This window comes from Ceratotherium simum, chromosome 6 (genome assembly GCF_057802395.1).
Source record: "Ceratotherium simum simum isolate JZ-2026a chromosome 6, ASM5780239v1, whole genome shotgun sequence".
NCBI lineage: Eukaryota > Metazoa > Chordata > Mammalia > Perissodactyla > Rhinocerotidae > Ceratotherium > Ceratotherium simum.
In genome coordinates, this window is record NC_141905.1 from 68,700,643 (window position 1) to 68,844,821 (window position 144,179).

Sequence of the window (144,179 nt, forward strand, 5' to 3'; positions counted from 1 at the left end):
TAATGGTAACACAGGAAGCCCTGCACCACAGCCATTCAGTAAGTGGTTATTGTTAGGATAGATACATGCACATATTTTTCTTGCAAATGTTTCATAAATAGGAGATCAGATGGGGGCCAAACAAAAGCATCACCAAGGGTTCAGCCTGATAGGAAACTCAACGCAGCCCAGAGCTCTGGCAATTGAACCAAGTATATCTCCTCGATCATAATGGAAAAGGTTTTGCACTCCCTGGATCGTTTTTTTGTTTTGTTTTGTTTTGTTTTGTTTTGTTTTGTTTTGTTTTGTTGAGGAAGATTGGCCCTACGCTAACATATGTTGACAATCTTCCTCTTTTTTCTTTTTTTCTCCCCAAAGCCCCAGTACATAGTTGGATATCATAGTCGTGGTGTTGCAGCTCTTCTATGTGGGGTGCCACCTTAGCATGGCTTGATGAGTGGTCAATAGGTCCACCCCAGAATCCGAACCAGCAAACCCTGGGCTGCCACTGAAGCGGAACACGCGAAATTAACTGCTACGCCACCGGGCCAGCCCCTCCCTGGATCATTTTTTAATGTGATGCCTCATTATATCTCATCTTAAACTCTGAATCAGAAGTAGGCTGAAGTGAAAATAAAACCCATTTCTGTCATCCAAAGACTCAACCACCAGCCAAGAAGCAGTTGACCTTCCTGGATAAAGCAGAGTGCATAATTCAAAACGACACTAAATTGGGAGAAGTTCACTTACTGTCATGTGTGTGGGGCATAAAGCTTGCTGGCAGATGTGTGGGTTATAACCTGGTGGAGTGAGCACTGCTGGAACGTTCCACTCACTTCCTTTGAAGACAGAAAAATCAGTTCATCTTCAGGCGCCTCAGATGCAAACAGGGCTTGACTGACTTTCAATCTATTGGGGAGAAGCCTAATAACTCTAACTCAATGCCACAAAGAGTAGCTCTGAGCTATAGAGCATTAGAAGTAACACAGGCTTCTAAAGTGGCATTTTTCTGTGGAGGACAGCAAGGCTGTTAAAATCACATCTGCATTAGGGATGGGGTGGAGACAATGTGGGCAGTCCCCTCTCCTCTTTAAGGGGTCCACGCTACACAGTGTTACAGTGACACAAAACTCCAGGCCACGGCAGCAACTGCTCAGCTGCATCGCATCCTGTTTAACCTTTTGATGGGAGTAGAAGTGAAAGAACTCAGAACCACGTGGTATCTCACCACCTGAGCCAGGACAGTGACACCTAAAGTGTCTGGGGGGATGCTGGAAATTAAAGAATAACATCCAAGAGACATTGCTGCTCCCAGAGTTGGCATCTTCCATTCCTGTGCTTTCAAGAACTTGAAAATCCTCAGGCTCATGAAGACATCAATCAAACCCCTTATCTCACATGATGCAGGCCATGCAAAAGTCAAGTGAGTTCTCTAACGTTTGTTTTCAGGATTCTGCTCTCCCAAAACAGTGTTTAGGCACCAGACCCCTGTCAAGGAAAAGAGGAGCTTTTCATAAAATAAGTCGGACAGAGCCTGCACAGAGTGTGCATCCAGTAGGTGCCAATAAATGTGCTCTCCTTCCTTCCTTGTGTAGGACCCCCGTTCCTTGCCTAGTGAGCATGGAAGAGGGAATGTGTTCTGTCCAGAAGAGAACTAGGTCTGAGGATTCCCCAGGTCACTAAAAGAAGCCTGCTCCCTCATCAATAGCCAGGGATCAGAATCTCCCTCACCCTCTGCCCACTTCAAGGATCCAGGTTAATTCCTACCCCAAGTGGGAGGGAAGTGTCATCACCCTGGAAATGAGAGAGGAGTCTCCGTTGACAGCTCTGTGCACAGGCAGTGGATGGAGCCTTTAAGTGACCATCACAGGGAAGGCTCTCCCGCCACATCTGTGCCCTCCACCCAGGTCTGCCACAGAGGCTAGGCCTGGTATTCAGAAGTGGACAGAGCACAATTCAAGCCCACTGCCCCATTTACCAGCTGTGTCACATGGGGCAGGTCACTTACCATTGCTTCATTAGTAAAATGAGGAGCTTTGTATGTGTTTCATAAGGCTGAGGTGAGGATTAAATGTGACCATATAGGAATTATACATAACAAATGTTAAACTTTATCACTTTCACTTTAAATTCAACCACTTCAGGTGCATTGCTATAAATTAATCTTGTCTTTCTCCCACACACAGTCAAATATTTTACTGCCTTCTCACAGAAGTATGATGTCAAGATACCAACACCTCAGTGTCAATTTCCTACGTGAGAGTTAAGCTAGTTTCCTACATGAAAGAAGTGGTCTGGGAAGCTGGAGAATCCAGAAGAGAGAGGACAGAAGAAGTGGCAAAAAAACACGAGGCTGGAATTTCCAAAGACACCCTTTGTTCCATTTTGCAGGATTTCCCAAACCTCAAAGTGTTCCTATTCCATAAGCAGGAAAATAGAAGGCCATCGCCAGGTGTTACCTCATTAACACGAATGAATAGTAAAGAAGCAAAACCCCACAGCCCATTGTATGTGAGGGATTGACTTTGCAAAATGAAGAAAACTCAGATTTCTAAACCAAGCAAGAAAACAAAAACTGGGGCTCAGACCATCATTCTACAAAGGGAAAAAATGAGAAACAGAAAAAGCAAAAACTAAGACAAAGAAGCATCCAGCACTGAGGACATTCTCTGGATTTTAGCTCTGTGCATCTAGGCAGTTTGAGTGCATAGAAGGTCCCTGAAGAACTCAGAAGTCAAACTAAACTATAGGCAACTGTTTTCAAAATCCAGCACAGAATTCTTCCTAGATTGTGAGACTCAACAGCTTTAAGGTGCAATGTGGCTATAAATGGAGTTAGACAGCTGGGTTTAAATGTTGGGTTGACTGCTAGCTGGGCAAGTAATTAATACTCCCAGTCTCAGCTCCACCCTTCGTACAGTGGGAATAGTAATAATAGGTTCTATTTCACAGCATTGTTGGGAGGGGTAAATGTAATAATGAATTTAAGATACTTAGCTAAGCGTTTGACATTTAAGTACTTGATAAAAGTCTTATTGTTGTTATTATCATCATGGTCCTCTAACTCGTTAAGCAGGAAATAGAGGTCTTAGAAATGACATCACAATGGAAAGTGGTGGGAACCATCATCGACAGCAAACCAGCATCTACCCCATGTTACCCCTGGTGAACTCTACTACTGTGGTCAATTAAAGATCAAATATCTCAAAAAAAAAAAACAGAGTCTTAGCCTATTATAATGCATTAAAAGGCTATAGAAATAGAGCAAAAATAGTATTTAAAAATTTGTAACTAGAAATAAGGGTCACCATCACCCAAACTTCCCCAGTCCCTGCCGCCCAGTGGGGAAGCTGCTCCACATAGAAGGCCCCTCCGTGAGCCAGAAAAAGCATCAGTAAACACTCCACCAACAGAAGACAAGTGATTCTGTGTCCCTGTACCCACACATCCCTGCAGAGGCCTTTGGGGGTGGGGGAGACTCGGTCAAGATCCTCAGCAGGGCAGGCAAGTGCTCTATGAACCTCACGGGACAGGCAGTTACAGGATTCTGTGGACATTACTTGTCCTTACTACTAGAAAAATTTTAATGTTGCAAATATATACCAGCATGACAAATGGGGGAGCACCAAATGACCATTAGGATTATAATATGTGTGTGAATAAACCATCGGAATAGCCTCTGCAAATAAATGGCCATATAAATGCTAATATTCCCACCTATTACTAGTAATAATAATGCATCATCTGGCTGAAACAGTTCCTTAAGTGCCTTATGTTCTCTGCTGGAATCAAGTCATTAATCCCATTTATATAGCTAATGGGGAAGCCCTGAGTTCAGATGAAAGTCCTGAAGGAAACTACTGGAATTAATGATGAAGGGGAATCATTTTTCTCTACAGCTATAAGGTTGCTTTGCCTAATAGCACTTTTTACCCCTGAACTGTACTTTAAATACTGAATAATCTACCCAGGAAAGAAATGGTTAATACACCCACATCAATAATTTTCAAGTTGTTCAACCCAACATTGCTAGGATCACACAGTAACGCTGGTGCCTTAATATGTCTCCTCGCCTAGAGCCTCCATATTCCAATCAGCCCGTGAAAGCTGGGTGAGCTTTTACAGTGCACCAGTGAACCAGGACAGCACCCCCATGTCACGCCATGCCATGCTGGCCCCAAACTCTGCAAGCTGATGCAGTTGTAGTCTGCGACTCTCTTCCACAAGAGAAAATAGTAGCGCATCACGGTTACATGTTTTAGTGAACTCCAGGGTCAGACAGACCTGGGTTACATCCCAGCTTTACCAGCACCTGGGGTTTCTGGGTCAGTTAACATCTTTTAGGCTAGTTTTTCTTGTCTTTAAAGGGGATGGGGAAGTAAGAAATACTCTTGGGATTATTTGTATAAGTATTTACTAATATTAGTAATGAGTGATTGTAAGAAAAGAAGGGAGGGAAGAAGGGTTGGAGGGAGGGAGAGGGGAAAGAGAGTAAAGAGAGGACTCCCTGAGAGCCAGGGCTTTACTCAGGAGGGCTGTGAGAGGACAGATTAGAGGAACTGCCCCAGAGCCCAGGTCTTGCCTCCCAGAGTCTGTCCTAGTTCTCTGTCACCGAAACCTTCACCAGCAGGAAGCTGAACCTAAACCAAGCTCCTTTTAGGAGCAAGATCAGGGGGCCCTTTGAGCAGCAGTGACAGCTTTTGCTTTCTGATGGGGAAGGTGGGGTACACGGTGTGAGGATGTGTAAAGAACACAAAAAGAGGGAGACGCTGAGTCTGTCTTTTGCCATGCTCGCAACAGAGAACATCTCTGCTGAGCCACTGCGTCCTTGCTCTGCAATTACAATCCTAATTAGAGGGGGAGGTTACAGCAAAGGAGCCTAATGCAGCTGAGTGACTGTCATTAGCCATTCTGCCCACACAAAACCTCTGGGGGAAGCACTGCGGGATTCCTTCTCAGCATCAATAGGCAGATACAGTTACAGGCAGCTTCTCTCCCTATTTCGTGCCCAGCAGGCGGTGGAATGGGTGGACCACACCTCAGCCCCAGAGAGACTCAGGCCTCAGGCCTCACGTTTCCATAAACATAAAATGGGAGGCCTGAGCCCCTGCTTTTGGGCCACATGCTTTGGTCTAAACAGAGTGACCATGCAATTTATTATCCTTAAAACACTGGTGAAAAGAAAGCACTGGCCATAATTACACTGAGACAATAAGCATAAACCGGGGCTGGCCTGAGAAAGCAAGGACACGGTCGTCCTAAGTGTCGGACATGCTGCTGAAGCAGAGAGTGATTCTCTAGCTAGGCTTCACACCGTGGGAACCCTCACAAGAAGCAGGGAATGGCCGCCATGCTGGTTAGCCTTCTCCCTTTGAAAACTATCTTAATTGTTTCCTCCCTTGTAGAAAAAGAAAAAGAGAGAGAGAGAGGGCCAGAGAAAGGAAAGAGAGAGACAGAGAGAGAAAGAAAAAAAGGAAGGAGGGAAGGAAGAAAAGATAACATTTTAAAATAAAATATATCAGAACTATCAATTTAAAAATAAGCAAAACCAGGGGGCTGGCCCCGTGGCGAAAGCGGTTAAGTGCACACTCCACTGCAGCAGCCCGGGGTTCGCCAGTTCTGATCCCAGGCGCGCACCAATGCACCGCTCAGCAAGCCATGCTGTGGCGGCGTCCCATATAAAAAAGTGGAGGAAGATGGGCAAGGATGTTGGCACAGGGCCAGTCTTCCCGAGCAAAAAAAGAGGAGGATTGGCAGATGTTAGCTCAGGGCTGATCTTCCTCACAATAAATAAATAAATAAATAAATAAATAAGCAAAAACAGAAAAGTACAAAGAAAGATTACTGAAAATATCACCAGTGTGTAGGGTGGGGAGGGAGACAGTATCACGGTTTGGTGAAAATCATTTTTTTCCACATTTCCATACTTGAAGAAGAAATACATAAATGAAAGGATGGGTAGAAAGACAAAACAGTTTTATGAAGAACGAATCATACTTCACTAGATCTTTTTAATAAAAGGAGTTGAATTTAATTTTACATGGTGCTCAAAAAAAGGAAATTGAAATGAAACCTAGAGAAATGTTGAACTTCACATAAATGTTTCTTATTACAAGAGAGATGAGTTCCTATATCAAAACTCCCCAGGTCCCTACACCACTGCACACACTAACCCCCTTCTGACATGACTCCAGTCCCCTGTAGGAATAACTTGGATTAAACTGAAAGCAGGCTGCCTTGACAGTGAGTCTGGGGAATACAAAGATAGTGCCTCTGCCCCAAAGAACCTCCTTATGATCCTACAATGGGGTCGCCCTTCCCTCACCTGGTTGGTGAAAGGCACCAGTTCAGAGCAAATATGTTGCCAGGAGAGGTTGGTCTGGTTCAGTGAAGAGACAGCACATGGCTAGAAGTCAGGGGACCAAGCCCCTTCATATAGGCCTGCAGCAGAAAGTTGTCCCTACAGCTTTTTGAGCCTTAGGGTTCTGTCATCTGCAAATAGTTACATGAAGAACAAATAAGAGACTCAGGGGTGATGAGGGGGCAGGGGTGGCTTTGAAACTGATGACTGGAAGGTCTGGGTGGGACAGTAGCCCATTTAGTCACTGCTTCGGGAGCAAAGAGCGAGTGGATGACACAGTGGGACAGGTCACATGCCATGACCTTGGCCACATTATTTGTTACTTAACCTTCCTGAGACCCAGTTTCCAGATCTTTAAAATGAGAATAATAACAGAACCTAACTCATAGGGTCGTTGTTAGGATCACGAGACAGCCTGTGAAAAGAGCTCAGCGTGTCATCTGGCTCATCACAATCATTAAGAAATTCCAACTAACAAAATAAACTAAAACAAGTAAGTTTTCATGATGAGGTCGGGGGAAGTCCAGGGATGGGCCACTTGCTAGGATGGACAGACCTGAATGGAGTTTGGCAGCGGGGACTGGGGCAGCCCTAGAATAGCACTGTGGAGACTTGAAATGAAAATGGGGAGGAAAAGTAACCTTTTCCAATCAGGTCTTTACCTAAGCCAGCCTTGCCAAGCATGGCTGTTGTCTAATATTCACAGTTCACTTAACGTTCTGCAAACCACTACATGTGCTGGAGAAGATTCATCAGTGTGGCTTGGAAGTTATGAACCTACACTTTGGACTCAATCATCCGTAGATATGAATCCAAGCTCCACCTTGGATGAGCTGTGTGACCACGGGCAAGTTGCTTAACCTCCCTGAGCCTGATTCTTCATCTGCCAAATGGCGATAATGATCAATTTCATAGAGCTGTGGGGAGGAGTAAATGAGATTGTATGTGAGGTATGTCTCCCATAGGGCCTGTTACCAGGAGTAACAGGAGTAACTCAATAAATGGTAACTCCCATTATTAATATTTTTATCTGTCTCTGCCTTTGAAAAGTTTATAGTATAGTTGAAGGGACAAAGCTAATACACTAAAAGTCGAGCCCACAGTGGACACCAGAGAACTGTCTGAAATTAGGGAAACATCCAGTCAATACGTATTTACTGAGCATATAGTATGTGCCAGACGTTGTGCTGGTAGCTGGAGACAGAGTAATGAATAAAATAGCCAGACTCCGGCTCTTACATCCAAGGGTGCTGGGGCCTCACCCAGCTGCCTTCCACTGCTGAAGCCCTGTACTGCCCCAGACCCAAAAGGCTGCGAGTGGAGTCGTCTCTCTAAAAAGCATCCATCTCTCAAATAGGCAGGAGGAAAGGGATCTTCAGGCGCTCACTGTCTATTTGCCATCTCCCTCTTAGCTAATATAACCCGCAGGAAATTGAAAGAAGCTCAGATAATTCCCAGATCTAAAATCTCAGAGTCAAGAGCTGTAGTTTGGGGCCTGATTGGCATCCATGAATATGCAGCAGCACGAGCCTCTTGCTTGGGGTGTCTGCCCTTTGATGGGTGTAGGGGCTGTGTTTGTGGCTGTACATTATCCCTTCCTGAGCGGAGTGCACAGTCAGGAAAAGCAGGCCTCAGAGCCGCAGGGGCAGGAGGAGCCACACCCCGTCTCCAGCCCCTGACATTCCTTATCTGCAACAGAATCTCACACAGAGCTTTCTCATCTTGGAACTTTTTTCAGTTCTGTTTTGAAACACAGAACAGTGATATGACATTTTCATTTCCTCCTGCCTTATTTTTGAGTGATGGGAAGCAAATGATTTAACTGTAAAGTGTTTCTACTAATAACCTTCTCAGGCTCAAAAAGTCCCAAAACAGCAAACACCCACAGAAATTCTGCAGTCTATGCTGATCTTAAAAGCAGAGCCAAATTGCTTATACTTCAGAGATTCAAGAGTAATGGAGTTTAATCTTAGATATTAACAGGCAATTCTATTTTCAATGTAAGGACATTTGTGCCAATAAGAGGCTTTCTGAAATATAATTTAAAAGATACCTGCCCCTCTTCTTTCATTTTGGCAGCAAGGAACTGCCTCGAGAAAAGGCTCAGCAGCCCATCTGGCTGCATGGATTTGGCATCACCACCATCGTCTCCCTCACCAACCGAGAAGTTCTCTTTGGTTCAGTCCCAGAACCCTCTTGGACTTTGTTGATGGGGCCAGGAAGTTCCTTCCAGTGTCAGGGGCACCTCCTTGAAGGAGGAAGCCAGTCTTCAAGGCCCAGGCTGGACTGGGCCCTGAGTGAGCGTCATCCCCAGGAGATGGTGCAGAATCTCCGTCCAGCCCCTGGGCTTCTGAGAGCTGAGTCTGGGACCACTAGGGGCAGCAGAAGAAATAGCACCAAAGGCCACGGCTGTTCCTTTGGGTACGCAGAAATATATTCCAGAAAACCTCTTACCGACATTATAGATGCCCCTAAAATTAAAATAGAGTTGCCTGCTAATGTCAAATACTCAGCAGCAGGGTGCTACTTTACAGCTCTAAAGAGACATTATATCATAGCAGTTGGAGAGAAGAGTTCTTGTTGTCACACTAGACCTGAGAAGAACCAGGCCCCAAAATGGGACAGAAAGAGTGAGGGAACCAGCACTCCCTGAACATCCACCCTGATCAACAAGGCCAATTGCTGCTTCACAATAGACACTCAGGTCCCACGAGTTACACATTATTATCCTTATTTCACAGATGAAGAAACCAAAGCTCAGAGAGGTTAAGTCACTTGTCTAAGGTCACAAAGCCAGATGCAGAATGCAAAGCCAGGTCTTCTGACTCCTCCCATGGTTCTTTTTACTCCACAGTCTACCTCAAGAGAGTCACGTCCTGGCCACAGCTCCAGCTCTGAGTGGCCACAAGTATGACCTTGCACCCAGCAGAGGGGTGAAAATCAGGGCCAGCCTGCATAAGGGATGGAGCAATTGATTATACCCATGGAGAGAGATCCAATTGCTCTAGAAAGACCTCAGAGAAGCCTGTCCCAAACCTGAGGTGCCTCGGATTTGGCTGGAGATGTCAGAGAACAGTTGGTGGCCTCTTGCAGGGAAATGTCTCTGGAGACCACCTGACTATAAGGCCCCTTCCCAAGGAGCCTAAGAGGTGACACCCTTCTTCAGCTGGCCTGTTATAGATGTTCTGGGAACAGGAGAAAATTCCAGGTGACTTCTGAAGGTCTCTATCCACCATGGACAAACAAGACCAAGCTTTAAGGCAGACCGTGTCTCAAATCAAGTGCCGGAAGTACCTCTGGAATCAGAACTGAGATCAATAGCTCCGACCATAAATCACAGAGACAAGTCCCCTAATGTCTCTGTGCCTCAGTGTCCTCAGCTGAAAACAGCCTCTCTTAGTTCAGCTCTCATGAGGACCCAATGATAAGAACAAGACACGCATATGCTTTGAAAAGACAAATAGTCTCAACACGCAAGGCACATACGACTACAAGGAGAAAAAATGTATGAGGCATAAGACTGAAACTAGAAGGTAAAATATGACTTTAAAAAAGGATAAAAGAGAAGAGAATGATTAAAGGTCCATTCAGTTTGATAATGTATATAACACAATAATATTTTCTCTGTGTAATTTTTTTTCTCAATTCTTTTTTATATTTTATTTTTTTAATTGATGTTTTAATAGTTTATAACATTGTGAAATTTTTGGTTGTACATTTTGGTTGTACATTTGTTTGTCCATCACCATATATATGTCTCCCTTCACCCCTTGTGCCCACCCCACACCCCTATTGCCCCTGGTAACCACAATACAGTTTTCTCTGTCCATGTGTTGGTTTATATTCCACATATGCGTGAGATCATACGGTGTTTGTCTTTCTCTTTCTGGCTTTTTTCACTTAACATAATACCCTCCAGGCCTATCCATGTTGTTGCAAATGGGACGATTTTGTCTTTTTTTATGGTTGAGTAGTATTCCATTGTATATATATACCACATCTTCTTGATCCAATCATCAGTTGAGGGACATTTAGGTTGCTTCCACTTCTTGGCTATGGTGAATAATGCTGCAATGAACATAGGGGTGCATAAGCCTCTTTGGATTGTTGATTTCAGGTTCGTTGGATAGATTCCCAGTAGTGGGATGGCTGGATCATAGGGCATCTCTATTTTTAGTTCTTTGAGGAATCTCCATGCCGTTTTCCATAGAGGCTGCACCAATTTGCATTCCCACCAGCTGTGTATGAGGGTTCCTGTTTCTCCACATCCTCTCCAACATTTGTTGTTTTTTGTCTTGGTGATTATAGCCATTCTAACGGGTGTGAGGTGATATCTTAGTATTGTTTTGATTTGCATTTCCCTGATGATTAGTGATGTTGAACATCTTTTCATGTGTCTACTGGCCATCTGTATATCTGTGTAATTTTTTTAAATGCAAACATTTGTGAAAAGGTCAGAGGCCATCTTTTATGGTGAGTTCATCTATAAACACCAGTGTTTCTCAAGATGCAGTATCAAAATGCCTGAGTCAGAATCCCCTGGGGCACTTATTTTAAAAAGATTCCTGGGCCTCACCCCTGACCTGTTGAACCAAAATCTCTGTGGGTGAAGCCCACGAATCTGCACTTTAATAAATTTCCCTAATGGGGCTTATGCAGGTGGTCGATAGACCCCACTCTAAGAAACCCTGCAGCAGCACCTTCTAATCACATTGTTATCCCAGAAAGAAGCATGGCCACCACAATTAATGAATGAGTAGAGGAAAGGATGAGTCAGGCAAGTGTTTCTGCTTAACTGAGGGCCCCAGGAAAGCTTGCTGTGTCACGGTGGAGGACGCTGATGCTTGTAGTGAGATACAAGACTATCACTCCCAATTTACAAAACTGGGGGAGAGCATTGGGCAATGGAAACTAATCCAAAGCTTACATGAGTTCACACCTTCAGCTCCCATTAAGCCCCAAACTATTTTACCTGAGAATGAAAGGACCCACTATAAACTTAAAATAACAACTGACTACATATGCGTGTGTTTATACATATGTGTGTGTGTACTTATGTATTTACAAGCCTCCTCTCTTCTCCATCCCCCTCCTCTAACCCTACATCAATTTCTAATGAATAAAATGGTAAAATGTTATCTTCATCTCCTGCTGCAGCCACGATTCCTATTATGGAAAGTAACCTGAATGCTTTTGATATTAAAGTTGGAAATGGATTCCAAGTTTACTTTCCTGGACTTGGGGGCATGTGGGCTGGTGTCCTTATGTGAGGTTTGCACATGTTTCAGGTGGGAGAAGTCAAGTTTAATAAATTAATCAGAGAGCCAACACTTGGCCTGGCCAAAGTATCTGGTTACTGAGTGTCTGTAGAACCGGGCCAGGCCCAGGAGGTGAGAGCTGACCACCTGGTACAGAAGCTGTGGTCCCAGAGTCTTCTGGCCCTCAAATCTAACATAGAGGCATCATAAAGGCCTGAATCCCAGTCCTCAGCTCTCTCAATTATCAGCTGTGTGAACGTGGACATATAGGTACCTTCTCTGATTCTCATTTTCCTCATCTGTAAAATGGTGACAACAGGAGTGCACACCTCCCAGCGCTTCTGTGAATAATAAGTGAAATGATCCACATAAACTTGCCTAACAATGCAGGAAGCCTCCACTAATGTATGTTTAATGTAAGAAAATGCAACTGAATCATGCATTTGGTCATATATGCAGAACATCTGAATTTGGAACATACCTGGAAATACACGAAAGAGCTGTCACCTTCAAATAGCTAGAAAATAGCGTCATTTTCAAATTAGGCCCCTCCAAAGCTGTATGGCTCTAATGAGAGCCCAATAGTATTCGATACTGTGTTGCAATCGGCCTTTCAGAGCTCCAGGTCTGAGCCCCCTGCCATCTGACTCCTTAACTCCTTCTCCTGTGCCCCAGCAGGGACAGAGAATCTTGTCTCTACTTTGGTTTGGTTGAGCTCTCTGGCCAAAAAAAGGACCTATTCCTAATCTCTTGAGGTTGCAGAGAATTCCCCCCATATTCTCACAGTTGCCAAACTCCAATAACTGACTTAGTGACAGTCCCAAATTACTCTTCATGAGTCCCAAGTGAAGGAAAGTACACCTAGCACAAGCCACTCTGTTGAGCCTAGAGTTTTCTTAGACAGGCAAACTAAATTCTAACTGTAGCTCTAAGGCTATGGAGGAAGAGAGGGGTCAAAATCATATGATTTGATTTCCTCAAAAAGCCATTCAAAGACCATCGCATCAGAATCACCTGGAGGATTTTGAGACTCAGTGATCTAATTATTGGAAGAGATTGATGATGAGAATCTTAGAAAAGGAAGAGAAAAGAAACTATGATCCATAAATCCTTCCCTACCACCCAAAGATTTACACACGATTATCTTTAAAGAAGATATCTCTATCAGCTCAGTTAAGTGTGTGCTGGATAAATCTGGCCCCAACACTTCCTGATTTACAAATACACACCCTGGACAGGGGCTTCCCTTTGGAACCTCTCCTCCTTTGTGCCTTTCTTCTTCCAAGATGGATTCAAGGGCTGCATTCACTTTCCTGACAGATTTCCTTGTCCTCAGCTATAAATCAATGCCTTTTCTGCCAAATTGACTTCAATGATGTAGTATGCATGGAAAATGGAAATCAAAGCTCCAGACTCTAAACTTTATCTCACTCTCTCTTTTTGTAAATTTCACATCTGTAGGTGCTACGGTTCTCAACAGCTTGTCCATTTATTTAAGACCACTAAAAGAAAAATGATCAAATATTAAATCCCCAGGCATAAACATGACAAAAGGAGAAAATGGATGACTATTGGCACTCATTTGTAATATTGCAGTATTCTGGCATGCTGTAAGTTTTTCAACCTTAAGCAAGAGACATTTGATGACTTTAATAGAGATTTACAAACTTTTTCTCCCTTTCTGTTTCATAACTGCTGGTTTGTTTTTTTTTTATCCCTGGCTCTTTCACTGTTGCTTTGCAATATACATCTCTAAGTTTCAAAGCAGGGGTCCACTTGGAGGATGCTTGGTTCATTGTATGGGCACTCACAGCTGACGGCAAGCAGAGGCTCTCAAAAATTGGAATGCTGCTCCCCGCTTCCTGTAGAAAGTCTTCAGTCTAGAAATGCAAGAGTCACTGTTTGGATCCAACCTTCTAAGAATTTAGCTTAATAATAATAATCTCTTAGATATACACCATAAGAATTAAGATATTTCTAGTCACATAAAACCAAATGCCACCCTTGCCATTCTGGAGATGCAAAATTTGGGGCACTTAATTTATCTAAGCTTCAGTTTCTTCATCTGTAGGATGTAAGTGACAACAGTACCCCCCTCTTAGGGTTGTGGTGAATATTAAATAACATTAGGCTTGCACAAGGCTTACCAGGGGCCTGGCACATACCACATTCTCTGTAAATGGTGGTTACAGACAAGTGGATGTCTGTCCTTGTTCTCCTCGTCACCCCTATCTCTCGTCATAAACCATGTAAGCAAAGAAATGCCCTTGGCTCTTGAGGTAAACTGAACAAAAGGCAGGAGGAATCCTCTGTTTGACACATGTAGTATCCACTGAGACTCTCTCTCTGGTCCACAACCAGCCTCCAGAGATTCCCTTCATCTCACGTCTCCATCCAATGGACACCTGCCTTTGCTTTCTAACTCATCTTTCTTTGTTTCTGTTACTCTGTGGTCTCCATGATAAAAGACCATTCAGAAAATAACAGTGTTTAAAAATTCCTTACCACACAGAAATTATAAGACTGCATGATACAAAGAAATTTTGGAGTCACTGACTTAGAAGTATTGATCTGTTTGATAACACTGAAGAAAAATTAAAGTCTTTTCAAATGGCCAAAGGACAAAAAATCATAATATTGAGGGAAAGATGTAAGAAATGTGTTTAGGGAGTGAAGAAATGAGAAGGGGTTGTGAATATAAAAATAATTGCAGCATATAGATCAATATTTCTATAAAAATATAAACATTCACTACCTGTCTGATGGTGTGCCTTACAGGACCTATAAAACAGTGTCTCCACATAAAAACTCCTCTGATTTCATTTGGAGAGGCTGTATATATTAATTATAATACTGAGTAAATACCATATTTTTAAAACATAGTACCAAAATAATGTCTAATTACAAAAATCATTGCAAAGGGCTTTCAGGTATGAGTTGAGCCAGCCCTCTTCCTCCACACGTGACAGTCCACGAACTATTCCAATAATAATGTCCCTTATGAATATATCCATGTGGCCTTGGATAAGTTGTGTCTTGAAAGGCAATGTAAAACACGACTTACCAGACTTCAATGGCCAGCATCAGAATATTCCACAGCTATTAGTTTCTGTGCTTCTGTGACTTGATTGTGACATCGTCTCCATCTGTTAATCAACATTTCACAGGAAAATTCATCATCTTACGCATAAAAATGTGCCCAGCATCTATGCTCTTTTTCTCTATTTCTTCCCTAAGGCCGTTCTGTATGACTTTTTTGTCCACACCAAAAAGAAGCCTTGAGATTTGCATGACACCAAAAAGAGGTCTGGAAATTTAGTATATGTGCGTCTTGAAGAGTTCAAAATATAAACCCACTCACATATTCATTGCTCTCTTCTCCTATATCCGTAAATTTCCAGCCCCAGGGTGATTCTGCAATTTTTCAATGTTGGTTCTCTTTTAAATCACTTGCTTTCCCTGTAGGGTTTCCTTATTCCAAAAGATGTAGCCCTCCATTTCTATTTTACATCTTGCTATCTCTTAGATGATGAGCCGGTAGATAACATGGCAAAAATTCAAATGTGGCTCCCTCTTTCATGGAATGCAGAAGAAGTTGGAGCTCTGTTTACATTACTCTAAAGGAAGTCCAGATGGTATCTGTCACTCAAAGGGCTCTGTTACTGCATGTCTCATTTCCCCTGGGCATGCTATTTTGACTACAGTAAATAAAAGGAAATAAATACAAGATTCTATGCTGCTCTTTAGAAGTCAAAGCATCCAAAGGCAGCTGTCATCAGTGTTGTCCATAGCCCTCATGGGTAAAAGAGGTATATTTCTAAATCAGAGCCTGGGGGAAGAAAGGAGGAAGGCATGTGAGTGCAGAGTAGAGTGATAACTCACACAGGCCTCTATCTTCTCTTCCTGACCACAGTCACCTAAGTGGGTGACTTCAGGGAGACACTGCTGATGGTGGTCACCTCAAACAACTACTCCCAACCCTGCCTGATGGGACAGTAGAATGTCATTGCCTTTGGTATGGTGTTGCCTTGTTATATGAGGTATTAAATCAAATAGAAAGAGCCAAAGCCAGCAATTATTGTTTCTTCTAATACTAAAACACTATTAGAGTCCCGTTCTTTCCAGGGGCTGGGGTGAGGGCTCCTGTATCACTTTCATTAATTAGACTTTCCACCCCAAACACCTAGACATACACATGCACATACCTGGGTTCCAAAGGTACATGGTGGCAGGGAACTCTCACAGCAATGAGTATTATGGCCTCCCAGCTCTCTATACAATATCCAGAGAAAACTTTAACACATAGATCATGTCACTCCAGCTTCCCTGACTTGGAATGAAGTCAAAACTTTGCGCTGTGTCCTGTACACTCCTCATGATCTGTCTGCTAGCTCTCCAAACAATGAAGTTAAGTGAATTCACTGTCTGCCTACTTGTCCATGGTCTGACAGGTTTGTCCTGGAAAGTGACCCACAGGCCTTCAAGCATTAAACCCCCTATTAACCTCTCCTCTCTTGCTGCCCATTTGTGCTGCTTATCCATATCTAGAATAAGTCTAATTCTCTCTTTCTCCTATCTTGAATTGTCACTGACATCTGAAAAATGAGCAACAGCTCTGAGACTGAAATAAAACTTAGCTCACACCTGAAAGAAGCATAATTTCTTTCTCTGGAAGATGCACAATTTTCACTCTGGTAATCTTGGCATTTGATTCTTTTCACATCCAAAGTTAACTAGGAAGATAAATCCTTTGATTCAGTAATTGGTCCAGGTGGGCACATGACCCAAGCAGGGCCAATAAGAGTCCCTTAGTTGAACTGACATGGACACTGGTGGCAAAAGAATTGCACTCTTCCACTGAAGTAATGAATTTTTAAGCCTACATATTCATCTCACTGCCTAATGGGGAGGTTTCTCAAGAAGAAAACCAGCTTAGGAGGAAGAAAAGTCAAGAGATGAAAAAAGAAAAGAACTTAAAGCCGTTATCTAAACCAGCTATTCCTGAAGACATACCCACCTGTTGGAGTTCCCAGTTATGAGAGCCAAAGCTAAAAATGGTAGCCTTCTGCTGCTGGCTCTAAATATAATCAATTTATCAATCTAAATCATGTCTATACTACCTCTGAAATGTCTCTTGACTCTGTCACATTGCTCTCCATTCTAACTTCCACAGCGTTAGTTCAGGTTTGTGTCACTCCTTGCCTGGACTCTTTCAGCAACCCGCCCACTTCTAGTTCCTTCTTCCTCCTCCAGGCTATCCTCCATCCTGGCACCAGTGTAATCTTCTAAACTCAAACTAGGAAAGTCATATGTCTGCCTCAAAAATCCTTAGGGTTCTTCATTACTGAAGGTTATAATTTTATCTTTTTCTTTCTCCAGCACGAGTCTTTTTAATGTTTTTTTGTCAAATATTATGTAGACTCTCAATGTATAAAACTGAAATATTATGCAAGTCTCAAGGTATGAAAGTGAATGTAGAAAGAAAGAGGGAAGAAGAAGGTGATCGAGAAGAGAGCAGTAAAACTGCACCCACTCAACTTCCCCGTGTCCCAGGTAGTGAGCCCTGAGATACCTCTAAAGATCCCTAGTTCTCTAAAGAATACAATTTGAAAACAAAAGAAACAAACAAATACTTTAAGTCTTGCAGAAAAATCCAGTGTACTCTTTCCTCAATCCTCCCAAACTCCCACACACCTACCGTCTCAGTCTCACTGACCCTCTTTTAAAATGACTCCCACAGAGCTGCCCTTGGGGATGGAATGCTGGAGTACCTGATGCTGGGCTCAGATCCCAACTGATTGTTATGCACCTGAGAAATTTCCGCTGCAGAAGGAGAGCAGACTAAAGCCAAAACAGGAAATAAATACCAAATTAAACCTGGGACAGAAGGGAAAAAAATTAGGCCTCTAAACTGAAGGAGCAAATCAGATAGGAAGCTGAATAAATTTAATGAAGAGCATATCTGGATAGCCAGCAATGAGATCTCTATAGCAGGAAATTGAACAGCAGTTTGAGAACTCACCTCGTAATCACAACCATCTGCAGGATTCTTCCTCCTGTGATGTCCTCTTACGATAGTCAAATTATAATAAACCATACCACATACCATAACTTGTTCCCAAAAAGTACTCCAAGTTCTCAAATGATGAAAGTTCATTGTGGAGCCATGGAGATGTCATTGCCTCAGCCTGAAACATCATACCTCTTTCTCAGTAATTCCTAGTCATTCTCCAAGATCTATTTGCAATGTAAAAGCTTCCTAAATTCTTCAGGCTGCTATAGGTTTCCACCATTCTGCATACTATACATAACTTTCTTAACACATATCCATTGTTATTGTGTTTAAAGTGATGTGTCCTTTCTCTTCTTACTTGATCTAAAGGCCCTTATGGTCAGAAGGCACTCAACCTTATTCTCCTTCCTAGCTCCTATAGCACCCAACTGAGTGCCTGAAACATTATCAAATACTCATCAAGCATATGTTGAATGAAGGAGCCATGAAATCATGCATTACATGAATCTCATTTCTTATCATAGTGAACAATAACTCTATAAATGGATTTCTTTTTATCCTTCACTATTCCCAAACATTTTTTAGTTTAGCAATCCCATTCAGCTATTAATCTTAGATAGGATTATTTGGGGAAAAAAAAGATAAACAAGAACATATTGAGTAATGAAATCCCACTGCAGCAAGGTAATAGGTAGATATCTGTCAATGCTGGGATCTGATGCCCAGCCCAACACACTTCTTTCTTACAGTCTTGATCCCATAGACTCCATCAGAAGAAGACCTCAATGAAAAGGAGTCCAAATTCAAAGAAGGAAGCCACATTGAGGGGATGGGCAATCTGAACCATCTCTTATTCAGAGAAAACTAAACTCAAATAAAGCTGAAGGAAGGAATATAATGAAGACTAGAGTAGAAATAACCAAAATAGAGAATAGAAAAATAGGGCCAGCCCCGTGGCTTAGCGGTTAAGTGCTTGCGCTCTGTTACTGGTGGCCCAGCTTCAGATCCAGGGTGCGCACCGACGCACGGCTTCTCCGGCCATGCTGAGGCTGCGTCTCACGCACAGCAACTAGAAGGATGTGCAACTATGACATACAACTATCTACTGGGGCTTTGGGGAGAAAAAGGAAAAAAAAGGAGGAGGATTGGCAATAGATGTTAGCTCAGAGCTGGCCTTCCTCAGCAAAAAGAGGAGGATTAACATGGATGTTAGCTCAGAGCTGATCTTCCTCAACAAAAAAAACAAATTAAAATAAAAAGAAAAATAATAGAGAAAAATCAATAAAACCACAAATTGGTTCATTGAAGAGATCAACAAAATTGACAAATCTTTGCACTGGACTGACCAACAAAATAAAAGAGAAAGAGAGAAGAGTCAAATTACAAAACTCAGGAATGAAGAGGGTATTGACCTTACAGAAATAAAATATACTATGAGGGGTTACTATGAATAACAGTATGTCAACAAATTAGATAACTTAGACGAAACTAACATATTCTTAGAAAGACCAAATTACCAAATCTGACTCAAGAGGAATTAGACAATTGGAATTGACCTATAACAAGTGAGGAGATCAATTACTAATTTAAGAACTTACCACAAAGAAAAGTCCAGGCCTAGATGGCTTCACTGATGAATTTTATCAAATATTCAAAGGAGAATTGATACCAACATTTCACAAATTTTCTAAAAAATTGAAGAGGAAGAAACACTTCCCAACTCATTCTATGAGGACTGTATTACCTTGATACAAACACCAAACAAAGATATCACAAGAAGAAAAAAATACAAACCAATATGCTTTAGGAATACAGATTCAAAATTTCTCAACAAAGTACTATAAAAACAAATCCAGCAACATACAAAAAGGATTATCCACCATGACCAAATGGAATTTATCCAAGAAGTGCATAGTTGGCTTAAAAATATGTAAATCAATTAATGTAACACACCTTATTAATAGAATAAAGGACAACAACCATATGATCATATCAATTGATGCAAAAATTTTTTATAAAATCCTACACTATTTCATGATAATAATACTCAACAAACTAGGAATAGAAAGGAACTTAACCTGAAAAAGGGACATCTATGTAAAACAGTGAACATCATATTTAATGGTGAATGCATAATAATTTCCCCCTAACATCAGGAGCCATTCACGGATGTCCACATTTACCACTTCTATTTAACATTGTGCTGGAGGTTCTACCAGGGAAATGGGGCAAGATAAAGAAACAAAAAGACAAAAAGAAACAAAAGACATCCAGATTGTAAAGCAAGAAGTAAAATTACCTCTATTTGCATACAATCTGATCATATATACATATGTAAATTAACTAAAAAAATTAACACTAATAATAGTAAAATAAGTACTAATAAAAACTAATTAATACCAATAAACTAACAGGTCCAGAAAGGTTGTAGGATACAAGATCAACGCATAAAAATCAGTTGTGTTTCTACACACTAGCAATGAACATTTTGAAAATGAAATTAAGAAAACAATTTCCATTTACAATAGTATCAAAAAGAATAAAATATTTAGGTATAAATTTAACAAAAAGAAGTGCGAGACTTGTACACTGAACACTACAAAATATTGTTGAAACTAACTAAAGGAGACATAAATAAATGGAAAGACATTCCATGTTCATGGATTGGAAGACAATATTGTTAAGACGGCGATACTCCCTATATTGACCTACAGATTCAACATAATACCTATCAAAATTCCAGCTTCCATTTTTGCAGAAATTGACAAGCTGATCATAACATTCATATAGAAATACAAAGAACCCAGAATAGCCAAAACAATCTCGAAAGAGAACAAAGATGGATGACTCATACTTCTCAATTTCAAAACTACAGTAATCAAGATGGTGTGATACTGGCATAAAAGAGACACACAGATCAATGGAATAGAATTTAGAGTCCAGAAATAAACCCATGCATTTGTGGTCAACTGATTTTTTTACAAGGGTGCCAAGACAATTCAATGGGGAATGAATGATCTTTTCAACAAATTGTGCTGGTACCACTGGATAGCCCCATTAAAAAGAATGAAGTTAAACTTCCACCTCACAACATACTAAAAAACTAGCTCATAATAGTTCAGAGGCCTAAAAGTAAGAGCTAAAACTAAAAAACACTTAGAATAAAACATAGGAGTAAAACATCATGACCTTGGTTGGGCAATGATTTCTTAGATACAACACCAGAAGCACAGAATGTGAGAAAATATTTTCAAATCATATATCCAATAAGGGACTTGTTTCCAGAATATATAATGAACTCTTACAACTCAATAATAAAAAGGCAAATAACCCAATTAAAAAATGAACAAAGAATTTGAATGGATATTTCTCCAAAGAAGATATACAAATGGCCAATAAGCATATGAAAAGAAGTTCAACATCATTAGTCATTAGGGAAATACAAATAAAAACTTCAATATGATAGCAGTTCACAATGACTAGGACACTATAACAAAAAAAGAGAGACAATAGCAAGTACTGGTGAGGATATGGAGAAATTAGCACCTTCCTGCGTTACTCATGAAAATGCAAAATGGTACAGCCATTTTGGAAAACTGTTTGGCAGTTCCTCAAAATGTTAAACATAGAGTTACATAGGACCCAGCAACTTCATTCCTACATGTATACCCAAAAGAAATGAAAACACGCCCACACAAAAACCTGTAAATGAATGTTTACAGCAGTATTATTCATAATTTCCAAAAAGTAGAAAAACCCAAATGTTCACAACTGATGAATAGATAAACAAATATGGTATATCCATACAATAGAATACTACTTGTTAATAAAAAGGAATGAAGTACTGATATATGCTAAAACACTGGTGAACCTTGAAAACATTATGCTAAGGGAAAGAAATAAAAGAAACCAGTCACAAAAGACAAATTCCATGATTCCATTTATGTGAAATATGAATAGGCATATTTTAGAGACAAATTGTATTAGTGGTTGCTTAGGACTTGGGAGGCTATTGCAGAGGAGAAAGGGGATTGATTGCTAATGGGTACAGGTTTCCTTTTAGGGCGGATAAGAGTGTTTTAAACCTACACTGTGGTGATGGTTATATAATCCTGTGAATATACCAAAAAGCACTGAATTGTATACTTTAAGTAGATGAATTGTATAGTATGTGAATTATATTTGTTTTGATGTGGGGTGTATACCTTGGAATGGTTTCTATGAGAGGGCATTCACAGCCTTTATTCATTATTATAGTTATGCTATTGATATTATGATTTTCTACACAATCACAAAACAAATAGAACCACGACAATTGCTGTTTCATAATATATGTAGCTTGATTTTATGTACTTTGACAGTCCTAACCTGTTTGCAAAAGTTACTGTGTTTTAGTCATTGAAACAAAAAGGAGAAAAAGAAAAAACAAAAATTCCTACTAACCCAGTTTTCCATCAGAAAATGGAAGAACACATCTCTTTTAGGGCAGGAGACCTGAATCTGTGAGTCTTCTCAACTGGAGGTTCTTCTACACTAACTTTTATTCTGCCCCGTGTGCCAGGATTCATGCTAGATACTTTGTGTGATATTCCTAAACGGTCTCCATTCAAATTTATTTCTACAACAGTTAAAACTTTTGCTATCATACACAGACACTCACAAAATTGGTTTCTCTTTTTCATATTGGTTCCTTTTTAAAAAAAGGAAACCAAAACCATGTTTGATACTATATTTAAGTCAACATAGTGATGCCATTGTTTGGAATTTTGTTTTCATATCCCTGGTAAAACATTGCATATGTTCATATTCTGGATTAGAAGATGGAGAATGTGATTAGGAAAGAAGAGCAGCATATTACAGCTAAAATGGGTACTATGTCTGTGACCCTGGAAAACAGACCACGTTTATTGAATGAGAGAGATTGTATTACAGACGACAGAATATGCAGATAATACAAATTCTTGTATATAAAGAAAATGGGAGAAGTGAGACAACGAGTAGATGGGGGAAAAAATAACCACTGGATAGGAGCAATGTCCATGGGCAACCATATCAAGGTGCTACTAGCTTGAAAAGAACTAAGTTCAAAATCCTGGGCTCATCCACTTTCCTCCATGAAATCTATTCTATCTCATATACAGAGGCATTCCAGCCCAGGTGAAATCTCATTCCCACGTTTAATCTTAATATCAGCATTTGCATTGATGGGATATTTTGCTTCCATTACCTTCCCATGATCACCCTCTAAGAATTACAGAAGCCAGTGGGTAGTTCATGAACTATTATATGTAACACATTTAACCAACCTTTAGTGAATGTCAGTTTCTACCCCAATCCTGCCACCACCACTTGCAGCCCCCAACTCCCTGACTTATACCAGTTCAGCCATGAAAAAGAGTTCCAACCTCTGAACTTAGATCCTGAGAAAAATTAGGCTGGGTATAATAGAAAGGTTGCACAGGGGCTTAAGGGAGTTCATTTCACTAAATCTTTTTTACTTATTTTCTCTTCCCTCATCAGGCATATTCTGTTAGCACACTTAGAGGAGGTTGCTCTTTCCCCTCTACATGAAGGGCATTTGTGAGCATCTAGAATGACGCCAGGCACTTGGTAGCTGACCCATGAATGAATGAATTATGAAAGAATGAGTGAATGAATGAATGAATCAGAGGTAACCAGGGTGTCAATCCAAAGTATTGAGATAATTTCTAAGGTTCCTGCATTAGATGTTGACAATTAACATTACATAATGATCATTATTAAAATTGTCTCTTTTCAAAGGTCAAATTTGGAGTGAGACCAAATGATATTTGTCTTAATTCAGATTTCCCAAATCAGACACCAAGACAAAGATTGGTGCACCCGTTATTTATTAATAAACCCTACCAGGAGAAACCAGAAAAAGAGTGGGAGTTGCAGAATAAGGAGAGGAAAGAAGCCAAGCAAAGGCATGATTCAGGCAAAGTCCCAGTCTCAGCTTGATCCATAAGGAGCTCTGGAGATCAACTCCACTGTAGTTTATCACAGTTTAAAAATTGTCCAACATCACTAATTATTAGGGAAATGCAATCAAAACTACAATGAGATATCACATTACACCTGTCAGAATGGCTATAATTAACAAGACAAAGAATACCAAATGTTGGAGAGGATGTGGAGAAAAGGGAACACTCATACACTGCTGGTGGGAATGCAGACTGGTGCAGCCACTATGACAAACAGTATGGAGATTCCTCAAAAAATTAAAAACAGAAATACCATAAGATCCAGCTATCCCACCACTGGGTATTCATCCAAAGAACATGGAATCAACAATACAAAGAGACCTATGCACCCCTATGTTCATTGCAGCATTATTCACAATAGCCAAGATGTAGAAGAAACCCAAGTGCCCATCAACTGATGAATGCATAAAGAAGATGTGGTATATATACACAATGGAATACTACTCAGCCATAATAAAAAAGACAACATCTTGCCATTTGCAACAACATGTATGGACTTTGAGGGTATCATGTTAAGTGAAATAAGCCAGACAGGGAAAGACAAATACTGTATGATTTCACTCATATATGGAAAGTAAACAAACACATGGATAAGGAGAACAGATTAGTGGCTACCAGATGGGAAGGTGGTTGGGGGGTGGGTGAAAGGGGTAAAGGGGCACATATGTATGACGATAGATAAAAACCAGACTATTGGTGGTGAGCACAATGCAGTCTATACAAAAACTGACATGTAATAATGTACACCGGAAATTACACAATGTTAAAAACCAATAAGACCTCAATAAAATAATTTAAAAAAAAAAGAATTGTCCCAACTTCATGCAAAGATGCTGGGCTTTCATACTGTTAGGCTAGTTAGTCATTGGTTTGGCACCATGGAGGGAGCTGTAAATTACTAAGCACTTTTTGTTGTTGTCAAAGAGGCCCCAGTAGCCCAAGGGTAGTCCTCTAAAGAAAATTGCAGGTGTGGTTTCTTAGCAGAAGTACACAGAAGTTAATAGCTATGCACCCAGAACCGGTCAACGTGATCAGAGGGGATCTGAGCAGAGTACCTACAGTGTCCACCACAATATTTAAAACAATTGAGAAAAAAATTAGACATATACCACAGATCAATTAGAATTAAGTTTGAATCTGAGCTCTGTGCTTCTTATCTGCGTGACCCTAGGCAAGCTACTTCTCATTCCTGAGCCTCAGTTTCCTCACAGGTTGATAGCATATACTTCATAAATTTGTTAAAAAGAGCAGATTAGATAATATATACAAAACAATTTAAAACTGTGCCTTGACAATAATAACCATTCAATAGATGTTACTGTTATCATCATCATCATCATCACCATTGTCATCGTCATATCATTCTTTCCTGGGCCAGAATAGTTCTTTGGATTAAATAGCATGGTAAGTCTAGACTTCTTGACACTTGTTTACATCTCAATTCCAATCTCCTCTGGTCTTTAAGTACTCAGCTCTTGGCTCTATTTTTCAATTTTAGAGGATGTCCTTCTCCTCTTCTTCATCTTCCTCCTTTCTTCTCTCCTCATCTTTTGACTTCATACCTGTTGTCCTCCTGACCTCGACATTGGAAGCACACAATTCAGACAGTACCAGGCCAAGCCAGGAGAGCGTGTGACTCCAAAACTAATGGATTGTGTCAGGTCTCTGCATTCTGAAATTAATGGAAGCACCACTAGCTCCCAGGAAGACCTGCCAAGAAGCAGTGGTGACAAGGACTCCTGGCAGCAACAGTGCTGCAGCAACAGGGCCTTGGGAAGGACAGCAATGGACTGACGCAGAACAGGACTGCTGAGCTCAGGCAAAGGAGAAAGGACTCGTGAAGTCCTGGGAATTTTCAGATGTGATTCCACACAACTTCGCTGAGTAAACTCATTTTTAATTTGAGTGAGAAAAGAAGAGAGAAAATCTAGGCTGAGTTTGGAGAGAAGTGTTACCCACAGCCCTTTCAGCAGACAAATTTTTCTCTTACCGAGGGATCTTGACCTTTTAAAGAACCCGTGCTTCTCATTAGCTCCACGTCCTAGGCCGCTCCTCATTTATTTTTCTTTGGAAAGGCAACGCTGCCCCATTTGACCACTTTGTTGATCTCCACTTTGGGACTTCTTTCATGCCAGGCAAAACAGACCCCAGCTCCACATAACAGCTTCTGAGAACCAGGTTTCTCTTTGCCCAGAACTCAAGACAAAGGCATCCAATGGGGTACCTCGATGACTCAGCAGGATAAATAATGCCCTTTGACTCTTTTTTTTCTTGCTGTCAAGATGTCTAATAATAAAATTCCTTGAAGATGAGGGAAATACCAATAAAACTGTACTACATCTGAGAGCACATTTCAGGTTAATGAGTGAAAATTATTTTAAGTCAATTCTTCTCTTATTTATATTGATCGATAGCTCTCCATTTTCATTTATTTTAAGATGCAAATTTAATATGGATTAGAAATTCCTTGCTGAAAGATGGTTCTAGGAGGCATGCCAAGTAGAACAAAATTGGTTTTTACATGATAACTCATTGCTTACTGATGCTCCTCAATTAGCAGATTAGGTCCCAGGTAGCAGTTACACTGTCTCCCAAAAGGCTTAGACCTCTTGGTGTCTAAGATGATGGCGCTAGAACAATTGATGGCACTAGAACAAAAAACCAATCTTGGACACCCAGTTATGCACACCAGCCCTCAATCTACAAATGTGGCAAAGCAGTGGGTGGAAATGTAGCAAAGTATCAAATATTCAACATAACTTATGTTACCAGTGGTAATGTGAACAGGCAGGATGGGAAGCATCCATCAGTTACCAATGTTCAATTCTGTATGATACTTAGGGAGAGATGGATTGTGGGGTCAGAGAAGGTCCATGACTTCAAACATTACAACTTAGTCCCTAGCTTCTTTACTGGCTAGTAACAAATATAAAAAGAATAGGAAGATTTATAGACACAATTCAAGAGTTTTGTTGTTGCTTTTGTATAAAATATCTGAGAACACAAAGTGAAAAATACTGCAATGTCAGATACCTCTGAGACCCAATGAATCACATAACCAAGAAATCTTGTTTGAGAAACTATTATATCCCCTAAACTGTGCTTATGACTATGGGGATACAGGACTCTATTTTCAAGTAGCGTGCAATCTAGCGCAGATGACAAGACTAATCTGTACAAAAATACCAGGACTCAGAGTGTGCTACAGTAAGGGAGAACAACCGGAACTTGTCAAAAAAGATGCTGCAGCTGGCAGGGGTGTTGGTAACTAATAAAATCCTACAAAACAGCTCAGTAAATTATCTTGTTTGAAGGGTGTTCATAAAATACAAAAAGGCCTGCATCTGTTAGAGGCCCCATGTTTCAGACAGAAGATCCACAACATAGCAGAGGGCTGCCCAACCTGAACTGGTCTTGACGTGAGCAAGAAATTAAGCTGTCAGGGATTATTTGTTCCTGCAGCAGAGTCTAGTCTATTCTGATTACTAAAAACACTACTTTCTCATTTTTTTTTAAGCAAATCCCAGGCCCAGTCCTAAATCTACTGGTTTGAGTCATGTGCCTAGCCTAGAACCATTCTCCAAGAGGACCAACTTAGGAAAAAACCAATGGTTGCATTACACATTCATTCCATGGCCATTAGTGGCCTTTTGGTAGATAAATTACTATATAGTACTGCCAAATTCCTGGACTATTTGGTTTAACACATATCCACAGTCCATCAGCAGCGACAAGGTTAACCATTCTAAGAACAAGAGTTTAGTCTGTCTTGCTAACACAGATTCATTGTATATTTTACAGTTCAGTAGCCAAATATTTTTTCAACCAATATTTTTTTCCCTCATCCACATCACCTTTCAGGTCTGGGGAGTTAGCACTATTCAGTTCAATGGTTCAAATAGAGAAGAGCTCTATGTAAATTCCTTATTTTTCACTGACACAGTCATCTGGCTTTGTTTTATTAAATAGTAACACATTTGTCTTTGGGTAAAATTAATTTTTTCTTTGAAAAATCCTGGATAATTGGAAAGTTAAACTTCAGGGATTATTATTGGTATTGTTTTAGGGTAGTAACTCATCAGCATTCGTCCCATTTGGGGACCAATTTTCATAATAAAAAATCTTTTTTCTCTTAATAAATAAAGCAGGAAATGTTCCTATCCTGAGACCACAGGGAAAACATATACCAGGCATTTTGCAATGAAATCAGCAAGATGTTTAAAAGTGTATGGTTTCTCTCATTTAGAATTTCAGATTTCTCAGGAAATTTCTGCTTTCACAATTGGACGTAATCTTAAAGAATAGTTTCCGTCATAGCAGAGATTCTTCCTATTGTCTGCAGCCACATTTTCTTTATGATTCAAATGTTATGGAATAGGAACTGTACTGGTCCCTAAAAATACAAAAAAAAAAAAAAAAGAGAGAGACATGGAAGATAAGATGTGCAGAATGATATGCCCAGATTAGTGATAAAGATGATAAACTAGTACTGAAATTGCTCATGCTCACAACAAACTTAGAAGAATAGTACAATGAAAGCCTACATATTTCTCATCTCAATTCACCATTCCTAACATCATCATCTTTTTATTATTTTGGTTCAAATTATTTCAAATTTGACCAGTATGGGCCCCTTCAAATCAACTCTTAATCCATTTGATATGACGCCCCATTAATCTTTGAGTACTCCCTTGCTTTCTGTTTCAATAAAATGTTCTAGGCTCATTTTCTACTCCCTATCCCAAACCTGGAATAAGCAATTCCAAAGAGATCTAATTCCTTTTAGCAAGGAACAAATCTAGAAATGAAGATCTAAGTACCACAGAGGCTAAGAACTCAATAGTACTATTTAATGTTACATAGTAAAAGTTTAGGATTTTTTATTTTTTACTTCTAGGGTAACCAATACAATAATAATATTAAATAAATGAGGAAAAAATCTTATAAAAGAGATAAAATGGATTAATAAAAATAATGATCAATACAAAAGAAGGTAGGAAAGGAAGATCAAATAATTAGTGAGACAAATAGAAAAATAATAGCAAGATGGTGTAATTAATCCCAAGTTTGTAAAGTATAAATGGAATAAACACTCCAATTTAAAGACAAATATTGTCAGACTAGGAAAAATCAGACCCAACTCTATACTGTTTATAAGAAACACATCTTAATATAAAGACAAGGATAGGTTGAAAGTAAAATGATGGAATAAGATATACCATATAAACACTGCATAAAATGCTGTGACTCCATTAATATCAGCAAACTAGACTTTAAGGTAAGAAATATTATAAGAGATGAACAGGAACACTTATCAATGAAAGAGAATTAGATAAATGTCATCACATATTTATGATAAAAGCTTTCAGCACACTAGAAAAAGGTAAGAACATATTCACCGGATAAAAGGCATCTACAACAGACCTAAAATTAAGATCATTCTCAAAGGTAAACTATTGTTTAATTTTCCCCTAATGTCTAGAATAAGACAAAGATGTTCGCTATAATCACTGCTATTCAACATTTTACTAGAACTTCTAGCCTGTGCAATAAAGTAAGATAAAGAAATTAAAAGCATAATAATTGGAGAGAAAGAAAGTAACATTGTCATTACTACAAATGACATGATGTTGGATATAGAAAATCTGAAATTAATAAGTTAATTTAGCAAGTTTCTAGATACAAGATCAATATTTCCATAATCAACTTCCTTACTCTTAGGGCTTTTTCTTGGGTCCTAACTGAACATTTGGGGTATTCAAAAAGGCCTCTTCACTCTTGCTGGGCTCAGTCTAACATCTATAAGCACTGTGTTGTCTCTGAAATCACTTTGCAATAAACAATCAAAAAACAAAATTAGAAAAGCAATACAATTTACAACAGCATCAAAAATTGTTATATATCTAGTAATAAATCTAACAAAAGATGTGAAAGACTTCGGCACAAAAAAAAAAAATACTATGAATTATTCCTTAGAGAAATTTACAAACATCTAAATAAAGTGATATTCCAAGTTCATGAATTTCAAGACAAAATATAATTAATTTATCAATTCTTTCCAAATTGCAAATTGATCTATAGAAGCAATGCATTTGCAATCAAAATCTAGGCAGTTTTTTTATGTTGTTTTTTTTAATTGGCAAGCTGATTCTAAAATGTACTCGGAAATGCAGTGGACCTCAAAGAAAGATGGTAAATTGGCAAGTTACTGAGCATGAGGGATGGCAGACAAAGAGAGTTTTTAGAAGCTTCTGGGGATAAAAGGAGGCTTGGTCAGCTTCCTGTGGTCAAGGAAGGTCAACAATTCCAGTATAAGATTCTAGCATCAAAACAGACCAGAGAGTACGGGTTCACGCATCAGACTGCTCTGTAAAAACAGCCAAGGAGCTTTCTCTCCTGTGGGCATAGCCTGATAATCTTGACTCTCATTTGTGGCCAGCATGCAAGGTATGTTTATCTACACGCAACTAATCCAGCAATTCTTCCAAATTATATTGCAGAAAGCTAAACACACCTTCACATTGCAAACATATCACCTGCACCAAAATTCAAATGACTGCGTCATAACAAGCTGTTATGAACCTATTTATGACCTAGGACCTACAATTTTCAACTAATTTAGAGGACAGTCTAGTGACCAAATAAAGAAAATCTCTTTACAAGGTGGCATTGTTTGATACAAGACCCACAAAAGTGTGTTATCCTGGGACCCCAAACAATATAATAAGAAAATGCATGTGACTTTATTATTTAGCATGACTTGTAAATGCTTAATATGTTAACTTTTTAACACATTATATTGACAATATGATAACTACAATTATGATTATTTCCATATTATTGAAGCATGCATGGTTGTCAAACACAACTTTGGTGAGAAACAGCAATCAAACTCTGCCACCACAGGGCAACTCTTCCTCAGACCTCAGTCTCCAACACTAGCCCTGTCATTGTTCTTAGAGATCCTCAGAAAATCTATAAGAAGCACTTGGCAAGAGTGGCAGGTCCTGGGGAGGTATGTGCAGAGGGAAGCAGATATTCTCTGTGGAGTATTCAGCTGAAGAAATTCCTCAACCCTTCTCCTGGTTGAATATCAGCAATAACAAACTTTGGCCATGACAAACCAACTCTTGAGTTCTCCACTGCCCTTTTAACTCAGTCTTTCAACTCCAACAATGGAGTTGGTGACACCCAGTGCCAGAGTATCACTCTCCTAGCCCAGCCACCCACACATGTATTCATTTATATAATGCTTTGACAAAGATTCTTTGCTTGACCAAATTTTAGTCAGGCTCCTGAACCTCCTCCTAGGCCTCTCTGTGCATTTCCTCAAAAAATCCAGTTTTAGCAAGAACCTGCTAAGTCAGTTTAGTAAGAATCCCCCATCCTCCATATCTAATCAGGACCCTCATCCTCCACAATCCCCTAGGTTATGTCTGGTCACCCTGGTCTGTCTTCAGCAAGAATTCTCTCAGATCAGTTTAGCCAGAATTCGCCTCACCCTTGACGTTTCCTTTTAGTAATTTTCAATACACTGATGCTCACCCTGCTCCTTGGCTATAACCTCCCATATGCCCATGCTATATTTGGACTTGAGCCCAGTTCTATACTGAGGTCTCATTTCCCTTATTGCAGTCATCCTGGAATAAAATCTATTTTTACCACATGAACTACTGTCCAGCATTGGTTTTCCTTTGACAGCTTTCCCCGAGGGTCACTAGAAACTGTCGAGTGCTTAAGAAATCCCATTTTTTGCTCTGTGACTGCCCTTTACCGAGCTCCTTGCACCCACCCACACCCACACAACTCACACTGCTCAGAATTCAGCATATCCATTTCTTTACTGCCTGCTGATTTTCCCCTCTTCATCACTTAAACCTACCAAATTTCCCCATCTCACAATTATCTGCATATCACCAAGTCTCAAGTCTGGCTTTCCTATAATAAAGGAGAAAGCATAAGTCTCCTTGCTCTTTAACTAACATGCAAGGTCTTCATTTTTATTCCTGAATTCTTTTCCCATTTGACTTTTTTTTTTAATTTTCAGCCTCACAATGAATAAATCCCTATTCAGAGACAACGTTTAGCTCTCATTCAAACATTTCAATTATCAGCTTTCTCTTTGCACTCTCATTTTTCTTGCATTTTGTTTATAACAAAAGCAACCCCTGCCTCCCACCAGAGGCAGCTTCCTATAAGGGAACAACTTACTTTGCTTCTTAAGAATCCAACTCCATGAACATCGTATTGACACAACATGATTCATCTAAATATACCAGCTCGTGATACTTTAAGAGCCCCACTTCTCTTAGAGCAGGCTAAACCCCAGGAGAGTGAACTCAAGACACTCCCAGCAAAACTCCATCCTCCATTTTGAATATAAAATACATATTCCCGAGAGAAGGGACTGAATTGCCTAGCACTTCATAAATATCTTTAAAGAAAAGAAGTTAGGGTGAACAAACAGGGAAGAAATTGAGCACAACAAAAAACGTATTAATTATCCATGTTCTATTTACATTTCCCTTGCTAACTCTCTTCAGCTGTTTGTCTGAAAATTAGGTCTTTTGTTTTCATGGTAATTTGAAAGAACAGTGAATGATAGTGTGCTTGGATTTTACAGGTATCTTGAGTGAGCCAACAAAAACATAAAAGGGAGGGATCTTGCCTAACCTATAAACTACAAATATATTGCACAGGATAACTGTGAACAGAAATTCTGAAGGAGTCCTCATTTTTCTCTAGGCCCTTTTCCAGTTGAGTGTCCACTAGGAACTACCAAGTCTTCTGTTTCCTACTACAGCAGAGGCACTTGAACCTTGAAGTGCTAAGTGGTAAGCTATCACTGTGAAAAATGGGAGGATTCCTGTCTCCTGTTGGGTCAAGCTCTTTCATAGGGACACCCAAAGACTGCTCCATTGCACAAAGCCCTTGCAAAGTTTCTTTCTGTTTTACGCCTCTGTGCTACACTGACCTTATAAATAACTCGTTCAAGGGTTGGCTTAAGAGACAAAGCTAAGTAGCAGGCTCCACATTGTATGCAGAACTGTCACTCTCCTCCAACAATGGAAGCTTTCTTCATCACCAGACTATTTCTTCCCATAGATAGGGTTCTCTCTCAGGAGCTGCTTCAGGCCCCAAGCAAATAAATTCTTGGCAGGTCATGCCACCACTAGGGGGGCATGCATGAATCCCACTCACAAGCAAGCTTCCATCTGCCTGCTCTCTATTCCTTTTCAGCATCTACTCCCAACTATAAAATGAAACATTTAAAAAATATTTTCCTTGCTGTTGTTTCATCCCATTAACTCTATCTTTGCTATCTTAAATCTAAGGCTAGTTAGGTCACTTAATTATGATGGGACACTAACCAAGTTCAAGTCTTGAATTCAATTGTCAAACGGTTCAGCCCTGTCTGGCCATGGCCCCTAGGCCTAGGTAATAACACTAATCCAGCCACTGTATTACACTGTGCCCCCGTGGTGAAAAGGGAGGCCAGAAAATAGAATGGTTCCTTGGACAGTTCCAAGGATACCTGATCTTTTCAGGGAAACCTTGTCAAGCCATCTGGAAGCAACACTGTCTCTACCTTTGAAGAGTTTGAAATTCCTATGGAAGGACAAATTTTCACTCATGAGAGAAGAAGCAAACACCATGGAATAGCACAGAATCAAGCACTGAATTGGGTGTTGGTTTGAGAATTGACTGAGATTTGGTGTAGTCATGGGAGATGGTAGAGAGGCCAAGGGAACTGAGCAGGGTCTTCAGGGACGTGTAGAATTTGGATAGGTAAGAGGAGTGGTGGGTCTTCAAAAGTGAGGAAAAAGACACTTTCACATTTAAAAACACATATTGATTCAGAGTCTGGTGTCTGTTTCTCATTAGTAATGATGACTTTCAGAAAGTATTTAAGTCACTGTAAACCCACAGGAAACAAGGAGGAAAAGCTTCCCCATGACGATGTTGCTAAGATAATTGTCCTTTAAGGGCCAGGGTCTATGAAATAAGAATCTATTCCCCTCTATGTCATTTAGACAAAATTATTTCTTCTCACCCAAACTCAAGACCTGAATTTCCTTTCAAACCCAGGACTCCTTTTCACACAGAATGAGAGTTCATTTGCTAAGAGTTGCAAGTGTGAAGCAAATGCTTTGCTACTTTTAAACCAAATTAGCTTTGCTTAATAAGCATCAAGCCTATGAATTTTGTAACCTCTAATGACCTTAAGCACCTTTTTCTATAACCCAAATGTGTTAGCAAAGCTAAGGAAAAATCACAGTTTGTTTTAATATACCCTTGATTTAGCAATCCAATAAATTTACTAATAAGTTGCAAGAATAAGTCACTTTTTGGACTAAAACCAACAGCGTAATTAGCCTGCTGCACCCCTGGGCTCTTAATCACACAGCAGTCACCTTCAAAAGAGGTAATAATGTTTAACACTTTAACAAATGAAGCCGAGTTTCTGTTGAGGAAGAGAAGTTTCTCAATGGACTTCACTTTGACTTTTTCTTTGGTGGGGGTGAGGAGCAGGAACAAAAAGCAATCTTGTTCTTGGAGAGGCAGATAGTCATGACTTATACAATCATGAAAGATAATGGCCTTTTTTATTAATTAATTATATTATCTTGTTTTTCTTTACTACATAGATAATGGTAACATAAAGCATGGAGAATTTAATGGTCTCTATTCAATCTTCCATAATTTTTAACAATTTATAATTATTTATTTTAAGAAATCAATGGGAATTAGTAAAGTTATAGGAAAATATATTTAAAAGCAAGTAACCTTTATTCCTGAGATCAGCTTTAATTTCCAAGTACCACAATGAAAGATACTAGGTAAAATGGCCACATGATCATCAACACAGACAGGTACTTTCCTGTCTGCAAAACTGAGAGTCATAAGACAAACTTGAAAACTGAGATTCATCCCATAAATATTTGGAAGGTTTTTGTGTTTACTATTTAACTTCTTCCCTCACAATTTTGGAAGAAACCGTTTTAAAAGCCCCTGCCATATTTAGCATAGGTTGCAAGTTGATTTCCTCTAAAAATAATAGTTATAATTCATTGAATACCTATCAGACCAGATGCTGTGATAAGCACTTGTCATATTTAATCTCATCACCTCATAATAACCCTGTGAGGATATACTATTATTATTCTCATTTTACAGATGAGAAAATCAGTCTAAAGAGATTAAATTGCCTACTGTCACATAGCTGATAAATTTCAGTGCTTTAATTGTGTTTTTTATTTACTACTTACTACTTCATTTTTAGATATTATTTTTCTTTTTTATAGATAAGAGGAACTGAGATAGAGAAATATTAAATAATTTTCCCCAGGTCACACCGCTGGTAAGTGTCCAAGATGATTCAGAAGTTTGTCTAACTTCAAAACTTTTAATGGTGAAACCAAATTGTCCACCTATAATCCCAAAACCTTTCATAGCTCCCAGTCCTAACACATACTTGGCACTTAGTAAGTGTTTATAGTCTGACTATTCAACAACAGATAGGGTCTCAAAAATAGTAATTATGCCCAGTTATACCATCAGAAATTAAGTGCTTCTACTACAGGGCGATTTAGCTCAGTCTTCATAGCTATTTGAGTGCTGGTAACAGAAAAATATGGATAAGTTTTCCTTTCCTGCTCCCTGAATTTTTACAGCCTTTCCTACCGTCTCATCTCACCATTCTCTGTAGTAACTGGCGACACCAAGATCTGAAACCCAGGTGATAAGTTTCCAAGCCTCTCAGCAGGGAACCCTGGGGGCAAAGGTGAGAACAATTACCAAGGATGAGTCTACCCTGTGTGTTCTAGAAATGCATCTTCATACTTTATTAGCAACTAACTGGGCATTTCATATTCTCCAATTTCCCTGTACTAATTGTCTGCCTCAGAGTCAATGCAGACAATTAGAAAGAACTACAAGTGCAGTATCTTTTGTATCATAGGGAAATGTAGCTTCATCATTAGGAACAGATTTCAGTAAATGCCAGTCCTAAAGGATCTGTAAGTGTAGGTTTTGTTTTGTGCTTATTCTACAGAATGGCAAAAACATATGCATTCCCAGGTCACTAGGTCTAAGAAATCAAGGTAAGGTGGTATTTACAAATATCAGATATCATGCAACATTTGTGAAAATGATAAATGAGGAAGCTACAAATCTTTTGAATACTATCCTCAAATCATCACTTGAACTTGGCTTAATAAAATCTTTAATTTTTATAGTATTAGACAAATTTCATGTCATACAGAAAGACATGTTGTTTTGGGCTGTTAAAGAAAGAGAGAGTGGGGGAGGGAGAGAGAGATGAAGGAAGGAAAAAAGGAAAAGTAGGGAGAGAGCGACCGAGGGAGGAAGGAAGGAAGGAAGGAAGGAAGGAAAAGTGGATGACCTTGGTTTTGGAAGAAAGGACTGGATAAAATCAATACAACTGTATAAAGACAATGAGAAGACCCTATTTGATACGAAGAAACTGTTCTTAATTTATCCACTGAACATCATTTATTATGCTTAATAATATTGCCAGGAAACTCAGCACAATTGGCACCCAGAAAAACTAAGTAATGAGAGAAATACATGAACACAGGTCTTTGAAAGGCATTATTTCCTTAGTCCTAAGAAATGGCAGCCTATGCTCTTCTGTGCTTGTGTGGAAAGCCAAAATCAGTTTTTTGGGAGGGGATATACCTATAAGTCATCATATCATTTCATATTTTATTCCTTTCTGACCCTTCCCACCTGTCCAAACTAATTTTGCCTGTCTACTCTCTTAAATGTGTAGTTCTGAGCTTGTATTATGTTCTGTTCACTCATAGAGAAATTCAAATCATTGGGACAGCAGACAGTCCTTGCAGAAATGTTCAACCTGGTTGTAGAACTAGACAAGCACATATTAAACAACAAAAGGACAATCCCAAAGCAATCATCAACAAGTGCAAAATAAGATACTTCCTACTTAATTACATATTTATGCAATCTTTGTAGTTTTGTTCTACCATCCTGTTATTCCATTCAGAATTTACAGAAATTCGTAATGAACATTGCTAAAAATAACATCCCTCAGAGACACATATGACTTACCTTGATAATGATAGTTTCATTGCTCCTCTTATTTTATTTGTGCAGCAGGTGATCATTAGAATTAAGCTCTTGATTAAAATTACCCAGGGTAATCTATCTCAGCCTGCCTTCTCACTTAACAAGTGAAGAGATTCATAAATACCAATGGGGCTAAAGTTTTCACCATGCTTAGGAATTCCTTGGGATACAAGGTGTTATGTTAGCATAAAATTACAATGATTAACTAGAATAATCCAACCCCTGGGTATCAACAGACATTCATAGAGTCATTGGCAAATGTAATGAAGAAATTGTCATTATTATGCATATTTGATATAGGCTTAATTACCAAAGGATAAGCCTGGGCCTTAAAGAATTTCTTAATGGAAGGTAAGACCTTTTCTTGTTTAGCATTATTCATCTAAAATGTTCATTAGCAGCAATATCACATGGTGTAACAAAACTCTCCCATCTAAGAAAAGGGGTAGAGATAATGAAACTACAGTTTCAAGAGTAAACATGATCAGGATTTGCTAAATAGCCCCTAGACTCCTCTATTGTATTCACCAAATAGATGGAACTCAGTGCTATTTTGCCCTGTTCTCATTAGTCTGTACAATATTAACCCTTACTTCTTCAAAAGGGAGGACTCTGAGCTGCTCTACATAGTAGCAGTTTGGATGCTGCAAATCACCAGAAAATCATACCCAGTTGAGAAAGAGCCAGAGCCAGGTGTATGGCCTCAAAGACTCCAGAGAACTCATTACCTGGCTTAACACATCTCTAAGCCATTGAAATTTTGACATGCTCACGCAGATGGTCAAAGAGACACGGCTGTATCCAAAATCAAGAGTCCCACAGACCCTTCAATGGAGGTAGCTGTTGGATGATATTTTCAAAGACTCTCATTATTTTACAGAAATAACATATATTAATTCCAGGAGAGGAGCAGGATCTTGGTCTCCTGCCAATTCTAAAAGAAAAAAAAAAAGGTTTCAAAAGATCTGACGTTCTAATCCCTCATGTTTTACTGAGTCCAGATGCCCTCCTAAACAAGTGCTATTCTGTCCATCCTTCCTATGAAATGTAAAAGCAATATTAAATTTTAGAATTACATTAGTGTGGAATTTTACTCTTCGTGGCGAAAGCATTAAGCACATCTGCTATTAAAGTTTTCCATCATATGTATTGAAAAGGAAATAAATTGTCACCCTATTAGAAATGTTTCAGTGTTCTCTAAGCATATTATTTGCACTTTTGATTGCGAGCCATCAATAAGTGCTTTCCAAAAGATTTCTTCTTAGCAGGAAGGAAAGAGGCAGGAGTGTATTTGCAATTATGGAAACATGTACAATGTATTTGAAACACCCAAGGTAGGTATGATTTCATAATGCCAAGTGATAAGGGATATATTGAAATAATTATCTCTTTCTTATTAATAATTGCTATTTCTATAAGGGAGATAGATGGAGAAATTCATCTGCAGGTTATACCTTTAAATAGCTGTATTAAAAGCAGTTATGAAATGACTTCTGAAGTCTGGATGCAATTGAAGCAGATTTGGCCAGGCTATTTCCAACACAATAGGATTTCTGAAGTGAATGCAAAGGGAAAAAAGGGCCCATTACAGACAGGTTACCTGATCCAGTCTTAGAGATAATGTGAAATTGTTCCATAAGGTAATGTCTGCAAGGCTTTATCCAGACTAGTCAGAAAAGGATGCTCAGAAAAATGCACAGTTCTAATAATCCTCCTTCTTTTTTTTTTTTTAGCTTGAAAGCCTATTTCCTAACGGCAGTAATGACTAGTCTGCCTATCCACTTGTCTTCCATTAAAGATGTAAATGAAAGCAGTATTTTGGGACCACCAGGCATGGGGGATAGCTGTTCGCAGGTCCTAGGTGATAAAAAGGTGGAGGCTGAGGTTACATTATGTTTAAAGCCCCAATTCATCTGGTATTTGGTAGAATAAGCTTTATCCCATAGGGAGCCTGAGAAAACAAAGAGAGGCCTGAAGAACATGGAAGTGATTTACATAGGCTATTTCAAGGGGGCTAAAGTTACCTTGAATTGCAGTGATACGTACCTCTCCTTGAGTCTCATCTGTAGAGACTGCTGCTCTTCAAGCAGGAAATAGATATCTATGTGTTATGTTCTGTACCACAGCATCCAGATGTCAAAGTAATCAGTCTGAGGTTCAATGTCACAAATCATATCCTAATTTTTCCATTACTGCATGGGCAATTAAGTCACAGAGAAAAGAAAACTCAGACGGTACTATGTGAAAATATTGTGGCCTGATACAATGTCTTCCAACAGGATTGCATCAGGGCCAGCAACGGTCGAGGCATTGTCCTTGACATTTTTATGTTATTTAACACTTGGTGCCGCCACCTCCAGGGAAGATCATTGGGGTCCCCTCAATTCCATGGACTCTTGTTGATTTCACACTCTTGCTTTCTCAAAACTCCAGGGATCACCACCCTCTGTATAAGATAAACAGACCCTGCCCCCTTCAGCCCTTCAGTAGACACATAAAAAAAAAGAGAAACAAATTTGGGAGGAGAGAGATCTGGGCAGATGCATTAGCACTCGTTGTCATGAGTAGGTTAGATAGCATCTATCATGGGCATCACTATTTACAGCCAATGTTTCCTACATTCTGAGTGTAAATTGTTTGGATGAAACAAGCAAGCATTGTCTGAATTAGTACTCTGGTTCAGTGGAGAGAGTAGTTAGAAATGCAAAAATATGTAGACGCACATGTGATGAATCCCATTTGGACTTCTAAAATTAACTGAGGAGATGTTTAGGGCCAGGGAGTGAGGGCTGAAGGCTAGCAAGAAAGTGGATGTTGGCCATCATTGTGATTTCAACACTCAACATTAATGTGACCACATTTGTCTCTAAAGCCTCTTGTGGATGGTAACATACCAGTCACTATCTCTCAAACTCGATTATAAACTCTTTGAATTTAAAGGTTGTGCCATTCACCTTTATATCCTCAAACCTAAAACAGTATTTAGCACACAGAAGGAATCCACTGTATGCCAGTTAAATGAATGACTATGTAACTATTGAATGAATATAAAAAATGTACACTTACTGACCATAAAAATTAGAGAGACAGTCTCCACTTGTAACTGTAGCTTCATTCTCTTCTGCTAAGTTACTAGGGTACCAATCACCTGTTCCCAATGCTCACTGAACTCAGGCAAGAAAATAGTAGGTTTTCATCAAGAAAAAGGTAAAATCATTTACATCAAAGAGGATACATCTAAAAGAAGTAAATGTCTTTGGGTGATAATAACATGTCAGTGTAAGTTCATCAACTGTAACAAATGTACCACTCTGGTGCTAGAAGTCAAGAGTAGGGGAGGTTGTGTCCATGTGGGGACAGAGGGTATAGGGGAACTCTGTACTTTCTACTCAATTTTGCTGTGAAACTAAAACTTCTGTAAAAAGTAAAGTTTACTAATACTAAAAAAGCAAATATTAGGCTGGAAACAATGAAAATATAAAGTCCTAGGAGCAAAGCCAGGCATTTTCTGAAGGTGTTTATCCAGGCGCTGTTTTAAGCATTTTTCCTATAGTATAGTGTACTATATAGTATAGTAATTCTCTAAACACTCCATGAAAAAAGTGCTATTATCATCTATATTTTTTTTTTTTTCAGAAAATAGCACAGAGCCAGAGATATCTGGTGTCTTCTCCAAGGTTTCACAGTCACTTAGTGGTAGAGGTGGGATTTGAACCCATGCCACTTGGCTACAGAGTTTATACTCTCAACCTCTCTTTCTCTGCTGCCTCACAATTGTGTGTTGCATCTCCACAGGAGGTGAAGCCGACTACACATCTTCATTGCATTTACTAAAAAGGTTTTCAATTCTATATTATATAAATCAGAAAATATCACATGGCTCCAATTTCATTAAAGCCTAGAAAACACACACACACCTCACAAGTAATTTGGAGTTCGATGTCTGTCCTTTCTAAAGTCTAGTATCTTCTTCAAAACTCAGGGACTACAGGGCTTAAGTGCTATCACAATTTTCCTTTTGTTATTATTCAAAGATCAGAACTTCTTGGACATCACGGAGATAACTGGCAATGTGTTATTTCAAGTTCTTCATCACAATATTGAATAAAATCCCACATAATAGGAACCTCAGTCAAGTGGAGCAGATGTTTAGCAAGAGATGATACAATCAGATTCCATCCTTATCTCTGTGTGCAAGCCCACACCTTGCTATACTAGAAAGGATTTACCAGTCTCCTGAGGGACAAAGTAGAGTAAACCTCAGAAAACAGAGTGCTCACAGTGGCAGGAATACCAATGCCCTGGGTGGAGTGCAGCAATGAACAGGGTTTAGTGCATCGAAGGCATAGGCTCCCCGACATCAGAAAGTAATATCAACTGAAGGCTGTTTATTGGATTGGCCTCTAAAACAGACAAATGCCCAATTGCATAGCTGATGAAAAAAATTAGCTTGCTACTAAACATTAAATGGATCAATAATCTATTAACTCTAACCTTGTTAGCAGGAACTTGCAGTACAGTACGTGACCTGCCTTTTTAAACAAGCTGTCTCCAATGTCTTTCTTTGACTAAACTCATTTTCTTTTTTTTTATATTCAGCAATGATATACTTAATACTGCATATTAACTCAAAATCACTTTTTCCCTTTTTTCAAAGGCTGTTCACCTTCAAGGCCTTTCAAGATAATTACGTATGTACCATTTTATTCAGATGATAATAGCATGATTTTTATTTTATGGGCAGAAACCACAGCAGAGACTCAGACAATAGTCAGTAAATCTCCACAGTTGTGATAAAATGTTATGAAGCCCTTAGTGACAAATCATCTTCACAAAGTCATTGTCTTATCAGTGTAAATATTCTCGTCCATTCTCATCACCTATAGGCAAGAGTGAGAAGAGTCAGCAAATGCCCATGAAGAAAAAGTTCTGATGGGAGCTACAGGGATAGGGGAATAGGTTGACGGAATGAAAGTAGTTGTAAGGTGAAATCTTCATATTCACGCAAGTTAGCAAGAGTTTATCTTGTAAAATAAAGCTGTGTTTATGGCTGATTGAGGGGACTGCTATGTAACCTTGATTCTTTCTATTCTCTGTTATTATTTCCCTCCTACAACAAACTCTTCCAGGGTGAAGAGCAGTGGCAAGCCCTATATATGAATGAGAGAGCAGATGTGTAAGCAAGTACGCATACTCTTCCAGTGATCTGGGAGCCACTACAGGCACTAACTAGCATGGGTATTTTTCTGCCAGCTCTTTGGAGGCAAACATTGCTTTCTCTTCTAAGTAAACCTAAGCTCCTGCTATGACTCAAACCTCTGCACCAGAAGGCTTGCAAGGAGGGGGTTCCAATGCCTCCAATCTTGAGAAGGTAGGAGAGAGGAGAACAAAAGTTCTGAAATAAAGTACATTATAAAGAGAAGCAAACGCTACACTAAAAGCTAGGAAATGGTGAGCAACAGCAGTAGCTTCAGACCAGGAGTAAGGAAGTACTCCATGGCATTTAGAGTGAACAGATATTAAAATGACTGTCCAAGGAGGTTTCATAAATCCTTTGAGCTAGTTAGCAAATATTACAGGAAAGAGAGTGAGGACTATCCTTAACATCAGCCAAATGTTTGCAGGGCCTCTTAAAAAGTAAAGGAGAAAAGGAAAGGATTATCATCAGGAGTTTAAGGACCCCTGAGTCAGCAAAAATCCTCAGGCGATGCACTTTCATCCAGTATTTAACAGCTGTCTTCCCGAGTGCTGAGCCAAGTACTAAAAATAAAAAAATGAAAAGTCACCATCCCTATTCTCAAGACTTGAAAAAGCTTGGAGAGGAATGGTCCAGCTTCTAGATGGATATGGTGACCTATGGCAAAAAGGTGGGAAAACTATCCCAATGGTTTAGACAGTCAATGTCAAGGCAAAAGCAGCATCTAACAATCATCAGTATCTCTACGCCATCTTAAAAGGAAGGACAATTGGAAGAGAAGGGAAGAGTAGACTCTTCCTCTATAAAACCCGTTGGAAAGTTTAGTCTTCCTGAATTTGTGTGTGTGTGTGTATGTGTGTGTTATGTTGTATTTGAAGACTTTGAGTTAAATCTATTTGACTGCCACATTCTTGTCATATTCTTCCTGTTTATTCAAATTTCCACAATATACCAGTTTCTATTTATAAAGTAGACATAATTTGCGTTATTATAAATATGATATGATTTATTTATTTTATTTTCAATGCAGCATAACGTATAATGGAAAAAAACAAAATAGGTTTTGGAATGAGACAAACCATGTTATTAATTTCTGGTATTTACTCAGTATGTGGCCTTGAACAAGCACAACTTCTGTGAATCTTCAGTTGCCTCATCTATAAAATAGAGATAATTAGGCTTACTATGATGCCAGGAGGGTTAAATAAGGTAGCATAGGCAAGTGTTGGCATAGTTTCTGGGACAGAAAATGCGCTCAGATGTTGATGATATTGGCCACATTTTATTAAGAAATTACCATAGTCCAATCATTTTCTCCTTTATTCCTCAGAAAATGTTGTGAAGACGAGGAAATTATTATAAAGAGGTTTCTCTCTTCTTTTGGATTATTTCTTTATTAACTGTATTACTAGATTAATGGTTCAAAATATGAAATGTCTTGTTAAGTTTTAGACTTTAATACTCACAATTTAAATGATGTAAGCAAATATTCATAAAATTTTATTATATAAAATATAATATTAATAATCACACCATATCATAAATACCATCATGTACCAACTTTTGGTTTCATCATCATACCAATCATATCATAAAATTTTTATTATTCAATCAGTTGTTAATTTTCTAATAAAGAAACCAAAGTTTGCAAAGTTTCAATGACTTTCCCTTATCAGCCAAACCTCTTTCTGGAAGAACTGAAGCATCTTGTTCACTTTGGGCTCTTTGGAATTGTGGGGGAGAAGGCGCAGACGGTTTGTGGGTTATGTATAGTAAGGCCTGACATTTTGTCATCCAAACCGGGACACTTTTGAGACAGGAAAAAGGATGCTAACTGGATTGGATGCCAGAAGAGCATAAACCTGAAGTGTCCTGGGTGAGATGGAACTTGTTGGTAGTTATTTGTAACTTCAAACCCAAAAAGATGTGAAAGAAGGAGGTTCTTTGATCACAACAGAACGAAACTATAAATAACAAAAATTAAACAATACTTCTAAACAACCCATGGGTGAAAGAAGAAATCACAAAGGAAATTAGAAAATATTTTGAATGGAATGATACTGAAAAACCAAAAGTTGTGGGATACAACCAATGGCATGGTTTGAAAGAAATTTGCAGCTGTAATGTTTATATTAGAAAAGAAGAAAATTCTAAAGGCAACGCTCTAATATCTCACCATAAGAAGCCAAGGAAAAAAAGAGGGCAATAAAGATACAAGTGGAAATTAATACAATGAGAAACAGATAAACAGAGAAAATCAATGAAACCAAAAGCTGGTTCTTTGAAAATATTAATGAAATTGATAAATTTCTAGGTAGACTGATCAAAAAGAAAATGAGAGAAAAGAAACAAGTTATCAATATCAGGAATGAAAGGGAGACATCATTACAGATACTTACAGGTAATATGTATAACTTTTTCTTATCAATTTGACAACTTAGATGAAATGGAAAAGTCCTTGGACTACATAAATTATAAAAACAAACACAAAACAAAATAGAAAATATTAATAGGTCTGTAACTATTAAAGAATTTGAATTCATAGTTAAAAACTTTTCCACTAAAAAAAAACCCGAGCCCAGATGGCTTCGCTGGTGAATTCATTTATGTAAGAAATAAAACCAAAACAACACAAATCAGTTGCTGATGCCTTACACATATAAGGCAGAAATTATTTAACCTCTCTAGTCCTTAGTTTCCTTATGTGTCAATAGGAATTTCTGTGCCAAAAACCTCATAGGCTTGCAGAAAAGATTAAATATGATAACTGATTTAAAGCCTTTAGCACAGTACCTGTCATATTGAAATATTTATTTAAGTGGTAGTCTTACTAATTTTTATTATTATTTTATTTCACTCATATAATGATAGCCGCCCAAATATATTAAATGTACCAAATTTTTCTTCTTTCTTCCCTTGAAACTCTTCCTCCAAAATTTTGTAACCAAATATGGAAAAGCTATACATTTGGGAAATTATAAATACAATTTTAAATGCACAAGAAAATAAAACCAAACAATCAAAAGCTTTTGATGTCCCTTGTTTAAAAGGAGAAGCAAAGAAGCAGAGGACATTTGTTACGAGTTCTGCCGGTTACCAACCATTCAAAACTGGAAAAATCACTTAACTCTCTTAGACTGCTTCCCAGCCTGTAAAATGGGAAAAATAATATGCACTTTGCTCACATCGTTTAAGTTGTGAGTATTAGTCTAAAACTTAACAAGACATTTCATATTTTGAACCATTAATCTGGTAATACAGTTAATAAAGAAATAATCAAAAGAAGAAAGAAACCTCTTCATAATAACAAACAAGAGAAAACCTCTGAAGTGTCCTTTATTTTACTCAATATTCTTTAAGTAATTTATACTAGGCATATGCAATTGAATGTTACCATTAAAGATTATTCCATGGAGACTATGTTTCTCTGCGAGAAATGTTTATGATGAAATAATAAGTGGGAAAAAAAATGCAGAAAATAGTATTATATTATAAGTATAATAATGTAAAAATTATGATGCTTTTGAACAAAAATGGTAAAGAAATGCAAAAAAAAACCTGAGCCAGTTGTTAATGTCATCGAAATTTTTTTCTATAAAAATCATAATAAATAAAAACTAAAGGTTCAAAAAAAAAATATATATATATATATATATATTTGTGTGAGGAAAATGGGCCCTGAGCTAACATCTGTTGCCAATCTTCCTCTTTTTGCTGAGGAAGATTAGCCCTGAGCTAACATCTATGTCCATCTTCCTCTATTTTGTATATGGGATGCTGCCACAGCATGGCTTGATGAGCGGGGCATAAGTCCGTGCCTGGGATCCAAACCTGCAAACCCCAGGCTGCTGAAGCGGAGTGCATGAACTTAACCACCACCAGGCTGCCGTAAGGCCAGCCCCAAAATGTATTTTGAAAGTGGTAAATTGTTCTATGATAATGAGGTATTGACGGGAATCAGCTAAACTTGCATTCCAATAAGTAGGAAGATATCTGCGCATGCAGTCACACCTTTCACAATGACTGTCTGTGTTTGTATCCACATCAGACATAGTTATTCTATTATTTACTTGACAAAGATAATTTTTCTGAGCCTGGTAAGCAAGAAAGGGAGACAACTTCCTTAAGCCTGCAATATGTTTAAGCATGAACTGTTAGCTGGCCTGCTCAGCCAGGAACACACGTGTATCAGAGCTCCAGCTCAAGCAGTCTCACGCTTGGGATCACTGCTAGTCTGGTGGGAAAGAGCACTGTGTATCAGGCATTCTTGGCCAAGAGAGACCTTTTTCTAAATTGAGTTCATCGTGAAGCTCAGATGACTGATGTCTAGGCTTGATTTACTGTCTGCCAGGGTTTTGGAGCATTAGTCTTCCTTGACCTCTGATTTGGACTGCCCGAAAATTCAGCCTGCCTTGCTTGCCTGAGCACGGGACCACTTTTGCTTTGACCTCTTACAATTATAAACTTTCACACAAGTCTCTGGTTCCCCAAACTCCTTGATACCTAAGACACACAAGTCAAAACTGTCTGGGAGCCATATAGCCTTCTGAATTGTGATTCAGAATACAAACTCAACCTTTGTTCTCCTGTTGGTCTGACTTCCCACTGCCTTTACAGAAGAAAGCTCAAAGATACATAGGTCTGAATCATAGAATATGCAGTAACATGAGGAAGAACAGTTTTAATGCCTGAAAGAGACAACAGTGAGCCCCTGTGGCCATCCAAGGTCTTCACCTAAGAGTTTGCAAACGTGCATGCCTAGAAGGCATGTAAATATCAGCAGGGAAAAGTGTGAAGCTCCTGAGATCCGGAAGTAAAACAATCGCATTTACAACAGCTTCGAAAAGAATAAAATAGGAATAATTTTAAGCAAGGAGATGAACAATGCGTACACTGAAAACTATAAGACTTTGATGAAAGAAATTGAAGAAGACACAAATAAATAGAACAGTATCTCATGTTCATGCATTGGAAGTATTAATATTGTTAAAATGTCCATACTACCCAAAGCAATCTATGGACTCAATACAATCCCCGATAAAATTCCAAGCATTTTTCACAGATATAGAAAAAACAGTTCTAAAATTCATATGGAACCACAAAAGACCCTGAGTGCCAAAGCAATCTTGAGCAAGAAGAACAAAGTTGGAGGCATCTCACTGCCTGGTTTCAAACTATATTACAAAGCTATAGTAATCAAAACAGTATGGTACTGGCATAAAAACAGACACAAAAACCAATGGAACAGAATAGAGAGCCCAGAAATAAACCCATGAATATGGTCAACTGATCTTTGACAAGATCACCAAGAATATGTGATAGGGAGAGAATAGTCTTCTCAATAACTGGTGTTGGAAAAGCTAGATATTCACATGCAAAAGAATGAAACTAGATCCTTATCTTACACCATACACAAAAATTAACTCAAAATGGATTAAAGACTTAAATGTAAGACGTGAAACCATAAAACTCCTAGAAGAAACCATAGGGAAAAACTCCTTGACATTGGCCTTGGCAACAACTTCTGAATAAGACACCAAAAGCATAAGCAACAAAAATAAAAATAAATGGGTAGAACTACAGCAAACTAAAAAATTTCTACATAGTAAAGGGAATAATCAACAAAATGAAAAGACAACCTATGGAATGGAAGAAAATATTTTCAAACCACATATTTGATAAGGAGTTAATATCCAAAATGTATAAGAAACTCATACAACTCAATAGCAAAAAAACAAATAACCTGTTTAAAAAATGAGCAAAATAACTGAATAAACGTTTTTCCAAAGAAGACATACAAACGGCCAATAGGTACATGAATAGGTGTTCAACATCAGTAATCATCAGGGAAACACAAATCAAAACTACAATGAGTTATCACCTCACACCTGTTAAGATGGTTATTATGAAACCATCCTACCAGCACTGCTGGTAGGAATCTAAATTGGTACAGCCACTATGGAAAACAGTATGGATATTCCTCAGAAAATTAAAAATAGAACTACCACGTGATCCAGCAGTCCTACTTCTGGGTATATATCTAAAGTAATTGAAATCAGGATCTCAAAGAGATATCTGCACGCTCATGTTTATTACAGCATTATTTACAATAGCCAAGACATAGAAACAACCTAAGTGCCCAATGATGGATGAATGGATACAGAAAATGTGATATATATGTATACAGAATATTATTATATTATAATGGAATATTATTCAGCCATAACAAAGAAGCAAATCCTGCTATTTGTGACATGTATGAATCTGGAGGACATTATGCTAAGTGAAAAAAGCCAGCCAGAGAAAGACAAATACTGTAGGATCTCACTAGTATGTGGAATCTAAAAAAATCAAATTCATAGAACCAGAGAATAGAATGGTGCTTTCCAGGGTCTGGGGGGTGTGGAAAATGGGGAAATCTTGACCAAAGTGTTCAAACTTTCAGTTGTAAGATGAATAAGTTCTGGAGGTCTAATGTACAGCATGGTGACTATAGTTAGTAATACTGTATTATATACTTGAAATTTCCTAAGAGAGTAAATCTTAAGTATTCTCATCACAAGAAATAGGTAACCATGTGAGGTGATGGATGTGCTAATTAGCTTGATTGTGGTAATCATTTCACAATGTATATGTATAGCAAATCATCACGTTGTACACCTTAAATATACACAATTTTTATTTGTCAACTATACCTCAAATAAGCTGAAAAAAATGAAGTAAAATAAAATACCGGGAGTAACTCCTGCCTAGTAACATTACTTTTTAAAACACTGCATTAGTTTTCTATCGCTGCATAACAAATTACCACAAATTTAGCATTGTAAAACAACACACACGTGTTATCTCACAGTTTCTGTGGGTCAGGAGTCTGAGCACGGCTCATCTGGTCCTGTGCTCAGTCCCATAAGGCTGCAACACAGATGCCAGCAAGGCTGAATTCCCAGGTAGAGGATTGACTGGGGAAGCATCTGCTCATTCAGATTCATTTCCTCATAACTCGATGAGCCAGCCTTGCGGGGTTTTTTTTGTTTTTTTATTTTTTTTGGTAAGGAAGATTGACCCTAAGCTAACACCTGTTCTAATCCTCCTCTATTTTGTATGTGGGACGCTGCCACAGCATGATGAGTGGTGTGTAGCTCCGCACCCAGGATCTGAACCCGTGAAACCCAGGCCCATGAGAAGAATCTCTCACCTCAGGAAGGGCACAGGCCCTTTTTTAAGGGCTTTCACTTAATTAAGCCTGGTCAACCCAGGATAAATCACTTTGTTTAAATAAAACTCAACTGACTTGGAGCCTTAAATACATCTGCAAAATCCCTTTTCCCTTGACATAGGCTTTTGGCTAGAAGTAAATCACAATTCTTGCCCACACTCAGGGGAGGGGAGGACACAGTGCATGAATATTAGAGGGTGGGAATCACGGAACACCGAGGCTCTATCTGGCTTAAACACTGTGTGTGCTATGTATGAAAAAAAAGCCACATAAAACATGCATATGAGCCTCCAGTCTGCTCTAACTTCTGCCTGCTTCCCAGCTCAGTGTAGATAATAGCAGGGGAGCTCACACAGTGATGCAGTGTGCTCAGCGGAGAGAGACTCTGCCCCTCTGCCTGATCTCCCTTAATCTTCATTTCCACAGTCCGCCACCACTGAGCCCACTGGTCTCCCATCTATAGGTTCAGTTCTGCTCTAATTCTAAGATCAATCCAGGCTTGAAGCAGACAAGACTTGTGTTTTTCACCCTTTCCCTTTACTCTCCTCCACAAATCCAGGGAACCTTAACTAAGACCAGACCATTCTTCTCGTTGGGATTTCCAGAAAGGTAAGATTCAGTGCTGACAGTTGTCTTTACTCTCCAGGCACGTTCCTCGTTATTTTGATACTATTGCACGGCTTCTGGTTCCCCAGCTGTGTCCCAGTCTTGTTCTCTGTGTTCAGGTACCACCCTCCTGAGCAATACTTTATACCACACACACCCCTCGTATCTCCAGCTTATAAAACATAGGACTCCCATTAGTCCTTTCAGAAACAATACCCAGGCACTGTCCTCGAAACTTACGCACAGCTTCCTTCTCACAGTCCTGTATAGCATGGAATGACTCAGGACAATATACCAGTCCTCCAAATGGAATTGCTAAACTGATGGGCTCCACTGGCTGATTATTAAAAAATGTCTCTGTAACCTAGACACAGATGAGCAAATGCTCTTAGAATTTTATTGAAATCTGTAGTGAATCTTCCAGAATGCAATTTTGGTGTTTTTAAATGCGTTTGACAGATCTGAGTTGATTTTTAATTTCATTTCTGTCAAAAAAATCAATCAAAAAATAGTTTTCATGAACCTCTTTGTTAAATGCTCAGCACTGTACTGGAAGCTGTAGCAGATTAAAAAGAAAAGGAAACCACAATATACGACCTCAGAGACTTTAGAAGGATATACACGTACACAAGCACACAACATTCATGAAACAAGAGTACACAATAAAAGACGAAAAACAAATAATGATAGTCCCCACCAATTGAGGCACTACAGAACTAGGCACTTTACAGAAGTGATTTTGTAGCCTCACAACAACTCTGAAAATTCTCACTTGTTTTTTTCCCATTTTCACAGCTAGCAAAACGGGCAGAGCTAATTCTGACACTAAAGCTGACCCTCTTTCCACCAAAAACGAAACAAATGCAAAATCCTGGGTTCCTCTTCAGATTCTTATTCAGTTGAGGTCTGGCTTTTAATAATTCTAGGATGTCAAGTGATGTATCGTGAAGCCAAGGAGGAGAAATGAACTAAAACAGTAGCCATTATATGGCCCAAATGCTAAAGAATATAGATATTAAGATAGTTCAGTAGGTGAAAATTTCTAGCAGGTAAGCTAGGATGAAACAATTTGCCCTACAACAGATATTTCCCAGCCACAAAGACTTCAGGGTTAATCAACTGGTTCCAAAGTCATACGTTGGCTTCAGGTCTAAGAAAAAGTAAATGAATGGATAATACTAACATATACAGATTACTCATGAAGCTTACATTGTATCTTCACAAGCCTCATGTCATTTAAGCATCACAAGAATTTGGGAGTCAGTAGGGGTAGTTGTATATTTATTTCTTATTGAGAAAACCAAGGACCAAACTTACTGCAGGTCACACAGCTGCCCAGTGACCAAAGTCTTTGCTCATTTCATTACCTGGCTCTGACTACCCCACTCCAATGTCCCTGCAGCTCAATGACACCCAGAACCAGCTACATATCTGCAGGGGCCCAATATAAAATGAAAATTCAGAGCTCCTTGTTCAAAATGTGTTAAGAATTTCAAGACAGCAACTGCAGAGTATTAAACCAAATGTGGGGCCCTTCTAAGTACCTGCACAGGTGGCATGCTCATGAAGCTAGCCTGATGACACCACTGAAAATTATATTGTGAAATCAATAATTCAAGGAGCTACTAATTGAACAGGGCAAAAGGTATGGATGTATTAAAAATAATCACTTCTCCAGGAAGCACTGAAAGAGTACCTGTGACAGATGTAATCCAAGCTGTGTGATCATAATCACCCTCCTCTAAGTAAATTATTCATGTTAGGAAATGCATGCCCATCAGCTTTTGGTGAAATAAGATAAACACATTTCTTCCCAAGTTACTTACTGAACACATTAATATGTATTTTTCCCAAATGTAATGAACTGATGTGCTTCAGACTGTGACAAGGTGAAGGCATCAGAAAGTTCATTCAGGAGCAGGGAAACCATCAAATGAACTTGTAGCGTTCAGCAAACCTACTCTATTTGGCCTATGCTTCCAGCCTGTCATTTCAGAATAAACAACTTCAGGAAGGCAGCTGCACAGATGCTTTCACAACAGAGTGAAGAGCTGAAATAAGCGCCTGACGGTGCTATCAATGAGCAGCAGATGTTTGCAGGGGAGCTGGGATCTGTGGTTTGAATTCCCAGAGTTAACATGATCTTCTGGAATATAGAAAAGCCCACTGTTGTCAGTCACCTCCGTAGAATCCCTGAACACCATGAAACTAATTAGGTTTGAGAGCCAGCTCCATTCCTTATGAGGGAACAGGGAGGAACCAGCACATTCACCTACTTGTCCTGTTATCTGTATTTTGATCTTACCAGAAAACCTCTGAAAACTGGAATTCTTGCCAAGAAAACTCCAGAAAGATTTTTGAACCAGGAAATGTGCTACTGGGAAGTGGAGAAGGGGGGAAGGAAAAGTTCCTAAATGAGTAAGATGTCTCTTTTTTTCATTAAAAATAAGCCAAATGTGATCTAGAAAAAAAAGAAAAAGCATTTAAATCAATCAGACATGAATGAGGAAAAGTTACCCAAATGTCCATTTTATTCTTCAAAACAAATGTCTATAGATTACAATTTCTTATTGGACAGCAATTATTATCTGTACTGTTTGAAGATGAATATAAACGGTTGTGTGTCCCGGAGTTCAACCAATCTGTATTTGAATCCCCAGTAGCTACTTCATGTCTGGGTAAGCTTGATTAAGGACATTAGGTTCTTTTGATCTAGAGTAACAAAAACCAACTTAAGCAAATAGGACAAGATACCAGGTATCTTACTAAATCCAAGAGGAAGGATGGGAATCAGGACAGCTCCAAGGATCTCCTTAAATGGACTTGGCGGATCTTTCCTCTTGGTCTTTGCCATCGCAGCAACTTGGTTTCTGCTAAAGGTTCAGTGGAGTTCATGTAGAGAATATAGCCACACTCTGAACTCTTCTAATACAGTTATGTTAAGTTGAATGAGTTTTATTAATAAGAATCACAAACATTTCTGAGTGCCTGAAGACAAAAAGGACCTGTGTACCGTGGTATGCTTAACTAAGACAGGTGTTTCCCCACAGATTATTACAGGGAAACAGCACAGCATAGTGATAAGGACATGGGTTTTCTAACTGAGATACAGCTAGGTCAAATCCTTGGCCAGCTGTTGGAGATTGGGAAAGTTACAAAATATCTATGAATCTCTGTTTTTTATTAATATCATTTTTCTCTGAATATCAAGATAATGTCAGTTCTTTGTGGAGAACTAAGAACTATAGAAAGTTTCAAGGCATACATTGTAATCACTCTGTAATCTCATCCCCGGACCTGACATTAACACTGTGATATAATTCTTGTAAGTTTCCAGTCTAGGTACACACATATATATGTATACATATATTCCCCACAATCACCACTTTAGTGTATCCCACAAATTTTGAAGTTTTAACTGAAGAAAAATTCAGTTAAAACTATTTTCCCTGATAATTTCTTCCTAGACCCATTAATTATTTAGAAGTGTGTTATTTAATTCCAAGTTTCAGGGATTTCCAAGATATCTTCCTGGTATTGGTTTCTAATTTACTTCATTATGGTCACAGAACATACTCTGTGCGACTTCAATCTTCATAAGTTACTGAGATTTGTTTTATGGCTCAGCATGTGGTCATCCTAAGCATTCCATATGTACTTGAAAGGACTGTTTTCTGCTCTTATTGACTGCTGTGTTCTACAAACGTCAATTAGTTCGAGTTGGTTAACAGTACTGTTCAAGTCTTTTATATTAGTACTGCTTTTCTGTGGCAATTAGTAAATCAAATTTTAGAGGAATGTTTTGAAATCTCCACTCATAATTATAGGTTTATCTCTTCCTCTTTTCAGTAACACCAAATTTTGCTTTATCCCTTTTGAAAATATGTTATTGTGCATATGCATTTAGGATTGCTAAGTTTTGTTGATGCATTGATCCTTTTATCATTACGAAATTTTCCTCTTTATCCCTGGAAATCTTCCTTGTTTTGAAGACTATTTTTTCTGATACAACACAGCTACTATAGCTCTCTCATGATTACTCACTGTATTAAATATATTTTGAATATATTTTCAGTCCTTTTCATTAAACCTATCTGTCTTTTTACTTATAACGTGTTTCTTACAAATTCAATATAAGTAGATCTTCTTTTTAAACGCAGTTTTACAATCTCCACTTTTGTGTATTTAGATCATTTAGTTATCAATATTATGTTTAAATCTACTATTTTGCTTTTTATTTTCTACACATCCAACCTTTTCTTTGTCTCTTTTCTCCTACCTTCTTTTGGATTAATAGAATACTATATTTTATTATGGCTCCACTTTGGCTCCTTAATTATACTTCCTTGTTTTGTTTTGTTAGTAGTTGGCTCTGTGGTTAAAATATGCATCTTTAACTCATCACAGTCTATCTTCAAATAATAATTTACCCCTTCATGTATAACATAAAAACCTTAAAACAGTATCCCTTCCTTCCTTCCTTACTCCTTCATGTGGTTGTTGTTATACATTTTAATAACTTAATACAAGGCCTATTCTCCTCAGGTTTTGTACCAAGCCCCTCTACCATAGGCAGTATGTGAAAGTGCCAACTTCAACATGCTTACCAGCCCCTTGTCACATTTTAAAATTTGTGCCAATACGATATTTATGAAATATCTTGTTTGTTTTACTTTGCATTCCCCAGATAAAATTTTTGAGGCTGAGCATCTTTTCATTATTTATTGGCCATTGTGTTTTCCTTTCTGTCGATGGAATGTTCACGTATTTTATACATTTTTCCATTGAGTTGTTTTTCTTTTTCTTGTTGATTTGTGGGAGTGTTTATTTAGTGAATTCTGGATATTTATCTTCTATTTTATGCATTGCAAATATACTCCCTGTCTTCAGCTCGTCTTTTGACTTTATCTTCTGTGTTTTTAGGTAAACAGATTTTTTTTAACTTAGTAAAGTCAAACTTCTGAATATTTTCCTTCATAGTTTGGGCTTTTTAGGTCTTTAAATTCTTCCCAGTTCGAATAAAATAAATAGTCTGTGCATTTGATCCTAAATGTCCAAAGATTTTTCTTTTCACATTTAGGCCTTTAATCCATTCAGAATTTAACTTTGCACTCATCTTTTGACCCTCTTTTTAGTACCCTCCACATAAGTACATTCAACACTCCATCCCCTCAACTGAATCCTGAATTTGCTACAGTTCAGATTAGTTACCACTTCCTTCATGAAGCTTTCCTTGACTGTTCCAGCCCTCACCGAGCTTCCCTCCTCAACTTCCTATGACATGTATCACTGAGCTTTGATATTACCTTATGCCTAGCATGGGAATGAATTAGACAGCTGCAGCATCCAGGCAGGTGATCTCAATGCATAAAGAGGGCCAAAATGGAAGACTATAAAGAGTGGGGAATGGAATAGCACACGTCTTATCTCAAAAGCAATTGCTACTCAGCTCTAGCCAATTATTTCTATGTGGCACAAGCTCAGAGTTGCCAGATCTACTTTTTTCTTCAACAGAACATAGGAATCCAAATGTTTTATGTGAAATACTATGATATTTAAATATTTCCAACTGGGGGGAGAAGTCAAGATGGCAGCGTAGGCAGACTCTGAACTCACCTCCTCCCCCGGACACAGCCAATTTACAACTACTCGTGGAAAAATTACCCCTGAGAGAGAACTGAAAACTGGATAAGAGGAATTCCTGTAACAAACAGCAATCCTAATTGAGGTGGAAGAGGTAGAAATTCCCTTTGGGAGGGCAAAAATGCCACCTTCACAAGCCACAGTGCTTCACGGCTGCCCAGGAGCAGCCCAAAGGTACACAGCCCTCCCTGGAGGAGTGGGGCCCTGAGCTGGGAGTGCCCCCACTATAGGCATTTTTGGACCCAGCACAATCGAGACGAGTGGAATAATATCTGACTTTGCCTGCTACTAAAACACTGGTGAGTACCCCCAGAAAAGCTGGTTCACAAAGAAATTAAAGCCAGCTCATAAAGGGCCTATGCACAAACTCACCCGTTTCAGAAAGCAACCTAAAATCACCAGAAAGAAAGGTGCATAGTCCTTTCGTGAAAAGAGATTCACCTGATAGGCTCTGAGTGCATCTCGGTGAGAGGTCAGATCTCTCCAGAGACTGGGACATCAGCGGCGGCCATTGTTGTGGCCTGGTGTGGGCGTGCTGACACAGACGCTGGCAGATGCCATTGGAGTTCTCCCTGGGGCCTGCTAGCCCAGGGTCTGCCCCACCCACTAGAGCACCGATTTAATCCAGCTCAGCCAGGGCAGGCAGCCCACCCTAGGGACTGGCCCCACCCAACAATAAGCCCTCAGGCAACTTGTGGGCCTGCTAAGGGAGCTACCTGGATTCTCCACAGCCTGGCAACTGGGTCCACCTCTGTGGGGAAGGGTGTGTGCAAGGAGTGAGTGGAGAGAGTAGGGCAGTGGTGGAGTGTGTGGGGCTCCCGCCGTGGAGAGACTGGGTCCACTTCAGGAGGTCGGGTCACTCTCATGGGGCAGGACTGTGTTGACTGTGTGTGTGGACCTGTGGGCAGTGGCTTGTCAGCTGAAGAAGACTTGTGCTTCTCAAAGAGCCACATAGGGGGTTGACCCCACCTCTCAAAGCCTGAAACAATTGGGTGCTCTCATGCCTGAGGCCAGCCCCACCAGGCTGCAATCCTCAGAGAGCTGACAAGAGACCTAAAGGCTAGAGGCCTATAGCAATTGTAAGCCCCTGAGCCTAACAACCTGCCATGCTGGGGGCCTACTCACTTAATAGAAATACAGCAACACAAATGTGCTATTAGACCTTGCAGCCAACTGTGCTGGAACACCCCACACCCAATAAAGAGACTGAAGGGCCCACAACAACTACACGCAGCTGAGCATTACAACAGCTGGCCAGGGGCATAGCTCAGCCTCCCTGGGCACCTACAGGAAGAGCAACCCCGCCACAACAAAGGACACACTTAGCCCACATAGGGGTCACTCCTGGAACATTTGGAGCAGAGGGAAGCACACTGCCAGACCTCATAAGGCATCACTTATATAAGGTGACCTCTCCGAGAGCAGGAGACGTAGCTGACCTACCTAATACATACACACAAGCACAGGGAAAGAGGCAAAATGAGGAGGCAAAGGATATGTTCCAAGTAAGGGAAGAGGAAAAACCCCAGAAAAGGAACTAAGTGAAACAGAAATGAGCAACATACATGAAAGAGAGTTCAAAGAAAGTGTGTTAAGGATGCTCACTGATCTTGGGAAAAGAATGGATGAACTCAGTGAGAACATCAACAAAGAAATGGAAGATATTAAAAAGAACCAATCAGTAATGAAGAATACAGTACTGGAAATGAAAAATTCACTAGAGGGACTCAAAAGCAGAGTAGAGGATACAGAAGAATGGATCTACGAGCTGGACGAAAGACTGGAAGAAATCATCCAAGCTGAACAGATAAAAAAAAAAAAGAATTAAAAAGAGTGAGGACAGTCTAAGAGACCTCTGGGACAACATCAAGTGCACTAACATCCGTGTTATAGGCATCCCAGAAGGAGAAGAGTGAGACAAAGGGGCAGAGAATCTATTTCAAGAAATAATAGATGAAAACTTCCCTAACCTAAGGAAGGAAACAGACATCAGGTACAGGAATCACAGAGAGCACCAAACAAGATAAACCCAAAGAAGCCCACACCAAGACACATCATAATTAAAATGTCCAGAATTAAAGATAAAGAGAGAATCCTAAAAGCTGCAAGAGAAAGACAAGTTACATACAAAGGAAACCCCATCAGGCTATCAGCTGACTTCTCAGCAGAAACCTTACAGGCTAGAAGAGAGTGGCACAATGTATTTAAAGTGCTAAAAAGAAAAAACTTGCAGCCAAGAATACTCTACCCAGCAAGGTTATCATTCAAAATGGAAGGAGAGATAAAAACTTTCCCAGACAAGCAAAAATTAAAGGAGTTTGTCACCAAGAAACCAGTACTACAAGAAATGATAAAGGGACTTATTTAAGGGGAAAAGAGAAGACCACAAATAGGAAAAATTATCTATTTCCATGATAAGAGGGTAATGGATACAAATGCACAAAAAAGAGGTTAGATATGATATCAAAAACATAAAATGTGGGAGGAGGAGAGTTAAAGAGTAGAGCTTTCAGACAGAGGTCAAACTAAAGAGAATGTCAACTTAATATAGACTGCTATATACGTAGGTTACTATATATGAACCCCACAGTAATCACAAACCTGAAACCTATAATAAATACACAAAAAACTAAGAGAGAGGAACCCAAACATAATACTAAAGAAAGCCATCAAACCACAAGAGAAGAGAGCAAGAGAAGAAGACAAGAACAGAGAAGAACCACTAAAACATTGAGAAAAAAAAGTTAAAAAATGGCAGTAAGTGCATACTTATCAATAGCTACTTTAAACGTCAATGGACTAAATGCTCCAATTAAAAGGCATATGGTGGCTGACTGGATGAAAAAACAAGACCCATATATATGCTGCATACAAGAGACACACTTCAGACCTAAAGACACTCACAAACTGAAAGTAAAGGGATAGAAAAAGATACTCCATGCTAATAGCGATGAAAAGAAAGCTGGGGTAGCAGTATTCATATCAGACAAAATAGATTTTAAAACAAAAACTGTAAAAAGAGACAAAGAAGGGCACTACATAATGATCAAGGGAACAATCCAACAAGAGGGCATAACACTTGTAAATATCTGTGCACCCAACGCAGGAGCACCTAAATATATAAAGCAATTATTAACACACATAAGAAGAGAAATAGACAGTAACACAATAATAGTAGGGGACTTTAACACTCCACTTACACCAATGGATAGATCATCCAAACAGAAGATCAATAAGGAAACATTGGCCTTAAATGACACACTAGAACCAATGGACCTAGTAGATATATACAGAGCATTCCATCCAAAAACCAAAGAATGCACATTCTTTTCAAATTCACATGGAATATTCTCCAGGATTGATCACATATTAGGCCACAAAAGAAGTCTACATAAATTTAAGAAGATTGACATAATACCAAGAAACTTTTCTGACCAAATGGTATGAAACTAGAAATAAACGATAGGAAGAAAATCAGAAAAGCCACAAATATGTGGAGATTAAACAAAACGCTACTGAACAATGATTAGGTCAATGAAAAACTCAAAGGACAAATCAAAAAATACTTGGAGACAAATGAAAATGAAAATACAACATGCCAGAATTCATGGGATACAGCAAAAGCAGTTCTAAGAGGGAAATTTATAGCAATACAGCCCTATTTCAATAAACAAGAAAAATCTCAAATAAACAATCTAACAATGCACCTAAAGAAGAACAAACAAAGCCCCAAATCAGTAGAAGAAAGGAAATAATAAAAATCAGAGCAGAAATAAATGAAATAGAGACTAAAAAAACAATAGAAAAAATTAATAAAACCAAGAGCTGGTTCTTTGAAAAGATAAACAAAATTGACAAACCTTTAGCTAGACTCACCAAGAAAAAAAGACAGAAGGCTCAAATAAGTAAAATCAGAAATGAAAGAGGAAAAATTACAACAGACATCTCAGAAATACAAAAGATTGTAAGAGAACACTATCAAAAGCTATGTGCCAACCAAATGACAATCTGGAAGAAATGGATAAATTCTTAGACTCATACAACCTTCCAAAACTGGACCAAGAAGAAATAGAGAATTTGAATAGACCAATCACCAGTAAGGAGATCAAAACAGTAATCAAATACCTCCCCAAAAATAAAAGTCCCTGACCAGATGGCTTCCTTGGTGAATTCCACCAAACATTCAAAGAAGACTTAATACCTATCCTTCTCAAACTCTTCCAAAAATTTGAGGAATTAACTCTTTCTACGAAGCCAACATTACCCTGATACCAAAACCAGACAAGGACAACACAAAAAAAGAAAATTACAGGCCAATATCACCGATGCACATAGATGTAAAAATCCTCTACAAAATACTAGCAAATTGCATACAATAATATATTAAAAAGATTATACATCATGATCAGGTGGGATTTATTCCAAGGATGCAGGAATGGTTCAATATTCACAAATAAATCAACATGATACACCACATTAATAAAATGAAGAAGAAAAATCACTTGATCATCTCAACAGATGCAGAGAAAGCATTTGACAAGATACAGCATCCATTTATGATAAAAACTCTGAATAAAATGGGTATAGAAGGAAAGTACCTCAACATAATAAAGGCCATATATGACAAACCCACAGCTAATATCATCCTCAATGGTGAAAAACTGAAAGCTATCCCTCTAAGAACAGGAACCAGACAAGGATAACCACTTTCACCGCTTCTATTTAACATAGTATTGGAAGTCCTAGCCAGAGCAATCAGGCAAGAAAAAGAAACAAAAGGGATCCAAATTGGAAAGGAACAAATAAAACTGTCACTATTTGTAGATAACATGATTTTATATACAGAAAACCCTAAAGAATCCACCAGAAAACTTTTAGAAGTAATAAACGAATATGGTAAAGTTACAGGATACAAAATCAACATACAAAAATCAGTTGCATTTCTATACTCTAACAATGAGTTATCAGAAAGAGAAATTAAGAATACAATCCCATTTACAATTGCAACAAAAAGAATAAAATACCTAGGAATAAACTTAACCAAAGAGGTGAAAGATCTGTACACTGAAAACTATAAAACATTGCTGAAAGAAATTGAAGAAGACACAAAGAAATGGAAAGATATTCCATGCTCTTGGATTGGAAGAATTAACATCGTTAAGATGTCCATACTTCCTAAAGCAATCTATAGATTCAATGCAATCCCAATCAAAGTTCCAACAACACTTTTCACAGAAAGAGAACAAAGAATCCTAAAATTTATATGGAACAACAAAAGACTCCGAATTGCTAAAGGAATCCTGAGAAAAAAGAACGAAGCTGGAGATATCACACTCCCTGATTTCAAAATATACTACAAAGCTATAGTAACCAAAACAGCATGGTACTGGCACAAAAACAGACACACAGATCAACGGAATAGAATCGAAAGCCCAGAAATAAACCCACACATCTATGGACAGCTAATCTTTGACAAGGAGCCACGAACATACAATGGAGCGAGGAAAGTCTCTTCAACAAATGGTGTTGGGAAAACTAGACAGCCACATGCAAAAAAATGAAAGTAGACCATTACCTTACACCATACACAAAAATTAACTCAAAATGGATTAAAGACTTGAATATAAGACCTGAAACCATGAAACTTCTAGAAGAAAACATAGGCAGTATGCTCTTCTTCATCGGTCTTAGCAACATATTTTCAAGCACCATGTCTGACTGGGCAAGAGAAACAATAGAGAAAATAAACAAATGGGACTACATCAAATTAAAAAGCTTCTGCACAACAAAGGAAACCATCAACAAAATGAAAAGACAACCTAACAAATGAGAGAAGATATTTGCTAACCGTACATCTGATAAGGATGTATCAGATGCAAACCATACATCTGATAAGGATATATCCAAAATATATAAAGAACTCATGCATCTCAACAACAAAAAAACTGTCAATTAAAAAACGGGCAAACAACCTGAACAGATATTTTTCCAAAGAAGATATACAGATGGCCAAGAGACACATGAAAAGATGTTCAACATCATTAATTATCAGGGAAATGCAAATCAAAACTACAATGAGATATCACCTCATGCCTGTCAGAATGGCTATAATTAACAAGACAGGAAACAACAAGTGTTGGAGAGGACGTGGAGAGAAGGGAAATCTCATACACTGCTGGTGGGAGTGCAAACTGGTGCAGCCACTATGGAAAACAGTATGGAGATTCCTCAAAAAATTAAGGATAGAACTACCCTACGATCCAGCTATTCCACTGCTGGGTATTTATCCAAAGAATGTGAAAACACCAATGCATAAACATACCTGCACCCCTGGGTTCATTGCAGCGTTATTCACAATAGCCAAGACTTGGAAGCAACATAAGTGCCCATCAAGGGACTAATGGATAAAGAAGATGCGGTATATATATGCAATGGAATACTACTCAGCCATAAGAAACGATGAAATCCAGCCATTTGTAACAACATGGACGGACATTGAGGGTATTATGCAAAGTGAAATAAGTCAGAGGGAAAAGGTCAAATATCGTATGATCTCACTCATTAAGTAGTAGATGATAACAACAAACAAACACATAGAGACAGAGATTGGATTGGTGGTTACCAGAGGGGGAAGGGGGAGGGAGGAGGGCGAAAGGGATAATTAGGGACATATGTGTGCTGATGGATTGTAATTAGTATTTGGGTGGTGAATATGAGAACATGATGTAATCCATACAGAAACAGAAGTACAATGATGTACACCTGAAATTTATACAATGATGTAAACCAATGTTACCATAAACAAAAAATTAATTAATTAATAAAAATAAAAAAGTAAATAAATAAATAAATATTGCCAACTGATTTAAAGATATTTTTAAAGCATTATGGGTCTGTTTGGGGAAGGGGGAGTTATCTCCTGGTCAGATTCAGTCATCCCACTTCCAATCTCTAACCTCTGGTTTAATTGTTTCTAATCAGTTGATCAGTTTAATTGTCTCTTCAATTAAATCATAAACCCCTTGAGAACAGGAACACCCACTTTGCAACCAGCACAGAAGCTGTCACAGGGAGAAGCCTATGATATATGTTCCATAAACCCTTGACTGACTGTTGATTGACAGGAGACATCACGTGCATACCCTGGGCCATAGCCCTCTCCACAGTCAAGTGCTGGGGAAAGGACTGGAGCGGATCCCACAGTGAGGCACTATGACCCAGATGGCTGCCATCCAGTGAGGATTTGTCATTCCTTGAGACACACATGCACGGAAAATAGATTCTCCCAAAATCGAGGTCATCTCTCCCCAGGGACGAGATGCCAGGACACATATTCTGGACACTCTGCCAGGACACACTAAAATTCAAGAGTTTTTAAGTACTAGTGGTCTGTGTATTACAAAGGGCAGATGCCCAGTTCTCAGAGAGGCAAACAGAGGAGTGGAGAGAAGTAGAAAAGGCCTCCAACCTCTTTGTCTTTTAGGAAAATAAAATCCTGACTCTGAAGAAAGTCGTAGCATGACCACTGTTGTTTATTCATAGCATTGTGTCCTTACACTCAGAATCACCACCCCACACTATCAAGTTCACACACAGCCAAAGGAATGAACCAAAGGTCCATCTCTGTAGTGAAGACAGGCTTGGACCAAGAACCAGACACTCAGATTCAAAGTTTGAGTTTACCCCTGAGGATCTCTGGCTGAGGTGCTTAGCCTCTCTGACCCTCTGTCTTCTCATCTGTAAAGAATAGCCGGATTGCAACTCCCTCTCAGCAGGAGAAGAAGCAGTTTTGGGGGTAGTGAAGAGCACAGACTCAAATCAGACATGAATCTGAATCTACTGCTGGGTGACCCAGAGAAGGTTCCTTCCCTAACCTCTCTGTGCCTGAGTTTCCACACCTACAAAATGAGGATAAATAATAGAACTTAGCTCACTAAGTTGTTCTGAGGATAAAATGACATTTTACCTATAAAGCCCACTACAACTGGTAGGCTTGAGTTCAGGTGTGAGAGAAATCAGTAGACTGTAAAGCTCTTTTGTTCTATTTTCCAGGGCTGTCAGCACCCCAACCAAAGTGACAGTTTCATTGTTATGTTGCTGTTATTGTTGCTGTTCCTTTCCCAAGATTGCAGGGTCATGTGAAGGAAAAGTTCTCAATAGGATCTATTTCTCTTGAAAGCTAGTACGTTCCCTCCTCTGAAGCTACACAACTTTTATCTCCATTCCCCACATCCACCTGGAAATAGACAGGCAAGACCTCTACTATGGAAAGGAAGCCAATGATTCCTCACTGTGCTTCAAGATCTTGCACACAAAGTCCTAAAAGTTACCAAGTGCATTTCTGAGCATGTGTCTCTTCACTGCACAGTGTCTGAATGTGCCTCTATGTGCCCCTCCATATCTCTGAATATAGGTCTCTGTGTGTCAACTTCTGTGCATCTCTGTGTGTATCTGGGTCTACTTCTATACATGTGAGCTCTTGTGTGTGTGTCTCTTTCTCTGTATAACTATGTGTTCTCCATGGAACTATATGTCTGGCTGTGCCTGTGCACATGTGTCTCCATGTCTGTGTTGTGAAATGTGTGTGTTTGTCTGAGTCTATGCACTTTTTACGATGAAGTCCTAGGACTGTGCCTCTGTACTGAGATATATGTCTATATGTGTATCAGGAACCATAGTCTCTTAACCACGGGTGTATGTGTGTGTGTGTGTGTACACACGCCTCTGAGTCTTTCATCAGGATTGTGTGCGTATCTGTGTTCTCTCTGTGTTGTGTCTGTCAGTGAAACTCCTCTTTTGTATCCCATATCAAATGAGCCATACGCATGTGTGTTCGTGTGACAAAGGACAGAACAGAGCGACTTCAATTTGGCCCATCAATGCTCTTAAGTTACTCTGTGTTGTTGTCAAACCAACTCTTGGAAAACACAAGCCATTGAGCCTCAATCTCCCTGCACAGATTCTGGGAGGCTTTTAAAGAAATACTGATGCCCAAACCCCATTTGCAGAGATTTTAATTGTCATGCATTACTCTGCGGTGGTGACCAGATATAAGAGCTTTGGAAAGCCCCTAGACAGTTCTAATGTGCAGCCATGGTTGAGAACGACTGTATCAGGCAAATGGTGAGCCTTTGTCACTCTCCATAGAAAGCTGCAAACTGCTTTCCTTGCCTGTGACATCAATAATATCAGTGAGAGAGGGAGGGAATTTTGAATAAATTCCCCAGTGCAGAAAAGGACAGACCCCTACTCTTTCTTTCTGTGGAGGGAGGTACTCCATCACAATGGACTCTGTGAACAAACAATCTCCAAAGTAACCTATGAAAACAATGGAGGAGAAACTCTCCTCCACCCCAATCCTTCCTCCATCCAGTAGACATGTTTCCTTTTACATATATCTCTGTCTAATTAAAAAGATGTGGTGCTACCTTAATTTCCATATAAACTCATCATATTTACTGCAAATGTTTCACAAACCAAAAGAGGATTTATTAGTATAACAAACCAAGTGCTTCATAAAAGTTTAAATGCATTTTTGAGCATTCTTTACAAAGGAAAAAAGTTAAAAGTGGAGGGGTCCAGAATGGGAAAAATCTCTCATCTGTGGGAGTGGAGCTCTAAAGATGAAAATGAGAAAGAATCTAAGAAGAGGGAGGGAAGGAAATAAAATCTCAGTTGCTTAGACCCTGGGAAGCAGAGCTACCACATCCCATATGATGCTTCTGTGCAAATTAGAAAAGGCTCCCCTTGCTCAGGATTTATCCCACTCACCTTCAGAGCATGGTGCCTTCTGATGTTACATCTTGCTTAACTAAGGTGCAAGCCCTGTGGGGAAGGTTCTATGGGGAGACAGGCTATCCTCCCACTTGCAACTCTTGCTTCTAGAGAAGTTCTGAGAATCTGAGGATCTTCCACCTGTGGAGATCATTGAGGTGAGCAGAGAGACTTGTATTTAGGCAAGAGAAAGGTAGATTCTCAAATAGCCCTTGGGAAGCATGACTGCACCTGGCAGAGTACCTGGAACTCAGTAGACGCTCAATGCATATTTGTTGAATGAATGATTGAATGAATGAATTGCTGTTTAGCAATCTACTGGACCTAAGCAGGAAATTCAGAGGACTCTCTCAGCCCATTAAAGGAAGCACACAAAGTCAATGAGAACACATTCTGAGGTCACCGACTTTCTCACCAGAGGAACCTGCCTGTGTAGCAAAATACTCATGGAAAAGGATGGCAGTAAGGGATATGCTGAAGTTCTCAGTGAGGGAAACGTGAAGAAAATATACAACACATTATATGTCCTGAGCCCATTTTAAGGAAAGATTAATTTTAAAAGATATGAGATTGGATTGCCTAGAGAAGTTTAAGATGGGAAAGATGGAAGCCTTACAGAATTTTAGAGCTAGGATTGGCCCTGGAGACTGTCTGGTCCAGCTCTCTCATTTTGCAGTTGAAAAATTCCTGCCCAGAGACATGAAGGAATGCATCCAGTCCCTCAGCTAACTGATGATACTAGGATCCAGAACCCCGGCTTATTTACTCATCATCTGCTGCTCTTTCCATGCTCTCAAGCTCCTTACCTCCCTCTAGAATGGCTTGAGCAAAGCTGTTTGGAGATGCAAAGACAAACTTGTTGACCTCACTAGCCAGTGTACAGACAATCATAGCCCTGGGGTTTCTGCTTCCCAATTCACCTAAACTTTTTAATAGAATGATCAAAATTTCTTTTCCTTTGGAAATTAAGAAAAACTCCTCCCTTTTCTCCCAGCCCCACAATTTAGAACATGGGCGAAATGATCACAAGCACTATGCAAACCTTATCCTTTGCAAGAGGAGTTTGTGATTACCCGGTTATTACTTACCCTCTGACTCTGGGTGATGGACTCCTGGGGGTGGGGGGCAGTGCCAGGTGCCGTATTCTCTGATGAAATCAAATCTCTTTGTGAGTTTGGAAACATAAAAAATATATATATCAAACACACATTTTTTCTCTGTAGGGTGCCTCCCAGAACTTCCCAGAAATGATCCTAAAGCTTATAAAGCATGTGTTTTTTTAAATTGTTCTTTATTCGAAGTCGGTCAAGCAAACTGCCAAATTGAACCTGCTGTCAAGCAGATTCAACAGCCATTTCTCTGCCCCAGAATTCCAGTTATCTCTTACACACCATCCTTCCCACTCCCCGTCCTCTACACACAAACACTTGTAGCTGCCTCTCTTGAAAGCAACAGGCTGCCACCCACTGGTGAGCAATCGTCAAGAAACCACAAGATTACAAGGCTGTATCTTAAGACCCTTGAGATGAAGGAAAGAAAATGTCAGGTTAAAACTTGGCAGTTCTTAAAAGGCGCTGATCAGAAAGTGGCCATTAGAGAAATGTTACCAACATTTAGTTTCCTATGATGGGAAAAAGAAAATTTTTAAGAAAAGAAGTGAGAACAAAACTAGAAAGAGACAGAATTTTTCCTTGGTGATTCTGCCACTCTGAACTTAGCATCTGCAAGCACAGCATGCTTCTGTGTTTCTTTTTTCCCAAGAAGAATAAAAAAATCTCAGGACTGAAAGACTTTATTGCATCCATACCTGTCGAATCCCCCATCCCCTATCACAACCTCATCTAGTTGACCACTCTGCTCAAATAGGTGTAGTAATTTTGGACTTGACCCTTGAAAACATGCTCATTCCACTCATCCCATGCTTCTGTGTGTTTATCTTAAGTTCCTGCCTGCTGAACAGAAAAATCAGTTTACCCAACTGGGAAACAAAATAACAGAACAATGTTATTCTCACTAGTAATCAGAGAAGTGAAAATTAAAACATCACGGTACTGTTCTTCACCCAGGAAGACAGTAGAAATATTTGTCATTGATAATAGCCCCCCATGTAAATAAAAATGCAATAAAAGTAGCACTTTCATACACTGCTGGCAGCAATATAAATCATGACTACTTTTCAGGAAAGCACAATGATATACAGAGTTCACACTCTGTGACCCAGTGGGCATATTTCTCGTAATTTTCATCAAAAAATAGTACAAAGGAAAAACAAATTATACACACAAATATATCCATTGCAGGTTTCTTTTGAAATGACCTACTTTTCTAACAGGAGAATTACTACATTTATCATTATACACTGACACAGTCGAATATTATCCAGCAATTCTAAAGGAAGGTCAGAGATATGTAACATTACAGAGTTTGCTTACAATGTAATGTTAAATTAAAAGAGCAGGATGCTGTATCAGCCAGAATTTTCCTTATAAGCACTAGGAATCCACTCTGGTTAGTTTCACCCCCCAAATTATATTAAACAACATTAGGTAATTCATGGCACCCACAAAACCAGGCTCTGGCACTGAGGCTGCCAGCCTGGCAGGCTGAGGTATTTGGGCCTGGAGTCACCAGCACTGCTGCCTCCAGAATCTGGGTGTAGCTGTCCGCAAACAGCACATCGCGATCACCCATGCAGTCCCCGCATCTCCCCATCAGCAGCCTTTAGTTCAGATCTGAGGAGGGTGTGTCTGTCTATTCATGAGCTTTAGGAGATGTCAGGAAGTGAGGCCCTAGCATTTGCAGATGTGGTAGGAGGATCAAGATTTAAATGCTAAATGGTCAAAAAATTAATGATAAATGTCCAACAGAAACAAACAAAAAATATTATACTATGACTACAACCAACAAAAATTTACATTAAAGAAGGACTGAAAGAGATTGGATTCACACACAGAAGCTTGGGTGATTTTTCCTTTTTTCCTAATGTTCTATATTCCTGAATTAAACATCTTATTAAAACACAAAATATTTGCATTAGTTTCCTAGGGCTGCTATAACTACCACAAACTATGTGACTTAAAACAACAGAAATTTGTTCTTTCACAGTCTGGAGTCCAGAAGTTCTAGATTAAGCTTCTGGCAGGGCTGTGCTCCCCCTGAAGGTTCTAGGGAAGAGTCCTCCCTTGCCTCTTCTAGCTTATAGTGGTTGCCGGCAATCATTGACATTCCTCGGCTTACAGCTGGACCGTTCCAACCTCTGCCTCTGTTGTCACATAGCCTTCTTCCCTCTGTGTCTGTGTCCAGATTACCCTCTAATTTATATGACTTCCATCTTAACTTGATTACATCTGCAAAGACTCTATTTCCAAATAAGGTCACATTCATAGATTCCAAGTAGACATGAATTTGTGGGCACGCTATTCAACCTGGTACAATATTTTAGCAGTTTCTTCCTTTCATTGAGGCAAATATCAAGTTTCTGTCATCAGGGACTGTAACTTTATTTCTTTGGAATCCAAATGCTTTTTATTATATCACCTAGCATAAGCTTCTGTACATATGGGCATTTAACAAACGATGAGAAAAAGAAGGAAAACATCAGAGATGGGGGAAAGTGTGTAAATTAAAAAGAAACAAATAAATGAATCATTCTATATGGAGCTAACTTAAAAATCTCCCACAACCTCAGAGACAAATTCTTCAACTTCATAATCACTTCCAATATCATCATTTATTAAAGACTCTAACAAAATCACATCTACCTATCCTCCTCGTTAGTATCACAGTAAAGACCGCCTCCTGAATAGAACGATAACAACAACAAAAAATAGTCCATGAATGTGAGCTAAAGCCCCTCAATTCAAGTTCAAAGTAACATTAAGCAAAACCATAAAACACGGAAAGAATTTCATTGATAGGTGCTCTTTATGTTTTGAAAAGTTAGGTAGATGAGTAAGTGGGTAGGTATAGTAAGAAAGCAGGTTAGGCAAGATAAGTAGTTTAGGAGTGTTGAGCAGTGTTGGGAAAATATGTAAGTATGTATGTAGGTGAATAGATAGCCAGCCCATGTGGTCTAGTGGTTAAGATTCGGCGCTCTCACCGCCGCGGCCCAGGTCCATTTCCCGGTCAAGGAACCATACCACTCATTTATTGGTTGTCATACTGTGCCTGCTGTGATGCTTAAAGCTATGCCACTGGTATTTCAAATACCAGCAGGGTCACCCACGGTAGACAGGTTTCCCAGAGGTTCCAGACTAAGACAGACTAGGAATAAGGACCTGGCAACTCACTTCTGAAAAATTGCCCATGAAAACCCTATGAACTATTGTCTGATACAGCTCTGGAAGGTGAGAGGATAGTGCAAAAAGACCAGGCAGGATTCAGCTCTGCTGTACACAGGTTCACTAGGAGTCGACTGGATGGCACTAACAAAAACAAAGGTGTATAGGATAAATAAGTAGAATAGTTAAGTAGGTAGATAAAATTTATCTGTGACCTGTCTGCATTTACCATTTTCCAAGTTCCTTAAATTCCCAGATGACAATACTCTGAGAAAAATAAAAATCAGAAAATGCTACACTGTGGCAGGTTGAGGTCTGGGAATCTGAGCAGAGTTCAAATTTATTAGAAGACAGGACAGTCCATAAATTGAAAGCATTTAAAATATCATGCTCTTACCACACAGTACATTTCAGTGCTTCATTCTCAGAATCCTAATTGCCATCACCGGGTGGGTCCTTTGATTCCTCGTAGTCATTCCCTCACTCCCCACCCCAGGGAGCCCGGAATCCGGCTCCTGGGAGCCCTCTTGCCTGTTGAGCTGCCCAGCTGTTTGGGAACAGAGATCAGCAGCAAAGAGACAAAAGGACAGACTTCTATCAATTCAAGTGACGAGTTCCTCAAAGGCTCTGAGTAAGATTTTTGCCACTAAAATCCTATTTCAAATGCTTCCAGGAAGCTCGCAGTTTAACCCAACAGTAATTACTTTTGTACAGTGGATAATGTCCTAACTTATTAACTATATGTAGAGTATATGCCTTTTTTTAATAAACATCAGCCCACTCCAGATGCCACTGAGGAATATGGGTATATTTCCATAGACGCCCCCATCCTGCTTGACAAAATCAGGAGAAGAAAAAAGTCATTTAAAACAGGCCAAAATATTAGTTTTGCAACCAGTAAAAGGTTATCGGCATGCTCAGATGCTGTTCAAAACACTGAAAGATAGATCTCTGCTTCCCTTGAGCTACCCATATTCTCAAGAGGAGACACTGGAGAACGAAAATAAGATGAAGGCACATACCAGGAACAAAATATGTATCAATTAAGATGTGCTCCACAGCAAGTTAATAAAAATAAAAGTTTGTTAGCAGGGGTTAAATAATAAAGACAGTCAGTGTTTACTTAACAAGGAGTTTGAAGACAGGCAATTCAGTGCAGCAGCTCAGTAACAGCTTCAAAAATCTAAGTTCTTTGTGTCCTTCTGTCATCCTCAGAGTACTGACTTTTCATTCTTAGGTTTGTGCCTTCACCATCAGAAAATGGTGGCCAAAGCTCCAAACTCATTCAAGGAAAACAGACAATTATAACCACCTGTGGACCTAAGCAAATGTCTCTAGTCCTAAGGTCAAGTAAGGGATGGTTCCCTTATATCTGTAAACTATTAGGGAGCTTTTCCAAATATTTCCCAGAAAATTCCTGTCCCCTCTCCACTCACTCCTGCTCCTAGTAGTTCTCTTCTTTTGTCTCATTAGCCACTAGGTCACTAGGCCTCCCTTAGCTACAAGAGAAGCTGGGAAAGTAAATACAGTCACGCGTTGCTTAATAATGTAAATATGTTCTGAGAAACACGTCTTTAGGCGATTTTGTCATTGTGTGAACATCATAGAGTGTACTTACACAAACCTAGATCGCATGGCCTACTACTCGTCCAGGCTATATGGTATAGCCTATTTCTCCTAGGCTATAAACCTGTACAGCATGTTACTGCACTGAATATAGCAGGCAATTGTAACACAATGGTAAGTATTTGTGTAAATTACCTTATACAGTATAAATACAGTCTAAAAGATTAAAAAACTGGTACACCTATATTGGGCACTTACTATGAATGAAGCTTGTAGGTCTGGAAGCTTCTCTGCGTGAGTCAGTGAGTGAGTGGTGAGTGAATGTGAAGGCCTAGGACATCACTGTACACTACTGTAGACTTTATAAACACTGTACACTTGGACTACACTAAATTTATAAAAAAATATTTTTCTTTCTTCAATAATAAATTAACCTGAGCTTACTATAACTTTTTTACTCTGAAATAATGATAAAAAGTATAGTATAATACCTAAACCAGTAACATAGTCATTTATTATCATTATCACATACTATGTACGGTATATAATTATATCTTCTACACTTTTACACAACTGGCAGTGCAGTAGGTTTGTTTACACCAGCATCACCACAAACATATGAGTAACGCATTGTACTATGATATTACAGTGGCTTTGATGTCACTAGATGATAGGAATTTTCAGCTCCATTATGATCTTTTGGGACCACTGTCGTATATGCGGTCCATCATTGATCAAAACATCATCATGCAGCGCATGACTGTATCTGGCAAAGAACAACAAAGTTGTTACCATCACTCCATTCCTCACTGCACGCTCTCCCCTCAGGAAAAAACAAAACACAGCATCAGCAAGGAAAAGGGGAGCAGAGACAAAGATTCCCTGCCAGGGCAGCAACTGAGAATGTCTCAACAGGACATTCACCCTTTCGCCTGTCCCATAACCCAGACATACAAAAAACATCCCTGACAGAGACACAAAAGTAAAATTTTTAAGACTGAGTGATGGCCCTCCATGGTGTCTTCCTCAAAAAAGTAAGAACTGTTTCCCATATCACTCATTAATTTAAAATCCTCAACATGACAATAGGCCACTAATCTAGCCCTTCCCAAATGGGTTCCACAGAAGACTGGTCTGGCAAGATGTTCCAGGGGGAAAAATGTTCTTGATTTCATACAAATTTGAGAACTCTCAATGAGCATTAGAATATTAAGGGCCATGATAAGTAATGCAGTAAATAAGCAGTTTAACCCAATGTTGTCCAAACCACCACCACCACAAAAAAAATATTGTTTTACGTAACACCTACTAATATCCCACGGAATACACTTTGTTAATGGTTGTCAAATCATTTTTCTTATCTCAGTTACCCTGAACAATATTCTAGCTATTTACTTATTACTTATTTTCTAAGAAGAGATACTCTGATCATACTACTTACGGTTCAGCTCACTGGTAACAGTATTGATTATCAAAGTACTTCTTTTTATCCTCTTCTCTTTCCGTAAGACCAACAAAGGTCGGAATCAGGATGGAGAGAGTACGCAATCTTAAGCCTATCCAATTAACGAGAATGAAGAATTTAACCATGCAGAAGCAAAACTGAAAATAAAGCCATGGATGTCTTGAATCATAATGCAGCGACAATGTTATTTGGCGAGATTCAGAGAGATTATGAAAAGTAGAGTCAGCCAATTCAAGTTTGAATATTTCAATGAAAGCTTTCACTGAAGTGATTTTAAACAGCATCCTTGTTCAAATGCTGGTTATGAAAATGGTTTTCAAGGAGAGAAAGATCACGGAGTTAGAGGAGTTGGGAAGTTGTCTTTGTCAGTCTTCCAGCCTCTTCTCCTCTCTCTCTCCTTGATCCCATCATCCAGTGTCCTAGCAAAGTTGGGGTATGAAACTACAATTCGGTAGACACAATGTCAGAAGGCTCAGTAATATTGACCCCCACCTGGGTGGCCTGGCACGCTAATAGACACAAACTCTGCTCTTTTCTGAATACACTATCTCCACTTTTCAAAACACCACTGCTATCATTTGCTGACATAAGGAGAGAGACCAAAATCATGGTAGATCCGTGGGTAGAAGTTGAGCTCAGAAGTGATTATTACAGAACTTCCAAGTCCCTAAGGGTTTTCTCAACACAAGCCCCACAGAAATCTCCTCACATTGTAATGATTCTATAGGAGGCAAACTTTGATGTTCTTTGAACAGAAACAACTTTATGCACACTGAGGTACCAGATGCTTCACCAAGGCTGGTAAGTTTTTCCACCAAATAACAAACTCTGGTCCATGGCAGTCAAAAGACCTCCATCTTGGGGTCTAGCCACATTTTTCTGTAGATCTTAACAGCTAAAGAGACGAGTGGGTCTGAGTTTTAGTGCTCAAACTCCAGCTATGGAAAATTACACAGACTTCTAATTCCAAGTGATCATTCAGAAATATTTTCTTTGTCTCTGCTCCTTTGCCTCCCTTGGGGTCATCTCCCTCAGCTTGGCATTGGGCTCTGTGGGCCAATTGGAAAGCTACACGTGAGTAAAGCCCCTGGAATCTGGAAGAAGTCCAGTGGACACACGTCAGGAAGGCAAATATGGCAAAAATGAGAATTCAGTTCTCACCACTAAAGTGACAAACCTTCCTGCCCACTTTTTTCCCTCATAGAGCATTCATGTCAACTGGATCCATCTCACTACAGCTCACCAACGTGGCATTTGAAAATCTACCTCTTCTTGGAATTTCCTCCTCTTCTCTCTCTGGTCACTCATATTCAACTTCTTCAACACGCAGCTTTTGCACAAAGCCTCCCCTGGCCCTTCTATCTCTTACTTCAAAGGGGTTAAAAAGGCTTATCCAAGGAACCCCACTTTATCTGTGAACTGGGCAGTAAACACGGGTATGACTGACTCCAGAGCCCATTAATGTTCTTCCGTGTCTTACCTGGGCCTGCCCTAGCAAGAGGCAGAGGTGTGATACAAACCCAGATGGCTGGAGCTCAGAGCCCATGCCCTCAATCCCCTCACTGCTGACACCTCCAGAGAACACACTGGGGCTCCAATCAAAGCCCACCTAGTGAAGTCCCACACTCTCACACCAGTCTCCCCATTTCGATGTGACTCACCAAAATGCTGGCGAAGGGAGGAGTCGTCGCTGACTGGAAAGGAGGGAGAGCCTGAAAATCAGCCGTCAAGAGCAGGTCAGCCAGTGGCTCTGTTGGCAGTTTCAAATTCAAATTTCTGACAAGTTTTAAGCAAGGAATCAATATAAAGTTAAATTAAAAGCATAATCAGTTCCAGTTCAAGATGGCAACATAAGAGGATCCTGAACTCACCCCCTCCCACGAACATACCAAATCTACAGTTACATATGAACAACTTCCTCTGGAAAAAAATACCTAAAAACTGGCTGAGTGACTTCTACACATCAGGCAAAGGAGAGAAGGCCCACCTGGAAGCAGGCGGAGAGGCTGGGACACAATCTCTCCATAAACCCCATCCCAAGCACAGTGACCCACAGCAGGGAGGGAACTCAAAACCCAGAGCTTCTCCCTGAGGAGCAAAGGGTGTGAACCCCACATCGGGCACCCCCAACTTTTAAGACCTGCATCTGAGAGACGAGCCCCCAAAACATCTAGTTTTGGAAACCATAACTCGCATCAGGAGACCCACAGGCTTTAGTGATCTGAGAAAGGCTCTTAAAAGGCTCAGACTCGTCTGCGCCAGGGCCCAACATGGAAGTGGCCAATGGAGGGGCGCCCAGATTTTGTGTGGGAGGTACTCGTCTGCTTGACTTGGAGTGATGGCCTGAGGGCCAGGCATCTGATATGATACGCATTTGGGGGTCTGCTGGGGTGCTCTCTGGGGACTGAGACTGGCGGGCGCCATCTTTGCGCTCTTCCTCTGCTGTGCTCCAGCCAGCGGGAGCCATTCTTTTTTTTTTGTTTTTTAAACTCTAGGCTTTTTGTTTCTTTTTTCTTTCATATGGGGCGCCATCTCTATGCTTTCCTTCAGCCTCACTCCAGCAGTCAAGCGCCATCTTTTTTCTTTGTTTCTTTTGTTTGTTCATTCTTTCTTTTCTCTCTCCTAGCCAGTGCCATCACTCCAGCCAGTGGACGCTGTCTTCAAGTTCTCCCTACGCCCCGCTCCAGAGCGCTAGTGTCTCCGAGCAGGGAGCTTCTGCAGACGTCTGGCGCCCCAGTTTTTGTGGGTGCTGCCCAGGGGATGCCCCTTGATCACCTGGCTCTGGTGGCCAGGGGAGCTTGTGTTCCTGGGTCCTGCATGACTGAAACAATTGGAGAGAGAGTTCTTCACAGTCTACCACACCAGGGCACTGCATAGACAGCTGACTGAAGCATACCCCCACGCACAAAAATTAACTCAAAATGGATTAAAGACTTAAATGTAAGACCTGAAACTATAAAATTCCTGGAAGAAAACATAGGCGGGAAGCTTCTTGACATTAATCTTGGCAATGATTTTTTTGGATTTGACACCAAAAGCAAAGGCAACAAAAGTAAAAATAAACAAGTGGGACTACATCAAACTGAAAAGCTTCTGCACAGTAAAGGAACCCATCAACAAAATGAAAAAGCAACCTACTGAATGGAAGAAAATATTTGCAAATCATGTATCTGGTAAGGGGTTAACATCCAAAATATGTAAAGAACTCATACAACTCAAAAGGAAAAAAACAACCCAGTTAAAAAATGGGCAGAGGCTGGCCCAGTGGCGCAGCAGTTAAGAGCACGTGCTCCGCTTCGGAGACCCAGAGTTCTCAGGTTCGGATCCAGGGCTTGCAATGACGCACCACTTATTAAGCCATGCTGTGGTAGCATCCCATATAAAGTAGAGGAAGATGAGCACGGACATTAGCCCAGGGCCCATCTTCCCCAGCAAAAAGAGGAGCATTGGCACCGGATGTGAGGGCTGATCTTCCGCACAAAAAAAAAAAAAAATGGGCAGAGGATCTGAATAGACATTTTTCCAAAGACAACATACAGATGGCCAACAGGTACATGAAAAGATACTCAACATCACTAACCATTAGGAAAATGCAAATCAAAACCACAATGAGATATCACCTCACACCTGTTAGAATGGCTATTATCAAAACGGCAAGAAATAACAAATGTTGGCAAGGATGTGAAGAAAAGGGAACACTTGTGCTCTGTTGGTAGGAATGTAAATTGGTACAACCATTATTGAAAACAGTATGGAGATTCCTCAGAAAATTAAGACTAGAACTACCATGTGATCCAGCAATTCCACTTCTGGGTATTTATCCAAAAATAATGAAAACACTAACTCAAGAAGATATATGCACCCCTATATTCATTGCAGCATTATTTACAATAGCCAAGACTTTTCCAAGTGTTTAAGTGTCCGCTGACGGATAAATGGATAAAGAAGTTGTGGTATATATACATATATACACATGGAATATTATTCAGCCAAAAAAACAATAAAATCTTGCCATCTGTGACAACATGGACAGAGCTTGAAGCATTATGCTAAGAGAAGTAAATCAGAGAGAGAAAAACAAATACTATATGATCTGACTTACAAGAAAAAAAAAAAAGCTCATAGATACAAAGAACATTTTGATGGTTGCCAGAAGTGGGGGTGTGGGGGTGGAGAAAATGGATGAAGGGGGTCAAAATGTACAAATTTATAGTTATAAAATAAATAAGTCACGGTAATGTAATGTACAGCATGATGACTATAGTTAATAATACTGTATTGCATATTTGAAGTTGCTAAGAGAGTAAATCTTAAAAGTTCTCATCAAAAGAAAAAAATTGCAACTATATATGATGATGGAGGTTAACTAGACTTACTGCAGTGATCATTTTGCAATACATGCAGATATCAAATCATTATGTTGTACACCTGAAACTAACATAATATGTCAATTATACCTCAATTAAAAAAAAAAGCCTAATCAAATTTATGAGACACAATTCTACCCTCAGAAAACTGATATCTTTTCTTCAGTGAGACATCTTTGTTGGACAAAGTCATCAGGGAAACAGCTCTTCTTGAATTTTTTCCTGACCCAGCACAGCTTCTTTACAAAGCCAGTTATTTTCTGGAAGGCAGATGTAGAAGATGACTTTCCATGAGATGACTCAATTACTTTCTTGATAAAAGTGCCAAAGGTAATACTCTGGTGTAAGCCAGGACAAGGCCACATTTTCAATCACAAGCTACAGAGACCATTCTCAGCTGTGTACACTTTCCAGGGCTGCTACATTCTGTATATAAGCATTAAAATAGCTAAAGCAGGAATTTAAACATCTTTCTCAAAAATGTCATCAGGGATTTGATGCCACCACTGCTGTACCATACAGCATGGATGAGCAAGAAATTCCTTTACATGTTTTTTTATTTCTCCTCATCAACCCAGCATCACTTCGTTTCATTTCTTAACATCTTTCTTTACTATTAACTCACCTACTGATTAACCTGTATAATAACTAAGGAGCCCCAAGTTCATCTTTAACTTATTTTCTGTCCCTACAAAAGATGCTCCATGAAAGCAGCCACCTGTCCTTGGTTGTCACAGCACAACAGCAGTTAGCACAAAGGATGCACTCGGTATTTATTTGTTTAATAAGCTAGTAAAAGACCGTACCAAGTGATTTTCAAAAATTGTTTAGTAATTACTAAGCTCCATTTCAAGGTGTAAATTCTGAAGCTCACAGGGATTAAATGACTTTAATAAAACTCTTCTATGTGACTGATAACCCCAGGGGAACAGCTTCCTTGACTTTGTCATCTATGTCTCCCCAGTGCCCAGCACAAAGCCTAGGTGCACAGTAGGAGTTTGATAAAATATGTTTGACATTTGTTTCTGTTATACCACATTGATAAGTTAAAACTAAACTAATATATACATAAGATTTTGTAAGCAAGTATTGGCTTGCTAGAAGGACAGCTGCAGATGAATCTCACGGACATAATGTTGAGCAAAAGAGTACATATTTACTTTAAGTTACATGTACTCAAAATAGTACATATTTACTTGAAGTTCAAAAACAGGCAAAATTAACCAATGTTGTAAGAACTGCTATTATCATGATTCGTCTTAATGCAATCTATGCCTGGACACCAATGGGATTCAGAAAAAGTAAACCGTTATTATTATTATTATTATTATTATTATTATTATTATTATTATTATTATTTTGTGTGTGTGTGTGTGTGAGGAGGATAAGCCCTGAGCCAACATCCATGCCAATCCTCCTCTTTTGCTGAGGAAGACCGGCCCTGAGCCAACATCTATTGCCAATCCTCCTCCTCTTTTTTTTTTCGCTTTTTCTCCCCAAAGCCCCAGGAGACAGCTGTATGTCATAGTTGCACATCCTTCTAGTTGCTGTATGTGGGACACCACCTCAGCATGGCCGGACATGCAGTGCGCCGGTGCGCCCCTGGGATCTGAACCCCGGGGCCCCAGTAGCAGAGCGCGTGCACCCAACCGCCAAGCCATGGGGCAGGCCCCTAAACTGTTGTTTTTAAATGCTCACAAATTCATTATCAGCTGACAATGAGCCTCAACGAAAAGTGACACCTCTCTGAGAATGTTTCTGGAAATTACAGAACAACTGAACACACTTTGAAAGGTATCTTTATTTGGTGTTAATGTTCTCATTGCCTGGAGAACATTTAAAAATGGTCTTTAGCTATTGCATCCAAGATGTTTGTTTTTCTGGAAGTTAAAATTTCCAGGATCAGCTTAAATTGTAACAGTTCTTTCAGATTTAAAATATGCAGAATTTAAAACCTACAACTTCCCCTGAAAAGGCCAAAGATCACTGGCTTGCACCTGCTCCGTGTCTAGGTGAAGCCCACTCATATCCACTCTCCCCAGGTTCAGCCTCTCGTAATCCAGCAATCCCTTTCCTCCCTCCATAGAGGGGAGAGGAGGACTCCGGCTTTATGTCTTTATTTGTGCTCTTCAGGAGGAGGTCAGACAAAGGGGACAAGAAGTGGTAGTTCTCACTGGGATATCTTCTCTTCCTAGGACTGATCATATCAAAGAACAATGGCTCATCCACAGGCCAGAAAGCTCCAAGTCTGACCACTTTCTCCAGTGCTATGAGAAGATGCTGCAGAGTTCTCTTCCTGTAAAGCCTGTGGTGAGTGCCCAGAAACAGGGAATATTCAAGGCCAGATTGTCAGTTGACTTTCTCCTCCTCTCTGGGGGAAGAAGGGATGAGGGAGAGACTCCCCATCTAAACTACCCTACAGCCACAAGCCTTTTTGGTCTAACTTGAACCCACTTCAAAATCGAGCAAGTGAAGGGCAAGTCCCTGGAAGGAATGTCGGCCTGCTGAAATTTAACTCTTTCCTCTCCGCAGTCCTGACACTTGTTGCTCCCAATTCTTTGCCTGGTCTTCAGCAACACACCCACCCCTGTGAGCTGGGAGACAGGTCACATTGTCTGCTCACTCTAAAGTTTTTATCAGGGTTGGGGTTTAGAAAAGAACATGGGGATCGGGTGGGATGGATGTAGGTCTGGCAGAAAGAAATATCACTTCCATGGAAGATGGACAAAAGCTCTAGTTCGCAGCACCTCCTGAGTCCGGAAGCTCCCTCTACCCACATTCTCTATATGATCACCCAGCCAGCTTTAACCCTTTGCACCCTTCACTCGTCTGCCTCCAACCCCATCACCTCTCCTCTCCTCACGCTGCTGCTGTGGCCAGAATCGTAGATCAAGACTTAAACGTGTACGGAGCCGTCTGTCAAGGGCAAATGCGATGCTGATTGGCCTTAGCTCCTCCAGCTCCAGGCGGGTGGCTCTGCCTGGGTTTCGCTCTTGAACTCCAGGCACTCAGGGATCCGCAGTTCGCGTCCTCGCCTGGGGACCTCACTACAGCGAGCGCCGAAGACAGGCAAAGGAGTGGCAGAAGCCCGGCCTCGCGGCCCTCGGTGAGGGAAGCCCCCTGGAGTTAGGACCCTGGGACCGCGGGACACAGCAGGAGCCGCCGCCGCAGGCGCTCGGGGCAGAGAGCCCTGCGCGGATGAAGAGCGCGCCGAGCCGGGCTGGGGAGCTGCCAGCCGCTCCATCCCATCGCGGGAGCCGAGAGGAGTTGAGAGAAGGTCCCGGACCGGAGGTGGCAGCGCTGGGCTCTCCCCTGGCCGGCTGTGGGAGACAGGCGCTCAGGACCCCAACCCCATCCAAGGTGTGCCGCGGGGGGGACCCCAACCCCATCCAAGGTGTGCCGGGCGGGAGGCGGCCGCTTCATTTGCGCGGAGCCAGGCGCCGCCACGTGGGCTGGAGCTGGAGTGTCGGGGACCCGGGTGCAGACGCCTGCGGAGCCCACGAGATGGGCCGGGAGCGGCGGGGCGCGGGTTCCCCGCCCCGCTCTTCCCGCTGCGCCCCCGCAGGCTGGGGACACATTGGATGCCCCCCCCCCACCCCGCCGCCGCCACGACGCCCACGCACTATCTAGTGCCTCCGCCCGCCGTCTCCTCTACTCCTGCAGACCGTGGAATCTCAAACTCTGGACTGCAGGGTGAGGTGGAGGCTTCCTGCTCTCTCTGCGCATGGAGACCTTGACCTGACCCAGAGCACAGATTGTGTGTCTTGGCCTGGGCAGAAAATAATGGTAATTGCTGATCGTGTGTGTGTTCCCTTTCCTGACTTCTAAAGCACTCCTCTCATATTCTGCACTTCGTCCTCCTTGAAAGAGCGCATTCCTGTTGGCCACCGTCTACATGTTTTGTGGGCGTATATTTGGCTTTCTCAAAACACTGCAAACTTCTTGAAGACCGGAAGACAAAACTGGGAGCTCCAAGAGACAAAGCACCTTGTTGGATTTTGCTCACGTTTGTAGCCATGGTTGTTAGGACGTGCCTGACAGCGAGTATGAGACATAGATATCCCTCAGAGAGGTACCCGGTACCAGGTACCCTGTCTGTCTTCACCTTCCCGCCGAGCCCAGAGCCAGTGATATGTGCCTTGTAATGTCTTGGGATGAGCCTAAATGAAGTCAGCCACTTTCAACTCCAGTACCCAATACTCTGCCACTAGTTTGTAGAGGCTCTTTGCTCAAGCCAGCTCTCAGCTAACTGCGCTTTAAAATGAAGGGGTTGGTTAGATGACCAAGTCCCCTCTGGTATCTAAAATTCTGAATGGTATGATTATATCCGCCCAGCACCTCTGCTGCTATTTTAAAAGTTCAAATGAAGATCTGTAATGGGTGAATTTAAAAATATGTTTTAAATTACTAAAAAAAAAAGTCTTTAAAAGTAGAGCTAAAATTTCATCAAATTTCTAAGTTCTCACAGACTTAGTAACACTGTTGTTTGTATATAGTAATTAGACAATAGATATTCATGACTAAATAAGTGAACACTGATGATTAATGCCTATTACAAAAAAAAATCATACTAATTCCAACATACATGTTTTTTCCATTGCTGCTTCTATGGTAATATCACTGAAAATTTGACCCCTGTATCTACGATGGGTCCACCTTGAAAACAACATAGAAATAATTCTCCATCAACGTTTCCAACAGGGTTCAAGAAAACTTCTCTTACACAAACTCTTCCCAAGGTAGAATTATAACAAAGTCCTCTGAGTCATATTCTTAAAACCACTCCAAGATAAGTAGGAACAGCAGGAGAGCAGCCTCCTCAGACACTGAAGTTGAATGTGTCGATATTTAATAGAGTCATGTCTGACATAAAGGAGCCTGGAATGTCATTCTAGAAACTCCCTTTTGTGGCCCTTGACTAATGGTTCATCCTTGGAACCTGGTTCTGTCCCTTCCATAAAGTTAACAACATCTGTGGGCTGTGGCCTCTGGATAGGGGAGAAAACAGTGGAGATTCACCCTCACCCCAGATTGCAAGTGTTCTTTGTGAAACCCAGGCCAGCCGTTCCCCTCTCCTCAGGAAGTTTTCAGAGCTTTGCAGGATCATTTGCTTAATGCCTTCTCTTCATGCCCTACTAACCTCCTTTCCAACTTGGATAAGTATGCTGAAGTTTCTTCACAAGAAGAAAAGCTAATTAAAAAGTCAGAAGCCAAATAGATCCCTATTCAAATATAGGACTGGGAAAAGCAAATAAAAAGGGAGCAGGAGAGAAGAAATCAGAAGATTTGAAGACTATGAGCCAACATTGATTTTGCCTTATATACACTTATATACACTTTGCCTTAAATACACTTGCATTTCAACCTAGAACTATTACTACCTTAAATCATTTTTCCAACGTGAAGAAACTTGGTGAAAATACAGCTGATTATTCTCCCATAAGGTTACATCTCCTTTGTTCCCGAACTACCTTCCCCCAGTCATCGCCTTGGAGAGAGGCTGTCTGAGATTCATTTGAGAGGAATTCACTGAGGCCTGATCGTTTTCAATTTTCAATTTTAGTTTTCCACTTGAGGAAGGGTTTAATCAGGAAGATCTAGATTAAATTGGCTCCAAGGTGAGTTGGTTAGTTTGTTTCTTTCTTTCTTTCTTTTGTGGTTATTCATATTCACCTTTTAATTCATAGATCTCTGCTCCCCATTGGTCTCTATCACCAGGCAGAAGTTTAAAAACACCATTAATTCCCCAAACCCATCCCCTTTAACAAAACTGCCATAGAAATAGCTCAACCAGGTAGAGAAATGGACTAATCTAATTAAGCGATTTCCAATCCAGCATCCCCTTAAGATCTTCAAATAGATTTCATTGATGGGATGCTAAAAGGATGAGTTATTCAGTGGATAGGGCCGGGGGGGTTGATGTCAGGAGCCCAGCAATAGATGGGTCATTCCTACAAGAAGTCTGAAGACTCTAAACATGAAAAATATTTCTCAACTCTTTCCACATCTCGTCATGTCTACCCCAGCAGCTGCTACACTGCTGTCCCCGCTTCTCGGGTACTCTCTATCTCTTCTCTCCAGAATTCACATTCAAGGTGAGGTTTATATACCTAGCAGGACCAGACAATGACATAGTAGGAGGAGAAGAAGGAAAATAAATTCATTTTTATATTGCTTAATTTTTAATATTTAAAAGCTAGCAATTATTTTTACCAATGTTTAATTACTGAGGGGTAGCAACAGAAACAGTTCATGAACAGATATGAATATTTGGGGAGCACATGCTCAAAATTCTTTGTATTCAATGAGATCCATAATCAAAACAGTGTAGAAACCCTTACCGTACAAAGCAGCAAAAGATCACATTTTAAACACATAAAGGAGGGAGTCAAGATGGCGGCGTAGGCAGACTCTGAACTCACCTCCTCCCATGGACACAGCCAATTTACAACTACTCGTGGAAAAATTACCCCTGAGACAGAACTGAAAACTGGATGAGAGGAACTCCTGCAACAACGGACGATCCTAACTGAGGTGGAAGAGGCAGAGACTCCCTTCTGGAGAGGAAAAATGCCGCCTTCACAAGCCGCCAGCTTCACGGCCGCCGGGAGCAGCTCACAGGTACGCAGCCTCCCTGGAGGCGCGGGGTCCTGAGCCGGGGAGCCCCCGCTGTGGGCATTTTGTGGACCCAGCACAATCGAGACCAGCGGCATAGTATCTGACTGTGCCTGCTACTAAAGCATTGGGTAGCACCCCCAGAAAACCCGGTTCACAAAGAAACTAAAACTGGCTCTTAAAGGGCCCGCGCGCAAACTCACCTGTTTCAGAAAGCATCCTAAAATCAGCAGAAAGAAAGGTGCACAGTGCTGTGGTGAAAAGAGACTCACCTAATAGGCCCTGAGTGCATCTCGGTGAGGGGTGAGACCTCTCCAGGGACTGGGACATTGGCGGCAGCCATTGTTGTGGCCTGGTGTGGGCATGCTGACACAGACGCCATTGGAGTTCTCCTTGAGGCCTGCTAGCCCAGGGTCTGCCCCACCCGGTAGAGCACCGATTTAATCCAGCTCAGCCAGGGCAGGCAGCCCACCCTAGAGACTGGCCCCACCCAACAACAAGCCCTCAGGCAACTTGTGGGACTGCATAGATTGGTGACTGGATTCTCTGCAGCCTGGCAACTGAGCCGACTTGAGCAGGGCAGGGTGTGCACAAGGAGCGGGTGGAGAGTGTGGGGCTCCCGCCATGGAGAGACTGGGTCCGCTTGGGGAGGTCGGGGCACTCACACGGGGCAGGACTGTGTTGACTGTGTGTGTGGACCTGTGGGCGGCAGGGTTTGTCAGCTGCAGAAGACTTGTGCTTCTCAAAGACCCACATAGGAAGTTTGCCCCACCTTCCAAAGCCTGAAACAATTGGGTGCTCCTGTGCCTGAGGCCAGCCCCACTCAGCTGCAATCCTCAGAGAGCTGACAAGAGACCTAATAGGCTAGAGGCTTACAGCAATTGTAAGGCCCTGAGCCTAACAACCTGCCACGCTGGAGGCCTACTCACTTAAAAGAAATACTGCAACACAAATGTGGTATTAGAACTTGCAGCCAACTGTGCTGGGGCTCCCCACACCTGATAAAGAGACTGAAGGGCCCACAACAACTACAAGCAGCTGAGCATTACAACAGCTGGCCAGGAGCATAACTCAGCCTCCCTGGGCGCCTACAGGGAGAGCAAACAGGCCACAACAGAAGGACACATGTAGCCCACATAGGGGTCACCCCTGGAACATTGAGAACTGAGGGAAGAAAACTGGAAGCCTCCTAAGGCATCACTTACATAAGGTCACCTATCCAAGAGCAGGAGACGTAGCTGACCTACCTAATACGTAGACACAAGCACAGGGAAAGAGGCAAAATGAGGAGGCAAAAGAATACATTCCAAGTGAGGGAACAGGACAAAACCCCAGAAAAGGAACTAAGTGAAACAGAAATGAGCAACCTACCCGACAGAGAGTTCAAACTAAGGGTGTTAAGGATGCTCACTGATCTGGGGAGAAGAATGGATGAACTCAGTGAGAATGTCAACAAAGAAATGGAAGACATAAAAAAGAACCAATCAGAAATGAAGAATACAATACTGGAAATGAAAAATTCATTAGAGGGACTCAAAAGCAGAGTAGAGGATACAGAAGAACGGATCTGTGAGCTGGATGAAAAACTAGAAGAAATTACCCGAGGTGAACAGGTAAAAGAGAAAAGAATTAAAAAGACTGAGGACAGTCTAAGGGACCTCTGGGACAACATCAAGCGCACTAACATCCGTGTTATAGGTGTCCCAGAAGGAGAAGAGCGAGACAAGCGGGCAGAGAATCTATTTCAAGAAATAATAGATGAAAACTTCCCTAACCTAAGGAAGGAAACAGACATCCAGGTACAGGAATCACAGAGAGCCCCAAACAAGATAAGCCCAAAGAGGCCCACACCAAGACACATCATAATCAAAATGTCCAGAATTAAAGATAAAGAGAGAATCCTAAAAGCCGCAAGAGAATGTCAAGTTACATACAAAGGAAACCCCATAAGGCTATCAGCTGACTTCTCAGCAGAAACCTTACAGGCTAGAAGAGAATGGCATGATATATTTAAAGTGCTAAAAGGAAAAAACTTACAGCCAAGAATACTCTGCCCAGCAAGGTTATCATTCAAAATGGAAGGAGAGATCAAAAATTTCCCAGACAAGCAAAAATTAAAGGAGTTTGTCACCAAGAAACCAGTGCTACAAGAAATGTTAAAGGGACTGATTTAAGGGGAAAAGAGAAGACCACAAATAGGAAAAATTATCTATTTCCATGATTAGAACATAATGGATACAAATACACAAAAAAGAGGTTAGATATGATATCAAAAACATAAAAGGAGGGAGGAGGGGAGTTAAGAGTACAGCTTTCAGACAGAGGTCAAACTAAAGTGACCATCAATTCTGTATAGAAGAAGAAAGGAACAGAGAAGGACAACTAAAACACTGAGAAAAAAAAAAGTTAAAAAATGGCAGTAAGTACATACTTATCAATAGCTACTTTAAACGTCAATGGACTAAATGCTCCAATTAAAAGGCGTAGGGTGGCTGACTGGATAAAAAAACAAGACCCATATATATGCTGCATACAAGAGACACACTTCATACCTAAAGACACTCACAAACTGAAAGTGAAGGGATAGAAAAAGATATTTCACGCAAATGGCAATGAAAAGAAAGCTGGGGTAGCAGTACTCATATCAGACAAAATAGACTTTAAAACAAAAACTGTAAAAAGAGACAAAGAAGGGCATTACATAATGATCAAGGGAACAATCCAACAAGAGGATATAACACTTGTAAATATCTACGCACCCAATGTAGGTGCACCTAAATATATAAAGCAATTATTAACAGACATAAAAACAGAAATAGACAGTAACACAATAATAGTAGGGGACTTTAACACTCCACTTACACCAACGGATAGATCATCCAAACGGAAGATCAATAAGGAAACATTGGCCTTAAACGACACACTAGAACAGATGGACCTAGTAGATATATACAGAGCATTCCATCCAAAAAGCAAAGAATACACGTTCTTTTCAAATGCACATGGAACATTCTCCAGGATTGATCACATATTAGGCCACAAAACAAGTCTCCATAAATTTAAGAAGATTGAAATAATACCAAGCATCTTTTCTGACCACAACGGTATGAAACTAGAAATCAATTATAGGAAGAAAATCAGAAAAGCCACAAATACGTGGAGATTAAACAAAATGCTACTGAACAATGACTGGGTTAACGAAGAAATCAAAGAAGAAATCAAAAAATACCTGGAGACAAAATGAAAATACGACATGCCAGAATTTATGGGATACAACAAAAGCGGTTCTAAGAGGGAAGTTTATAGCGATACAGGCCTATCTCAACAAACAAGAAAAATCTCAAATAAACAATCTAACAATGCACCTAAAGGAACTGGAAAAAGAAGAACAAACAAAGCCCAAAATCAGTAGAAGAAGGGAAATAATAAAAATCAGAGCAGAAATAAATGAAATAGAGACCAAAAAAACAATAGAAAAAATTAATAAAACCAATAGCTGGTTCTTTGAAAAGGTCAACAAAATTGACAAATCTTTAGCTAGACTCACCAAGAAAAAAAGACAGAAGGCACAAATAAGTAAAACCAGAAATGAAAGAGGAGAGGTTACAACAGACACCTCAGAAACACAAAAGATTATAAGAGAATACTATGAAAAGCTATATGCCAACCAATTCGACAATCTGGAAGAAATGGATAAATTCTTAGAATCATACAACCTTTCAAAACTGGATCAAGAAGAAGTAGAGAATTTGAATAGACCAATCACCAGTAAGGAGATCGAAACAGTAATCACAAACCTCCCCAAAAATAAAAGTCCAGGACCAGACGGCTTCCCTGGTGAATTCTACCAAACATTCAAAGAAGACTTAATACCTATCCTTCTCAAACTCTTCCAAAAAATTGAGGAGGGGGGGAAGCTCCCTAACTCATTCTACGAAGCTGACATTACCCTGATACCAAAACCAGACAAGGACAACACAAAAAAAGAAAATTACAGGCCAATATCACTGATGAACATCGATGCGAAAATCCTCAACAAAATACTAGCAAATCGCATACAACAATACGTTAAAAAGATTATACACCATGATCAAGTAGGATTTATTCCAGGTATGCAGGGATGGTTTAACATTCGCAAATCAATCAACGTAATACACCACATTAATAAAATGAAGAATAAAAATCACATGATCATCTCAATAGATGCAGAGAAAGCATTTGACAAGATCCAGCATCCATTTATGATAAAAACTCTGAATAAAATGGGTATAGAAGGAAAGTATCTCAACATAATAAAGACCATATATGAGAAACCCACAGCTAATATCACCCTCAATGGTAAAAAACTGAAAGCCATCCCTCTAAGAACAGGAACCAGACAAGAATGCCCACTCTCACCACTCCTATTTAACATAGTACTGGAAGTCCTAGCCAGAGCAATCAGGCAAGAGAAAGAAATAAAAGGGATCCAATTTGGAAAGGAAGAAGTGAAACTGTCACTATTTGCAGATGACATGATTTTATATATAGAAAACCCTAAAGAATCCACCAGAAAACTTTTAGAAGTAATAAACGAATATGGTAAAGTTGCAGGATACAAAATCAACATACAAAAATCAGTTGCATTTCTGTATACTAACAACGAAGCAGCAGAAAGAGAAATTAAGAATACCATCCCATTTACAATTGCAACAAAAAGAATAAAATATCTAGGAATAAACTTAACCAAAGAGGTGAAAGATCTGTACACCGAAAACTATAAAACATTTCTGAAAGAAATTGAAGAAGACACAAAGAAATGGAAAGATATTCCGTGCTCTTGGACTGGAAGAATTAACATAGTTAAGATGTCCATACTTCCTAAAGCCATCTATAGAATCAATGCAATCCCTATCAAAGTTCCAACAACATTTTTCACAGAAATAGAACAAAGAATCCTAAAATTTATATGGAACAAAAAAAGACCCCGAATATCTAAAGGAATCCTGAGAAAAAAGAACAAAGCTGGAGGTATCACACTCCCTGATTTCAAAATATACTACAAAGCTATAGTAACCAAAACAGCATGGTACTGGCACAAAAACAGACACACAGATCAATGGAATAGAATCAAAAGCCCAGAAATAAACCCACACATCTATGGACAGCTGATCTTTGACAAAGGAGCCAAGAATATACAATGGGGAAAAGAAAGTCTCTTCAACAAATGGTGTTGGGAAAACTGGATAGCCATATGCAAAAAAATGAAAGTAGACCCTTACCTTACACCATACACAAAAATTAACTCCAAATGGATTAAAGACTTGAATGTAAGACCTGAAACTGTGAAACTTCTAGAGGAAAACATAGGCAGTACACTCTTCGACATCGGTCTTAGCAACATCTTTTCAAACACCACGTCTGACCGGGCAAGAGAAACAATAGAAAAAATAAACAAATGGGACTACATCAAACTAAAAAGCTTCTGCACAGCAAAGGAAACCATCAACAAAACGAAAAGATAACCTAACAATTGCGAGAAGATATTTGCAAACCATACTTCTGATAAGGGCTTAATCTCCAAAATATATAAAGAACTGATGCATCTCAACAACAAAAAAACTAACAACCCAATTAAAAAATGGGCAAAAGACCTGAACAGACATTTCTCCAAAGAAGATATACAGATGGCCAACAGACACATGAAAAGATGTTCAAAATCATTAACTATCAGAGAAATGCAAATCAAAACTACAATGAGATATCACCTCAAGCCCGTCAGAATGGCTGTAATTAACAAGACAGGAAACAACAAGTGTTGGAGAGGATGTGGAGAGAAGGGAACTCTCATACACTGCTGGTGGTAATGCAAACTGGTGCAGCCACTATGGAAAACAGTATGGAGATTCCTCAAAAAATCAAGGATAGAACTACCATATGATCCAGCTATTCCACTGTTGGGTATTTATCCAAAGAACTTGAAAACACCAATTTGTAAAGATACATGTACCCCTGTGTTCATTGCAACGTTATTCACAATAGCCAAGACTTGGAAGCAACCTAAGTGCCCATCAAGGGATGAATGGATAAAGAAACTGTGGTATATATACACAATGGAATACTACTCAGCCATAAGAAACGATGAAATCCAGCCATTTGTGACAACATGGATGGACATTGAGGGTATATTGCAAAGTGAAATAAGTCAGAGGGAGCAGGTTAAATACTGTATGATTTCCTTCATTAAGTAGTAGATAATAACAACAATAAACAAACATATAGGGACAGAGATTGGATTGGTGGTTACCAGAGGGGAAGGGAGGAGGGAGGAGGGTGAAAGGGATAATTCAGCACATGTGTGTGGTGATGGGTTGTAATTAGTATTTTGGTGGTGAACATGATGTAATCTATGCAGAAATAGAAGTACAATGATGTACACCTGAAATTTTTTACAATGTCATAAACCTATGTTACTGCAATAAACAAAAATTAAAAAAAAAAATAAAAATAAAAAAAATAAACACATAAAAACATCATGCAACTCCTTTTGTTTAAAACCTTTGACAGTTTCTCATTGTACTCAAAATAAAATAAAAAATGGGGGCCAGCCTAGTGGCCTAGTGAAATAGTTTTCCCATTCACACTCCGCTTTGGTGGCCCAGGTTCGGTTCCCAGGCATGGACTACTTCTCAGTGGCCATGCTGCGATGGTGGCCCACACACAAAATAGAGGAAGACTGGCAACGGATGTTAGCTCAGGGCAAATCTTCTTCAGAAAAAATAAATAAAAAATGGACCATAAGGCCTGAGTGAGCTGGCCCCTGCCTATCTTAGACTCATTTGGCCTGGCTCTCCCACCTCACTCCTTATGCCCCAGCCACGCTGGTATCTCATACCCTTCATTGTGTCATGTTTATTCCCAGTTCACAGCCTTTGTGAGTACTGTTCCACCTGCATGGAATGCTTATCCCCACTCTTCCTGTGACTGGCTGCTTCTCATGTCTTCGGTGTCAGCTTTATTCACCTTCTCTGAGTGGCTTTGGAGGAAGGAAATAAGAACTCTCTTCTAAGGGAAAAAATCGGGAAAGGTCATCTACCTGATTCAAAAAATACCATAAAAGTTCATTCAACTTTGAAACCTCTTACCAGTATCAATGATACTGCTTGGTATTTATGATACACCTATCTCATCAGATTGCTAAATAGTTTCTAGATATTTATTTTTAAGTTGATAAATTTCGTAGCAGCTCCAAAAGATAGAGGGCAGATATTTCTTACTGTTGTGGAATACAATAAAACTTACCCATAATCATAGATTTAAAGACAAAATCTTCAAACAGAACTTTACTATTTTTTAACCACAGTTGATCCACTTGCCTCCCCACTTTGTGTTTGTGTGTCTGTGTATTAAAATCACATTATTTCTCAGCTATTGCACACTATTTGCACAATCATTTCAGATGTGAAAGAGTAACTGACATAAGCAAACTTAAATGGTAAAGTATGAAATAATATCATTGCCAGTGTCATCTTCTAGAAAGGAAGAAGTAAGTACTGGTAGACTGTTGCTCCTACTGCCACAATTAGAAAAGAAAATGTATAAATTACACAAAAATCATATTTTAAAAGTTACTGTGGAATGATGAAAGCAAATAGAACTAAATGAATTAAAATCCAGAGACAAAGGAGTCCTTAGTAATGTGAGCTGAGGTAATCCATGGATGGAAGTGGGAATTATGGGCCTTGCTTTGTTTCTTGAAAGTATTTACAATACCAAGTACTAGTAAGGATGTGCAACAATTAAAATTCTCCTACATTGATGTTGGGATTGCAAAACAGTATCCACTCTGGAAAATGGTTTGGTAGTTTCTTATAAAGTTAAATATATAAAATTATACAAAGTTAAATGTACAAAGGTAAAAATACATTAAGACCCAGAAATCCAACTCGTAGGTATTTACCCTGGAGAAATGAAAACTTATGCTCACACAAAAACCTGTACATGAATGTTTATAGAAGCTTTATTCAGAATTGCCCCAAACTGGAAACAACCCAGAAGTTCTTCAGAGGGTGATGGGACTAACAAACTGTGGTATGCACATTCAGTGGACTAATTGGCAATAAAAAGGAGGGTACTGTTGTTACAAGCAACAATTTGGATGAATCTCAAAGGCGTTATGCTGAGTGAAGAAAGCTAATCCAAATGATGACATGCTGCATGATTTCATTATGTCTCAAAAAGACAAAACTATAGTAGCAGAGAACCAATTAGTGGTTGCCAGAGATTAGGGAAGGGGAGAGGGTATGACTCCAAAGAGAAAGCACAGGGGAGTTGTTTGGAATGATGGGACTATCATGTATCCTTACTGTGCTGCTGATTACAAGTCTCTACATGTGTGATGAAACGCATAGAACTGTACACCAAAATAGAAGTGAATTTTATCCTATGTTAATTTAGAAAGTTAAAAAGTGTGGGGATTTCTTGGATTTGAATCCTGGTGCTGCCTCCTTCCCTTACATATTTTATTTGCCATCACAGCAATCCTGTGAGTTGGATATTATTATCTCCACTTTACAGATATGGAAACTGAGGCTTATGAAGGTTAAGTAACCTCCCAAATTTGCACAGCCGACAAGGGGAGAAGCACAAATGACGTCTGACACACCTTGACATACTTGTTGTTGTTGTTATTTACGGAGGTTTTATATAACATACAGTAAAGGAGTCACAAAATGCTGGAGTTTCCCCTAAGGACTAGTTAAGGTAGGTGAAGTAAGGATGAAACTATCATCTTCATGGTTGGTAAAGCAGAACTGGAAGACACAGCTTGAATCAGACCCAAAGTAAAGTTTCCTCTGTTCTTCCCCCTGGGATACACAAGTGGGGCAAATCCCATGTGCTGAGCAGATATTAACTACCCTGTCTCGGGCCTTTCCTACACACTGGCAAGATCAATGCCAGAGGCAGGAATGGAGGTGACTAGGTAGTTTTCCGGCAATTAAAACAGTGTCTTCAAATAACCTACATTTGGTTGGCTTATCAGGAACAGTGAAAGTATAACTGATGACTATATTGGCGTTCTTCAGGTCTTCCAAGGCAGAGGTGTCAACACGTAGCCATCTTGGTAAGCAATGGTTACGCTGCTTCCTAATTTATAGGGGACTTTTATCAACACTGCTCCATTGTTTTTGGCTACTGTGGAATTTGTCTTCCTGTAGTTTATAGACACTCTACACCTGCTTGACTCGGGTACTGACGAATGATGATGTCATTCACGGGGCTTTCAGCATAAACACAGACGCTCCCATGGAGGCCAGCCTGTGGAATGGCTCACATTCACTTAATTTTTTATGTCTCATCTGAGCATGACAACCTTCTCTCTAAACTCTAGAGTGTTTACTAGCTGGGGCTTTTAGTACTGAGCACAAATGAGAACTATCAAGCAAGCGCAAAACAATTAGATATACTGCCAAGCATATATACTTTTGAATTGAAAGGAAATTTCTAGTAATTTTGATTTAGTACAAATAAACTAAGTTGTTATGATTTTGTTTTCTCCAGCATCTCACTGCATGTCCACATTTCACATGCATATACTGTACTTTAAATGCCCCTTTTCTGACTATAACAAGCGGAGTCTATCTTGTTATTGATGTTCTTTATATAATTATACCTTTCTTATTTCAATAATGCAGTTTTCTTGGTAGGTTTTTTTTAACAGACTTTATTTTTTAAAGCAGTTTTAAGTTCACTGCAAAATTGAACTGAAGGTATACAGATTCCTCGTATACTCCCTGCCCCCATACAAGCATGCTTATTATCAACGTCCCCCACCAACCAGAGTGGTACGTTTGTTACAACTGATGAACTTATATTGACACATCATAATCACCCAAAGCATAGTTTACATTACGGTTCATTCTTATGTTGTACATTCTATGGGTTTGGACAAATGTATAATGACATATATCCATTATTATGGTATCATACAGACTAGTTTTACTGCCCTAAAAATTCCCTGTGCTCTGCCTGTTCATCCCTTCCCACTCCCTACTTGATAGTAATTTGGTAAAGTCATTTTAATCTCAATGGGAATGTGACCGTGTTACCACCTTATACATTAACATAAAAGTGCAACTCATTTTCAAATTATCAAGGATTACAATCTCTAATTACAAATTAGATGCTGATTTATTTTCATTTGCTCATTTTTTTGAAGTCCTTTTAGAGATAAAGTGTATACATTTCATTAATTATTTTTGCTCACTGTTTAAATGGGTTGTAGAACAAAGCAGTAATTTTGAAAATTATAGCCATCTAACCCCTACGTTTAACAAAGACTCCACACTCTGAGAGATACTAACTTGACAGCAATTAAAAATGCAGCACAAATGCTTCACTGCAAGCTGCATTATGATTTTAATAAATTTCTAAAATGAGATAAATCTTTAAAGTTCCTTTCCTACTTTGAAGTTTTATAAATCACAATTAGAGAACAAGTGCAAATAGATTTATCTTTTTATGAAGATTATTGGAAAAAATTTAAAATTCTGGGATATATTTAGGAAAACAAATTTATTGGACACCAATTTTATTCCAGGAATGTTATGTATTTATTTTATTTCATATTTTTATTAACTCTGATTTATGACACTTAATTCCCATTTGACAGATGAGATAACCGAGTTTTCGAGTGACTAAGTAAGTTTCCTAAGCCAGGTGGAGAGGAGCGTTCCAGGCAGAGGGACCAGTATCTGGTATGTGGAGCTGAAGCCAAAGGAACGTGGGGAGTTGAATGAACTAAAGGAAGGCCTCATGGCTGGAGCATGGGGATAGGAGGAGAGTGGTCTGAACTGAGGCTCAGAAGGCAGGCAGTGTGGCTCACGAAGGGTTTAACAGCAAAGGTTAAGGATTTGGGACTTCATTTTGTTTAACTCACACTCACGGCAGTGTGGGGAATGGATTGGAGTGACAATTGCAATAGACCCTGGAAGATTATGGTAACATGGACGAGAGGCCAAGGGTGGCCAGGGAAGGGGAAAGCATATGGTTTTGTAAGGGATTTGGTAGGTAGGACTGACAGATATTACTTATTGATTGCACGGTGATGGTGAGTGATGAGAGAAAGGATGATGTGGGGGTGATTCCCAAGTCTTTAGACTTGCTCAACCGTGTGGAAGGTAATTCTCTTCGTTAGATAAGGAGTGCCAAAAGAAGAGCCACTAAGAGGAGAATTTTGTGAGTTTGTTCTAAGACATGAAGAAGTGCATGTGAAACATGCAGAACAGCTTGTAAGATATAAGGATCTAGAGTTCCGTGGAAATCTCTGGGCCAGAGGTCTAAGTTTAGGAGTAAAAGTGAGGACCATTAAATATTTTTGCAGTGTTTCCCAAGTTGTTCCATGGACCTTCTACATCAGAAGGCCCCATAAATCCATCCTGCAACTCAACATTCTCACACTTCCCTTGGAACCTTGGAATCACTGCATTGGAACCACCTGGGTGCAGCAGAGTGGCCAAGTGCAGTACATGGCAGCAGAGCGCCTGGATTTGAATCCGGGCTCTGGAGCTAGGGGTGTAAGCTTGAGCAACTTACTTAACTTTCTCTTCCTCAGTCTCCTCTCTGTAAAATGGGGATAACAGTATCCACTTCAAAGGGTTTCTTAAAAATTAAATAAGTTAATATATAAAGTTCTAAAAATGGTGCCTAATGCATAGTAAGAACTCAATACCTGTTAGCTGTCATTATTTTCTGGGGAGCTTTGTAAAATGTAGATTCATGGATCCCAAACCAGTGTTCTGGGATTTAGCTCACATACCATCTCAACTTATGTCCCTTTAGTCTATGCCATATTTATATTATTCCTCGTTATTATTTATATCAAAGTAATACGTGCTCATGGTTAAATAAAAATTCAAGATGGATCTTATCACAAAAAGCAATAGTTTTCCATCCCACTGCTCCTCACCTGAAATCTCACTTCCTGGAAATAAACAATTTTAGTGATTTTCCTATTTTCAGTTTTCTGGTGGTTATTGCCACAGCTCTTAAGTATTAAGTTCACGCCACTGTATCATCATTTATCCTCTTTATATATACATTGCCTTTGTTTTCTATATTTTTTGTGTCTCCTCTTTTTGGAATTCTTCTAGTTATAATTCTATCCCAGCCTTGTATCCAAAAAAGGGACACAGTGAGAGGAAACAGAGGATCTTTCTGTCTCCTCTTCTCAAGACCCAGGGCTTCACAGGATCAGTGTCCTCTCTGAGAGAGGGAGCATTGCCCTGCGGCCAAAGTCCCCCACTCAGCCCTCAACAGCAGGGGCCCAAACCTAGGATCCCATATGCCACTGCTGTTAGAGGTGTGTTCACTTATCTCATTGTAGGATAAGATTTGGAAAATAATCACAGTATTCTGCATGACAAAAAATCTGTGAGAACACACAAAGTAGCTTGGTGCCCATCTCAGGCAAAATTTAATGGTCTTGAGCTGCAGTAAGACTTTGACAGCAACATTTCTTTCCTCTTTGCCAACATCTTGCCTGCAGCTTTATTTATCGACATGAACATACATAACTGAAATAATATACTAATATTGTACATGTAATGTGCATGTAACGTTAAAATAAATGAGATGAAGCATAGATTTCAGTGCTTTAACCTGCCACATTTGGGGTTTGTTCTTTGCATTCACAAAAATGCAACATTTCACCTTGTTTCCTTACAGCAATGAATGACAATTTAGTTTAAATTGATGCCCCATTCTCATTTGGAGTTACTAGAAGAGATGTCTGAGGATCATTTGAAGTGTTTTCAGAGAGGAATTTCTGCTCAGCTTGCAGCAGAAAAGATTCAGATGAGATGCATAAGTTTGGATTAATTATAGGAAGGAGGCCTCCAATAAAACACCTCTGCTTACCAAACACATGTTTATAAAGCTGCTATTGTGATATGGTCTCACTTTCCCTCTAATTTCAGAAAGGCTGTCACAAGAAAAACTGCCCATTTTATGCCCAGAAATAAGCACATAATAAGAAATAATGATGCAGTCTTCCACTACTCGGATAGTGTTTTTAGCTTTTCAAAATACTGGTGTTTGCTCTGCGATTTGAATCTCACGAGAACTCTGCAAAAGAGTGGGGCAGGTGTTAGTGCCCATATGTTGTAGACGAGGAAACTGAGGCCAGAATATGAATGATGTGTCTAAAGTCCCATGTGAGTCAGCAACTGAACCTGGGCCAGAACCACGTCTGTTTAAGTCGAACAATATTTTGGTTAGAAAAAGTTCTAGCCGGAACTGGGAAAAATATTTCACTTTTAAACATAATTAAGCAGAGCAGTGTTTCCCCCTCCTTTCTATTTAGCCAATCATATGCCCTTCTTCAAATCTACTTAACTAAATGTTCTTTCCTCCAAAAACACTCGTGGAGTGTTTGGCTAATTCATCTTATCCCTCTCTAATATCCCCTACTATAAGTACTTATAGAATTTAGGTGAAGAGTCTGGTTCTCCTATATCTACTTATATATTATCCTATGTCAATTATCTAGATATGTGTATAATAAAAATAGTCATTGTAAAGTGTAGTAAATATCTCAAGATAAGAACTAGGGAGGCTGTATAGCACAGTAGTTCAGAGCATGGACTTTCGATCTGTCAAATCTAGTATCAAACCCTGTTTGCTGCTTGTAAATGGACAGTGTCTCTGAGCTTCAGTATCTGCACTGTAAAATGATTAAATAATAAGACTTACCTGTAGTGGATGTCTAATGTTTGTTTGTCTGCCCCTTCCCCCACACAAAGCAATTCTGGTGGGGCTACTAATCATGGGATCTGGTTCCTTAGACCATCTCTGGCCCCCTGTTTAAAAATAAAAATCCAAGTCTGTTAAAGATAAAGGATTTTATAGGAAGGTGGAGAGTGGCTTGGAGAAGGGAAAGGTGCAAGGATGGGCTTTTCTGAAGGCAAGGAAGCAATGCCCCCATACTAGAGGAGGAGAGAGCGCTCTACATCCCTGGGCAGGTGAGGGGAGGGGATGCTGAGACAGCTTCTAGGCAGGCTTTAGAGAAGAATAGATGTGAGGGTCACCGGGATGAGACCAGCTGCACTGGGGACCCAGCCTCACTCCAGTCTCACATGCCACAGCAGGAATCAATAGGGTGACAGCCCCCTGCAGGTGTGGATAATGAGGATGTCAGCAGCTAGCATGCAAGGAAATAAAGCATTCTGCCTCCCTTTTCTGGACATTACCTACATCCCGAGATGCTAGAATAGTTCTATGGATGGAAGGGGCCCCATAGTGACTGAAACTGAATTTCTATCTAGTCCAGCTAGATGATACATGGGGCTAAATTAGGTTGATTAGGTGAAGGAAAGTAATATTTCTTGCATTTCTGAGCTAATGGGCTAGCATGCGTAGCCATTATGAATACTGTGTGTAATTTCTGTAGTCCCAATCTTCGATAATTAGCAATCCATGCGTGATAATTACTGTAACACTGGCATCATCACAGGTGTTTACTGAAGACCATTGGATATCTACAATGTCCATGTCTCATCCCAGCCTAGACACCAGTAAATTATGATATTCTAAAATCAGGAATTAAATGCACATATTTTCTTGTACCTTTCCATTAAAGATTCAAAGACATGAATGAAAGAGAAACTGATTATCAAATTTAGATTAAGTTTAGGCGTGCATGATGGAACCCATTTCCGATCATATTTGTCAACATATTATTTTCAAACTATTTAATATTTATCAACATGGCATCTTCCAGTCCACTAAGGGCTACCACTTCTGGAAAGGCAAGGAATTTCTGGCCCTTACAGTATGAGTCTGGGCAAACAAGTAAACGTTGAGGGAGGGAGGAGAAGAGAGACAACTGGATAGAGGAGTTGGGAGAGTTATTTTTTCCTGAGGACTCAGATCCCCAGGACGGGAGAAGGACAAATGTCAATCAAACCCTCACTAAATAGAGGCCCAGGACATAGTATTGATTTATTTCTATTTGGTGAATGCGATGACTTTGACCTGTCCCAGGATGGGAGGTGCCAAGCTGTCATGCCTGTCAGTCTTTACTGAAGGTTTAGGATTGCCTGTAATGTGCATCACATCCTGGGTTAATGCTTATTCAATTAAAAAACTGATTTCTTTCTCTACTACATCTGTGGAGAGGATTTCTGGGTTGGGGGAAGTTTTGTTTTTAATTATAGTTCCTCCAAAATTTTCCACATACAATCAGTGATTGCCACTTTGTCACATTTTTCTCTTCCCTCTGGTTCGTAAAACTGCTTTATTTATATCAACAGAGAAAAATGTTAGACCAAATCCAAGAGTTGGATAACTGGGCCTTGGAAAGCAGACAAGACAATCCCTCTTCTCCCAAGGAGTTGAAAATGACGAGAGTACAGCTTGGAAACCCTGTTAAGACAGAAGCCATGTGAAACTCAGGTGGGAAGAGGCCTGCAAGCCTCACGGGCTTACCGCACTGCATGTGTCCTGAGAGCTTCCCATGGCCCCTCATTTCTCAAGAGAATAGAGAAGCACATGGGTTTATGTGCTTCTGAACCCTTCCTGGCTTGTGACCTCTATTCTCTCTAGTTGTCATCCACCATGAAGAGTGCTGCCAACTTCTCTGAATGTGAGGGGTGTCTAACAGGCAGCCTCTCCTCAACAATGCAGACAAGGGAAGACCAGGAGGCAGAAAGCACCATCTGGTATTTCAGCTCATCACTCAATCATTTCCTATTTAATTAACTAAGTATTTGTTACTTGAAAGCAAAATAGCGTAATGTGCATCCTTGAGGTGCTGCTAGAATTTAAATCCAGATCTGGTGACCTCAAAATGGGAACTCTGTGTTCTCATATGTAAATGATATTAATAATAATAATTCTTCAGAAAATATTTGCAGTAGGCATATTTTTTGAAGAATTAAATGTACGTTTAACTTTTACTGCTTCATATTGGTTGATTTATATCTTTTTTTAGTTATCTTTAATAATATTATTATTTTATTTAATAGATGATACATCTTAATCATTTAGGAAATTTCTCTTCTTTCCTTCCTTATTCTCCAATTATCAATCAACAGATGCCTTTTGTATCTTAGGACCAGAAGTCCTCCTTTTCCTTAGGTGTTCTAGAAAAGTAAAATGACTCACAATGGGTCAGAAAGATGAATGCACTGGTGGCTCTCTGCCACCTTGCACAGAATGAACTGGGTCTCCCATTCTACAAAGTTCCACAATGTGCAGAGATTCCATAAAGGGCATCCGTAACACTGGACACTTTCCTGTTTTAGAAAATCATTTTCCTCTGGGATTTCAAACCATGATCCCAGCTCACTGGCAAACGTCTACTGTTCTTTGATAGCACTATCTGGTATTTCAACTTCTCACTTTGTTGTAGAAACTTCATGTAGCTGCCTCCCTGAATTAATTATTCTGTTTTCTGGAAGCACAGGCCAAACAGGGTAGTTTTACTGAAAGCTACTAATTCGATGCTTTGCCCATGCTTGAAAGGACATTCCTATGCCTTCCCCTGGTCATGGTCTGAAGTGTTTCAAGCCATTATATTTGGGATGGTGGGAGGCAGGGGGAAATGCATACTAATACCCTAAGCAAGCGGCTTGGGAAAAAATGTGTGTATCTGCATTTCACAAGCTCATGAGCATGCACGGTCTAATCTAAATAATTTATTTAGAGGAATGATTATGATAATACAAGCTGAGCTATATCTGTCATAGGAGTTTAAAGAGTGCTTCCTGGAGTGATGATTGCTTTTAAGATAGCTATACCCTTCACCCTTTCAATTAGCAGCTTCTTCAATTACTGATCTCACCTTTCAATTTGCAGCAGTGCTGTGAATTTCCAGTGCTGTGGGAGAAGCTAGGTCTGGGTGATGCAGTGAGATGAGCACTGGAGGGGGTCTATAACTCGTTCAGTAAGTCCCTTAGTCACTCTGGGTCTCAGTTTTCCCATTGGTAAATAAATTACCTGATCCATCACACTCTAGCTTATTGGCATTCTCAAATGAGATAAGGGTATCAAGACATAATGCAATTAGTAATGAGCAATATGCACATATTACAAATTTCATCCGTTTCTCTTTTCTTTACAGACCAGAATCTGATAAATTCAGGTACTCATTGTTGCAACTCTGGAGAAAGATGCTTAACCTGTAAGTGTGTATAATTTAGGGGCAAATTGTCTCATGCCAGCTCACTTGCTCTAAATTGTTACATCCCAAACTTTCTCTTCAGAATATACATTTTTTTTCCAGCATTTGATTGCACAATGGCCATATGATTTGGCACAGTGGTTCTTCACATTGACAACACATTAGGATCACCTAGGACTCTTTAAATATGCCCATATCTAGGCTTGAAATGAACAGAATCTCTGATGGCATTGCCCAGGCATCTGTATTTTTAAAAGTGCCTTAGTCGATTCAAATACGCAGTGAAGAATGAGAACCACTCATTCAGAGGAAAGAGCACTAGCTTCACCATTCTGCTTACTGTGTGACCTTGGGCTGAAGTCTCTGAGCCTCAGTTTATAATGTGTAAAATGGGAAGGGGAAATTGACAACTTTCAGAATTGTTGTGAGGATACAAGATCACTTACATAAATTGCCCAGCCCAGTAGAAGCTCAGTCAATGTTAACTATTATCATTTATGTTTTGACTTTTATTGTGTACTCTCTTTTCCTGAGCATATGTGTGTGCTCGCACATGTTTGTGTGTCTCCATACCGAAGTATAAACTCTTTGAGGACAGAGACTGTAGTTTACTTTTCCTCTAAATCCCCTACAGCTCCCAGCACAGCATTAAACATATGGTAAGGATGTACATAATGGCTATGACAACTATTTTTGATCAATTTATTGACAGAAAGAAAATTCAAAACCATTTTCAGCTGTTGAGTCTATTTAAAAACATCAAAATTGTATTGTATATGAGCGTCTGATCATCTTCTAAGTCACAGAAAACCTTTTCTGTAATCCAACTCTGAGCCTCTTAGCTTAGATATAGCGTTTTAAAAAGAGTCGTGTTTGTCCCAAGGCATTTCATTTGATACAGGGCTGTAGGAAGGAAGATGCATTATTTGTGATGGCAGGACTTGGCTTTCATATCTGAAAGAAATATTGTATGTGTCACGTTCTAGAAACAGGGGCAGTTGGATGAGAGTCGGTGTAGCCCAGGTGCTTGGGTGCATGAACCTGGGAATTGAATGGACTTGTGAAGGAGGAATGGATGGGGACACTGAGAACAATGTAGGGAACCGGAGGGTATACATTACTGTGTCAAAGCAGCAAGGAGTTACTGTTTACATCCTTTCTGGCTCAAGCCCAGATTGGTCTTAGAAGTGGAACAGGGAGATCTGTGCGACCAGCTGTGGCAAGGGGAGAGAAACAGAGCAAGAGAGGTCAGGCAGACGGGCTGCATTCCCTCTCAACTGGACATGCTGCATCACCGCATGAGCATTCTTGTTACACTCTACCATGCGTTGGGCAACAGGCACAAGTGAGAACAGACTAGCAACCTGCAGATGTTCTGTGTGGTCAGTGTATTTAGTTCACATAGTGTTGTAAAGCACAGTGCAACTAAAGAAGTGCTACTCTGGATCTTAACAGAATTCAGCAACTTGACCACCTTCTACGCCATCTGCCTGCCCCTGTATGATTTTCGGTTTGCAAACTTGAGTTAAAGACTGTTGATAGCCACAGAGGACAGCTGTTTTCTCTGTCAAGTGTAGTCAATAAAATGGTCTTCATTTTATTACACATTCCAAGCTTCAGTCCAGTGTTCTTTAAAATTTCCCTCCGAAGGTAATGGTAATTCAGACCAATGATAAAGATTTTGTTCTTATTCTGAGTCATCATTAGGTACAGGGCACCCAGAGAGCTTTGGAGTATGTACCACAAAGTATGCATGGGATTTGGGGATCCAGGGTGCTGTACAGAAGCACATGGTTGTAAGAAGTTGGGCAGCCCAAACTGGAGGTCAAGGAAGACTAAGACCCCAAAGTCATGACTTACAACAAACCATCAAAATTCAAGTCATCTGAGCAGCAAGATTTGGACCAGGATGGAAGGCAAGGTCTGCCTCCATCTGAAGTCTCTTGTACAGTTCTCTCCACCAGTATAGGGTTGACCCCAGGCATGAGATGGCATTTGTGGTGGTTTTGATATGTGTTTCCCCTGGAAGAGAAGTGCTATCACCAGCTCAAATTTCAAATGTATTTCTAGTTTTAAAAAGTTTCCATCCTTTCCATTTTCTCTCAAGTCTCAGAAAAAGTCACCTTTGTTGGAGTAGTCAAACAAGTAGGTCTGATGTGGGAAAAATTATGGAGGGTCATCTTGAAAGAGATGATTCTCTGGGCTGATGTCTTTCTACTGATTGGATTTCCATTAATACCTAATTACCCTGTAACTATTTTCATAATGGAGTTTTAAAATTTGGATTTTTACTTATGACTTTTATAGCATAAAATCTATAACTGTAACACCTCAGTTTTGTCCTTTTTGCAGTCCTTTCCCATTTTTTCCAAATATACCATATATTACATTATTATGTTTATTGTATAATACAGTTCTGTGACTTTTTGCCATATAATCTGTCATAAAATTTTTCTCTTAGAAAAATACCTTTTTTATATTCATGAAGACAGTATTTTTCTATGGCAAAGTTATCTTTTATTAACATTAAAATTACATTAGCATAATATTCATATATATTAGCATAATATTAATTTACACTAACATGACATTCAATTGCATTTACCTAAGATAAATTACCTAGAACAGATTAAGTACATTAATGCACATTTCAGTTGTTTCCAATTGTTTGGTATTTTTGAAAGCCTTCTTACTTCTTTATAATTATTTCCTCAGGATAAATCCCATGAATTGGATTACTGAGTCAATGATTCTGAATATAAAACAAGACTTGTTAAGTTTACAAGGAATTTTCCTGTAAGTTTTAGATTTTAATACTCAAACTTTCCAGTAAAATGGGCAAAGCACAAATTGTTTTACCCATTTTACAGGCGGAAAAATGGAGCTTCTTAGGCTGAGCCTCTGTTAGAGGTTAAGTGACTTGCCCAAGCCAGATGAAGCATAAGCAGAATAAGACCTGAAATAAAAGTCTCCTAGTTCTTGGCTTTTCCTTCTAAACAAGAGACATTAAGGGAGACTTTTTGTTTGGCTTTGTTTTATTTTTTAATTGTCATTACAATTTCCAAAATTTATAATGTTTCTACTTTTATTATATTTTGGAGGAAGGATATTAAGGGAGGAGAGAGGACGAATTTTGTTTATTGAATTTCAATGATAATATCTAAAACAAAATAATGATAAAGTTTATGATAATAACTAAGTATAATAATTGAACCCCTCAGTATTCCAAGCACTGTGCTAAGCGATCTACATCAGTGGTGTGTCCTGGGACCGGTGAGCTGATTGTGTGCACATCTTCCCAATTTATTTCAAGGCCCAGGTGGGAGCACTTACAGCATGGAAATCAGCAAATGTCGACCTCCCTCCCAGCCCACCCCAAGAGCTGGTTGCTGAACATTTACTGGCACACCACATGAAATGAATTATTTCATTTAATGGGTCTAAAGAAGGCTATTTTACAATAATAATCCTCATTCAAAGTGAAAAGACTGAGGCCTGGAGAGGTTAAGTGATTTCCTGCTATCAAACAGTGATGAAGTAGCAGATTTGGAATCTAAACCAGGCAGTCTGATTCCAAAAATTAACATTTAACAACCAAACATTACTGTTTCCTATTAATCCAAAACCATGCAGAAGGCTAGAGAATATTCTGAGATGACTGGAGACAAATTCTAGTCTTTAGATTTTGATTTTGCTTTATTTTCCCAACCTCAAGTGGATGATAAGGCTTACCTTGCAGAATATCTTGCTTTCTTCACCAGTGTCCCATTGCAACCCTTTGAGGCAGGTTGATGATAAAAACAAAAAACAAAGAGTCTCTACTTTTTATGAATGAGTCGTGTGTTCCCAGCCATGAGTATCTTGCCCAAGGTGACCAAATGAACCAACAGCCCATACAGCCTACTCAGTCCATTAGGCCTCATTGCTTCCCAAGATGAATGAACTGAGAGCATTGGGCTTGTGACTCAGGTAAACAATGGAGATGGATGCTCAGCTGGCTTCAGCATTGAAATGTCATGTAACTCCACTGTTGTATCTGGTATTGAACAACAATAATTTCCTTTATGTAAATCATTCTCCTCCTCCTTAAAGATAGTGGACTTGTTAATATTGTTATTCTTCATGCATGCAATCTATGACAGTGCCAGTTATTCAAGAGATTTTCTTTGCATAATTACTCTACTCTGCTTTTATTCTAGATGACCATACATAAAATTGGTTTATTACTTTTGCAGAAGTAGAGAAACAGTAGGATTTAAGCCAACAATGGATAGTAGCAACTAACAAAAGGGAGCTATTTCAGTTGACCAGCTACAATGTGAAAACAAATATATTAATGTGTCAACTACAGGGAAAAAAGAAAAAGAGCCCAGTATTTCAGGGGCCTTAGGAACTACTCGTCAATTAGATAAGATGAGGATTCAGTCTTGTTGTTTCTTGGAAGACTACGACTTTGGAAATGAGTTTAATAATTACAAATTAGCACTCCCTTTGAGATAACTTCCATAAAATTTGTGTCAGTAAAATTACATGATATTTGTAAAACATTTTACATCTTTCAAAACTTTATGGATATAATCCTTGGGATACAATTCTTAGAGAGATGATGTTATTACTCAAGGTCCTATGGCTCTCCAGTGGCAGAACTCAGACTCCTGAAATCTATTTCTTTTTCCATTCTGCCAGTACCACATTGTGTCTGTAGATACAAGAAGTACATTTAAGGTGCCTGCAATAGACATTCAAGTGCCAAAGCAATGATCTTTAAGAGAGTGAACATGCTTATCATTGATTTCTTTTCTTTATTTACCCTCCATCCATTTACTTCAAGAAAGTAGACAAGGCACAACTTTTCACTGAGATATTCCCAGATTTATGATTTGAGATGAAACTTGGAAATCATCAATCTAATTCCTACCCAATATCTCCTAAAATAACTTTGACAAATTCTCAGCAGTCTCTTACTGCATATTTCTGTAAGTGAATTTTTTTGTTAAATCTTTGGAAAATTGTGAGTATACTACATTTTTTTTAATGTGAGTCAAAATGGCCTTCTACCTCAATTTAGGACATCTATCTGCAGATGGAAGATCTACTTGTAGTATAGCAGAAAGAGTGATGGATTAGGTGATTTCAACATTCACTCCAGCTCAAAAATTCAACCTGAACGCTCTTCAGATATTGGAATTCCCTCATCTAATCCCTGCTACAGATTTTGTCCCTAAATACATCCAAATGCTTTTTCCTAAAGATTTCAAAGGATAATTGTATGACCTGAGGTCCAGGTTCCATGCTAAGCTGGACATTTTTAGTTTGTCACTTAAATAGTCACTAAGGTGAAGAACCTTAAAATTCTTAAAAATGTGCCAAATTACAACTCCATCCAGCATGTCTGCTCTTAGTGGGGAAAGCAATAGTGAAAGTTACTGTGGTGAGAGGAGAAAGGATTATTTTAGGTAGTCCTTTGGGAGATGGTTGCTGAGAGCATCATGTTTCCCCTTGTTTAATGACCATGGTGATTTATTTCATGGAGAAAGAATGAAAAATTTCTCAAACGTGGAATGTGTGATGAGAGCAATCGAGAACTCTGCTCTTTGGGAAATAAAATTGGGCAGTATCAGTAAAAAAAGGAATTTCTGTGCTTCAAAATGTAAAAGATTTCAAGGTTAATTAGTAGAAACAAACTAAATGAATTTGGTAAGTGTAGAAAAAATATGTACAGGTTATCAGGATACTATGGGAAAACATGCATCATAGGAGGAAAATGCTGCAGAATTCCTGCATTTTGGGCACCAAAAGAATGGTACAAACCAAGTAGATGTAGGCTCTGATTTATAATCAGCTGGACTGCTTTTTTCTCAATGACTCTCAGAGACCTTCTTACGTCAAAAAACGATAGTATAATGATAAAAGCCGTATGAATATGTACAACAGTAAATAGGAGCTGATAGAGTTCAAATCCCAGTTTGTTCACTTGGAGAAACATGTGGGAAGGATTCCTGAAGTAGAAAAAGGAGGAAATAACGAAGGAAGAAAAAAACAAGATTTTTTTTATTTTATTTTATTGAGGTTAATTAACATTATGTAAATTTCAGGTGTACATCATTATATTTTGGCTTCCATATAGACCCGTATAGACCCTCAAATGGAACAATCTCATCTTTTCTACAAGTGAGTAGTATTGCATTATATATATATATACACCATATCTTCTTCTTCTTTTTTTTTTTTTTGTGAGGAAGATCAGCCTTGAGCTAACATCCATGCCAATCCTCCTCTTTTTTGCTGAGGAAGACTGGCCCTGAGCTAACATCTATTGCCAATCCTCCTCCTTTGTTTCCCTTTTTCTCCCCAAAGCCCCAGTAGATAGTTATATGTCTAGTAGCACATCCTTCTAGTTGCTGTATGTGGGATGCCGCCTCAGCATGGCCCGACAAGCGGTGCGTCAGTGCGCTCCCGGAATCCAAACCCAGGCTGCCAGTAGCAGAGCACACGCACTTAACTGCTAAGCCATGGGGCTTGCCCCCTATACCACATCTTCTTTATCCATTCATCCGTTGATGGACACTTAGGTTGCTTCCAAGTCTTGGCTATTGTGAATAGTGCTGTAATGAACATAGGGGTAAATATATCTTTTTGAATTAGTATTTTCATGCTCTGGATAAATATTCAGAAGTGGAATAGCTGGATCATGTGGTATTTCTATTTCTAATTTTGGGGGAAATCTCCACACTGTTTTCCGTAATGGCTGCACCAGTTTGCATTCCTTCCAGCAGTGTATGAGGGTTCCCTTTCCTCCACATCCTCTCCAACACTTGTTATTTCTTGTCTTTTTAATAATAGCCATTCTGATGGTGTGAGGTGACATCTCATAGTGGTTTTGGTTTGAATTTCCCTAATAATTAGTGATATTAATCATCTTTTCCTGTGTCTGTTGGCCATCTGTATATCTTCTTTGGAAAAATGTCTATTCAGGTCCTCTGCCCATTTATTGATTGGATTGTTCATTTTTTTGTTGTGGAATTGTATGAGTTCTTTATATATTTCAGAAATTAACCCCTTTTTGGATATATGATTTGCAATTGTTTTCTCCCAGTTGGTGAGTTGTCTTTTCATCTTGTTGATGGTTTCCTTTGCCATGTACAAGCTTTTTAGTTTGATGGAGAATACTATGTCTCCTCAGGCAAGGCAAACAAAAGAAAAAATAAACAAATGGGACTACATCAAACTAGATTGTGGTTTTTGATAAAACCAGAGTTACACTGAGCCGTGCTAGGGAGCTTCTTGGCTATTGCAGACCTGTTGGATCTCTTGCAGATTTTTCTCATGGTCAGTACAAATGAAATCCAAATGCCTTGTAATCCACACTGCCTCTCATGTAGTCTGATACCACTGCTGCATGGTGAAACTCCCCAGGTGGAGCAGCCTTTTCAATTTGAAGGTTCATAAAGGGGACTAAGAAGGACAATTTCTTTTATCACTACTAATGTTAAGAACACTTGGACTTAGAATTGCTTACTGAGAAAAAGCACCTGAATACTTAGTGTAGAGTGACTGTTAGGATAATCCAGTAGAGATATTTTTAAACTACAGAAAAGGAAAAATAAAGCAGAAAAAATTACGTAGTCATTCCTTATCCCAAAGACAAAAACTGATAACATTTTGCTGTAAACCCTTCCAGTTTTTTCATAGCTGCATGTGTTTTTATTTAGATATATTTTGTAAAATTGGGAGTATACTGCATCCACTGTTTTTTAACCTACTTTCTCACTTAATACATGATGAACATTTTTCATGCCATTAAATATTCTTTTAAAATTTGATTTTGCATGGTTGCATTACTTCTGCAATTTGTTTAGTCAATATCTTGTTATTTGATTTTATGTTATTTCCTGTTGTTCACATTATACTTGTTCATAAATATTTGTGTGCCTATGACTTTTTTTTTAGGGTAAATCCCGATATGAAGAAATACTGTATAAAAGAGGATGAACATTTTTAGCTTTCAATACTGACTGCCAAATGGCTATGTCCATGGTCTATTGCCAAGACTGGGTGCTTGCATTTTTAAAAATGGAAATTTGATGGGTCAAATACAACATTTCATATAGATTTTCTCTGATTGCTAGTGAGGATGATTATATACTTTGTACATTTGGACATTTTCTAAGCTGCTCACTCATGCTCCATAGAACAGTAATAATTTGGCACTGGACTAGAGCACCCAGCTATCACTGGCTCCAATGTGCCTCTTTAGTCAGTAGTAATGCTGGTGGCCAAAGCTTGCAGCAGGAGCAGGAAGTCAACCTCAGCTCTGATAGTGGCTTGCTATATCGTTTGGGCAATTTAATTCTTCCTTTACCCTATTTTCCCCATCTGAATAAGAATAATCTAAATCCTATGTTCTACATAATCCTGTATATGGGATACGATAATCCTATCCTAATCTAAATCCTATGTTCTACATCTGCAAGATGAATTTAGAATAAATGAGTGTGTGATCCAGATCCTCTTAAGCTTCAGCTGTGTTCACATCCTCATCATGTCATTCAATGGTGGTATCTGGGCATTTTTATTCATCCTCTAATGGTCCTGAAAGCTTCCAAACCGGGAAGTTTACAATTCTAGAGAAATATAAATAAATGCTGAAAAATTACTGAGCACTTTCTACATGCCAAGCATTGCACTAAGGACTTCAAGTAACACATACAAGGTCCTACAACCTCTGAAGATCATCATTTTTTAGATGAAGAAAGTGAGGCTAAAAGAGATTGTTGTAACTGGCTCAAATTCACACGGTTAGTAAATAGTAGAATTGGGCCTCAAACCTTGTTGTCTGACACCAAAAACACTTCCTCTGAGTATTTTAGAATCAAAACCTGATTTAAAAGTGATGCATCACAACTGCTCAAATACTCACAATAAATATCTAATGCCAAGTTAAGCTCCTTCTGGCAGCCATTATCTCCTGAGGCCGTCTTTTCTCGTTGTCACGAAATGACAACGAGAAAAGATGAACTCACGAAGTGAAAATAACATTTGATATTAGATTAAATTAATGTAGTTAGGAGAGTTTATCAATGACTGAGAAACAAAAACAGAAATTCTCTGCAAAATGCATCATAATAGCAAACGTGATAGGCTTTCGACTAACCACTATTTTTGTTGAAAGTTTGAAACTGTGGTGTGCCTTAAAGATAATTTTCAAACTTCTCATTTATGAATATGCAAACTTAGACAGCAATGGGGAAGTTAGTAGAAACCAAACCTGGGATTAGAATCTAGTCTTTGATTTCTAATCCAGTGCTTTTTCTGCTAAAACATTTTGCATCTTGTGACAAATGATGAATATTCTTGGATTCAGGAGACAAATACACAAGTGCAAGGAGACATATCACAAAGATGTTCCATTTAGAGATTATAATAGCATAAAATTGAAAATAATCTAAATTTCAATCAATAGGATTTTTGATAAACAAGAGTACATAAAAACCATGAAACCTACCCAGCCATTCAAAGTGATGATATAGAGCTCTGTTCATTGTCCTAGATATATGAACATGATATATTATTGTTTGGGGGGGAAAAAAGTGTGTTACAAAGCAGCATGTGTAGCATGACCTGCTACACATTAAATTGCACACTTACATCTACAGGTGATGTGGTTTTTCCTAGATGATGGGATCCTGACAATGTTTTTTACTTTTGTCTGTTTCCCAATTCAATATTATTTAAATTGCTTATAAGAGTTTGTTGTATGAAACAAAATGCTTTAAAACAAGAAAGTAACTCTTACTCTGTGTGCCTTTTCATTTAGGGTGTGTGTGTGAGGAAAATTAGCCCTGGGCTAATGTCCATTGCCAATCCTCTTCTTTTTGCTGAGGAAGATAGGCCCTGGGCTAGCATCTGTGCCCATCTTCCTCTACTTTATATGGGACACCACCACAGCATGGCTTGATAAGCGGAGCATAGGTCCACACCTGGGATCTGAACCAACGTACCCCAGGCTGCCAAAGCAGAGCATGTAAACTTAACCACTATGCCGCCAGGCCGGCCCCTCTGTGTGCCTTTTTGAATGATCTAAAGCAGTGCTTTTCAAACTTTAATCACCTGGAGAATCTTGTTAAAATGCAGGTTTGATTCTACTGAATGTCCATGGTCTGGGGTAGGGCCAGAGAGCCTGCATTTTTAACTAGCTCCCAGGCTACGCCAAAGCTACTGAGCAGAGAACAACACTTTGCATGACAAGGATCTAACTGCTTTTGTTAATTACTCCAGTAGGCCTTTTCATCACTCATCCCATATATAGTATCTGGCTATCCCAGCCTGGAATTTTTTCACTTGTTTATGTGTGCTGTAGTAATTTCTAGGTAAATAGAACCCTGGAGTTGTCTTATTTTTCTTGCAGTTAACAAACATAAACACAGGGGGACACTATTTTAAATTGCTACATACCCATTATAAAACTGGAAATAGTACTCAACATCACCTCCTCCATCAGATAATTTTTATTTTAATGCTCTTGACTGAGGATGTTCTCTGATTTAACGGCATTGATAGTTTAAATGTATGAACAATTGGGGAGTAATTATGATTAAAAAAATAAAACAGCAATTGACAGGCTGCTCAGCAAGTGAAATGAGGTCATAATATGAATGCTAATTTTCAACACATTTCTTTAATGTATTTTCATGAAGAAATTAAAATAAAATGTTTTATGAATGACTGGGTATGGGAATGGCCATAGATTTCTTTTAGGAAACCAAGACCCTGAACCTGGGAAGAAAGTTGGGTGAAATGAAACCCCTGAGAAATTCTAATGTAATCAACAGTTAAGTAAAATATGGATATTTCTGTTGTAAATGTTCAGCATTCATGGAGGGCTTACTATGTGCCAGGGTGGTCAAGTTGATTTATGGGCATTATTTTGTTTGCTCTCTTATTTAAGGTTTATAAAAGTTCAGTTGTGGGAGCCCATAAATCTATAGCCAGTTGGTCAGAAGTGTAAGCTGTCTGTGGATCCCAGAAGTGCGGCTGGCTTCTGATATGAGCATAGTCTTGTGGAGGAGTGAGACCTTAACTTATGGGGTCTGCATTAATTCCAGGTGAATAGCACCAGAATTTAATTGCAGTATACAGTTGGTGTCAGAATGATACCAAACCTTTTAATCTCAAGTTTGAGTGCCCAATATGCAGGCAGCCAATCACTGAGACATTGGTGTTTGGAGATGGAGAAAGTTTTATTCAAATTGGCCGAAATGAGAAGGCAGGAGGATAGGTTCTCTCAAATCTGCCTTAACAAGAGAAGAAAGTGGGGGGGGGGGGCAAGGAAGGGTTGACAGGAGGGGTTTGGAGAAACAAAGGGATAATCTGTGTTTCTTTCACTCCAGATAAGCCCTTGGGCAATCTGACTTCTGGGCATCAGTGGCAGCTGGCGGCTGGTTATCTGGTAATTGTAACTTCCTTGAAGGTATTCTTTTTCTGCTCTAAAACAAGCTCATAAATCCTTGTGACCCTTGAGTCACCCCTCAGGTTAAAATAAGAAAACAGCAAATTGACAAGATTAACTTCTTTTCATCTATGTCTCTGTTGGGAACAATGTCAAAAGGTAATCATGTTCTTTTCCAATATTTACAGTAACCCTCAGGTACCAGGCTTCAAGAATATAATTCTAGGAAGAGATTTGTCCAACAAAGGAGGCAGAGTTTTCATGCCTCCTCACTGTAGTTAAATTCTCCTACTGGTATTGACATGGACATTTTCATGTATTTTGAAGCTTACTACTATAATTTTAGCCTTTTTTTTTTTTTTTTGCTTTGAAACAAGAAAGAGATTGGCATAAATAAAATGAAAATAAATTTCAATTGCATGTTTAAATGGATTCCCATTTCTACTACAGATAGATATAATATGTATTTAACATAACAGGCCATGGATAAAAGCCATGTGGCCACAAACAGGAAAATGGCTGAAAACAATAGATTGGACCACTGCTTTTCAGGTGTGGCTGCCCCTCCCTAGAATGGGAGCTCTCACTTTCTCCCACCAGAGCTAGACACTAACTCCACAAGGAAGCAGTGACAAGAATATATGGCTTCTTAAGAGGAGAGCAGAGCAGTTAAGAGCACAGACTTTGGAATTCTGCAGAGCTGGGTGTGATTCCTGATTATGGAAATAATTAGGTGTGTGACCATGGCCCTGTTATTTAATAGTTAGAGCCTCAACTTGCTCATTTGTAAAGTGTGGGTAATAATTCCTCTCAAGTGATGGTGAAGATTAAGTGAGATAATGAATAAAAGGCGACAAACTGCACCTGAAACTTAAACATAGCTTAATAAATGGTATATTAAGGGCCACTCTGCAGGTTGAGGCTGCAGCTCTTTGTTATCTCTCATGTTCTCTTCTTTTCGTCCTTGTTGTTTTTGCCCCAAACTGGCTTTCCACGGGAGAGTTTAATATTTCTCTGCTGTTTGTAACTTCAAAGCATTTATAGAACATTGAAAAAAGCACGCTTTTACATTGGACTCCAAGACAGCCTTGCTGCTTTCTTATTCACCCGATGCTCTTTTTTTGACAGCTTACATGAGTTGGGTTAGTTTACTTGGACAGTATTTTCAACGTACGTGTGTGTGTGTGTGTGTGTGTGTGTGTGTGTGTGACGTGTGTGTGTGTTTCCCCCAAGCAGTTGGTATTAAAACACTTTCCTTCTGCAGACAAGCAGGACAGTGTTTCTACATTCTGCAATTTCTCTGATTTACGTGTTCTTTTGTTTCTTATCCTAAAAAATGCTTCAGGACCTCTCTTTAATCTCCTTTGTTTGGATTTCTTGCAAGCAAACATCTGTGATCCCCCCTATAACACAGCAGCCCCAAACTGAGTTCTCAGAAGGCTTGTTTCCTGACTTTGGAGCACCTGTGTGCTGAATTCAGCAGCCAGAAGCTCCCTCTCCTTGGGTGGAGATACAGGTGGCCACAAGGCTCTAGTTAGAACACATCCTATTCTGCAGGCATGGCTATAACTGAAAGATATCAACAGACGGGGAGGGGAGAACCTGAGGATTAGGAGAAATAAAAATGAGGAACTAGGATGGGGGTCCGACTCATGGGTAAAGGGGCTAAATATTGATGGCATGAAATAAAGGATGAAGGAGGGAAAAGAGGGAGAAAAAAAAACCTCTGAGCATCAAAAATAAAGTCTAAAGACAAGAAGACTTCCTTAGCAAGAATAAGCCAAAGAATGTGGAAAATTATAGATGATCAGTGGATAGATAATATATTGGGATCCTTCAAGAACCCTGTCTGCTTTGGAGCAGATTCTGGACAGTGAGGTCGTTCTAGAACCCGTGAGACAGCATGATGGGGAAGGGAATTAATGGAGTCATGTCTGAGGCATCCTATAGAATTGTGGTTGCATGCCCCACCTCTGGAGTCTGAGACACTTATTCAAACCCATTTTCTGTTGCTTTCTTTTTGCTGTGTGGTCTTGAGGCAAGTTACTTAACCCCAGTGAGTCTGGGTCTCCTTAGCTGTAAAATCAAGATAATTACAGTCTGGGCTCACAGAGTTATTCTGAGGAGGAGAGGAGATGTGGAATGTGAAGAAATTTTACCTGGAATATCATAATGGCTTAATAACATTTAGCTAATATCATCAATATTTTTGAGGAGCTACTCTGCCACAGATAGCATACCACCCTTTTCCATGCAATACCTTATTTAATCCTCCTAACATCATAGTGTGTGCTATTACCTCCATTACACAGATGAGGAGACTGAAGATTCAGAGAAGTTAGGTAACTCGCACAACTAGCAAAAAGCAGAAGAAAATAGCAGAACTTGGATTAAATCCCATGTCTGTCCCTTTTCAAAACATGGACCCCTCTGCTATGTGCCATACTGAATCCAAGTTAAAATAAATAAGTTTACTTTATACTTAAAATAACATCAATTTGGGGGCTGGCCTGGTGGCGTAGTGGTTAAGGTCCTGCACTCCCCTTCAGCAGCCTGGGGTTCGCATGTTCAGATCCTGGGCACGGACCTATGCACCGCTCATCAAGCCATGCTGTGATGGCATCTCATATATAAAATAGAGGAATATGGGCACAGATGTTATTACCGCACCAGGTCCATTTTTGCCCGCAGCCCAGAAAGCCAAATACTGAGACAATGAGACTGCAGCAGAGAGAGAGGGTTTAATAACCACAAGGCAGCCAAGTGAGGAAACGGGAGAATGAATCTCAAATCCACTTCCCGGAAAATAGGGACTCAGGGATATTTATGGGGTGGGGGCAAGGTGGTCTGAAATGATTGGTGGTGAGGAGAGATGAGGTAATTGACGATCTGCGCAAGCATAGTCAGGCTTCATGCCTCTTTGTAGGACACATGTTCACAGAATGGAGGCGTTAGCCTGTGACGTCAAAAGGTCTCTTATTGGACATTTGTTTGCATGGGCCCAGTTGATGGGTTGGTGGTCTCAACCGGCCTGAAGTTGACAAGGGATTCCAATTCCTGAAAAAAAATAGCTCAAACACCCATTACCATCGTGTCCCAGTCTTCAGGGGGATGTTATCTATAGGAACCTAGTGGGAGTCAGATGGCATATTGCCTAAACAGCGCTGTTAACAATGGGTAAGTTTATCATGCAGATTTAAGTCCTCGCCTTCCCTTCTGATAAGTTTCTAGGTAAGGCCATCCCCGGCTTCTTCCTGGTACAGGGAAGAGGATACCTTTACAAATGGAGATTTCCTTTACAAACGTATATGTATTTTACAAAGGGTAACCAGAGCTAAGAATGGGCTTTGCAAGGACCCTCCCAGATACCCGGAGATGTCTATGGTGATGGCCTATTCTGGGGGCAGGCCTCCCATCCCAAACTCTTTTGATCAGTTAGTAGGGTTGGGGGCCAAAGTGTCTTTCAGGCAGAGACATATTTTGAGGTGATCAATTTCAATCCCCCATAGTTACTAGCTGCTTAGTCATCAATAGCTAACTGCCGGTTTCAATGTTAGCTCAGGGCCAATCTTCCTCACCAAAAAAAAATCAATTTTGCCTATTTTCTTAATAAGACATCAAAGTAGGTTGGAAATTTGAATTAAGTAAAAAAGAACAAGGCATAAGTATTATGTATATATAACATTTATAATTCACATATACTGTATTATACATAATACATATTTTGTAATATGATATCATATATAATACATATATATTATATTATATTATATTATATTATATTATATTATATTATATTATATTATATACCCTAACTAGAGAAAGGCAAAAGGTTTGATTGTGAAGGATCTAATATTCAGGTTTGCATTCCATTTTCTCTTCCTCTTAAACCATCAATCACAGAAATGAGAGGAAATCTGAGACTTCTCAGATTCAGAGTTGACCTTTCAACATAAGCTCAGCTACCATTTAGAACAGTTTTCCTACCTCCTTTCCACCGGTAACTGCATCCATCTAGGACCTGGACCATTCCTTTCTGGCATACAACAAGAACTACAAGCTCTTGAGAGAAGGAATTTTGTTTTCACATCTTTAAATCTTCAGATCTCAGCCCAGTCCCTGGTATGTAGAAGATATCACTGAATATTGGCGGAATGTGTGATGAATAACTTCCTGAGCGTTTCTGCTGTCTCAGTAGTCTTTATGCCCCCAAGGATAATTTTATCTCTCTCTTTTCTCCTTTTATCTCCAAAAGGTCCCACAGATACTTGGCTGACGTTAATTAAGAGTGGCCTCATCTCTCTGGCTTGATCCTACCATTTTGTTCTTTTAACTGATATCTCTTGTATGAGAACGTTATCTCAGAATTTCTTTTCTTCCCCCTCTGGTTTCTTAAGACTAAAAACTATTGCAGACTCTGCCTTCCCAATGTTTCTGTTGAGTAGGACTGAGTCACTGCAGAAACTTAGGTTCAAAGGTGAGGGAGGGAAGCTGCAAACTTTGCCTCTGGAGGATTAGTTAAAAATAGACTCAGGGCCAGCGCTGATGGCCTAGTGGTTAAAGTTTGGCATGCTCTGCTTCTGCAGCCTGGGTTCGGTTCCCAGGCACAGAACCACACTACTCATCTGTCAGTGGCCATGCTGTGGCAGCGGCTCACATGAAAAAAGAGGAAGATTGGCAACAGATGCTAGCTCAGAGCAAATCTTCCCCAGCAAAAAAAAAAAAAAATAGACTCAAATCAGGTGGTATTCCTGGCGTCTATCAAACCAGTGGAATATTTTACCTGCACACACAATCTGCACTCTACTTGGTAAATAGGGAATGCCTTTGCTCCATACCCTGGAGAAATTTGTCATGTGAGAGAAATAATTTCCAAAAACAAGAATCAAGGTTGCTCTGGAAATTTCCTTACCTCTATTGTACCACATAAGCTTTCTGCAAGCCTGCATTAAAATTAGATGCTCATTACACACTACTCTCCCTCCATCAATACAAGCCCATTGTGATTTCCTATCAAAACTTGCTCTGTGTGGACATTTGCTGACTCTGTTCTCTAATTGCCTAAGAGTGGATGAGAATGAGATCATGTGTAATGTACACTGATACGGAAATGACTTTGAGAAGATGTTTTGTCACAAAAGCCTTCATAATACTTCACCTTAACTCTCTAGATTTACTGGAGATTGTTCAAGTCTCTGCTGTGATTTTCACCAGTAAAATAAATTCATAATATTATAAACTTAATAAAGTAATATATGCTTAATGATCCTAAAAGGCCGTGAAGGTGAACAGACTTTGAATGAAAGGACAAAGTCATTTTATGTTGCCCTATTGGGATCAAGGGCAAAGGTCTGCATGTTGTACATGTATTAAGTTAACTATTTCCTTCAAAGATAGTGTTCTGTGGATAGACTATTTAAAAATGTAGATCATGAAAGCACAGAGACTTCCAGTGCTAATAGAGATGGAGCAAGCCCTCTATAGCCTATCTCGTATTAACTGCAACTAAAAGTTCTGGGACAATACAAAAAGGAACTACCTGAGAACTCTGGGAGGTTAATAATAGCAGGCAGATTTGGGAAGGGGAGACAAAACTTAAAGAACAACTGGTAGGTGATCAGTTCCTCAAGTTTCTCCTCTTTTATCCCCCAGGGCTGACACAAGGGCAACCTCAGTGCTTAACAGCTAGGAGAGCAGACACAGTGAAATCTCTGAGAGAAAGCCTGCCTTTCTGTCCAGAGGGCCAGAAAAAGGAGCCCCTGTGAGCCTGAAAGTATAGGGGGCATTATTGCTTTTGTTTTGTTTTGCTTTTCTCTTTTTTTCCTCCCATCTGTGGTCCTAGCCACAGCGGCATTGGTGGCAGCAGAACAGTCATCTAAAAGCCCGAGAGAAAACCAGTCTCTCGCTGTCCAGAGGAAATGGGAAAAGGGAACCCTGTGGTCCAAAGAGTGTGAAGAAATCTCACTGTTTTTCTCTTCCGTTTCTCTCTCTGCTTTGACTCAAGAGTGGCCCCAGCCATGTGGAACTGTGCAGAAATAGGGGTGGAGGAAATTCCAAGACGAATCCAGTGTTTCTAGTAAGATGACTAAGAAACGAAACATTGGGAGCAGGAGAATGTGAGGGAAATCCCAGAGGAAAGACCTGGAAAAGGGGATTCTTTAATTCTGTTATGGATCAATACAACTCCCAGGTTCGACCTTTAAAACAGCTATTGAAATCAGCTCCCACAATAAAGGTAAAAATACTTGAAATTAATGGAAAGATATATGAGTTCTCTGCAGAAAAATAGAAACTCTAAAAAAGAGCCAAATTGGAATTTCAGAACTGAAAACTACAGTATCTGATATAAAATATTCACTGGACAGGCTCAGTTGAATAATGAAGATGACAGACGAATGAGTTATTGAACTTTAAGATTGAACAGTAGAAATTATCCAATCTGAAAATGGAGAGAAAAAAGATTGAACAGAGCTTGAGGAGTTGTGGAACAATATTAAAAAGATTGAATATTCTTTTTCTTTTAAACTTTTTTTTGTGTGTGTGAAGAAGATCGGCCCTGAGCTAACATCTGCCAATCCTCCTTTTTTTTTTTTTTTTTTTTGCTGAGGAAGACTGGCCCTGGGCTAACATCCATGCTCATCTTCCTCCACTTTATATGGGACGTCACCACAGCATGGCCTGACAAGCGGTGTGTCAGTGTGCGCCCGGGGATCTGAAGCGGCAAACTCCAGGCCACCGCAGCGAAGCACGCGCACCCAACCACTTGCGCCACTGGGCCGGCCCCATCGAATATTATTGTCATGTGAGAATATGAGGAAGGAAAGAAGAAAAACATTTAGTATAGAAAAAATTGAAGAAATATGAGGCAAAAACTAAAATTGATGAGTGCAAAGAGTTAAGACAGTTTCACAATCCTAGTGTAGCAAAGACACAAGAGAATGTGCTTTTCATTGACTGACCTACACTGATAGTTTTCTTGATAAATTCAAAACTGCAGTGTACTTTTCCAGGACTTATTTAGCCTTAGGCCATCTTTGATGACTGAGAATGGTTAATCTCTTAAATACACTTTCTTGGACCTTAGACCATCTTCTCAAGAGCTGAAAACAGCTCGGTGGAATATCTTCCTTACCCTCACATCGTATTCCCTGTTTATCATTCCCATTCCTCATATTTCCCCTTTCTACTGTCTTTAATAAATAGAAATCTTTGCTAACTGCCAGAAGTCTAGAACAGTCAGAAATTTGGACAATCTCTCTTACTACAGTAGAAATAAAGAATTCTTTTCTCTCATCTGTTTGTGGAGATCTTAATCCAGGATCCCAAACACTAGTATGTACCAGTTTCTTGTTTATAAGAAGGAACTTAAAACAAATACTAGATTTTCTCCTGGTTCTTACTACATTAAGGACTTCAGAGAATTTTCCACATGAAAGTGCCTCTTACATACCAGGCCCTCATCACTCTAACTTGGACTACCACCCCCTTGTCCTGCTTTTCCTCTGTTTCCGACCCTATTTCCTTAAAATTCATCTCTCACAGGGGCTGGTCCCGTGGCTTAGCAGTTAAGTGCATGCACTCCACTACTGGCGGCCCAGGTTTGGATTCCGGGTGCACACTGCTTGTCCAGCCATGCTGAGGTGGCGTCCCACATACAGCAACTAGAGGGAGGTGCAACTATGACATACAACTATCTACTGGGGCTTTGGGGAGAAAAAGGGAAGAAAAGGAGGAGGATTGGCAATAGATGTTAGCTCAGGGCAGGTCTTCCTCAGCAAAAAGAGGAAGATTGGCATGGATGTTAGCTCAGGGCTGATCTTACTCACACTCACACACACACAAAAATTCATCTATCACAGCTCCCAAAGTGATATATCAAAATGAAAATATGACCATGTCACTCTACAGTTAAAAATCTTTCCATGTATTTTCTTGGTACAAACTCTTTGTCAGGTATGTTTTGCAAATGTTCTCAACCAGAATGTGACTTGCGTTTTCATCTTTTGATGATAAAAAATTTTTAATTTTGGTGAAATCTTATTTATTATTTCTTTTCTTTTGTTGTCAGTGCCTTTTGTGTTCTAAGAAAACTTTTCGTATTCTAAGGTCATGAAAATATTCTACTAGTACTCTAGAAGTCTTATGGTTCTTGCATTAATGTTTGTGATCCATCTCAAATTAAATTTTTGAGTAAAATAGGAGACAAGTTTGTTTTTTTTCTGTACAGATATCTAGATACTCCAGAACTATTTGTCAAAAAGACATTTATTTCTCCATTAAATTTATTTGTGATTATTTCTAGACCCTGTTGTTCCATTAATCTATTAGTATATTTTTATGCCATTGTGATATGATTTATGACAGTGAATCTCAACACTAATTTGCTTCACATCTGGAAGTCGTAATGGATAATACAACAAATACAATTTCATTTCCTGCTCAAAGATTAGTGGTCTTCTCCACAAGTAAGACTCAAGAAGAGATACATACATTTGCAACTCCAGGATACCTTCATCACCCATAAAACTGTCCATAGAACTCATTGTCCAGTCCATAAACTGGATCCAATTTATGTTTCCAGTCCCCCTTTTAGAATAATGCTTATTGTACCACACTTCGTTAAATAGAGGCTCCAAAGAGTTTGTACAACCTCGGCTACCATCTTGCTATCAACTAGGACCAATGAGCCAACTCTCCTCTGTGCATGGTAATCCCAAAATACTGCTTTCTTTTCCATCTTAATAGAAGATTAATGGGCTGGAAGGCTAGTCATTACAACCATTATAAAACAGGTTTTCAAGCTAAAACTAAGAGGCAGTTCTGTGCATTTTCCTAAGTATTCATTTCAGATTGGTCTGAACAAAGTGCTGTAGACATTATTCTAGAGAACAATTACACGTTTTCTTTAGGACTGGTTCAGGTGACCTGTCTGTAATGGGACCTATTATTCCCCTGCATTCACTTCTAAGGTCTTATTATGATAGAAAAAACCTGGCCAAATTAGCTTCAATTGCATCCAGACTGCAAAGGTAATTTCATAACTGCTTTTAATCTAACTATTTAAAAGGATAGCCTCCAGATAAGTTTGTTTCATCTATCTTTCTTATAAAAATAGTGATTATTAATAAGAAGTAGATGATTATGCCCACTACATGGGCATAACCCCTTACTACATGATCTGAAAGCATACATGTCTTGAGTGTGAAAAATGTAGGGTGCATGTTTCCATAATTACAAATATACTCTTACCTGTTTTCTTCCTGCTGAGGAAAATCTTTCTGGAAGTCTCTTATTGATGGTTTACAATCAACGTGCAAATGATATGCTTAGAACACTAAAATAGCTCTAATAGAGTGGCAATAGATTTTTTTTTCAATATATATGATGAGAATCTACAATAGCAGCTTCCCTTAATGCTTTCACCATAGACCATCCACTACTATTATTCTAAAATTTGGTGTTACCTGTAAATTTCATAGCAAACTAGGAAGGGACTGAGCTTGCAAAGACACTGGGCAGTACTGTCAGTGAGGCAACAGTGGAAAGATTACCAGCTCATGTTAAATATCTTCTTCTCTCTTGTCTTGGCAGTAACCCCAGCTCTATCTTCTCTGCTGTATATAATATAACTTACTTCTATAAATGCATGAAAAAGATTAAGAGTTTTAGAGCCTTACGTTTCATGGGAGGTCCATAGAGGTCTCCATCCTCCACTCTCTCTACTTCAACTCACTCTGAGCCATGCCTTCTCTCAACTCCTACAGTACCTCCAGAGAGTTCTAGGCTTTAATATACCTGGTATCATAGTGTTCTCTTAACAATTAGTCTTTGCTCCTTCACAAAGGGTTTAACTCCTTGAAAGTTGGAGCCATGTTTCTTCCTTCTTTGATAATCACCAATGGGCTTAACCTGTGGGCTTAACCTTAGACGTGAAGTGGATGCCCAATAACTAGTCATATATTGATTATAATAATAATAATTTTAACTGACATGTATGATATCTGTCAGGTTTAATTAATCTTTTAATTGAATTGTATTATTATCCTATTTCTATAGATGAGGTAACTGGTGTTTAATGGTGTAAATGGCTTGCGAAAACTCACACAGCCTATAATCATAGTGAAAGAATTATACCATATTTTAAGGCAACAGACAGAGAAGCTACTTTTCACAGCCAGCAAACACTATAGTAAATTTTTGATTCAGAATCTCTCTTCCTACTTATCCTCAGAAATGTAAGTGTAATTACTAGCCTATGCTAGTAATTTGTTGGATCATGTCAGATAACAGGACAACCCAGACACATTATCATTCACTGTTTTCTCAGATTACCACAAAGTAAAAAGACTTTAATTTAAACAAACAACTAGTGAGGGTTAGCAATGAAAGTATAATAGAACCTTAAGTTCCCAGCTCCATCTCCTGTTAGCTTCACCCAAACTTCTAGTTCTTAAAGATCTTTATAAATCAGTGCAGTCCCTTCTCTCAGGAATTTATATCACACTGCCAAAATGTAGGATTAAGTTTGTCTGGTGCCGCCCTTAGTTCATTCTAGTGGGTATAGCCAGCTCTAAGAGAAGTGAGAATCTTAAAATATCATGAGCTGGTATGTTTAGATGAACCATGTTGTGTAAACATGGCATTCATTGAGTTGGCTCTTAAGAAGCAAAATTAATTGTTTCTTTAGAGGAAGCTGCCTCTGGTGGAAGGCAGGGGTTTCTTTTGTGGTAAAGAACAAGAGATATGAGAATGAAAAGAGAGATCTGATAAATAAAATGTTTGAATTACAGCTAAATATTGTTTCTAAATAGAACTTATCCATTGTGAGCCTGAAATGTTTTTCAAGTCAAATGAGAACAGAATTCAAAAATAACAATGAAGACCTTGCCTATTAGTTAAAGAGCAAGTAGACTTGTGCTTCTCAGAGTATGGCATTTTCTCCCCCTCTATCAGAAGAAAAGCCACTTGAAACTTGGTGATATGGAGAGAATCGTGTGTAGGGATGTTTGCTGGAATGTCTAGGTGGTGAAAAGAGAGACATCACCAGGTGGTAGAGAAAGGAATATGCTGATTGCACTGAATTCTGAGCAGTGTGCATTGTGTATAGGGAGTGGGGACAGGGGATGAAAGGTTGAAGGAGCTCCTTCCTTCCACAGGAAAGGCAATCACAGAGGAAAAACTGAGATGCCTTAGGCACTCATTGTCATACATGCACCTAACAACAGAGCAAGGTTGGTTTAACATCTGAAAATCAATTAATTTAACACACCATGTTGAGAGAATAAAATGTCTGTAAACTGATAAATGGGTAAGCAAAATCTAGTATATCCGTACAATGGATAGTATTCAACAATAAAAGAATGAAGTATTGATATATGATACAACATAGATGAACCCTGAAAACATTATGCTAAGTGAAAGACACCAGTCACAAAAGACAACATATTGTATCATTCCATTTACATGAAGTGTCCACAATAGGCTAAATCTATAGAGAGAGAAAGTAGATTAGTGATTGCCTAGAGCTGAGGGGGAATAGGGACTGAGGTGTAATGGGGAGTATTGTTGATGGCTACAGGGTTCTTTTGGGGAGAACAAAAATATTCTAGAATTAGACTGTGGTGCTGGTTGCACAATCCTGTAAATATACCAAAATAATTGAATTGTAGACATAAAATGGGTAAATTATATAATATAGGAGTTATATCTCAACAAAGCTTTTGTGTTTTTTGGATTTTGTTTTTTTAAAAATCTCTTTGGAGATATAGCTGAGTCCGTGGTTGGAGCAGGGAGCATACTATAAGCATTGAATGTTTTGTTGGACCAGGAAGCAAATAAGTGCTCAAATATTAATGTGTTCATGTCAAATAAATGCAGGATTTGTGAAGGGGTGCCCACTGGCCAGATCTGAAATGATTTGAGCAACAAAAATAAAATCATACTGTATAGGAAAAACTGTATTTAAATAATTCATGAATCCACAGTGATATTAAAAATGAATACTACATAAATATATATAATGCAGAGAAAGAAAAGATAAAGAAAAACTCTTCTTTATAAAAGAATGTCAGATAATAAAAGTAGAATGAAAGATGGAATTAGAAAATCAACATTCTATAATCCCTGTTATAATAGTGATTCAAGCAAAAATCATCAGTAAATATAAAAACCATTGAATGAAGGACACTGGGAAACACATTGATGTTATCTCAAAGTATCACCCTACAGGTTACTAATTACAGAGGTAAAATTGTAAAATGGAGTGATCTGACAGTCACCACCTTAACCAAGTGGTCAAGCTTGCCATTCTGTGTCTTCTGATATGAGTGGTATGAGATACACATCACCTTTGTGAGATTCTCACCAGAAACATGTGATCTAAATTTAACCAAGATCTAAACAGTCAGACAAATCCAGAAGGTGGAATGTCATACAGGACGTGTGGCCAGGAATTGTCAAAGGGTGCAATATCATGAAAAAAAAAGAGAGTTGAGAGGAAAGATCTAGGTTATGGGAGACTAGAGAGACTCAATAGCAAATGCTATGTATATATCTTAATAGGATCCTTATTTTAAAAATAAAGCAATAAAGGACATTTTGAAGACACTATTGAAAATTTGTGTATGGACTGCATGTAGGATGATGTTATTGAGTCAATGTTGATTTTCCTAGGTGTGGCAATGGTATTGCCATTTCGTGTGTAGGGAAAAAAATGTTCTTGTTCTTGGGTTATGCATACTGAAGTATTTAGTGGAGAAATGCCTAGATGTCTTCATGATACTTTCAGAAGATTTGGAAAAGGAGATGTATGAGTTTATATATATGCACACAGGTACATGTGTGTAGGTATACAGACACACATACGGGGAGAGAGAGAAATAGAGCTATAATAGCAAGCTGTTAAGGGTAGCAAATCTATGTAAGGGCTGTACAGGCGTCCATTATATTCCTCTTTCAAGTTCCTGTGGATTTGATATTTTCAATACTAGTTTATTCCCCACATTACTAATCTGCTCATTTAATTCTGCACATCTGCTTTTTTGTGTCTCATGTACTTCTTTTTTTATTCTTTACAGCACTAATAAAGTGTCCATGCCATTGCATTTGAATTGTAAAAATACGTAATTGTCAAAAAAACAATAATCTTGACAGAGGCTGCCTTTAGATTTTGTCCAATTGTGAAAGGAGAATGTTCCAGAGAGATCTGAAATTCATAAGCAGAGAAAACCTATGTTGTTAAAGACATAAAAACTCTGGTATGGAGAGTGAATGGGTTTTCCTATGATCTCAGTATGCTGAGATTCCCTGTCCTACTTCCTCAGTGCAAGAAAGATTTTCTGTAATAAAAATTGGTCCCAGGAAGGGATTAATGTAGGTGATGTTGCCCAAATACAATACTAATCATAATCTCTGGAGTTTAACTTTCCAATTCTGCAGGATTTACAAAGAAAACAATTAAATTTTTCCCCAAGATAAATGTATTAATATTTAATAAAAACAAAGCCAGATTACAGTGGTAGTGAAAAATAAGGAGTTTACATAAAGCCCTTTTATATTTGAACAAATACACTAAATTGAGTAGCATAAATTCTCAGACGTGAAAAGGATGTGAATAAGAGGGAAATTTGCAGGCTGATAAAGTATTCGGTTACCAGACTAAAACATTTCCAGTGAAACTGTATTGGAAAAAGTGACCAAATTCCTATTTTCAGAAAGATTATTCTTGCAGCTCTTGGTGGACACGTGAGCATGTGTTATATTAATGATCCAGGAAATTGGCCATGATATATAGTAATTTATCTCCCAAAAGATCAGTAATGGTCATGGGAAAATGCAGCACAATTTTTGTTTTTTCCCATTTCACATCATATAAGAAATGACTCTTCCTCCATTTGATTAGCTTTGCTGAAGCTTTTCTAAAGATGGATGCAAGAACCAAATGAGTAGACTGAGAGTGGAAATTGGAGAAGCAGCGTTTGTATTAATCTGGATAGTCTAGATAGCTAGATCATGCTGCAAGAACAAATAAAACCTGACGTATCACAGTGGTTTAAGATAACAAAGTTTTATTTCTTGTTCACGAAATGTTCAATTCAAATTGGGCAGCCCTCCACTATGTTCTAGCTTCTCCCACGGAAACATGGGCCCTCTAAGGCAATATGACAAAGAGAAGAGAGAGAGTTAAAAGATACGGAGAATTGTTTACAAGGGCCAGGTGTTGAAGTGTCTTAAGTCTCTCCTACCCATCTTTTCTTGGCCAGAACTCAGCCATTTGACCTTAACCCAACTACAAGAGAGGCTGGGAAATGCAACCTTCCTGGGTGCCCAGGAAAAGGAAATGATGTGGGGATTGCCTACCATTGCTTCTGCCACAATGATCTCTCTACGGGGTAGCTACTCTCATAAGATGAGCTCCTGGGGTACCTGGGCCAGTTTTTTACAAATGTGGCAAGAACCTGGCTAAGAGTAAAGCCATCACAGACGAAAACAAAGCAGAGACAGAGAGCTTTTGTCCATTACATTGTTAAAGTCTGTGGATCCTGCCATAACTGTGAGCCAACAAATAATGCCCACTTCCTGTGTGTTCCTTAATTTAGCTTGAGTTGGATCTATGCCGCTTATAACCAAGAGTCATCAGGAACCAGAGCCACATGCTTGCTGAAGGTAACTTCATTAATTAATCTATAATTCTACTGATGCATTAATTGGCAAATATCATAGGTATCTACTGTGCTTTGCCTGGTAAACTTCCACTCTTCTGTCAAACTTTGTCTCAGTATCACCTCTTCTGTGAAATCTTGCCGTTACACCTGGTGCCTGATTCTGTCAATTCTTAGAGTTCTGTTAGGCAGTGCAGTGTAGTGGATAAGTGCATAAGCACTTGAGTTAAGTTTGCCTAGGATTAAATCTAGCTGCTACTTATAGCTGTGTGACCTTGGGCATGTGATATAACTTCTCTGTGTCTCAGTTTCATTAATGGTGAAATGGAGATAATATAATTCTGTTATGAATATTTAAAAAGTTAATACACATGAAGTACTTAGCATAGTGCCTGGCAGTAGGTAGTTAGTCAATAAATATTATAATTATTATCACTAATAGACTGTAAGCCCCTCAAGGACAAAAATAGTGACAATTTACTGATTTCTTTTCTCCGAGACTTAGAAGACCACCTGGCCCATAGAGGACAATGAATACGAGTTGAATGAATAGTCACAATACAGAAACAACAATGATGTAGTAAACTGATTGCAAAAACTGGCTTCAATATTCTACCCTTCCTTTATCTGTTTGCAATGTGACTTTTCAGCATCTCCCTTCAAGAAATTGGGTCTGGGATGCCCTTGTGACTACTTTGGCCAGTAGAATGTGGCAGAAATAACACTATGCCAGTGTTAAGTCCAAGTCTGAAGAAACTGTGCCTCTTTCACTCTCTCCCTTACTCTCCTGCATTTGCCATGAGACAAGCCCAGACTATCATGCTGGAAGATGAGATATGTCACAGAGAAGAACAAGGCATCCTAGAAGGCGAGCCACAGCTGACTGCAGACGTATGATTGATCGTGGCCAAGACCTAAAGAACCACCCAGTTGACTCCAGCCTAAATTGCCTAGCCTTAGAATCATGAACAAAGTGCATGACTGTCATTTTACACCACTTAGCTTTGGAATGGTTTTGCACAGCAATAGCTAACTGATACAAACAGGAATAATGATAATAATATTTATCGAGCATATATAATATGCCAAAATTTGTTTGTTCTAAGTTCTTTCCATATATTAATCTATTTAATAAATTAATAGAATACATACAATTTGGGGGTAATCAATACCAGCTATTGTAACAAAAATTCCAAAATCTCAGTGGTCTAACACAATACAAGTTTATTTCTTATTCATATGAAGTCCTAAGTGATGTTGCTGGTTGGAAAGTTCTCCTGGACAGCTCTTCTCTAATCAGTGACTCAGGAATTGAAGGTCTTTTCATCTTGACACTGAAATCTTCAACAGGTGACTTTTAAGGTCACTATGAAAAAGAAAGAAGTAGGATATCAGACATGGAAAATTTTGTATAAGAGTTTTTACTTATATTGCATTTGCCAAACCTGGTCACGTGGCCCCAATGAGCAGCAAGGGGACTGAGAATGTAATCCTTCTGTGTTCCCAGGGTGGGGAATGAAATGTCTTTGCTACACATAAACCCTGCCCTCAAAACGCTTAGAATCCATTTGGAAGAGGCAAGATTAACAAAGTCTGTTGTAATTTGAGAAGGCTTTATGAAGGAAATAGAACTTTAGGTGACCCCTGAAAGAGGAAGTAGAAGGGAAAAACAACCCAGATGTGCTGACTTGCATAAACAAAGGTGTGGAAGAATGCTGAGTGGGATGCTGTTGTCTTAAGAACTGAGTCCTCAAACTGTTTTTCAATCCCCTGGTACAGTGACCTCGCCATTGGCCATCCAGATCTGATCTTCGTTATATTTATCCTAGTTTCCTATCTGCTTTGCTCGTGTTATTAAGACCTGCTTTATGCCTTCTTTCTTAGAATTTAAATCTCTTTATTCCCAGTCTTGGCTTGAGTTTTCTCTCCTGTTGTGGAAATTTCTCAGGAGAGTAAAAACCATTTGGGACTTGATTCTAGTACCCACTGTACCAGCATTCTGCCCTCAAGAAATCTATTGTGACCTGGCATCTCCTTGTCATTGTGTAAGGCCAGTTTAACAGGCAGAAAATGAGGCTGAAAAGGTAGACTGCGGAGAGGGACAGACCATATAGGACATTTCCCAAGACTTCAGATATTTGAATTTGACCCTAAGTTCATTTTGTCAGGAAAGGCAGCCCAGCCATGTCACAGTGACTAGCAGTAATGAAATTCACTCACTGACAATAGCTTTAAACTATTGTCCCAGTCTATTGGCCATTCAGAGGATAAGGCTCCTCCCCAAGCTCGTGCTCTCCAGGTGGGGTTCAGAGACTCCCACTTTCTGTGACAGCCTAGAGAAAGTCACATCCAGCTGTCTGACTTTTGATTCCCCTCCTTGACCATGTAAATGGATGCATTCTTGGTCCCCAAAATGAAATTAACAGCTGAGCCCCCTCCTCTGTGGTGAGCGTAAGGGTGTTGGGTGTAGAGCCACTCACTTTAGTGCCTGTCTAATGGTCCAGTGGGCCCTCTGCCACCTGGAAGAGAGAGCTCACTCTCTTTCACTTGGTCCTTCTTCAGCAGAATCTGCAGGCCCCACCACGAGGTCCTGAGATGTTTCTCTGTGAGATATTTTGATTAGTGCCATCTCCACTAGGCACCATAGAAGCCAAATATTGCAAGTTGCAGGGTAGGGGTGAGTGGTGGGAGGTCTGATGGCCTCTCTCACAGGTCAGTTCTCAACTACTGATCATTGTTGACCCTGTTGTGTCAATTGACAATGCCCCTATTAAGGTATTTCTGGTACCTCCTTCCATGCCTCCTAACATTAATTACACTAGATTAATTCAGACACAAGAATGTGTTTGATAACGCATTGACACTCAGATCTGCAGGTCACTCACAACATCTTGAGAGAAACGACTTCACCTTCCTGAACCATACAATGGGGGTAATAATAGCTACCTCTCAGATTTGTTTTGGGGATTAAATGAGCCAATGTAGCTAAACACTTAGAACAGTGCCTGGTACTTAGTAAATTATTCAATAAGTGGAAGCAATTGATACTACATTTGTTGTGATGCTGTTTTCCACCCCGAAAAAAATCCATTTATTCTGCTTAATGCTTTCCCCACCAGACCACACAGCTATCTTCTCCTGGGAATGCTGTGGGTGTGAATAACCATCCAAGGAAGCACTTTGGGTAAAAAAGATGAAACCTCAGGAAGAATGCATTCTTTCTTAAGGGGAAGTAGGGAAGGAGTCACAGATGTATAAATAATTATAATGTGACTAGTACAACAATAAAAATCTGTGCTCTAACAAGTATCCAGCTTGTTAAGCTTGCTTGTGACACTTGTAATGTCCTTATCTATAATCACTTACATTGGTCCTAGAACAGCACCAAAAAAGCCAGTGTGTGATGTCTCGTGGCTATCATTTGACAATGATAGGCTTGTCTGCATTACCCCAGCATTAACAAGTCCTTATTCATTCAATTACTCCTTAGTCAACAGTTTCTTAAATATATTACTTTTCTATTGCTGCATGACAAGTTACTCTAAAACTTGTCATTTTAAAACAACAATTATTTATTATCTCATTTTCTGTGGGTCAAGAATCTGGGGGCCTCCTGTTCAAGGTCCCTCACAAACAATCCACATGTCAGCCAGGGCTGCAGTCACCTCAAGGCTCAAGGTTTAATCAGGGAAGGCTCAGTCCTCTTCCAAGATTGTCTCCACGGCTACTGGCAGGCCTCAGGTCCTTGCTGGTTGATGCCAGAGACGTCAGATCCTTTCCACATGGACCTTTCCATAGGACTACTCACAGCATGGCAGCTGGCTTCCCCAGATCAAGCACAGAGAGAGAAACAGAGACAGAGAGAGAGAGAGAAACGGGAGGAGGAGGCAGGGAGTTATCAAGCAAAAGAGAAGTCACAGTGTTTTTGTGACTAAATGTAAGAAGTGATATCCCATCACTTTTGCCACATTTTATTAGTTAGAATTGAGTCAATAAGTCTGGTCCACATCTCAGGGAAGGGAATCCATACAGCAACAATTCTGAACCAGCATGGTATTATTTTAGATCAAATTCAGATGTTTTAATTAAACACCCAGGTCTATAGGACAACAATGCCCACCCTTTTAACCCACTGCACTGCAAGTTTCCAGGAGTTCTACTCTCCAATTCTTCTAGAACCAGATAAAAAATTTTCTACATAAGGTAATGCATCTTGCTCAGCCATCATCTGGTAGTTTTAGAATCTCCGGACCTTGGAAGGCGAGACCCATCTGTTCTACCTCGTCAGAGAGGCAAATTGCCCCATAGCTCCCATAGTTTAAGAACCATCACTTTACATATTTCTTCCTTTGATCACCTTTACCCTGAAGGATTCTCTTTTTACTCATTGTCATTATACAAATTGAGATGAGCTTTATCATTATTTTATATTTTAATATTAATTTTTATTATATTTTGAGTAACATACATATATGACACAAAACTAAAAAGAATATATGAAAAAAACTGTTTTCCTTTTGTGAAATATTCATTCTCCTCACCTGCGATCTGAATCCCATCACCTCTTGCCTTGTTAAAACCTTAAGCTATTAAGTATCCCCTCTTCCATATCTTTAACCTCTCTCCCTCTCCCCAAGAGGGAATGCTAAAATCGAATTGAACATGCTAAAATCACTTCTATTTTTAAAACAAATAAAATTTGAAGCTATTTGAATCACATATTCTCCCCAGCTACTGCTGTGTCTTCTTTTCTTCAAACTATCTCAAAAGAGGACCCAACCTGTACCTCTTCCCCATCTTGGGTAACGGCATTGCCATCCACTTAGGCAAACTAGACATCCCACTATCTCCACTTCTTCACCTAACATTCATTACTCAGTTTACTCTAATATGGCTCTGACGTGTTCTGATTCACCAAAATTGCTCTTACTAAGATCATCGATGACCTTCTCTTTACATCTAGTGGGCACTTCTAGGTCCTCAGTTTACTTGACTTCTCTGCAACATTTGACACTATTGAGAACTCCCTCTTTCTTAAAACTCTCATCTCCCTTGGCTTCTGTTCTCCCACTCTCTCTTGGTTTTTCTTCTACCTTGCTGGCTGCTCCTTCTAAGTCTTTTCCAGCTCTTCCGTTCCTAACTGACTTTTAAAGATTGGAGTTTTCCAGGGCTAACCCTAAACCCTCTTTTCAGTCTCTATTTTTCTGCAGGTAATTTTATCTCTATGAGACTCCTAGATTTATATTCCCAGCCCAAAACCTTCTTCCAAGTTCCAGATTCCAGTATCCCTCTGCCAAGTATTTCTACTTAAATGTTTAAAATGCTTATCAAATCCATTAAGGCAGAGAAGTAAAATCATGGTCATTTCCCCCCAAACAGGTCCTCTTCCATATCTTGAAGAATGGCACCACAATCCAGTTGACAAACTAGAAACCCAGATGTCATCCTTGACCCCTATCTCTCCCTTACCCCCTATATCCAGTCCAACACTGGACTTACATTTTACCACTTAAATTTCACTTGTTTGTGGTTTTCAGATACTCAGCATACTTTCCAATGATAATATTTCCTATTTTCCAAACCCCGCTGAAATTAGTTAATCCGTAGAGATGCCCTTACCCTCTAAGCTGACTCTGGCTCCTTGGGAATGAGTTTATGATGCAAGAAGTTCTTTTGTGGTTTATAGTTTCATGAGCTCAGTTAAATCTAAAGACTTCCTTTCAGTTCTTCACTGGACAGAGTTAATTTCCACAATTATAGGTTTAAGTAAAATTTTTTTGTCTTTATTGACTTTTATTTTTTTTATTCAGTTTTTTAAATCACATACTATTGACTTATAACAAACCAATTTTCTTTTCTTAACCTCCTCTTGGCAGTGAAATATACTCCCATCCATCCTCTCAGCTTACAGTGTAAAATCTAAAAAAAAGAGTGAAACAAGACTAGCACCTTGCTATTGTAGAGCTATTCCACATTAAGTTGATAAATCATGCAGGTAGAAGTCATTTGTCAAAGAAATGTATTTATTTGAATCAAATTCAGTTTAGGTGCATGGTGTGCTGGATTGGTTATCAAGCTCTAAATAATTAATCAAACTCTGACTTGTTTGAAAAATAATAAACAAAATCTCATAATAAAATTTTAAAATGTTCTCATAACTTGGACTGTACATCGAATAAACAATTATAGCTGTTCATCATATCGTACATACCCATTATGCCAAATTCAGTAGTGAAGTGATTGCTACTGTATTTCAAAATAAACAAAAATGACAGTGTGAAAGATAGACAGATAGATTTTAAATTAACTGCTGATGATTTCAAAGTGGTTGATATTCTCTCTCCTTACCACTCACTCTCTGCTACAACAAGATGAAGAGAAAATAATCTTATGTGATAGATACTATCATGTAATATTATCTGGTTTTTCTCGAGATCCTAACTGAACTCCAATACCTGAGGAATCAGCACCTTATCCACTGCTTCAGTGTTCAAAAGAAAATATAGCATCCAGTATTTATAAAAGCATAGGGACTCCTTTAGAACTCAGGAACAACAAATGTCCCATACACAGATAGTTACTCAAAATGGATCAATGATCTAAATGTAGTAGCTAAAACTCTTAGAAGAAAACATAGGGGTAAATCTTCAAAAGCTTGGGTTTGGCAAAAGATTTTTAAGTATGACATCAAAATCATAAGCCACAAAAGAAAAAATAAATAAATTGGACTTTATCAAAATTGAAACCTTGTGCTACAAGGGACATCATCAAGAAAGTGAAAAAAACAACCCACAGAATGGGAGGAAATATTTTCAAAATGTATATCTGATCAGGAACTTGTATCTAGAATATACAACTCAATAATAAAGAGAAAGAAAACTCAATTTTAAAGTGGGCAAAGGATCTGAATAGATATTTCTCCAAATGGCCGATAAGCACCTGAAAAGACACTCATCATCATTGGTCACCTGGGAAATGCAAATCAAAACCACAATGAGATACCACTTCACACCCACTAGGATGGCTAGGATCAAAAAGGTAATAACAAGTGTTAGCGAGTGGAGAAATCCTCGCACACTGCTGTTGGGTAAGTAAAATGGTGCAGCTGCTGTGGAAAACAGTCTGGCAGTTTCTCAAAGGATTGAACGTAGAGTTACCAGCAATTCTACGCCTAGTTATAAATCCAAGAGAAATGAAAACATAGATCCACACAACAACTTGTACGTGGTTATTTATAGCAGCATTATTCATGATAGTCAAAATGTGGAAACAACCCAAATGTCCATCAATGGACAAATAGATAAACAAAATGTGGTATACCCACAAAGTGGGATAGTATTCAGTCATAAAAAGGAGTAAAGTAGTGATGGATGCTACAACTTGGATGAGCCTTGAAAACATTATGCTAAGTGAAAAAAGCCAGTCATAAAAGTCTACATATTATATGCTTCCATTCATATGAAAGTCCAGAACAGGCAAATATATAGACACAGAAAATTAACTAGTAGTTGCTTAGGGAGGGGAAGGGGGGAGGTGGGGAGCAGAGGATAAAAAGGGGATAACTAAAGGATATAGGTTTCTTTTGGCGATGATGAAAATGTTCTAAAATTGACTGTGGTGCTGCTTCTACTATCTCAATATACTAAAAACTATTGAATTGTACACTTTAAATAGATGAGTTGTATGGCATATGAATTATATTTCAAAAACACTCTTGTTACAGAGGTGGCTCTTTAACACCAGAAGAGGGGGCAGTTCTTTGCTTAGTGTCCCCCAAGGGTGTCCCACAAATAAAGGGGGACAGTATGCATAGCAGTCAGGTGTGCACATTCTGGAGTCAAGCTACTTGGCTTTAAACACTAGAGCATTTCTTGTCACTTCCTAGTGTGTCACCTAGACCCACCTATCTTCTCCGAGCCTCAGTTTCCTCATCTTAGTAACAACAGCACATACAGCATATGACGTTGAGTGGTAGAGATCAAATCAGAAAATTCATGTGTCTGAGACAGTGTAAGCACCCAATAATTATGGGCTGAGGGTGGGGGTAGCTTGGTTGATAATATTCCTCTATCATCTAAAAGCATTTAGTCAAGCAAAACATTGTCCCAGCACCTACATGCCCAAGCCTCTCTTAGCTGGAATAACTGAGACTTACTAGCCCCAGGATCTGCTCAGCTTACTCCTCACTCAGTTCTGCCCTGGAGAGTACTTTGTTTCAGCAGTTTTAGCCCACCAGGTTATAGGGCGTGGAATGCATATCACGACTTTAGACTTGTCATCAATTGGGCCTGTATTGCAGTCCAGAATCTAGATTCTAGACACCCAAGTGTCCCTCTCAACTCCAGCTTCCTGTCATGATGATTTAGTCTTTACAAGCGGGCCTTTGCCTTTGGCTTCCCTGCCCTGAAGCAAGGTTACCTGTTGATACCAGAGCAAGACCCTGAATTGACCTCCTTGGATGGATCCTTGACATTCTGCCCTGCTGTTGACATCTCTTTCTCCTACAGAGATGAACACTGTTCTTGTGCTCAACAGCTACCAGGTGGCACCTTGTTATAAGTGGACTGATTACCTGGAACCATGGTCCTTCTGCCCACTTGAATTAGTGTGCTCTGCTTCCTAGGCTCCTGCTGCTATTTCCTTGTTAGATCTTCACAAAAAAGAAGACCTGCCTGAACTTTGACCTAAGTGGCCATATCTTCAGACACAATGGATTAGAATGCCAGTGGTACATTGGGTTGGACACAGTAGGGCCCAGAACTCAATCTGGTTAGTTTCTTTATATGAAATCAAGCCTCCTCCCCTCCTGCTGATCAGTGGCTGAGGAATATTTATACAAAAGTAATAAAAAGAATGAACGATTGATACAAACAACAACATGAATAAAAACTTGCAGATATTATATTGCATGATAGAAGCCATACACAAAGGGAACATACCATGTGTTTTCGTTTATTTGAAGATCAAGAAAAGGTAAAACCAATTGATGATTGAAGTCAGTATAGTGGCTATTGCAGTGGAAGTTACTGACTGAGAAAAGACACAAGGAAGCTTCTGAGGTGCTGGAAATGTTCTGTATCCTGATCTGAATGAAAATAATTCAATATTTACATATGCAAAAGTTCATTGAACTGCACACTTAAGATTAGTGCACTTCATGAAATTTATATATGTTATACCTAAATAGAAAAACACAGTAATGTTTGATATTGAGGAATGGTATGACCTTGAGTCCTGTGAAAATAGTTGTATGTACTGTAGGAATATTAATGAACATATTTGCTTTATGAAAATCTATTAAAGAAACTTCTCTCCAATTTCACTATGAGCCTTGCTTCTGTTTCTCCTGAACATGTATTTGTCTTTATTTTGTAATTATAGCTCTTATTTCCTTCTTCACTTTGGCTGCCAGGCAAACCTAAGTCCAATATATAGACAATCCAGGCACCTGTGTGGTATTTTTCATGTGTTTTTCAAATTAATTTCAACCTTACCACAGGCTTTGGCTTATTTCTTTCCAATCTTATGTGTTCTCTCCACTAATTTCTTCACTTATTATTTTTGGCAATCAAACTATAGATATCAAGATTTCTACTTGGTTTTAAATTATGTAATTAATAGCCTCTTAAATATTTTCTGAGACTATTATTGTGTTATCTATAGAGTTCTTCCATTGATTCTATTGACTTTGTTTCCCTGGGGAATAATTTTTCTGTTTGATGTTGTTGGTGCTTCTCTTTCCTGATTCTTCTATTTCCTGATTTGATGTTTGGTGATTCCTGATGGTCTGATCACTTCCAGAACAGTTCTCTTTTGCATGTTTCCCTTGTTTGGTGTGGTGGGGCAAGAGGGTTGGGACTAAATCTGATTTTATCTGATTGCTAATTTCCAGAAATTCTTCCATTTTCAGCCCACTAGTGGCAATTATTATATTTCACAGCACTGTTGTTGAAATTTTTCTGAAAAATATTTTCTTTTATCTTTTATTGAATGGGATTTAGGATAAGGAAGGTAGGATCATGGGCTCAGCCTGCCATATTCTTGAGAATATGAAAGATCTCAGCAACAGGGGAGCAGCATGAGCTGAGATCTGTGGAAGTAAGCCCACCAGAGTCATCAGAACTCAATGGGCCAAACTCTGGGATATGAGCTGCAAGTCAGAAAGCACGGAGAGAAGATCACAGTGATGTTGGCGAGTAATAGAGTGTCCCTACCTGGAAATAGATTTTACATATGGATCTGTCTCTTATTGGTTATTGTAGTGCAGTTTATGGACAGGTCAGCCATTTGTAAAGGACCTGGGACATAGCAGACAATAGCCACCTTGTCCTAAGAATCCAGAAAACATTTCTTCACCCACCACCCTCCTCCCACCGATTAGGAGCTCAATGATCAGGTATGCTCCCTATAACCAATGTCAGGCATAAACTTCTAAGAGGCAGGCAGGTAGGCAGGCATATGGAGAGTGGTCCCTCATGGAGCAAACTAGTGCTTTTTGACTTTTTTAGCCTACGGAGGAAGTGTTTTGGGTCAGTTATTTCTGGCAATTGCCTGGGGGAAGTCCTATGGAGGGATTTGTCAGTGTTTCTTTTTTTTTTTTTTTTTGGTGAGGGAGATCAGCCCTGAGCTCACATCCGTGCTAATCCTCCTCTTTTTGCTGAGGAAGACCGGCTCTGAGCTAACATCTATTGCCAATCCTCCTCCTTTTTTTTTTTTTTTCCCCTCAAAGCCCCAGTAGATAGTTGTATGTCGTAGTTGCACATCCTTCTAGTTGCTGTATGTGGGACGTGGCCTCAGCATGGCCGGATAAGCGGTGCATCGGTGCGCACCTGGGATCCGAACTCGGGCTGCCAGCAGCGGAGCGCGTGCACCCAACCACTAAGCCATGGGGCCGGCCCTGTCAGTGTTTTTGATGAAGACATTTTTTAAGAGACAGATTAGAGATTTGAGAGCTTCACTTCTCATCAAAATAAAGATTTTGTTAGTGATAAACTTAACATTTATTTCTTAGTGCAGTAGGAATGATTTAACAAAATATTCTTTGTAAATCCCTGTGCACAGCGCTTAACGTATATTGAATACTTAATAAATGTTAGCTATAATTATTTCTATTATATGCTTTGTTATCTGCTTTGAATGTTGCAACGAATCATTGTCAGTCACCACTCTAAATGCCTGGAATGTTCTGAAGTACCGATTTCAAACCCAAACTCTCTCTAGAATCTCTATAGAGATCTGTAGTGTGATGGTTGTGATTAAATAAGAGACAAAATAGTTGCCGCTACTCTGAAAATGTTAGGGTGGGAGTAAAATTATTCCTTTCAAATGGTTCTCTGCTTCAAATTCAGTCAGGAGGATTTATAATAGAGAGACTCTGAAGCCATATACTTAGTTGCCAACACAATAACATGTCTACACCAAGTCATTTGCAACTTCTAGGGCTTCCATACCTGTGAGAAAGCAACTCCATCCTGATAAATGGAAGTTAATGAGTTTGAAAACAACTCCCAGCAGGAGAGCAGGCAGGGACCATCCCAACAGCTTTGAGATCAGAATTTCGTCAATTTGCTGTCACAATTAAGACTAAGGATGTTTTATTTGTATTTTTAAGGCCTTGCCAGAAAACAAGTACTTTCACTTTCTGTTATTCTCCACACCCCTCCATTTCTGTTTGCTCTATATTAACAAAGATCAAGGCTGTAATTTGATTCAAAACATGATCTCTATTTAAATCAAAACAGCTTATGAAAGTGCATCGATAGGAATGTGTCTCAACACACCTATACACTTCCTGATTCCTTATTTGATGGCTCCCAATGCATAATTAAAGCTGATTCAGGTGAATTCCAAAGAGCTTCCTGCCTTTTTAAAAAAAAAAAAAAAAAGTATCTTTAAAATTGTATGCTAACTGTCATTGTTGTATTTACTCCGTTTTAGAAATGTGCTATGGATTTTTAAAAGACAAGGTTGGGGATTGCGGAGGCCATGTAATTAGCCCTAGTGGTTGATGCAGAATTTTTTCTTTTTTTCTTCAAGCTTCCTGCTGATCTTCTCTGCTTCCCTGGGCCCTGCTGATTTGTGCATATTCACATCAGACCCTCCACGATAGCAAATCCAGGCTGCTGGGGTTATCAAAGAAGCTTCTCTAAGAGCAGGGAAAACCATTGAAGGGCATTTCTCCAAATCCACACCTAGCAAAAAGCAAGAATGCTGGTTTCTTAACTTTCTAAGACCTCAGATACAATATCTCCATTTTACCACACACTCTATTCATTCATGACAGAATCAGAAAAATGGCTCACCTGATGATTAAGCCAAACGCTGACCATCTGTGCCTGAGGTTGGAGCACAGGTTGTAAGGAGCTGGGGAATCCAGGGCAGTTATGAGATGTGAGCTCCCTTGGGGATACTTCCTGGGAAGGGATTTAGTCCCAGCTGGCTTCAGGTCTCCAAGCTGCAGTGAAGAAGTTCCCAGAAGTGAACCCTTCAATTTCCTGAGAGTGAGCCCTACACTCCCCTTCCTGGGCTGGCTGGAAATATCAGCACTATCCTTTTGTTCTTGCATTTTGACTGACTCATCTGAGACATCATTATAGGTCCCACTTAGCGAAGCATTGTTCTAAAAGAGGGATGCAAACAAAAGATATATTTAATCATAATTATTTGTATTTTTTAAAATAGATATTTCAATCACACAGGTCAAATTTCTAAAAGTATACAAGTATATACAGTTTGGTAAAAATATCCCTTCTAATCCCAGTGACCCAGCCACCCCATCTCCTCCCCAGAGGCAAACAACATTACCATTTTCTTTTGTTTCCTTATAAAATTATCTTATGCGAAATGAAAAAAATGTAAATGCGTATTTCCTTTTACTCATTTTTAAACAAATAAGGCTTGGTTTGTATCTTGCATTATTCAGTTTACAATATATCTTGGAGGTTGTCTGGGGAAGAGGGAGAATCCCCCTCTGCCCTTTCCCTTAAGGTTCTTATGGCTGGCCAAACAATCAACAAGACAGGTTAGCAGGAGAAAATAATACCAAGTTTAATAACATGTATACATGGGAGAAACTCAGAAATGAGCAGCTCGTCCCTCTGTCTAAGCTGCTTGCTTAAGTATTGTAGCTAAAGACGAGGAAGGTACTGGGGGTGGGTAGTGGTCTGGGATTTCAGAGGGGAAGAAGACAATTCATATGGAGATAGAAATGCAAATGTTTGTCTGACAATTCCTTTCAGGGCCATCTATAGAGAATGTGGCTCTATTTTACATTATCATTATAGCCATCATGATAATAACTCCTTCCTGAAACAGATCTTTTGTTTTAAATTCTTTAGGCAGTTTGGGAGGGGAAACTCAAATATTCTTCCTGAGTTTTCTGAGTCTTTATTGTCTTCAGCTTGAAATAATCTGCATACCAGAGTGGTGCTTCCTGGGGCAACTTGCCCTGAGCACCATCAACGTCATTCTCCACATCTTAGAGAACATTCCATATCAGGTCATCGAGAGCTTTCTCATTCTTTTTTGGAATTACGTGTACTCTGTTGAAGAATTTGTCATGATTTAACCAATCCCCTACTGGTAGACATTTGGTTTGTTTCCATAATTTACTGTTACAAATGGTGCTACAAGATGAAGTCATGTACTTATGTCATTTCACACACATGGGAAAGTGTCTGTAAGCTGACGTGCTAGAAATGAAATTGCTAGGTCAAAAGGTAAATGCATATAACATTTTGATAAGCATTACAAGTTTTTCTCCTTTGAAAACTTCTACCTATAATACATGAGTGTTTGTTTCATCAGACCATTGTCAAATTGTGTGTATGACTTTTTTATATTCTGCCAACTTGATATATGAAATGTAGTATTCAGTGTCATTTTAACTTGCATTTTCTTCTTGCATGTGAGACTAGGCAACTTTTCATAAATATAAAAGCTATTATATTCATTTTCTGTTAACTATCTTCAGATCTTTTCCCAATTTTTTACTGGATTGTCAGTATTATTCTTATTGATTAGTATGGTTCTTTAAATATTAGGAAAATGAGCGCTCTCTGATATGAGTTGCAATTTATTTTTTAGTTTGTCATTTGTCTTTTGATTTTGATTAAATGCAAAATAAAATTGGTGTTTAAAAAGCCTATTCCACTTATAAAAAAAGATTTTACATGTGTATGTGTGTACACACAGGAAATATATGTGTATGTGTGTGTGAGAGTGTGTGTGTGTGTGTGTGTGTGTGTCTTCTCCCATGGTTTCTTCTAGTAATTCTCTGGCTTTATGACTTTATTACTGTTTTTAACATTTAAATCTTTGACCCATTTAGAAAATATTCTGCCATGAAGCGTGAACCCAATTTTATTTTCTTCCAGATAGAAATCCAGTAGTTCCAACCTAGATTCACTTTTTTAAAAGTAATCTTCTCTACACTTGGTTACTCTTTGCCAAATTATTACGAATGTTCCCAGTTCTTGTAGAATTTTTGTTCCCAGAATTGTGGCATACTTTTGTGATTTATCACTCACCCAAAATTCCTAGAGCTTCTAGATTCAAGTGGGTAGAATTTCTGGAGAGGTGACTTTAGACTCTTTCTGAAGCTTTGCTTCTGAATATTTGCTTAAAATAGCCTGGATGTGTCAGTTTGATTTTCATCAATCATTTGATTTCAGTGGCCACAGAAACTTGTGTTGAATTTTCATATGTAATTGCATCCATAGTGAAATGCAAGTTTTTACTGCTATTTTAATATATTTCTGTGTGTGTGTGTGTGTGTGTGTGTGTGTGTAAGGTGTTCTGCCTGCCTGACATTACAAGGCATGTAAAGACATTTGAGACAGAGCCCCTGCTCCTTCAAGGCACTTGCAGTCTAGCATAACGATACAAGTAGACCAATAACTACAATAAAAAGGAGAGAGACGATATGTGTGTCAGAAACATACAAAGCGTGTGAGAGCTTAAAGGAAGAAACACTGGCACATGTTAGAGTGGTCGTTAGACAGGAAAGGATTCAAGAAGGTGACATTTGAGATGGTTTCTAGGGGAATTGGTCTGAAAACCTTTACAAAGATTGGAGGAATGTTCTCCAGCAGTGAGTAGTCCAGTTTGATTGGAGGGTAGACATCCTGTGGGGGAGGAAGAGTAGGGAGGAAAATGGAAAGGGAAGCTGTGCCAGATCACTGAGGGCCTGGGCTGTGGAGTTTTCAGGTAATGAGGAAACATTAACTAAAGTGACAATGGGTGACAGTGGGGAAACATGGTCCAAGCTCTGCTTTGTGAAAATCAGAAGTGAGAAAAACATGAGAATATTTTCAGGAATCTGAATCATGCATGAAGTTTTCAGGATGTTCACATTACTTGTGCACTAGGATGTAATGAAGACATGGTCCCTGCCCTCTAAGAGGGTTCTGCCTTTTTCGTGGGTGCTTGTATATATGGGGACAGTGAAGGGAGGATAGGGCTGGTTAATGAAACTGAAGCTAAGACCCCTTCCTCAGAATATGGAATTTGCTAGTGTCGTGGTATTGAAAGAAAACAAAAAATAAAAACAGCTATCTATGGATTTGGTTCTTTCTATTTGATGTTGGTAACATAAAACAAGGCAAGAACACCATGCCAAGCCGTGATGTTCTGCTATCCCATCAGGCAGTACTGGAGGAGGAGCAGTTGCTTGAGGAGACAAACAGAATCAGCACTGTCCCCCTGAACCTGCCTTGGGAACAGGATAGAGAAGAATGTTGACCATGTCAGGGGAGAGGGAGAATCTCCCTCTGCCCTTTTCCTTAAGGTTCTTATGGCTGGCCAAATAATCAACAAGACAGGTTAGCAGGAGAAAATAATACCAAGTTTAATAACATGTATACATGAGAGAAACTCAGAAATGAGCAACTCGTCTCTCTGTCTAAGCTGCTTGCTTAAGTATTGTAGCTAAAGGCGAGGAAGGTGTTGGGGGTGGGTAGTGGTCTGGGACTTCAGAGGGCAGGAAGACAATTCTTTTCAGGGTCATCTATAGATAATGTGGTCAGGGAGAGACAGAGTTTTTGATAAAAGAGGCTTGGTGCCTTTCCTATTGTAACCTCTATCCTACATTATCTTTACAGCCATCATGATAATAACTCCTTCCCGAAACAGATCTTTTGTTTTAAATTCTTTAGGCAGTTTGGGAGGGGAAACTCAAATATTCTTCCTGAGTTCTCTGAGTCCTTATTGTCTTCAGCTTGAAATAATCCGCATACCAGAGTGGTGCCTCCTGGGGTAGCTTGCCCTGAGCACCATCAACCAGATTTCATATGGAGACAGGAGATACAATTTACCTCATGTTCCCCAAACCTCCTGAAAGACATCTAGCCACCAATGCATTAAACTAAAATACTTTATAATTTATTTTCTTTTTTTTTTTTTGAGATATAATTGGCAATAAACCACATTCTAATCAGGTTTTCTGAAACTGGCATACACAAGTGATGGTGGCCAGGAGGACAGGGTGGAAGTCTGGGCTGGAATGACACTAACACTCTGCTCCTTGCTCGCAGGCTTTTCTTCCTTCCTCCTGCAAGCTCTGATTTATAAATATGCCTCCTTTACCCGTTACCCATGGGAGCTGCAGAGGACACTGATCATGCCCCTTTGGGTGCTCTAACTTCCAAAGGTCAAAGATGACATTTTAATTTAGCACATAAGCACCTGAATGCATTTCTTTTCAATTACCATAGCTGGATTGGCCTCCCTGGGAGGATGGAGACAGGCAGTAGCAAAGCCCTTTGAGTAGCAGTTGTCATCTGGGCTGCCTTACCAATAAAGTAGCTGGAGCTCCCACTTCTAACCTAAGCAGTGCAAGAGGAAGCTACATTTCCCTTTTCGCCATATTCCTGCATCATCTTGGAGATAATAATAAACAAATGAAGATGTGAAAAAGAAAGTGAAAACTATAATTTTAGGAATAAGAAAGGGTTTATAGGGAAAGCAGGTAATTAAAAGAGATCTGACTTTGAAGCTTTCATTAGCACTGCAATTGATGGAGTTAGAAAGAGGGGAGCATGAAAATGTTTGTGTTTTTACATTTTTGACCTCTCATTGTACACAGACCCTACAATTCCATAGCCATTTTTGTGTAATGCCAACACCAGTGATTTTTGGTTGAGAGGATTAAAAAGGGATGAAGAATGGATTTAGGTAGGGAGGAGGGCTTACCTAGAGAATAAGAGGAAGGTATGAATAATGCCAGGAAAATTCTTATGCACAAGAGAGGCATGGTTTCTGCAGTATATGGCGTGATAATCTGTAGATGAAGACTCGATATCAGAATTAAGTCACAGAAGGACAGAAACTGATCATTTTTGAGCCCTTTGAAGCAGGTGATTGAAATATAGGGTAAATTGTGTTTGTGTTGCCTTTCAAAGGTGCTTATTACTCTTTTAAGGCCACAGAGCCTACGGTCAGAACCATTTGGGG

General features: G+C 39.4%; 2 long non-coding RNA genes across 3 annotated transcripts; both read right to left on the reverse strand.

Annotated features, from left to right (window-relative positions):
* Positions 1-10,140: 10,140 nt before the first annotated feature.
* Positions 10,141-83,851, reverse strand: LOC147916893 (uncharacterized). 2 transcript variants are annotated; one of them, XR_015552513.1, is made up of 8 exons: positions 83,731-83,851; positions 74,138-74,252; positions 72,453-72,567; positions 69,843-69,992; positions 66,254-66,329; positions 65,163-65,306; positions 14,663-14,744; positions 10,141-13,478 (listed from the first exon to the last, which is right to left on the reverse strand). It is a non-coding gene; the product is annotated as an uncharacterized LOC147916893 (long non-coding RNA). The 2 variants fall into 2 exon arrangements; XR_015552512.1 differs by having other exon boundaries at positions 65,163-66,329.
* A 44,082-nt stretch (positions 83,852-127,933) lies between these two features.
* Positions 127,934-139,862, reverse strand: LOC147916894 (uncharacterized). Its single transcript, XR_015552581.1, has 3 exons — positions 139,533-139,862; positions 139,031-139,347; positions 127,934-128,094 (listed from the first exon to the last, which is right to left on the reverse strand). It is a non-coding gene; the product is annotated as an uncharacterized LOC147916894 (long non-coding RNA).
* Between the last annotated feature and the right edge of the window lie 4,317 nt (positions 139,863-144,179).